The sequence below is a fragment of the Symphodus melops genome, assembly GCF_947650265.1.
Source record: "Symphodus melops genome assembly, chromosome: 18".
Lineage (NCBI taxonomy): Eukaryota > Metazoa > Chordata > Actinopteri > Labriformes > Labridae > Symphodus > Symphodus melops.
Window position 1 is genome coordinate 20,986,823 of NC_136708.1, and position 139,322 is coordinate 21,126,144.

The window sequence follows — 139,322 nt, forward strand, 5'->3', positions numbered from 1 at the left end:
CATTTCCAGCCAACCAACAGCTCCATACAAGTTTTCTCTCCGGGCGATGTAGGAGAGATGGTCGTACTGATGTGGGCGATGGCCAAGGTTTAAAACCCTGACTGCAGGCAGCAGTCGACTGATGCTGCCCACAGTCCATCCTCTGTTTACGGCTCATTTGTCCTCCAGCGGTGCGTTTCACCCGGTGTGTGCAGCACGTTGGCAGATCTCTAGTTGGGCATTTAGGGCAAACATTCAGCAATGTGTCAACACATAACAATGTGGTGCAACATTTAAAGCTCCCTTAAAGGAGACAGCACCGACTCCAAGTGTTGAATTGTTGAGCAGATCAAACAGGGACTTTGTTGTGTTTATTTTCTTGGTTGCAGAAAAACCTTTTAAAAAAAGTTTCCTGCACTTTCTGTTTGGAGTTAAATGAGTCTAGATTTGTCCAGCCGACATGATGTCATGACTGTTTACAATGCTTCTGATTCTGATTGGCCAATAGCAACGTTCTGCTATCCGTCAATAGATCACTGCTGATCAGGAGAACAAACCTTGACTAAGAAAAGCAGACGGGACGTCTTATCACAAACTCTAGAAGACGAACTGTAAACATGTCGATCCACGACGAGAACGAGAAGTCCAGTGAATTTGACGTCAGTCCGTTTCCTGTGGGGGGGGGGGGGGGGGGGGCTTTTCACAGGGTGAGCTTGTCGGGATTCCTTTACTACAATTACAACCTGCTCACTATACACCGTTCCTCATGTAGCATGTCTCATTGGTTAAGTCTTTAGATCCTGAGTGGCCCCTGTACAGGACTCCGGTCTGAGGTGGTCCCACAGAGACGAGATAACAAGCAGCTGAGGGGAGGTGGAGGGACGCATTAAACCTCAGCATGAAGAAACTAAGGCAGAGAAGGAATCATATTTAAAATATGGGAGCAGAGCGCTGATAGGCTGACGATGAGGGAGGAACGCCGTGCGTGTAGGCTACAGACGAGCACCGCTGACGAGACAGCTGATTATCCAAAGACAGCCACAGAAAATGACAGCGGAGACCTGAGTGAGCACGCAGGAAGGGATGAATGAGAAAGACCCCAAACTACTAAAATCCTTCAAGAACAAGATGCTATTATTATATTTGCAGATTCATAATTAGCATATAAGCTAATTTAATAAAAGGTCCTCAATGATCATCATGTTGTTGCTCCACCCATGGCGACCTATTTATACTGTCATGGTGATGATGTATTGTTTGTTAATTAACAGTTAATATGATTGTGTTAGCCAACAGCTACGTTACAGGCGTATTTCTCCGTTACACCTGAAACACTGACACACAACGTGAACACAATTGCTGCTTCATTAAAGCAGCTACTTTACCCGCCTGCCTGTCCCAGACGGCGATACATAACCATGACCATGTCAGGATCAGTCACGCATGCTTTCATAACCTGCACGCACACACACACACACACACACACACACACACACACACACACACACAGAGGGGCCTTAAGGGGCTGCTGTCATCAGTCTGATGTAAACGGGTCCACATGGCAAACTGCAGCTGATGAAATGTCACATTGTAAAAACAAAATAACGTGTGTGTGTGAGCGTCCTGGAAGTAATGATGCATCAGAAAGTCAACACGAGGGAGTTTTTTTTTTTTTTTTTTTTTTGACAAATTCAGAAGAAAACAACCTTAAAGTGGCGATGAAGTTGTAGTCCGTGCTCCATCTGCTCCTACTGCCACGGTGCCCTTGAGCAAAGCAGCTCATAGTCATTGAGTTGAAGCCTGCTCTGAGCGGCTGACAGCAGCGTGCTTTGACAGTGATAGTTACTGTGTGAGTGTGTGTGTGTGTGTGTGTGTGTGTGTGTCCTAATCTCCCCCTGCAACCACGTCTCCCGGGGCATAAACAAGGGAAAGGGGAGAATACATCTGTCTAACGACGGCGTTAAGTGCCACGTGCGGTGAAATTACAACCATCCACCGACAGCACGATTGAGATTACGACGGCCTCCGAGTATTCTGCCTCATCACGAGCTGAGAGCAGCATCCGGCTGGTCCCATGAGATATTTTTCTAGTAACCCTGCCGCTCTGTTGTTTTTATGATGTGAAGCGATTTGTCATTTCCTCCAGAGACGCTCCCAACCAGCAGGCACCCCCCGTTTTATTTACGCCATTCGACCAAGTGTGGCATTTTACGCTGACAGATCTGCTGTGAAGCCGGAGCACAAAGTGAAGCTAAGAATAGCAGCCGAGGCAAAGACGCTGGTCCAAGGTTAGACTGGGACATGGAGGAGAACCGGCGCACGCAAAGACACGACTGAGTCACTCGGCCTTTTAGCAGCGAGTCAGACATGAACACAAATGAAGAGAAGGTCATTTAAACGTGGGCGTTAAATCTTTATAGCTTCATCTACTTATAGCAGGGGCAGGTCCAGACGTTTTTGAAGGGGGGGGGCATTAAGGAGCGCTGACCTTTGCAGAAGGTGTCCAGATAACATTTATATTGAATGAACTATATTTGAAGTTCAAACATCAACACAGTGTAAGCTAAACTATTCTAGCTAACGTGACTGTTTTACACAAGAAGGAACGGGATTGATTGCTAGCTTACTGCTAGCTAAGAAGCTGATGAGCGCTCACACTAGCTTCTGTCTTTTCTTTTTATTTTATTTTATTAACCGGGGGAAATGTGGCTCAGTCTTTTGAGTCGGTCGACTCTAAACTGGAAGGTCAGGGGTTCGATCCCCAGCTCCTGTCGCCAAGTTTAAAAACCCGCCTCAGCTCTCAGCCTGTCGTTAGCTTGACTGAAAGTTAGGCTGAGACAGAAATTCCATCATGGCGGCGGCTGGCGGCTGTGAGTGGCCATCTGGATTAGCTGTAGTCAAGCTATTATCAACAGTGGGTTTAATTACTTGAAAAGGGTCATTACGTGAATTTTTCAGCTGTTTGATTACAAAGTGATGAATTTATATTGATTTCTCTGCATTCATACAACCTTGACGCTGGCACTTAAAAACCCTTTAGCATGTCATCAGAGCACATTGGCCCCGTAGTGAATGTACATCTTGGCAAAGAGGTGTTTGACATGGTGTTAATGATGTTATTTTGTGTCGTGGCGCGAGGCTGCAGCTTTTGTTTTTCTGGTGAACACACATCAACACCTTTATTACGGCTGATGGTCTCTAACCAGAGGCCGGGTGCATAAAAGCTGAGTCGAGCTGCAGGGCTAAGCTGAGCTGTGTCGACTGATTCTCCTCTTTAGTGTCACAACTGAAGGGATATTTTGGACGGGGTTCAAACAGGGGAATCTTAAAACACACACATCAACACAAATTTGCCCTGACAGCAGCAGAGCAGATAAACCCCAGGGCTGAAGGCCCCTTTTTCATGTCCTCTCATCCCAACTTAATCCCTCAGGGACAAACTTCTCCATCTACATCCACAAACAAACAAACAACACGCCACTTTACAGATCCATTATTGGACATGTGCCTCGTTCCTTCCCTGGGCTTTGGGAGCAACAAAAACTCAATCTCAACATTCAGCTGTCGTCGTTCCTCGTTCTGAATATGTCTGCGGTGGGCAGTTTTGTTACAGCCTGTAAAGGAGAAACTGGGCCAACTTTTGTGTGGGGTGTTTTTTTTTTTTCTTTTTCTTCGTCTCATGCCAGATTGTCTAAACAATCGCTGCATCATATTTCTGAGGTTTTTTTATTTGCTTGCAGTTTTGCAGAATCCAGAAAAATCCAGTTTAACAACCAAGGCAGGAGGAAATGTAAGTGTTTGTCACCAGCTTACAATACATCAAAAATATCAGTCAATCTTTATCAATCAATCTTTTTCATTACAAATGTGATCTCAAGACAAAAGAGCAGGTAAAAGGCTCTTTTACACTTTTCTCTGAACTTCACTGTCGTGCCAGTTTTGTCTCGATCAGTACAACGATTCAGAGACCTGCTCAGATTAAGGTGAAAAGAAAAGAAAAGAAAAAAAAGAGGGCGTCGGCTCGGGCATTTGATCCCAAACAAACTTCTTTCAGTCAGATCCAAAGGCTGTTGGGAGCCAGGGAGGGCCTCCTTCTCTGAGTCTGTCAAAGACCCAGCTCTGTCTTATATTATCTACAAAGACATTAATCCATCATGAGCCATATTAAATCGCTGTCTTTCAAGTATCAAATCAGTGAATGGAAAATATGAACAAGCTGTTCTGAAAACTAGGAACCGACTGTAAATCTTGAAAGTGAAGTTCACCTTATTGCATTGTCTTCTAATATAATATTTCATCTATTCCCTTTTCCAATGCTGCTTGTCAGTTGTAACTTGAGATTTCTGGTGTTTTTTAAAGAGGCATCAAGCGTCGAACACTTCTGCACTATGGCGCCCTCATCTGGATGTGGCTAAAGGCTGCACTTTCTGTGTGTGTGTGTGTGTGTGTGTGTGTGTGTGTGTGTGTGTGTTTTTTAAGAGGAAAATGAACAGCCACAGCTCTCCACTGCTGCCTCTCGGCCTTGACTGATTACTTTGACATGAAAAGGAAGTTAAAAGTCAAACCAACAAAAACACAGCGGCCGTGCTTCCATTAAAAAATTAAAATAAAAATCTGTATTTTGTTTGCTTTTTGCTGTCAGATTTTTCCAGTGAAAATAAAAACAAGACAACGCTGCAACAACAGATTCAAACCCTGCAGGACATGTCAAACACGGAGCATGGAAACGGGAACACATCTCAGCCTTAAGTCTTTACTTTAAAGATTTAAAATCTTTATTCGATATTAATGATTTTCTTTTACTGAAAGATTCACTCCTTGAATTTCCCTCGGGATCAATAAAGTACAATAAAGTATCTATCTATCTATCTATCTATCTATCTATCTATCTATCTATCTATCTATCTACCTACCTTCAGTTTTGAGTTTAAACGAGGGGAAGGCAGGTACACGGTGAAGGTGTGACTACGAAGGCAACCTGCCAAACCTGCTCACACAAACAACAACAACATCAGCCAGGATGGTCAACTTGAGGCTCAAAAATGGTGGCTTACAAACCAAGGGATGGAGTCAAGCAGGCTGCGTCCTCTTTCTATATATTTTAAAGAGGTGGTGGGAGGAGAAGGAAACCGATCTGTCCTATAAGCTGGAATGAATCTCTCTGTCAGAGCAGGTGATCGACTGAAGCTGGCAGGGTGCTCGACATTAATCGAGGGAGGTCGGGGTCAGAGCAGCAGAGAGTTTATTTATGATCAACCTTGAGTCCCGGCTCTGAAATATGTGTGTGTGTGTGTGTGTGTGTGTGTGTGTGTGTGTGTGTGAGGCTGACAGCCATATGGACCTGACTTTCTTCATAATGATCTGCCACTGCGTCTGTAAATCAAAATCAAAGATCGTTCAACATTTTGAAGAAGTGTTGTGGTTTTTCCTTGAGATATTATGCAGAACAGCGCCTGCTCATTTTTTATTTAAAGCGCTGTGTAGGTGTCAACCGCCGTGCACAGTGTGTAACAGCTGTATAACTCAAAGGAAGTGACACTTTTTATGGTTTTATAGCTCTGCTGACACTCTGGTGTATGTGTAGCAGTACATAGTGGGGAAGTATCATCAGGTGGAGTCTGTACATATTCATGAGGAGCCTGCAGAAGAGTCTTAATCTTTCCTCTGCTGATGTATTTTATGGTGTTTTTTTTGTCAGAGCTGAGCACGACTTGTGTTTGCAGTTAGCGAAGCGCAGCGGGGACAAGGTGCTGACAGTTTTTGTTATTGTCAGAGGTAATAGCGTGCTCGCTGCACGTCGTCAGTCCTGCAGCTCTGCAGTGCCACACGCCACCCCCCCCCTCCTCCCTCCCTCCCCCCCCATGCTGCCTTCAGGGTCAAACCCGGCAGATGGAAAAGATGTTAGATCGCTGCAGCTTTCTCTCCTGTTGTTTTTTCTAAATATAAATCAAACTGACGCTAAATCAATCACTGCCTGCTCTCCTGTAGGCCTTCACTGCACCGACGGATTAAAGATATTAGATTGTAAGAGATTAAATCAGTCCGCCTGTGAAAGTCATTGAACGGCCTCTGTGACTCTGGATGACCTTCGTCGACTCCGAGACTTTAGCCCTGATGATGTCACAGTGCGGCCAGTTTCACACGTGAGTCTGCTAAATGTCTGGACTTCATCACTCCTGTGAACTCGTTGAATTTGGGCATGTACTCCCACGTTGCATTATGGGAAATGTAGGATCTAGCTTATTGCCAAGTCCTCTCTTCGTCCAGTGAGGAAGAAGCTTAAAAAAAGAGACTAAATCTGCCAGTCCTGTTAGTACACAATAAGAGTTTTCAAGGTGAACTTTATTTTCTGAAATGATTTCATCTTGCCTGTGAAACAGCAGTCTGGTGTCCATGGAAACGCATGTGTCTCTTCCTCTCTGCACCGCTTCCTGTCAGAGTGAGGTAAAAAAAAAAAAAAAAATTATGTCTGGATTCAAGTTCATTGAATTAAAGTATAAAAAATAGAACTAAAGGATTCAATGAGAGATGGAAGGAATGCCTCAGCCCTGTTCAGACTGCTGTTTCAAGCAGCTATATTTACGTCCCCTTCAATCTCTCAAGGCACTTTCATGAAGACGAAAAAAAAGCAGTCTGAAAAGAGCTCTCCTTCCTCCTCATTTCTGAGCATCACCAATTTATTCGTGAAAATGACAGTGCTGCAGTTCCTCTGAACCTTTGTCAGGCCTAATCATGGGCCTATACCTGCCCAAAGACCTGTCCCAACTGAAGCACAGAGCCCTGACTCACAGAGCGCTCAACCCACTCTTTTCTTTACGACCATCGGGTCGGAGATACAGAACGCTGACCTGGAAGAGGGCACGCCTCAAAGAGAGCTTTTTCCCCTCAACGACTGAACTCCTTAAGAAGCTTCCACGCTGACCGGCTGCTTCTTCCTTACGTGTTTCTACCTGCTGTGACACGTTTTCTTCACGTGTACCAGCGGTGCAAAGTAAGCTGTGAAAACACGTCATCCTTGGGGGAACAATAAGGCACCGGTGTGCTCAGGTGTAGGACATTTAGGCCCTCGATGTGCAGAGTCACTCATTCACATAAATGTTTGCATAGTGTAAGATGTCCATTACACCTTCTTCACGAGGTGCAAACACACTCTGCTTCTTTTTCAGCACTGGTCAAATGCGTCCTGTAGGTGGCACTATAACTCTGTCTTCCAAGTGATTTTTTGTTGTTGTTGTTCTTCCATTCATGTTACAGCTGCCGTGATTTAAATAATGCATTTAGACTAATGAGTTTCCTTTTAGTCAGGACTCTCTCAACAGATTTCTTTGTTTCTGCATGAATTAGTAAACAGTGGAAGTCATCAGCAGAGAGCTTGGCGTCATTCAGACTGAAGCTCGTCTTTGAAAACATCATAAAAGACTGACAGAAGAGTATCATTATCTCTCAATTTGCTGTGTGGTATAGATGGCATAATAATGCTTCTTTAATCCCTATTGTGACTCTGCAGGGTTTACGATTTGTAGATTTTACTTCCACACTAAATTGAGGACGAACACAAGACAGAAAAAAAAATCAGCAGAGAAGAAAACATGCGAGCGTCTTTAAAATCAAACACAAACCCCCGCCTTAAAAATCACAGCAGATTTGTGATCTGCTATCAAGGAGAAAAAGCAGATGAAACAAAAACGGAAACCAGAAAAGGATCTAAAACTGTTCCTGGCAGCGGGAGATAACGGGAATCGTAGGAAGAAAAAAAAAAAAAAGCAGGAAGGGGGTGTGATGATTATGTAATTCCCTGTCTCCCTCTCCAACCTGTTGCTCGGGATGGACGGCTGGCAGCTTCAGCTCCAGCAGCACGGTCGAGTCGTGTGAACTGTGTGTGTGTGTGTGTGTGTGTGTGTGTGTGGTCGTTGTGGAGAATGGGCACAGTTGGTGTGGAGGAGAGTTCCCACCTCCACACTGTTGAACAGAGAACAGAAAGCTGCACGTTCCCATGTTGTTGGACAGGCTGGCAGTTAGCACAGGTCACTGCAGATCTGTGTTTTTGTTCTTTTCATGCTGGCTTCATGAGACAGTGACTGAAAGTCTCTCTCTGTAGTTTAAACAGGAAGTCAGAGCCCTCTCTTTGTTTGTTATCCCTGGACTTCCTTCCTTATTCATTTTCACATTTTGGATTTTCTTTTGTAGTTTCACAAAGACGTGTTTGTAGTTCTGCTCATCTTTATCAGACGTGTTTGTAAAGTGTAAAACACAGCCAGCCTCCTGTTCAATGAGTCATAACTACAATCATGTCATGATCAGTCATAAAGGTTTCACATGTGTTTCTGCATTTCTAGAAACTTTCTCTTTTCATTATTTGGACCGTTTTGCGTTTCAGCTGCACATTTGCACACCTCCATGTTGCACTTTACAGAACTAAGTAACACATGTTCATTTCAGTTTGAGCTCTGGATTGATTTTACTGTAAATGTTTATACTGTGTTCAGTTTTTTTTTTTTTTTTTAATAAAAAACAAACAAACAAACAATAATGTTGATTTTGTTCTGTGTGTTCCTGCTCAAACACATCGATCTGAATCTGAGGTCACGCTCTGTCATGTTCAGGAGATCTTTAAGTGCTTGGAGGAGCAAAGATTGGGACGTGGTGCATATTTTATGAGACACTTTCATGTTTAGTTCTTGCTTGAAAACATCAGAACAACAGAAGAAGAAGAAACAAACTAAAGCAACTCTGTAACAGTTTGGCATTGGAGCAGCTTTGTTGTTGGAGGAGGTCTGCTACAGAAAATGTAATAATGGGCTAATCCCCTCGCATGCGTAATGAGAGCCGGTGCCAATACCAGGGCTCAAAACCAACCCACCATCTGTCTGACGGACACACTTTGTTCTGACGAGAACACGGACACATCCATTTTTACGCACAGCCGTGGATTTACACGCGAGTCAGAGCAGGTCCGCGCGGCAGTTTGATGCTTTAGTGTGAAACACAAAGCAGGAAGAAATCTAATTTATTTTTTATTCTTTTTTTTTTTTGCATTAACAGACAGCTTCTCGGGCTGAAAAGTTGATTGAGTTCTCGTTTTCGCCGCGCGTAAAAATACCTCGATTCGCTGAAAGTCCGTTTTCTCTTGATTTTTTTTTTCCAGCTCAAACCACAAGATGAATAACTTTACATCATCTCCATATCTGAACCAGACTTTAGGCGTGTGGACGGACTACAGCATTCAATATAAAGTGATCGGCAGTTTGCTACTTTTCGTGATTTGCTCTTTAGGAATCGTTGGAAACGTCATGGTGGTCCTGGTGGTTCTCACCACCAAACACATGAGGACTCCAACTAACTGCTACCTGGTGAGTTTAGCTGTGGCGGATCTGATGGTGCTCACAGCTGCTGGTTTACCCACCATCACGGACAGCATCTTTGGCTCCTGGGTGTTTGGGCGCTATGGGTGCCTCTGCATCACCTACTTCCAGTATCTCGGGATCAACGCGTCCTCGTGCTCCATAACCGCCTTCACCATAGAGAGATACATCGCCATCTGTCACCCTATTAAAGCGCAGTTTCTTTGCACCCTGTCCAGAGCCAAAAAGATCATTCTGTTCGTCTGGGCTTTCACTTCTCTTTACTGCGTGATGTGGTTCTACCTGTCTGACATCCAGCAGCTCGCTTACGACAACATCACCATCATCACGTGCGGCTACAGAGTCTCCAGGAAGTATTATTTACCCATTTACTTCTTTGATTTCGGCGTCTTCTTCGTGGTGCCGCTGCTGCTCTCCGCGGTGCTGTACGGACTCATCGCCAGGATCCTCTTCCTGAACCCGCTGCCCTCAGACCCCAAAGACAAGAAGAAGAACGGACACAACAACCACACCGCCACCAAGAAGAGCAGCTGCAAGAACTCCAGACACTCCAGCTCCACCGCCACCTCCCGCAGACAGGTGGGTGCTCAAGTCACATATAGACAGTGTGTTCCTTCAAATGTTCCTTATCTTAAAAGATGGGAGAAATATTGTTTGCATCACATAAAAAAAAGTTCTGTAAAAAAACGTCACAGTAGTTGAATGTAAATGTGTGTGTTTTTTTTTTTAAGTATTTATGATTCTTCTTGAATCCACTGAAGTCAGGGGATCATTTTTTTCCTGCAACTTGAAATCTTATTTTACCCAAACATCATTTCAGATCGAAAATATTCAGGAAATATTTCAACAAAATGACCTTCAATTTGCTCCAAACCTTTTAAATATACAAAGAAATACTGCCCACACATTATAAAATACACTTACTGGGTCAAGTTTGAATTAAAAGCTAATCAAACACATTTTAAATTCTCGGCTTTGTGAAAGATTAAAAAGTGAAGACTGCTGCAAAAAGACCATCCTGTACGAGCATCGCTGATTAAAAAATCAATAAATGTATCCGGTTGAATGAATTGAAGGTGATGAGTGATGCAGACATTAGCATAATTAGCAGTGTGGTTAATTTTAAAGAGGAGTGTGATTCAGGCTCATCTTAACTCCGCCTCTTTGTCCGTTAGGTTGATTAAAAAAAATGAGGCGGGGAAAACTTTTTAAAATACGGTGACCGCCATCATTTTGCTTCAAAACATCTGATGGGTGACGTCACTGAGGCTACGTCCATGTTCTATACACGTTTCTGTGAGTGTGAAGAGTTCAGGTGACAAAAGCCATTTTTACTTGTTTTTTCAAAATGCATTTCAACGCAGAACACTATTCCTGCCGTAAAAGGGGGCGGAGTCTAAGGAGGCTCTGTATGACGTTAAAGAAAAATGCAAAAGCAGCTGACAAAGCAACCGAGCTATGATGGGTATTTTTGCACTTTCTATCCCAACACGTCAGCGCTACATGTAGTTTGATATGTTAGAAAAGGACAGAGACAAATAATCCTGGCTAACAGGACGTGCACAAACATCACACCGAGACGCCAGGACTTTTACTGGACTCTGACTGCTGCGTCTCCACATCGAGTCTCCACGAATGTGTCAGTGTGAACTCCATTAGGTCGATTTTTTTAAAAACACGACCCAGTAGTTTTACCCAGAAAGCGAACAAATTCATAAAATGCTTCCAGTTCCAGTCTTGTAGGTTCTCAGTCATCATGGTAAATTCAACGCTTGATGCGAAGGCTTGGTCGCTGCCTTTGGACTTGATGTGACTCCTCTGTCTTTTCTTCTCGGCGCCCTCTACAGGTGACAAAGATGCTGGCCGTGGTGGTGATCCTGTTCGCCGCGCTCTGGATGCCGTACCGCACTCTGGTGGTCGTCAACTCCTTCTTAGACCAGGCGTACGAGGACAGCTGGTTCCTCCTCTTCTGCCGGATGTGCGTCTACCTCAACAGCGCCATCAACCCGGTCATCTACAACGCCATGTCGCAGAAGTTTCGCGCCGCTTTCCGCAAGATCTGCCGCTGCGGGAGGAAAGGTGCAGACAAGCCGGCGGCGTACAGCGTGGCGCTCACGTACAGCGCGGTCAAAGACACGTCGATGGTGGAGAGCACCGATCACTTCACCACGGAGCTGGAGGAGCTCACCGTTACAGACGATCTGCTGTCCGAGCAGAAGATGATGTTCCAGGATCAGTGCGTGTACGCAAAGGTGGAATTCAGCGAAACCTGAAGGTTTGTTTGAGGCCGAAGAGATGAGTCCGACAGTCGTCGTTTTGTGGAGTTTGTAAAGAGGGAATGTTGTGTCATGAGTGCCTGCTGACCTTTTTATCGCACGAGTCAATAAAACATGAATGTGAAGAAAACCAATCCTACTTCAGAGAGGTGCAGAAAGTAACGTTTATTTATACGTCATCCATCAAAAAAACAGACGATAAAAGAAGTGAACGGAGACGATACAAACACAAAGTAAAAAAATCAAATAGAGACGTGAAGTCTGAACACATGGGTCTTTAAAAAGTGTCCACAGGGGGGGGAAAGACCGTTTCAAAGTTTAACAGCAACAACCTTAAAGGCTCGGTCTCTCCTTTGGATTTTAGCCTGGTCAGAGGACCTCAGGGACCCGCTGGTGGTTTGTGTCCGGTTTGTCCAACCATCCAGAAAAAACAACTAAACTGAGGATGTTTCAAACATGCGGTGCAGAACTTCTGCCTCCCCCTCGTGTATGAGCGAGTAATTACAGAAACTTGATCGACTTAGTCTGACTTTAACGGGCTCAGATCAGTTCTGTTTCTAAAATGGAGAGGATGTCGAAGCTTTTTTTTTAAAATCAGGCTGCAAAGATGCCGCTGACTATACTCACATATCATCCAAATATAGTGAACAAGTTGACAAATGTTGTTTCACCTTCGTCGTCTTCACGGTTCCTGATCAACAGAGAAGTGATTATATGATATTGATGGGACATTGTGGGATTTGTAGTTCTTTTCCACTCGTTATTTTTGCACCAAATCAAAATGTTTTACAGTCAGGTCGCTGCTTGGTTTGGTTCCAGGATTAAAAAGTAGTAAAAGTGGGCGGAGTCACAGTTGAGCTCTGTAAGTCGGAGCTTCTCGAGGAAATCAGAAGAATCAAACTTCCTGTTTATGATTTGAAGAAGTCAGAGCGTGTTGTCCCTGTTTTTGTTTTTTTGACATCTTGAGTAAAAAGTGTAAATAAAGAAAAGTAACACATCCTTTAATCAAACATGCCTTATTTTCCTCTATTTTGTCCGAGCGACAGTGATTGTAAACCTCCGTGTTGTACAGCGTGAAACACTGTGCATAGTGTTACAGACGTTCAGTGTAACGTATAAATATGTCGATATAAATCCGCTGCAGCACTCGAAGCAAAACCAAGTGAACATTTTGATGTGTGTCGTGCGTCGTGTTTCTTCGCTTGTCTCGGCTTAGTGGTGGTGAAAGCTCGTGGATGAGTGTGGCTGGTGTTTGTGCCGTTTCCTGTCAGATCAGTGACAGCTCATGAATGTCTGACCGACGTGGAGGAATATTCATTAAGGAGCAGCACATGTTTATTTCAGGACTGTGCAAGAAAAAAAAACAAAAAACAGCTGTAGATGAATAAGTGTAACAGCGGATCACATGACTACATTCATGCACTTGTATATGTTTGCTTTATATTTAAAGTGATCGCTATTTATTGTAACTTTTTGTTTGAGCTTTTTATATAATATGTCCAAAGCCACTTTTTTTTTTTTTTTTTGCTTCTGTTATTTCCAATCAAAAACTTGGAAAATCTTATTTTGTGATGGATGTTTTTTTTTTTTGGAAGCTTCTGTCCGAGTCTGGCTTTTTGAAATGACGTGTTTCTCGTGAGTTTTCTTGTTTGGTTATGGAAAAAAAAAAAACGTTTGCTGATTTGAGCATTTTCTCTTGATGTTCTAAATAAAAAGAGTTTCTAGAATAAAGATTTTCATGTTCTCAGTTTTACTCACGTTTGTTGATTTGCGTCTCCTCACCAGACCTGCACGCAAAAACGTGAAGTTCCCGTCGGGGTCGAATCCCCGAGCCACCTCCCTCTTTTTTTCTTCTTCCATCTGAACTCTGAGCAGGATGTTTTACTGACTGAGACAAAACTAGCATAACAGGTCAATTCAGTGGGTCCACTTCCATCGGTAACATTACAAAACAAAAGGCTCAAATCTCTTTTTTTTGGGGGGGATGGGGCAAATTTAGAAACATGCAACAAAAAATACAATGTGGGTTTAATTGCTTCAAGATATGTTGCTAAGTATTAAGACTTAAAATAAAATGTGGTCTACTGGTGCTTAAAGTGAGGAGCGGCCATGTTTTGCCGTTCCCCATGTGACTCCGCCCCCTTCATGCTCTCCCGTTTAACCCCCCCCGCTCCTCACTAACGATCCACGCTGAGCAGGACTGTGCTTCATGTCAAAGGAAAGGACTGAAACTTTCCTTTGAGCTTATATTTCTTTCAAAGAATTTCAGAAGATTTAAAAAAAATAAAAATAAAAAATAAAAAAAAAGAGTCTGAGCAGCTTTCAGTGTCGATGTTTCATTAAAAAGAAAATCCTCGTGCATATTAACGTGAGAGAAGAAGAACTAACACCTTCTGTCGAATGGAGGATCTGAAGCCACGGGAAGGTTCAGATGTATCCTCTGCGAGGAGAAACCGTTCATGTGAGATGAATTTACATGAACAGCTGTTTGGATTCAGAGTAAATGCAAACAGAACGTCTCGGCTGGATGAGTGCACGACTCTCCTCTGACCCACATAAATGTATTCATTCACATATCTGCTGCTGCTTCACGTGATGTGAAATGCTGAAAAATCAATTCTGTCATTCATTAGTTTTGATTGGTCGGCAGCACCTCTGACATCCGACTGCAAATATTCACATTTGTCATGCAGACAGTTCGTCTCTTACAGTTCCAACTTCATTAGAAGAAGAATGGATTTACCTGAGGGAAGAAGTGAAAACATAAACGATACAATTTTCACTCTATGAATGTAAATTTTATCATCACATTCACCGCACAGCGCCGAATATAAAACCCACCACAGAGTGTTTCCAGTTAACTGCTCATTTTAAGCCAAGACTGCACGGCGTGAGAGGACTTTCAAATGATGTCAAATGATGCTGTGAAGCGAAAACAAGAGGAGCCCCTCATAGACTCAGGGACCCCCAGGAACCTGTTTAGACCATCTGATCTTGTGAACTGGTCTAGTCCGACCCTCAGACTCCTTCTTTTTGGCTTGTGGAAAGTGTTGTAACCAATCAGAATTATTAAATGAAAAGTTGCACAGTTTGGGTCTCAGACGTTACAAAAAACCAGAACAAAAATGAATGCGTGTTAAAAAAAGTGCTTCACAGACTTCGGCACACTTTTCTGACCCACTGAAAATGTTTAGGTCCAAACACACCAGTTTAGAAACACTTCACTTAGACCACATCAGGCGCCAAACTTCACCCAACAGGAAGGATTCTAACAGGAGCTTTGAGCTGTTTTTGTGAGGAATAAAAGATTAAGTCATTTTTTTCTGAAAGGATTTTTTCTGGTAGATTCCTGCTCATCTACAGAATGATCCCAACACGTCCGTCACGGTGTGTTTTGAGGCTCAGTTGGTTGAGTCGGTCCAATCTCAACCGGAAGGTCGAGGGTTCGATCCCCAGCTCCTGCAGCTCCTGTACGATGTGTCCTTGGGCGAGACACTTAACCCTGAATGTCTCCTGTTTGAGCGTGCATGTATGACGGTCACTGTAGCAGCGTGTGGATGTGTAGGCAGTGTTGATGTTCAGTAGAGTGAGCGTCTCGTCTTTGTCATCGAAGTGTCGTCACATATCGATCTCGACTGATTGAAGATGAATAAAAGAAAGAAAAGTCCAATAATGGGACTTCCTGTATTCATTTCTTGAGTAAACATAAGTTCAAGGTCGGGGAAAAGTAAAAGTAAAAGGATGATGGAAAATGTTTGTTTGACTCGACCCTTCAAGAAACCAAACAAGCTCCCACGTCCGTAAACAAACAGAGCTGCACTCTGAAGCCTTTAAACTCATGTCTGTTTGTCCGCTCGGGCTGAAAGCTCTCACAGCTGTAATGTGTGTCTGATACCTCGATCAATGCCCGGACTGTTTTCATGCTTAGCCCGGCTCTAATGAACTGGGATTGATCTGCGTCCTGGATGGATTTTTTTTACAGAAAAAGAAAGAACACAATGTCTGTCTGACACGACGATGCTGGAAAAAAAAAAAAAAAAGACATCGTCCAAAAAAATTCTGCCTTAAATTGTTTTTATCTTCTGCGTTAAATGAGACTTATTATTCAACACAAATTATTGTTCGATGTAGTATCGGTGTTGTCATTACCGAGCTAGCATAAGAGCCTGGTTCTGTTAAAAGTGACCGTGTTGTTTTGGTTGCCATGGTAACTTAGAGCCATTTAAGGAGGTTATGTAATTTATGTGTTTGTTCTTTTTTAAAACATACTAATAGACAGCTGAAAGTAATGTTCCTGTTGTGAGATCGAACACATTCTTTTTTTTTTTTCAAAATAAAAGCAGGCATTGGTCCGTCAGAAAGTAAAGTACCCTGAGCTTAAGACAGGACGCAAAGTAAAATAAAAAGTATAACAAAACTATTTAAAATCCTGAATAAAGATTTAAAATCAGGTGATTAACCACGATTTAAAACATGCATCGTCTAATAGTCCTAATTTACTTCAGACTCTTTTATTTTGAATTGAACAGACGACAGCAGAACTTTTATCATCGTTCAAGTTTCCTGGTGTTCAGCTGGTAGACTTGCAGCAGTGTGTGTGTGTGTGTGTGTGTGTGTGTGTGTGTGTGTGTGTGTGTGTGTGTGTGTGTGTGTGTGTGTGTAGAGTCTCCATCAGCGACACAGCAGCCTCTACCAGGTGTGACCATGCGGTCTAAAAGAGCTCTGAGGAGTCAACACATCAACACGCTCACCTTTAATGAGCGGGACCCAAAACACAAAGTCATATTAACGTGTTTAATTTAACCTTCAGACTCGTCATCTCTAATCAGCTGTTTATTAGGCAGAAACAGCGAAGAGACATCACAGCAACTGTCCCCAGATTGAAAGTAAATCTGATGTGACGGGTTATAATCAGCAGACTCTGCGGGGTGTCAGACTCCCCACTTTAATCTGAAACAGCCTGAAATGACCTTAATCAAGAGGAGAAAACCCCCCCCCACAATGTGCACAGGATAAAGAGAGAAAAACAACAGTGAAGAGAAAACAAAGAGATAATGAAGAACGGAGAACGAGGACAGGAGGAATATTCCTCAGGTGAACGCAGAGAGGAAACTTTCTGGCTCATTAACTCTGTAATTGATGCGTTTCAGCACAATAAAAAACGAGGCAGTTCAGCGATAATGGCTCGGTAATGTTCGGACACGGCAACAAAGACAAGGGGAGGAGTAATTACATCCCTCCTCCTGCGCCGAGAGATTAATTACACGTGGAAAAGAACAAACTGTGGCGAGAGGCTGTTTTAAAAGAAATCGTGCTCGGGATTGAAAAACCCAGTCCAGAATTTTTTTTTTTTTAAAAATGGCGGCAGTGAAACCAGGGGCTGTAAAGACACCAATCACAAGAGGTTGCTTGCTTCAGTCAGAAACGAGTGTTTGGATCACAGATGAACGGTGTGAGGGGAAAAGGCTACATGAATGTTGTTTACTACTTCAGGACCACGGACAGCACCGCGGATCTGTCGAGTTTCTGATCATTCACCACAGCTCGTAGTCGACCTGCTCCTGGAGGAGACGCTAACAACACGCCGTCCACCGTCACCACTTCTGTCTCCAGCTCTTTGAGACAAAGACTCTGCTGTCGTCACCACATTCCCAGTTTAAGATGTTAAAGAAGGTCGTTGATAAATCCGCCCGCGCTCAGGTGTGGGAAATTACATAGACTTCCTGAAGCCACCAAATGGTCTGAAAAGAACAGAGGTGCGAGAGAGCCACAGGAGGGCATCCTCCTTCTCAGACAACACTATACAAATGTAAATGTCATTTCTGTATCATCACAGAGTCACTGTCTCCAGAAGGACAGGATACAGTAACTTCAAAGAAATGTAAAGATCACCATTTGCTAACCGTAAGGTCACCTCCTCTCTGGATTGCATATACGGATTTGTAATGTGAAGGTTTGGGAGAGAACGCTGCAGACTGCGGCCTCCTCTCCACGCTGCGTGTTATTAAAGAGATCTGATTCAAACGCCGAAGTATGAAGTTCTTCTGAGACTTAGCAACTCTCCACCTCACAAAGGAGAATTTCCACGACACAGGTCACTGCTGAGAGAAGCCTTTCTGAGGAAGTGCACGCACGTTTCACCTTGAAGAACAAGCTGCGAAACGTGTTTTTTTTTTTGTCTGCCGTTGCAAACAAAAATGGCGTCGTCACAGATCGAAGCCTGTGAGAGAGCGGCGGAGGTCGATGTGGCGAAGGAAGCAAAAGGGAAAAAAAATGAGAGGAACTGGAACAAAGTGAAGGACGGCGTTGATTCAGAAACGCTGCCTTGTTACGTCATCTCAAAGAATCGATGGACAGAGTTTTACTATGACAGAGCAGAACAGAAGATATCCCGCAAAAAAAACCCAACAACTCCCATTTAAAGCAAAAACAACATGTCACTCATTTACATTGAAGTCGTGGTTTTAAGGGTTGATTAAGTAGCACAGTGACTTTTAACAGGGAGAATGGCGTCTCTCACGTGTCCTCAGGGCGGCTCGCCGGTTTACTGCAGTCTGTCACTTTCACAGCGAGTTGAGGCCATCTTGTGAGAAGTGCGCACGACTCAACACAGAAGACTTCAGAAATGAAAAAAGAAGCAAGTAAGGCCGTCTCCGTCTCTGTGCTGTTCAGTAAAAAGGCCGACACTCAGAGGAAGAGGACGGTGGAGCCGAGAAGAGAGACGGAGCAAGGCGGAGATGCATCATCAATACACAGCCTGAACCTCGGCTGATGTCGGACCACCAGGACGGATGTTAACGTAAGGTGTGAGGAGACAAGCGTGCAGGTATGACACACACACACACACACACACACACACACACACACACACGGTGCAATCAGCGTCTCTGTATCTGCTGTTCCCATCGGGGGACGACTTCTACTCACAACGTGCAATCAACTCAGTGATGCTTCTCCTGCAGGTCGATGTGCTGCAGAGAGAGAACACTCGTTTACTTTCATCATTTAAGACGCTGCAGGTTCATCAGGAGGAGCACAAGCCGTGACCACACCTTACACACTTATTAAAAAAAATACGATTAGAGGAACAAACGTGGTCGTTATTCTCGTATTAAAACTCGTCACTGTTACAGCTGTCGTGAGCTCGCCACGTCAAAAAATAAATAAATAAATGTGACAACTTTCTGAAATGATCATATCAGTCACAAAGTTGTTCATTCAGGCGTCTCTGCACTCGTTTGGTTATGTCTGTCATCGTGTTTTCTGTTTTCATGTGGATGGAGACGTTTTGGAGAACTGAGCGTGTCAAAGGAGCAGAGAAGAGAAAACCTGTTTTTTTAAAAGACGTTTGAAACAAGCCTGTGAACATTTCTTCTTTCATTTCTCATGTCGAGCACTTTGTGAAGCTGCGTTCTGTTTGAAGCTCGACAGTCGGAAACCTCCCTGAGGAGCCTGAGGTGTCAATGTTCATCACACAAAACTAAAATGGACTTATTGTATTCCTCATGTGATTATGATTCATGCATCACTTGAAGTGCTTAATAAGTGAAGCTGCGTTTGTATTCTTTGAAGTTTAAAATAACAAATTCGAGACGGGAGGTTTCATGAGAGCCGGCTGCAGATCTCTGTTGTTTCAGGAAACTGGAGGAAGCTCGTTCACAGAGACTGATCGAGTTTCTTCCAGAACAAACAAACTAAAAAACCCCCCTTTTAATAAAGTTCTCAATCAGCCCTATCTTAACGGCGTGTCGTGTTTACCTGACAGTCTGGACGAGGCGCCGCCACCATGTTTCATTACCCGCTCCTTCTGAGGTGAAATTGCCCAACTGTGTTGTTTTTTTTTTCTTCCCCTCTCCGGGTTTTGACTAAAGACTAAACCAAGCCCATCCTCGGAGATGTTAACTGGATCCTGGTGCAAGCTGATAAAAACAAGGGTTGCAGCCTAATCCAATCGGACACCAGTAATCTAATACAAACTGGGAGTCAAACTGGATTTTCCTGAGCGACACAATGACAGAGAAGAGAGAAAAGGGCTGATTACCGGAGGCCTGTAGTGTTGCTGGAGTCGAGGAGAAAACAAATGAGCCCCGAACGAGGCGAGACTCGGAGGAGCAGAGGACACAAATTGCAGACAGTTTTCACTAAATTGCCCTTCCTGATGAAGGTTATTGAATTGTAAAGCCAAACTGCCTTTGACTGATACACTGTTCCTCGGTTGTTCCAGTTCACACAACACGCCAATTTCAGGCTCGATCAATAAATTATATAGCACAGTGCTCTCTGTAATTTCAGGCCATGTGAAGCAAACACACTCTCTCTCTCTCTCTCTTCGGCCTGATGTTTATCGTCACTTCCAGCAGAGAGAGAGAGAGACAGATATGAATCTGTTTCCTGGAGAAGTCAAAGGCGATGTTGTGTTTATGCCTTCTGCTGCTTTTTGGACCAAATCCTGTCTCTTCGAAGCAGATTAAAAAAATAAATAAATAAATAAAAAAAAAAAAAAAAACAGGAAGTGAAGCCGACCTTTCTTGTTAAAAAAATAAATAATCCATTAGCGTTTCTCTTTCTTTGTTGTTGGATTTAATGCGTCCTTCCTTCTGGGCTTCTTTAAAAAGGAAACATCACTGCTGATTGAGAGACAGACGCTGCGGTGAAACACGATGAGATTAAAAACCAGAAACACGAGACGAGCGGAAACGACACACGACGGTTCTGTTAGCTAAACATTTATCTTCATCACTAAACACGCTTTCCTTTAAACTATTACACACGTTAGCTAACCTTCACATGAAATCACTTTGTGCTAATGTTTCGCAGCTTAGCTTAGTCAGCAAGCTAACGTCACTCCGGTAGTCAACGTTAGCTGAGCTTTAATTTACACCAGGCCTGAGCTAGCATACCAGCTAAAAGCTCAAAAATCTAAAATGCTAACTCCACTTTCACAGCTCTAAAGTCGAATCAAAATAAAGCCTGAAGACGCGACGTGGACGTCTTCAGCAGGAAGCAGAGGCCGTCTGCGTGCAGCACAGCCGGCGCCCTCAGTGAGCCGCACATTCAAGATCCTGTAAATCTCTAAAACACAGCAGGGACGTAATGAAAGATCCAAAGGTGAACATAAAACATACTGAACTACACGTATGTTGAGTTTCCTTTAATGAACATGTATCATCTTTATTGAACGTTTCCCTTCCTCTGGACTCACACACATTTCAGAACACTGGACAGACACACACACACACGGGTGAGGACGTTTCTCTCGCTGGTCAGTAAACGCGTCTTCAGGTTGGAATGATTAATCCTTTAAAAATCGAACAGGAAGTCCGTGATCTAATTATTATTGACCTTCAGGACAAACAGGTTGCTGGAGGTCAGGATGAAAAGTCTCTCGTTGGTGGCTCTGAAGCCCAGGATTGGTTCAACAGAGTCCAGGCTGGCGACCTGTTGCTTGGCAACCTGCCCTACCTGTCTGCCCTGCTTCCTGTTGAACAGGACGGTATCCACCGGCGACGGCTGCCTGTAGATGAACGCTCGCCGCAGACACTCGCACAAAGAGGCGTAGGAGAAGTTTGGAGCGCACGTGGCGAACTTTTTATCCCGTTTGGACGCCTGGACGTAGCCTGAGCGGAGGAGAGGAAGAGATTGATTAACGTTCAGGAAGGATTTAAAGATATTCTGCAGACGGTTAATAAGACAAAGTAAAAGTCTTTCTGTAAAAACGTTTGTTTCTCTCGAAGCTTCACTCGTCTGGTTTGGATGTATAAACTCTTAGAAACATAAACATCATTGTGTGTTTCGATGATGAATTCCAAACGGAGACGAGCAGATGCTGAATCTCTGCTCTGTCGAGATGAAGACTAATGGCGGGCGTTTAAACTGTCAGAGTGAAACGCCGAGTGGATTTAAGTTACAGATGTCGTCGTTAGGGAGCGATTAAAACGACACGATAAATTAAAATGAATACATTATAAAACCGTCTACAGCACGCCGAAGCCTCATGATCGTCCCTGCAGTGAAGCGGGCGCCATGACAGACTGCCAAGATGTAAAGTCACAAACAGGAAGTGGACCTTTAGGATGTCATTTTGGCAGGAAGGAGGGGATTCATGATCTGGGTCTCCTCCTCATCAGATGTGCTGGAAGGACATTTTTTTTTTTTTAAATAAAATAGAAGTTGGTCGTTACGTTCCACCTCTGTTGATTTCTGTCGTGTTCTCGTTGAACGTTTCCTTCATTGGAAAGCTCAGCACGGATGGCGTGCGTCTCTTACCCAGGGCGTTAAAGGTGGCCACGTGCTCCCACATGTTGCCCGGCTGATCCGGGCGAGGCTGCCACAGCAGGGCGTCCACGTCGTGTCTGAGGCAGAGACACGGCATGTCGGAGGGGTTCACGTCCACCGTGAACAGGTACTGATGGCTGCCCAGGTTCACCTGCACACACACACACACACACACACACACACACACACACACACACACACACAGGAGGGAGAGGTGGAGGTGTGAATTGAAGTCATATTGGATCCTGTCGCTCATCCGTTCGTCCTTTTCAACCTGTTTTATTAACAACTTTCCTCTTCGTTTCCCTCTGAGGCATCAACTCTCACCTCTCCTTCCTTCCTTCCTTCCTTCCTTACTTCCTTCCTTCCTTACTTCCTTTCTTCCTTCTTTGCTTACACGCTCGCTTTGACCTCCTTCGTGCTCTCAACCTCGCGCTTCGGTTGTTTCCTTCTGCTTGCGTTAAAAGTTTGACTCTTATTATGGAGGCGAAGAAGTGTACCGTGGGTGGATTTCTTCTCCTCCTCTAATAAATCAGAACGTTCATGTTTTTTTTGGTATTTTTAACTTGGTGGATCAAACATGAAAACATGTCCAACACGTGTACAATAAAAAACGGTCGTGGGCGTAAAGCTGAAGCGAACGGTTCGTCACGACCGGCAAAGCCTCCCGTGTTACATCAGTCTGGCGTGTGAGCCCGCGGTGATGCGATCACATCGCTGCAGTTTGGAAAAGAGAAGAAAAGAAAAATGACCACGGCTGTGACACGATCGCTCCTCAGGCCGAGCGCTCGCTCTGAGTCCACTGACAGCTTCTCCTCCCGTCTCAGTCGCCACTTGACAGGCATTGGAGAAAAAAAAAAAAAGAAAAAAAATCTGCATAAAACAGCTTGGATGTTGGCGCTGATCGCTGATGGTTGTGAAAAATGACCATTTAACGATTCATCATCACTCCTCCACTCCAACACTCATTTTCCCCCTGACACTTGTGTTTGACGTGAAGCACGCCGCAGACGTGCGAGCGCTTTGACTGACACGGATGAAACAAAAAGGAGGGTTTTTTTATTTATTTTTTTTAATAATTACTTGATGCTCGCTGGTTGATGAGCCTCACAGCGAGGACGCTCCGTCTCTCCGTGTGGAGTCTACATCTTCTATACGTCGTCTCGTGACTGACTGGTGAACGGTGCAGGATCGGCTCCAGCCGGATGAAAGCGGCGAAGATAACGGATGGAAGGATGATGATTTAAAAAAAGGCATAAATTACAACGTCATGTCTCCGGCACGTGACTTCGATAATTAGATCCTCCCACCAGGATTAAACAAAAACGCCATCACCGCCTTTTATTTTGAAAAGAAAATTTTCTGAAAAATAAAAAATTTATTTTTCAAAAGCTCAATGAAAACAGCTGAAGAGGAGGGTGAAACGAGCCGTCTGATGACACGGAGGCGTCGTCGTCCACGCTGAGGTCACGTAGCTACGGGGCCCATGGAGGGACAAACAGGCACGCGCTCAACGCAATCCCCAATGAGTGACAGAATCAACGCTGATGTTTTCACACTCATGGAAATCAAATCAAAAATCTTATCGATAAGCTTTCAAACTTTCAGAAAAAAATCTCATAAACTCTCGACACCTGAGACGATCAATTCTGACGATGTGACGTCGGGGAACCGAAACCGATTTGATTTGGGAGCAAACTCAACCCACAGGTAACTTTAATTAAAGTTTCACACAACAGAAGATCTTTAAAAAGGCAGCAGCAGCATCATCACTGGACTTCTTCCATAAAGTTCCAGCTTTGTCGATAAAACCTCAGATATTCTTTAACGGTCCCGGTCCAGCAGCTCTTATCTCATTACTTTTACTGAAACACACCTGACCCAGCAGGGAGGAGGGGGGGGCTCAGGTCTTACCAGAGAGTGAAACAGGAAGTTCAAACCTGCGACAAAAAGGATCATTTGAGCCGAAGAGAAGAAATATAATAGCAGTTTTATTTTATTGTGCTTCGGTTTCTTTAAAGCCTTCACGGAGCGAGGAACAAAGACGTGGATCAACCTTTTAAATCCAGAAGAGAGCCAGATAACTCCCTCACTGTGAAGCCGAGATAAAGAGCAACACAACCCGAGAGGTGAGCAGGGCTCGGAGGATTTTCAAAATAAAACAAGGAGAAAAGATTTGACACGTTTCTGTCGCATTTCTTGGACATATGAGCCAGCCTCAAAACAGATTCATGTTCCAACATGTGAAGTGTCCCTTTAAATGAAGCCCGCAGTAAACAGATGCACAGATAGAGTCCATTGTGCAGCTTTCACAGATCCATTCAGTGGATATGAGTCAAAGCCGCCTCTGAGGAACGCACGCTAAACCTTTCTGATTCTTCTCCACCGGGATTAGAACCGAAAGCACACCGACAAAGAGGCCAAATTAACAAGAGGTATCACTCCTCTCAGCTAAAAGCTTTTTTTTTTTTTTTTTTTTTTTTTTTTAAATAAAAAGGTCAGCGTATATCCTCGTGGGCAGCGTGGAGGCGACACAATAAGAGAAAAGAGGGGCGAATGGAGACGCTGAGGCTTCCTGGAGGACGTACAGATAAACACACACGTGTGCACACACTCACATGTTCGCTCACATGTGGAACAAAACACAAGCCAACGGCCTTCAAAAAAAGGCACACGGGGAAGGTACGACCGCGGCTTGCTTGAAGGCAGCCGCTCGCCAGCGTGCACAAACCAAATGGACGGCAGCAGCATGAGAGGGTTTGTATTCATTCTTCTTCTTTCATCGCAGCATCAAAAGGCTTTTTTAACCTTAAAACACTGAAACGACTGAACGATGATGTTCACTAATGAATAGAGCTTTTTTTTTTAAACCCTGCTGTTTGTGTTTTGGGAGAAACATCCACTCGGACTCTTTATTCTGCTTCTCTGAGTTAAGACTGACACGCTTGTTTTGGTTCCTCACAGATTGTTTTGAACCTTTCATTAAACCATTAGGAAGACTGAAAGGGTTAAACAAGCGTGTGCATCTGACTGGAAAACAGAACGTTTATAGAAAAGCACATTTACCTCACAATCTCACATGTGAAGCCTGCTGTCTGTCTGCTGTGAGGGAATAAAGACGGAAGGACACATTCACAGGAGGGACGAGAACAAACGCTGCATGTCATCCTTCATAATTGGCATTTTGGAGCAAATCCCTCGCTGCTTCAGAGTACTCGGAAGAAAATAAAAAAAAACATAACACGGAGCTGAGGTTTAAGTGTGGAGCGCTCCCCAGTTCATGCCTGAACATTCATCCTGCAGAGTTTAAAGATGAATCTGTTTTGTTGTTGTTGTTGCTAACGTAGCTCGTTTGGGAACCGGAGGGTTGCCGGCGTGGACTAAAATATGGAGGTTGTTCTGGAGGCTGGAGAGGTGCCAGGTCACGTCCCTTTGACAGCTCCGGTGTGTGTGTGCATGCAGGCCTATGTGTGTGTGTGTGTGTGTGTGTGTGTGTGTGTGTGTGTGTGTGTGTGTGTGTGTGTGTGTGTGTGTGGAGCACGTCTCTTATAAAGGAGGGTAAACCAGATTTTACCCCCATGATTTAATAAAGTATGCAAAAATAAAAAAGAATTAATTGTGTTTGTTTGCTTCTAAAAACGCTGCAATGGTGGAGGTGGGGATAATGGTCACCATTAAAAATAAATAAAGGAGGACAGGAATGAGGATCAGGGCCTGACACTGCTGAAGTGAGGCAGCCGGCGATCGCAGCTCGGACACAGGAGGAAGAACACCGCCGAGGTCCCGGAGAAGTCTTCAGCCTCACAGCGCTTCTCTGGGGAACACGGGAGTTTGTGTTCTGTGGACTTGGAGAAGGCCTGAAAGTGTTCCCCTCCTCATGGGGGGTCATGGGGGGGGGGGGGGGGGGGTTTAATTTACCAGCTTGGAGTGAACTTTGAGACTTCCTCACGAACATTCAGCGTTCACATCTGTTTGAGCATGAGGACAATGAGTACATGCCTTCTTTGATGCACAGCCTTTATTTACCAGGTGGAATGATTAATCCATTTTGCTTTGGATACCAATCATCGAGTCCACGCCTTCCTCCGCACACAAACAAATGGCCGAGTGCTGACTCACTTCCGACCAACGCAACAGAAAAACCTGGGAATGGGAAAAAAAAAAAAAAAAAGAAAAGAAACGCAGACAGAGAAACAACACTCAATGTCGGCGCTTCACAACCTGGTTAAAATCTTTCCTGCAACGTTTCAATTAAAACACAAGCGCTCGAAGTAATCCTGACACGGGACGCGTCGTCCTCTCACACGACGAGTGTTTGTAAAAATAGACGAGCGCTCGGCTGGTTTTGCTATTCGAGTCACGAGGAGGTGTGCATGTTCTTGTTCCTACAGGTCTTTGTGGAGCTCTCAAGTCAAGTGGTTTGTTAAAGTCTGCTCACAGGAGGGGGGGGGGGGGGGGGGGATTGATCGTGTGTGAGCATCAGGCAGACAGCAGTGCACTTGAGGGGAATGAAGGACTGAAGAGGACGACGGAAACAGCAGAAAATGTGAAATGTGAGGGTCTCTGGGTGGCTGGAGGGAAGGAGAGAGGTGTTGTCTTACTCACCACCTGAGTGGGCTTCAGGGATTCTCCGTCAAAGTGCGTGAGGCTGAAACTGTCTTCTGGAAAGCCGTCACAGTCCTCCAGCTCGTGAGAGTTACAGGGCGGCTTGTCTCTGTCGGGGTTTCCATTCTGCGTGCAGAGGAAGAAAAGCAGGCCGTGGTTACACTTGTTTAGCATGCATTAACATGTAAAAAGGCTTCAGCTGCACCGAGGGCCTGGAGTGGCCACAGATGATACTAATGAAGGAGCAGGACAGGAGAGGTTAAAGCTAGAGGAAGAGGAGGAGGAGGAGGAGCTGAAGAGGGAGCCGAGGGCCGCAGAGAGAGGAGATGCTAAAAGCTGCACGGACTTCAAAATAAAAGGTTTGGAAGGTCACGGACGAAACCTCCCGAGAAAACAAACACAGAGCTGTGATTCATGGAAGCTGAATGTCAGAGTAATATTTTGCAGCACTTACTGCGGATTGATTTCACGCCAGACGAGACGCCATCGGGCCTGTGAGCTGATCTATTAAAAGTCTTGGATCCCACTGCTTTGCGTTTCTGTGTGTAAAACCACTGAGACGCCGTTTCTAATTAAAAGTAACAGCTGACGTCGAGGCTCTCGATCTGAAACGGAAATGGCGTCTCAACCTAACTTTCAGTCAGCCACACAAGTGAGCATTTAGCTACTCCGTGCTCGTAGTCAGATAAGCCACGCCCCTTTTCATGCTTCATTAACCCCGTACAGTGTCTGCCTGTTTTGGAGCGAGTCTCCAGTGGACACTCGAGGAACTGCACATTTTTATGAATCGCTTGAAGAGCAGCTGCCACTGCTTTGGCACTTCCTGTTTAGCCAGCGAGCGGCGTACGAGGATTTCGTAGGTTGGACATGTTCCGTGCGTGTCGGGAAGCTTACCAAATCCTCAGACGTGAGGTGCGTCAGCCTCTCGTGGATCAGCGCAGCCTGCTCGTCGCTCATCACGTACTCGCCTCTCTTGTCTCCCACCACGAGCTCCGCCCACATCGGCCCCTCACTGCGCTTCTGCAGGCTCACCTCCAGGCTGAAGGGCAAATTCAAACACACACACTGAAAATCAAACACGCCAATGACTCACAACATGTACATGTTGTCATGCAATTTAAATCACTGTAATAGCAGCTTATTCAGCAAAGATTATATTTACATTGGAAATTAATTCCTAACAAAGATCTGTGCACAAACACTTCACAGTGTGCATAATGATGTTCTGTCTTTGTGTGACATCCATACAGCTGATCCTGGGTCGCTGAAGAGCGCACCGAGAATACAAAACCAAGAGCATTCATGAACTCTCAGCTTTTCACTGAATAACAGCGGGATCATTTTTTATGGTTTCAAGGCAAAATCGGAATAAATCTGAATACACTCAGAATAATACATTCTGCCTTGTTAAACAGAGGCTTGTTAACGTACACCCCCCCACCTCCCCCCCCTCCCCCACAAAGTGATTTAAATTCACATTTCCCTGTGGACGTCAGAAGAGCGTCCGAGCACATTCATTCATCTTACACAACTGAACCAAAGCCAAATAAAAGAACGTCGTGCGGATGCTTTTCTGTCTTTGAATGCATCATGAACATTTTGTCTCCTGAAACAGGTAAGTAGCTAAAGTGGGTCAGGTGTGTCGCATCAATGTAACGCTGGTCATCTACAGTAGTAGAGCTTTTAATTATCGCATTACGATCATCGGGAATAAATACAGCAAGAGCCAGAATGTTTTTAATTCATTAAAAAAAACGTGTGTGAGGAAGGCTGTCAGTGCTTCGTTATCCTGCACGTGTACACTTGATCCGTTGTACACAGGCCTGTATGATCGCCATGCTTTCACAGCGACTCTGTGAGTTACTGCGAGACAGTTTAGTGGAGGAAAAGGAACCACTTTCTTTTTTTTTTTTTTTATGTATTTTGGATGAAGAAGGGACATGCTGCAAACACGGAAACAGCGACTTATAGCTCACATGCACGCTTCATAAAGGTTCAATACATTGGAGAATGTTTTGATATTTCCTCTCACTTCGTGCAGGACTACTCGGCTGATTCAGAGAGGAAGTCTTTTCATCCGGCAGAAGAAACACCTGTTGGACAAACTCACTTGTTTTCAAGGCCAAACATGAGAGAAAAAGTGGCGAGAGTGGGAGTTAAAGAAACGTCTCTAAAAAGATCGGCAATAAGCGGTTTGTAAGAAATGTTCCAAGGAGCTCTGAAGAGGAGGGACGACTAACAACCGCTTAAATACGTCCAATCACATCGATCGTTAACGACCAATAAGAACAAATCTGTCACAATCTGAATGGACTCAATAGTCTCCTAAAAGGGGGCGGGGCTAAACCCAAACAGAAAATGAATCAACTTTCTTTAACGTGACATTTGGCTCAGATTCAGTCCACCCGTCTTAGTGTCTCAAGACGCTACAAAAAGAGCCGGTTAAAGACCTCTTCTCTTTGCGACGCCTGACATTATCTCCAAAGACCTTCAAGCTCTCCATTCATACCGTTTTCTAAACCACGTCTATATTTGTACCGCGATGAAAAGATGTGAAAAAAGACAACCAGGGACGGTGCTGAGCTGTTTGTGTGCAAAGAGCATCATCACCTATTTGTATGGAAAAACAGCCTCCATACTAAAAATGGCTGTTTTTATCCCTCCATGCGTTTCCACCTGAAAGAGCATCCAGACAAGACGATTTCTAGTTTTCATGGAAACAAACTCAAACCATCGGTTTCATATTCTGTCTGGTGAATGAAAGGGGCGGGACCAGAGGCGTGAAATGTGATTGGCCAGCATAAAACTCCGAACCTTTAAACGGCTATTTGCCAACTTTTAGGTCATTTTTCTTGCAAAGGCTGCGAGTATTTTTCTTAACGTTGTAATGTGGCATGCTTTTATTTGTTTTCACTTTAAATTGTTAATAAAAACTGTATTCAAAAACTTATGTATTCAATAAGACAGCAGAAAGTAATGCACAGGAACTAACACTGCACTGTTAAAACTGTGCAGGCGTTTCCATCCACACTTTAAAGTACTTTTAATTGTGCATCTTGTTTTTGTGTCATCAAAAAATGAAGTTAATTGTTTGTTTATTATCTTTTTGCTATAAAGCAGAAACATAAGATTGGGGAAGTTAGAAAAAAAATCACTGATATTTATTTGTGTGAGTTTTTGTGCACATCACAGATCTACAGTCTTATTTTGAAATCTTTGGGGAAACACGCTGAATTACACGCTGAAGTAAAAGGAGACTTTCCGATGCAGTTAAAGTAATGGATGCCTGCAGGTGTTCGGCAGAGTTGGGAAAAACATCAGCAGGAAGACGTGGAAGAGTCTGAAAAGACACATTTCAGGTTTAACGCTCTCGCCGTCGTACAGATCTGCATCCGGACTGAATATCCGTGGATTTTCTTCCTTTTGTCACGCTAAAATAAAAACCCAGAGAGGGACACACACACACACACACAGACAGACACACACACACACAGACAGACACACACACACACACACACACACACACTCTGAAGCCTTAACATGCATCAAGGACGGTCAGAAACTGAACAAACAGACCACGTAACATGCTTTCACCCTGAGTGGAGCTTTGTAGGACTTGAATTGACAGAACAGGAAGCAGAGATAAAGAGCTGGTGGAGACGTAGATGAAAGGTCTCAAAGTGTGTGTGTGTGTGTGCGTGTGTGTGACTCAACCCATACTGACGACGAGATCAGAAGATGCAATGCTTATAAAAAAGTACTCATCTCCCTGGGCCTTTTTAACGTTTGATTGTTTTGTGAGAGTGAATCACAGAAGATGTGATTTCAGAGAGAGGAGGGGAAAAAGAGCAGACGGGCTGCCGACCTAAACAACATCTCCTCCTGAAGCCGCCTTTCCTTTCTGAAGGTCTCATCTTGAAATCTAAAGCTTTTTTTACACTCCAGATTTTAAATCAAGACCGGTCAGGACCGACAGTGAAAAAGCCTCTCTCTTAAAGAAGTTAAAAACCAATAACTTCATCGATGAATAAATTCATCTGAAGCTCGATTTTCATCCCCCGCTGACACGCAAGCTGCACACATGATGATTTTTAATTGATGTTTAAGGCCTCGGTCTACACCTGTCTTGGTCTGGATCCTTAATGGTCTCAGTCTTGGAGTACTCTGGTCTTGGTTATTGTGGTCTTGATCACAACACTAAGAGCTTGGGTAGCTCTTAGTGTAGCTGTAGCCTTTAGCTGATGATTCGTTTGTTTTTTAAAACGTTTCTTTCGGTTCTCCATGAAGCCGTTGAGATCAGCCTGACTGAAGCTTTTTGATTTTTTTTTTTTTAAAACACATTTTCTTACCTCGGTCGAAATGACTTTTTTTTTTTTTTTTTTTTTAAATATGATTTTGATTTAGCATTCAAGTCTTTTCGAATCCCTCTGGGTCAGACTCATTTTCAGAGCACTTTGAGTGGAGAGCCCATGTGTGAGGACACGGTGACCATGCTGGGTCACAGCATGAACACACTCATTTAAATCTCATTTTCAGATCGGAGATTTCTGGCTCATTACAGCCTATTCACCTCTGCACTCCTAAAATGTCTCGCTATTTTCAGGGAGGACTGCTTTAGATATTCTCCAACGCAGGGAGGAGGGGGAGAGAGCTCCAGGATGTTCACCTCTTGTCGTTTTTGATGATCCAGGCGCTGGCCTCGGGGTCTACAGATTCAAAGAGCTGGCCCTCCAGTAAAGGAGAGAAACCCTGAACCCCGATGCTCATGTTGTCTGCCGTCAGTCTGAACTGAACCTCCTCTTTGGTGACACCCTCAGGCATGCGCACGCACACCGTGACGTCCTCCGCTGTCTGCTGCCAGAAGTAAATGGGATCTGAATTAAAACAGAAATATAGGTGCTAAAGTTAATGCCGGCGAGCCGCCATGAATAAAACATCTGCAGGAAAATAAGGGAGCTGCTGATGAATATTCAGCAACACCGCAGACGGAAAATTATTAAAAGACAAACCATAAGAGGGACAACAATCACAGCCAAGCTATTATAATAATCCACCTGCACAACTCGACTTTTTTAATCTACAGAAAAATCCCCTGAGAACCCTTCGCCTCACGCATGACTTGTTGTAAGTATTTATAAATCAAGGAATAATACAAGTATTGATTCATTTTACACGTATGAATAGAAAGCCAGAGGAGCCGGTCGGTTGAATGAACTTTATTGATCTCCCTCGGGATCAATAAAGTATCTATCTATCTATCTAATCACTTTTAATAATGTCGTCCCTCGATGCAGGTCAAATATCAAGCGCAAACTGCAACGCAGCCTCCGGCCACTAGTGGGAGCTGTAGCTCCAGTCTGCGCTCCTTGCTCTACAACATGGACGTAAACAGGCACAGTGAACAGGTTGTTGGTGTTTGGTTGATAACACGGAGACATGTCAGGTTTAACTGTGCTATCAACCGGAGAACTTTTAGCATGTGGATGTTATGCTAGCACCGCTAACATTAGCCACACACGGCGGACCAATGAACGTGCTTCGTTCTGACAGTTTTCTCGGTGTCGTGACGTCTGAATTTAAATTCCCCGACTCGGAAAGACAAGTCGGGAAATTTAACAAATTCACTATTTTCAGCCACAAACTCCCCTAAAATATTGTCAATACTTACATTGTTTGTATTTACCATAATCACAAGGTTTGCAAAAGTCTAAATATGATCTGGATTGTGTTGAGAAATAAAGTTGAAGTTATGAGTTTGAAACTGGAAACTGAAAAAGTCCAATTCTTTTTTTTTTAATGACCTTTTTTATTCACTCGATGACGGCTGTGTTTCCGCTCCCTCCTAACACAAATCTATTCTCACTTTTTGCCCACATTGTAAAGAAGCCAACTCGTCCTCTGACTCAGCATCGTGAGTGGCCTGTCGGCTCGCCATCATCTGCAGAGCAAATCTTTTTTGTCCATTGTAATATCAGAGCGTGTGGTATTGTGTGAAAAGAAATTTGTTGTTTGAGATATTTCCGGCGATGGTGAAAACATAAACGTTGAATGAGGCAGAATTTGACACGCCATGTTTGGTCAAATCCGTTTAGGAAAATGTATGAACAGAGAGTCTTGTGTCCTTGTTTCACTTCTCTCTCTTTCCAAAGACAACTGATGAAAAATGGCTTCATTTGACGAGCACATAATTATAACGAGCAAAACAATCCTGTCAAAAACCCTTTCAGAAACTGTTCTGCAGCCTGATACTTCAATCATGTTTTCAAGAACAAACCGGAGGTTGAGTGTCGGAAACACTCGTCAGTGTCCCTTTGAATCTTTTTTTTTTTTTTCCATCAACAAAACATTTTCAATCATTTTATTTTCTTCTTCAAGCAAGTTTTGTTCTTATTTTTTTCCCTTTTCTGCCTGAATGTCACATGATGAAAAACCACAGTGGTCATCAAGGGTGAAACTGTGCAAAGGTCCGAACCGCTTACATCAGGTAAATATGCAGAAAATACACAAATGCAAATTAAATCTCTCTCTCTCCTTTAAATCAAGGAATAATACAAGTATTGATTCTTTTTACACGTATGGATAGAAAGCCAGAGGAGCCGGTCGGATGAATGAACTTCATTGATCTCCCTCAGGATCGATCTATCTATCTATCTATCTCCCTCTCTCTCCCTCTCCCTCTCTCCCTCCCTCTCTCTCTCACTCTCTCCCTCTCTCCCTCCCTCCCTCTCTCTCTCCCCCTCTCCCTCTCTCTCTCCCCCTCTCCCTCTCTCTCCCCCTCTCCCTCCCTCCCCCTCTCCTGGCAAAGTCTAAGCACTCAAAATGGTCCAATTATGAAGCGCCATCTCTGGCAGCGAAGTTCGAAACGGTGACATCTTCATTATCACCTTTTGTTGTCGCCTGAATCGACAAAGACAGTGATGAGTTTGAGAGGAGGACAAGTGCCAAATCTTTTTATTTGAATTCCAAAATCTTCTCGTCACCTTTCAAATGTTCTTTTTCTTGTTCTTCTCACTTTCTGCTGGTTACCTTCGTGATTAATCGTTTCGTATCAAAAATGTTCAAGAACCCTGAAACGTTCCCTGCAGCTCTCTCCTTTCAGCCCAGAGTGACGCCTTCACATTTCCTCTTCTGTCCAAACATCCTTCCAGAACTAAAACATGTCATGTATTGTGACAGAAAAGCTGCAGATCCTTGATATTAACAAGCTGGAAGAAGTGAGGGGTTTTTTACTGTGCTGAGCTTGACTGGTATTTGAAATTTGAAGGCAATTCAGTAGAAATATGTTTTACAGGCAGGGTTTGTAATTTTCTCCAAATTCACTTTGTAAGATTTTGGTTAAAATTCTTTTTAGGTCCTGACAAAAATTAATAACTCAGGTGCTCTGAAAAAATGAAAAATGAAAATCCATCATCTGTAGCATGTTTTAGGTTTGTAAAAACTTCAACTAAAAAAAAAAAAGGGGGGGGGGGCGTACTCATCATCAAACAAAGAAATAATAGGTGTTTACTTAAGCTGAATGAGACACAAGATGACATCATAAGGGGGCGTGGCTTTTGAGGGGCCAGAGAGGGGAGGGGGTTTGGGTGCAGAAGGAGCACTGAGGGAATGCTACCTTTAAAAACATGCTTTTTTTCTCTCTTTTCTTTTTTAAAAATAACCACCCCTGCCTTTAAGGTGAGTCTTAAAAACAATTATTTCTGCTTTAAAAAAAAAAAAAACATTCAAATATTCTATTTTGTTTTTCTAAGTGAAAGCGTCTGACTCGTTCTTGTTCCAGAGTCTTAAATAGAAATCTGTTTGAAGATGGGAACACTTCTCACAACTCTGACACTTTATAAACTCAATAATTAATCCTATAATAAATAATCTGAATAAATAATGATGACAGTAATTGTCAGACTCCTTGACTTATCCATCCTCACACTATTTGACTATTGTGGTTTTTATCTTATTTTGATCTGCATCCTTTTTCAGAGACTCTTCTCTAACTCGTCTTTCGGCACCTCCTCTCCATTAGTTCACCTCCACCTCTCCTGCCCGCCATGCATTTCCTCTCAAAGCACTAAACAAGCCCGTCTGAAGCTGCCCCCTCTCTTGACATCTAATCCACTTCTACTTCTCTGAAAGGAGAGAGGCAGAGCACTGATAAAAGGATTGGCTAAAAAGCTGCCATTATTCTTCCTCTGCACCATCAACACACACACACGTACACCTTGCCCTGTCTGGGTCACCAGAGGTCGTTTTTTTTTAAATTCAATGTATCTTCACAGAGAAGAGCGTAAGCTGCTGCTCTGCTTGTTTCAACAGGCTGCGAGTAAACCGAGAGTAGCAGCAGGAAAAAGACAGAGAGATATTGAGACACAAATGTTGTGCGTCGTGGCGAAGCGGAAAGCGCTCCTCGCCCGGTGCGTGCGTGTAAATCGGACATTGAAAGACAAAGACCAACGTTCCTGATTACATGAAGTTTTATGACGAGCTGTTCCACACTCGTGTTTATGACTCGAATGAGAAGAGGTCGACAGTAGATTATCATACAATCAAGAATTAGAGAGAGAAGGAGGCCTGGCAATAAAACCCTTAAACCCCCGACTGAGAAGCTCGCACATTAAAGTGTATGTCGGATTTGTTCCGGAGCGCCGGAAAAAAAAAAAAAAAAAAAAAAAAAAAGGGAAGAAAGAAACAGGAAAATGTTTCATCGTTGATGAGGTTCAAAAGGTGCGGCTGATTTTTTTTTTTCACATTTCGCCTGCGTTCGTCTTGATGCTATATGCTAAGCTAACCTCTAATCTGTTGAAGTTATTGAGCAGACATGAGAGGTAACAGTCTTCTGGTAAGTTTCATGTTTTTTTTAATGTTGACATTTTTAAAAGACGGGATTTACATTTTTAAAAAGTGACATCAATGGATTCCTTTGTCGTGTTCATAAGTAACGGGAAGAATTTAGGTTTAAAATATTTTATCTAATTCTAAAATGACATCTCTCAACCGGAGGGTTGTGGGTTCGATCCCCAGCTCCTGCAGCGACGTGTTTGATGTTTCCTTCGGCGAGTCACCTGACCCCAATTTACTCACACGGCTTCGCTGGCGGTGCATGAATGCGTACGAACGAATGTAATGACCTTTATTCAGCAGCCTCGACCTTGACTCCTTCAATGAGTCAGAAGACGAGAAAAAAAATACACAAGCTACACTGACCTTTAACATTTTGGAGGCAGCATTAAAAAGCTAATCAATAAGATCCATCGAAGGTTAAACGTCACGTGAACGCTCCGAGTCTCCTCTCACTGATGAAACTTTAAAGTCACGGCGTTGATGCTGTGTTCGTGTCACTGACACACACGCTCAGTCCGAGCACTCACACACGCTGCTGCACACTGATCATGACAAGAGACCCCGGTCTCATTGAGAGCATCGTGCTGCCCACTCAGGCGTTGCTATGACAACAACCCATCCAGTCAGCTCCTGCCTGTTCAAAAAGGTAAACCGGTAACAGACGAGGCCGAACTCGAGCAGATGTACCCGCGTTTGCGAACCATTAACCGGAAACAGTGACGTCACAGATATGCCAAATAAGGAGTGTGGTGATGATGTCATCGGTCGAGAAGCTCAAGAGTCCAGATGATGTTTGTGTTTCACTTTGACTCAACAGTTTTCTCAGACAGCCTGGTTCTTTGCAGACTGCGATCTCAAGAAGAAGAAGAAGAAAAAAAAAAGAAAGAAAGATGGCACTTTCTCGCTGCGAATATGACCCGATGTTTTCTCAAAGTCGGAGAGAGAGAGAGAGAGAGACGGCGTCAAATCTTCTGATGACCATCATTTTACTCCACATGCCCGTCTCTAAACGTGATAACTGACTGAAGATTTAAACATCAGCTTTGTTCATCTTTACACAGCTGTGTGAAATCAGACTAACTGATCACGCTCATCACGTTCAAGAGATTGTTGGAGAGACATGTTTGCATATGAATTAAACGTGTGTATCCCTAATCGTCCCCTTCAAAGCCAAGAATTCAAACTCCTCCGTCTTTTGAGGATAATGACGGCTGACGAGTTCGGCCAGCTGTGGCTCAGTGGTAGAGTGGCTCCTGTCTCGGTCGGAGGGATGGATGTTTGAGCCCCCCCGGCTCATGTCCAAGTGTCCTCGGGCTCCACGCTGAAGCCCCTCAGTGCTCCCGCTGGTGCAGGCAGCAGCATGTGAATGAGATTAGACGGTGCTAATGGGCCCTTTGTGCGGCAGCCTTCAGTGTATGAATGCGTCTGTGAAGAGGTGAATATATGACGTGGAGTGCAGCAGCACGATGAGACGAGAAAACGAGTTTCATGCAGCTCCTCAGGGGAGATTAATTATTTAACGTTTCAACGTCCATAACGAACTCATGACCAGTAATATCCACAACTTTATTCTCCACATTATATTTTCCTTCCTTCTTTACTCTTGACATATTATACATCCACACACCCAACATGCCCTCTTATTATACAACGCATGCTATCTTTTTTATTATTATTATTTTATGTACTTCATTCAATTATGACAATCATTTTATTTTTGTGTGCACATTTTTGTTTTGTACTTTTTCCACTTCTTCACAATTCCAAAAAAAAAAAAAAAAAAAAAAAAAAAGTACTCATGACTAAACAAAAGAGAGATATAATAAGCAGCTAACTCTTTAAGGAAATTGATCATTGTAGCTGCAAACAATATAAATATTTTAAAAAGAGTCGATGGGACCCAAATAGGAGTAAAAAAAAAAAAAAAAAAAAAAGAGGATGATGGACTTAAAGCATAGTGTTAATAATAAAGAGCGGGAGTCGGTCCAGGTCAGCCATGTGTATTATTATTATTAATAACTCATAACCTTCATCAAATCTAAACGAAGAGTTTTTATTTAAAGCACCGTCTGTACAGCGTGAGCCGATTAAAGCACGATAAAAACATCGATATTTTATGTGTTTTTAACTACTCTTTTATACTTTTAAACTCTGTAGCACATTGACATTGAAAAATGTAAAGTGCTTTACAAAAAGAAAAATTATATAATTATCATATTATTATCCACGACATCATCCTTTTTAAAAACCTGCCTGTAAACATGTCAGAATGAGCGTTATTGACCGTGCGACTCTGAGGGATTCTGCAGCCAGCCTCTAGTGGACACTCGAGGAACTGCAGGTTTTTTGGCTTCATCTTTAAACACTGCTTGACTCAACGTTAGAAAAAGACAAACAACATGACTCCAGATGGAGGATCACGCCGCTCCACTGAATGTGCTGGTTAGCGTGCTCGAGGTTCTTATTGGGATTTAGATGGCAAATGGAACAAATTATCCCAATCATTTTTTTTCTGTTAAAAAAGCAGTAAAAGCAGCTTTCCTATAGGTGCATATTGAAGAACACTTGTATTGACAGATTTTCTGGGATAAGCTCATATCAGCCTGTAGATCTGAACTATGATATAAATCAAACACACTGCAGCTTCTCATGATTCTGCTTATAGAAGAAAACTGTCGACTACGTTTGTCCGTCTGTTTAAACACGAGGAGTCAAGGAGCTCGGACTCACCTGTCTTCTCCACCTCCATGGGCTCTGGCTCGGGCTGCTCCACAGGAACACCATCGACATGGGTGAAGACAAAGGGTTTCTCCGAGGCCACCATCAGCCCCTTCCCCTTCGGCTCCACGGCCGCGTAGTGAGGCACCGACTTCCCCCTGAGGAGCCTCCTCTTCTTCAGCTCGTACTTCTTCTCCTGACCTGCAGCGTGGACAGAAATAAACATCCCGCTTCATGTTAGCATGTTAGCTCAGGTTAGGGTGGAGATATCCAGATGACTCCGTCAGATACCAGCTCTGCTTGTTAAAGGTTACAGGTGTGAAAGGATGCATGACGTCTGCTTTTTTTTTAATTTCCTGGTTAGCGTTGATGAAATTTAATCCTGTCAATACGAGTTCACTGTGTGCGATGGGCATCTGAGATCAATAAAACAAGAGGCTGATAGAAGCTAGAGAGAGAATCTGCTTACATTCCTCTTTAAATGCATCGACTGTGGAGAAACATACGATCCTCCTCACGTGTGGATTTAATCGTTTTGTGCTGCTGATGAAGACTGTGAGGAGCAGACCGCACGCTGTGTGCATTAACATGAGAAGTGCAGACGTGTGTGTGTGTGTGTGTGTGTGTGTGCGTGTGTGGTCCTGTCATTTATAAACAAACACTTTAATAGGTAAGGGATTAAAGCCGCATTAATTGAAGATAAAACTCTAATTAAGACAGATTGATTTTCAGTCTCGTATCAAAAACCCACAAACAGTAAAAACACAGTTAGAGTAACACTGTGTTCTTCATGTCTGTAGATGATGATTAAATAGTCTTAACAACAAACTCTGACTGACTTCCTGGATTTCATTCACAGTTTCTGTCGCTTGTTTCAGATGGATCCTGTAAACATAACGACATCCTCATCACCCACCACGTGCCGCGGCGTTGGCGACCGTGATCCACTCCAGAGACACGCAGTATCCGCTCCCTTTGGATTCCTGCGGGTCCTTCAGGATGCGGAGCAGCAGGAGCTCCACGCTGTGCACTCCATCCTGGACGTGGGAGACGCTGTGGAGGACGGTGAAGGGCTCGTCCATGACTTCACTGAACATCGGCTGCAGGCGAGGAATAAACAAACACGATCATTTTAAATAAGCATGAGGGACATGTGCTCGCTCAGGGTCACAGCTCGGTGTAAACTCTGTGTTCACACATGCACTGAAACACCGTGGACATAAATTAAATCTGATACGGGATCCTGAGGTGTCGGTCATTGTCCATCGACACTCGTGAAAAAGAGTTTTTATTTCCTGTTTAAATAAAAGGTTAAAATAAAACAGGTGAGTTATGAAATAAATCCCGACCAGAACAGCAGTGTGCCGATTTATTTTTTTTCAAACGAGGCGATTAAACGTTTTTATTTCTGCCGTCTAGGTGAACGCGAGAAGACGGGGCGAGTGCAGCCTGCCTCCAGTGGACACGAGAGGAAAGGCACGTTTATTCATTTAGCACATTTCAAATTTTACACGAGACATCAAAGAGCATCGCGACAGAAGAAAAAAAATATTTCAAATAAAAAAATAAACAAAAATTCCCTCAAATTATTAAGACTTTAAATATGTTCAAGTAGACTTGATTCAAATAAAATTAACTTATGGAAAGAACTAACTAAGAGTGTTTTTTTTTCTGGACGACAGGACGGAGAACAAAGCGTGATCACACTCTGGACACAGAAACAGAACTTTTTTTTTTTTTCTCTCTTTTTCCCCTCCACACAGGATGAATTCATTGTCGGCTTCCCTCTTTAATTAAATCCGTCTTAAAGCGAAATGACCATCAGCTGCTTTATCTTTTAATTAATTCAGGCGCCAGAATGAAACAAATATCAAACGCCGTCAGCAGCTAAATCATCTGCTGGCATAAACAGGCTGATTTGTCATTTTCATAATTAATCACCTTTTGTTTTCTATTGTTATTCTGCACCTGTGGACCGTTAGTGTGTCATGTATTGACTCAATGGTTACATCACTGGTCACTGAGGTGTCTGGCTCACTACTCTGCACTGCACAGCTTCTGTGAGAAGATGTGATCCATTATTCCTGCATGTTTTTAAGATGCTTCTTTACTTACCTCCCACCTCGTGTGGGAGCCGTCTCCTCTCTTCCCGGTGCGGAGGAGATAAAGTCGGCCGGCGCCGTCGGCGAGAGCCGCCCAGGTGGCTGAGGTGAGGCTGAGCGACGCGCACAGACGCTCCTCGCTCTCTCTGGACTCGTCGCCTAAACGGAACACCTCTCTCGGCTTCCCCAGGGCGGTGTCCTGGGTTCAAGAGGAAACAGAGCCATCAATCACTGCCTCCATCGAAGTGTCAGACGGACAGCTTTAAAGAGTCGAGAAAATATCACAACATGGCCGAAGAGTAACCTCCAAGTCACAGGAGCTGCAGATTTAACAAAGAGTTATTATAATAAAACCTTTTGTGATGAGAAATGCACCACATCTTTCTTTCTGTTTTTTTATCTATGCAGATACATGAGAAAAAAAACGACAAATAAATGAATCTTGAAACTGTGCGGTCTCCTTCTCAGACTATCCTGGTGTCTTATTCGTTACTGACGGGGGATTTCAAAGTAAAACGAAGGCGGGCGCCATGTTGGAAATGCTCTCTCTAAAAGCTGTTTTGTAAACGGCCTACGTTTGGTTTAGTACGAGCTCAGCAGTTGAGTCATGACGTCAGCAGGAGAGAGAGAGAGAGAGAGAGGGCGAGTGAGAGGCCACTGTGTGATCTTTAAGAGACATTCTGCACTTCACATGTCATATCCAATAAACAGATAGATAGATACTTTATTGATCCCGAGGGAAATTCAAGACAGGGGACTATTGTTCCCATAATGCTGTTGATGTAAAAAGGCCAAAGGAAGATCAAAGAGAAAACATGAGGAAGAGAAACATGTGTGACGCGTGTCACTTCCTGCATGAGATCCACGACTCGCTCAGCCTCATTAGTCAGACACACCGATATGCTACAAGAGCATCAATTACTCAGGGCTTGAAGTAAGGGCGCTCTGAAAGGGACGGCGCAGCAGCTGCCTTTTTGTTTCCATGGAGCGTGACACTGTGAATCACAACATTTACCTGATGGACGAGGGCGCCGCTCAGATCGCCTTCTGCAGCGTTAGAGTCCCGGACGGAGCGTGAGCCGACGCCCGCCTGTACGACGAGGCAAGTGAGGCTACGAGCTGGAGACAGTTTGAAGGGGGGGCCGGCCAGGAGCGATAATTATGCCATGATGATTGTAATTACACCGTGAGCAACACGTATTCATAAAGAGTCGCTTAATGATGCCGCTGAAAAGGCAGAAAAACTCACTCGCGCTCATCATCCAGGCCGGTCTGCACAGAAGATTCACACCCAATTATCTCTAATTACGGTCAATGAGGTCTGAGACATAAAAGAAGTCGCTGCTGAAAAGGTCACCGAACTGATTTTCAGGATGTTTGTGCTGGATAACAAACCTGCACACGTATGTTTGAGTCATGCATGGAATCGTCACAGACTTACGTGAGCTCCTTCTTTAACTTTCTCCTCTGGTCTGATTCGTACCGCAAGACAAAGATATATAAAACTAATAAAAAGAAGTTTAAAGAATTACAGAAGTCGCCTTTACCGCGTCTTTAATGTGCTTGAACAGAGCACAGAGTGCAAAGCTGCAGAGAGTGAGTCAATAAAATGTGCTTTTAAATAAAACATCTTTACAGCACCTGTGAGAAATGCATCATGGGACGTGGGCTGATGCTGCCGTCACACAGGTGTTAGGTCGCCCTCTAGTGGTGCGTCTGATACACTGAATCCCACCAACACTTCCCCCCCCCCGTCCCAACAGTTTCATTTCACATGACGGTGAACAGCGAGACGAGCGACGTTTAAATAGAGAGTTTGAAACGCTCACCAGTGTGACGCTGAGACTGAGAACTCGTCCTTTGCTGTCCACAAACAGAACGCTGTCTTCATACCAAGGGTCCAAGTGGAGGTAGTTGTACATGCCGAAAGCTCTCATGTGTTCCAGGGTGTAGCGAGCATCCTTCAGCTTCACTTCCTCCACAGCTGCAGGACAGAGGAGAAGAAAAAAAAGAGGAGGTCAGAATAAAGCGTAGCAACACCGTCAGCGTTTATAAATCGCTGTAAGCAGACGAGTGTGTTCTGGATGTTTGTGATGATGCTTCAGAATTTCTAACATTCGTTTCTTTGTGGACTTTGTGCAAACTTGTGACTCCAAAAGTAAAACAAAATGTGGTCTGATTTTTAAACTGCTGATAGACAGATAGATAGATAGATAGACAGATAGACAGACAGACAGACAAACAGACAGACAGACAGACAGACAGACAGACAGAATTTAGAAGCCCCCTTTATTACTCAGAGAGGTTTTTAATCTCAATGGGATTTTTCCTGGATAAATAAAGGTTAAATTAAAAAAAATTGTGCAGGAAAAAACGGTCTGTGTGAACGAAATAAAGCCAAAATATAGCTTTCCTCTTGTGCATTAAACATGTATGTGTTGTTCCACATGTGTGTGACACATGTGCATGTTCATAACAGAGCTGTCAGTCTCTTATTAGAGCTCACCTGAGCTAGCTCAGTGTGCTAACTGTGCTGCAGCCTCCTCTCACCTGCGTCCAGCTCCACGTTGTACGTCGGGATGGCGTCCAGAGACAACCTGTAGCTTTCAAAGCCGGGGTCCAGCAGGTCCCTGTTGACCTTCAGTGAGTAATTCGAGGAAGCCATTGTCACTTTTTAAAACCAACACAGGAACATGCAGAAGTTTGTGAAGATGCCGCTGGTGGGACACACTTCCGGTTTGTGTGCGCACGGACTCGTTTTTAAGACGGACACGATGGAGATTAGGTTCTTACTTTTTTTTTTTTTATTCTAAAAAGTTTGGTGTACTTCACCATGATAACTCTAAGGAAGTTAAATAAACGTAAATCTTTTTTTTTCAATCACGTTTTTTTTTTATGACAAATAAATAAACCGACGTCAAAGCGGAACCTTTCAGCTGATTCAAAAATCTCGCCGGAACAGGTCTTGTGTGAGTGTCCAGCTGATCCCTCTCGATAAACGGTAACATCGTCTTCGTGTGTTTGCGTGTGTGTGTTTGTGTGTCTGCGTGCGCGTATGTGCGTGTGCGTGCGCGTGCATGTGTGTGAGCTGAATTAAAGATCATGAGCAAAGACTCTCAGATGAGAGCTGCAATAAACCAGAAGCTGATCGAGATGGGGGAACGGGAGCGGTGAGCACGCTTTTTTCTTTCCCCCCCCATGCATGGCCATTGTTTTTAAAATGCAAACTCTACTTTACTCTAAAATGTTGTTTTAAAATGATGTGAACTAAATGTGTGTCTGCAGGTTGAAAGAGCTGCTGAGGGCGAAGCTGGTGGAGTGTGGATGGAAGGATCAGCTGAAAGCACACTGCAAAGGTAAAGCACCTGTATGATCATCCCTGTGTGCACATCGATGGGTAGATTTAGTGTCCCTAAAGGGGATGCTGAGATTGACACATTGAGATGCAACTGGGAGTCAACTCATAACATAACATCTATCTGACCTGTCTCACATCCTCCAATCAGAGCAAGAGCTCCTACAAGGGCTTGCACCATGTTGGAGGGAAACATGGTGAATGCATTTGAGGTCATATGGGGCTTTTCTGGTGTTCTGACTGCACGCTGTTAGGGTGTGGGATGTTACTGATCTGTGTGTATCTGGGATTTCTAAGTTTTCTCTTCTTCTTTTTTTTTTTTCAGATGTGATCAAAGAAAAGGGTCTGGAGCATGTCACAGTGGAGGATCTGGTCACAGAAGTCACACCCAAAGGCAGAGGTACGGACATTGTACATGCAAACTCAGCACAGACGAAGATTTGAAGTCCTGATGTCAAACGCATCGGGACTTAAGTCAACACTGAAGGATGGATGACACCAGGCTTTTTTATCCACTTAAAGTTTTTCAGCACATTGCACTATATCACTCAAATTGTACATTTGATAGGTGGGGTTTTTTCTTCTTCTCACATGATGAGGTGGTCTTGACTCGGTCTCGATTCCTAAATCTCTCGCTCTGGTCTCAGTCAGTGTGGTCATAATGAATATGATAAAGAGTGCATTGTTTGTTTCTGTGTATCAACATGTGTTTTGTTTTTGTCTTTGTTGCAGCACTCGTACCCGACAGCGTGAAGAAAGAGCTCCTGCAGAGAATCCGAGCTTTTCTAGCTCAACACGCTACTTTATGAACGAGACGATTCACCGTCTATAGACTTTTTTTTTTTTTACTCATTGTAGATCAACAACCGTAATCCTAAACTGGTGTTTGTTCTCATTGTGAGCAATGCTGAAGTGTAATTCTTTTATTCATTTTGTATTGTACTTTCATGTTGATTTGAGTTTGTAACGCTGCAGTTTTGGAAAATAAATAAATAAAGTCGTGCCTATTTTGGTCTTTTGGGTGTCACGATTTTTTTTTTTTCTTTGAAACGTTCATAGAGCTGTTTCACCTTTCAAAAACTCCCCATGTGAAAAACCAAAAAAACATCAGACAAACTTTCTTACGCCTTCATTTCTGCGTTGCAGCGAGCATGATGGGTGAGTGGTGCTAAAATGAGAGACGACCGATAACACAAATGTCAAGGACTTCTTCTTTTTCCTACTTCTGAGGTACGTGTTGTTTGCTAAGCACAAACACAGAAATGTGAAATATTTTGAAAGTTGCACTTAATTATAGCGATAATACTCACTGTATTGTACTTTAGTACCAAATATCTTTTTTTCTTTCTGAAAGACAAAATCCATATCTTGGATCAAACACATGCCAGGCTTGAGTTCATGCTGCTGCAGTTTTGCAGTTTGTCCTTTAAGGTCTTTTGTTTTTTTTAAATAGTTCTGGGTTTGAGAAGTGAGCTGTTTTAGACGCCCCTCAGTTTACCAGGCAAACCATCAGGGATCGATCGGAAACGACTCTTTGAATTTGGACTACTATATTAATTTCAAACACTGGGTGTCAGAGTTACAAAAAAAAAAACATTTACTGCAGTTTGGAATTTGTTTCTTGTTTTTCACAGGTCTAGAAACACTGACATCAGTGTAGTGACTGATGGTTACACACTTATCTTATCTTACATCTGTCTGCACCTGCTGGGCGACATATCTGGTGTTTATTTTCCAACTCTCAGAGTGAGAAAAACGTGACTGTAGACAACTTGACGTTCTTGCGCTGACGGTGCTATTTTTAGACGTTTAGTTGTGTGTGTGTGGGCAGTGTGAAAACCTGTGTGTGAGTCTGCAAACTGCAGAAATCTGTAGACCAAATGTTGAGCGTTGTATATCTGTCGATAACTAATCTTCCAAGCACACTTACAACATTTTTATTGAGACTGTTCAGGCACAGATTTAGGTTGTTGAGATTATAACTGATATTTAAAAGGCTGTTTATGACGTGTGTTTAACCTTATTGCAGACATTATGTGTTGTTTGTATAACAGGTAATACTAATCAGTTTACTCTCAGGTGAGTGAATTGATTTCCAGCCCCTTTTTGGTAGGTGCCAGCTCTTATAACAGGAGGCTGCAGGGCCTCTTAGATAGTTGGAGTGCAAAGCTGCAAGCCGCCCAGACTGGAGTTATTTAGATCTCTTTCTCTTTGTTTGTTTGGCACTTTTTTTTTTGCATTTTTCTTAATATTTTTCTTGCAAGTATTATTTTTCATTTTTTACATTTTCTCCAGCATACAAACTAAACAAGTAGCTCATTGAAAATTTGGTGAAATTCGTCTTGGATTCTTTGTTCTGCCAAACTTTGAGCAAATTAAAAAAAATAGAATGGAAAGAGGAAAAGAAATAATTTGTAAAAAAGATGATGTCTTACAGCATTGATACTTATTTCATTGATTACTTATTACTTACATTCATCATCCATTTTTCCACCATCATCGAAACTACAGTTAGTAACACTGTGCCCTTCCTGCCTCACGAGCACACAGAGACGTCGCTGACAAGGCTTCACTTCTTCCACCTCTTATTAAATGTGATCAGACTTTCTTCAAGATTAGATGAAAATCATGAGATTTCTTCTCTGAGAGATGTTTTTGCCTGTTAGATGATCAAACGTGAGAAACTTTCGAAACATTTCTTTCTCTTCTATACGGACAGGTAATTTTCTTGTCATCTTCTTCATTCCTGTCTTTCCTTTTATGGAACGACTTAAAAGACAGAATGAAAAAAAAAAAAACTACGGTAATCTTCACAACACAAAGGTTACGCGTCACTGCCGATTTTCTCAGAAATGTTTCCAAAGAAAGAACAAGAAGCATCGTCTCCTGCCCACAGGCGCGTGTTCGAGAATGCCTTGATGTGTGTGAAGTTATGAGCTTGTTTCCATACGTACAGTAACATTTACACACACACACACACACACACAGGTATTATGGCAGGAAAGATTCCACGAATAACTCAAAACAACTGTTATGTAATGAAGAAACACTGCATGGTCATATTTCTCCAAAAAGAAACAAAGACAACACCGATAGAAACAAGTGTAGTTGTTCAGTATGTATGCCAACTTCTCTCAGTTACATTAAGTCAGATAATACAGAACACAAAGCATTCTGGGTACCACCTGTAGCCTCGTGGTTAGTGTGCGTGCCCCATGTACAGATATGTTCCCCGGGTTTAAACGCCTCACGTCGTTTACAAGAATATCCAAACTGTTGAGCGAAGGGAAATTTGTCCTGACTGTAATGTGCAATTTAATTAATTTATTTATTCATTTGGATTTATGAGACAGGAACGCTGATGAGCGACAGGAGATGTTAAGACGAGAGATTGGTAGGGTTCGATGTGCAGCGAAGGGTCGAGGTTGGATTCGAACCCGCGGTCTGTACACAGGGCGTCTGGCACCCTTTCTCCCCGTGTGACTTGGGAGAGGTTAAAAGTTAAACGCATGTTTCGTTGTCACATTAATGTCAGCTAATAAATTGTGACATCTCAACAGTAGCATTGTGCGTTTATCCAATTTGACATTGTTGGCACATTCGACAGTGTCGACAGTGTAATTGTTCTCGTCTGTTTTGTTTGGAGAAGCTTGTAAAGTCCATGTGGGTTTGGCTCCTGTCTGTCTGTCTGTCTGAGAAAACCACAACTATGGAGCTCAGAGTTTTTTTTTATTTACAACGTAGGCCAGAAAAGAGGCCACGCTGGAGTCATGAACTGTCTGGGTGTAATTTAATTCAGAGTGAAAAATTAATCTGTCTCTTAATTTTTTTGTTTTTGCCTGTATTTCTTAAAAAGCTCAAAATAATATGACTTCAACTTCAAACCGGAAGTTCCTACTATTAAAACTCTCGACAAAGCTGCGACGAGGGGATAGATTTAGAACATAAAAAGATTGTTTGAGTTATTGTTTTGCAGGGTCACCTACAGACGTTTTTAAAAAAGTAAATCTTTTATGGTTAAAAACAATCCCAGTCAGCACGGCTCCTTCAGTTTTTTTTTTTATGAACTTAAACTAGCTTTTCTTTTCCGCCTCAGACGTCGTGCAGCGCGTGCAGCGCGTGCAGCGCGCGCTCTGAAGAAATAACCGTCTCCTCCTTCGTGATGCTCGTTCGTCTCATCGCGAGACACGTTGACCTCGGCTCTGGCGCCGTGCGTGTGTGAAATCAGTCTGTGAGAATCGAACCCGCTGACAGTGCTGACAGACGTTTCTGATGACGGCGTCACAGGTTTGTTTCCTGTGGGTTAAACAGGGTCATCATGAATTGACGCTATACAAATAAAGATTGATTGATTGATTGATTACTCTTTACCTTCTCTGATTTAATATGTTTTATGAAACATCAGGTGTTTGATGTTTTTCCGTTCCTTCTCTTCTTCTGTCTTTATTGTTCAGATGTTTTCATGAAAACAGTGAGGAACATCAGTGAACAGGCTCATGTGAAGTTGAGGCTGGTGCTTTTATTAGAAGTTTTACGGTCTTGCTGTTGATGGTCCCCTTTTGCTTTCGCAGGTCAGAAAGAGGCGTCAGTGGACGATTTGGTTTTTGTTGAACGACAGATAAAAACTGTGACACATTCATGTGTGTTTTCTCTGTATAGATTCTGTCGTGTCTTTGCGTGCAGAGTTTTAAGAAGTCCTCCTCCATTCTTGAAGTTGCTGCGTGCTGCTGATGGGGAAAGTCTGCCAGGGAAACAATGGCACCGATGGAACACATACCATAAATCACGTCAGCTGAATTAGACCCGATGACAGGCATTAAACATGACTATAGAAATTGTCAATCTTCTACTTGAGTGGCCGGTTCTCTTTTACAGCTCATACTGAAGGATGGGTATTTAATTGAGACTCTTTTGTAACCAGCAGTTTGAACTTATCACACTTAAACACATAAATGTCCTTTTATTTTAAGAATGAGCTCACCTCCTTTTAAATATGTGTTCAGACTTTCAGGAGGTGACCTTCATTTGTCTTTGAGTGGCATTAAACAGCGGCATAGACGACTCAATCTAAACATCGATGAATCACAGGTGACAACTTCGTCTGCCGTGTTAGGTTTCAACATATTGTTCAGAGAAGAGACGCCGGCCAAGAAAAACGTTCATGTTGGCGCCGCATTGTGTGTGTGTTGTTTTTTTTTTCTTTTTTTTCAGTTTGTGTTCCTGCTTATAGGAAAGATATTTAAGATTCGTTCAAGCTGTTCTTAAACTGTCTCACACACGTCTACATTCAAGGATAAACGTGCAAAGGAGAGCCATGAAATAAAGAGATGGCTCAATTATTTGTTCGTGCATCTTTGGGTCAACATCAGAGGAAACAACGACGTGATATGAATCAGTTTTTAAGGTTTATTTTTGCTCTTTTAAAGCCTTTAATTTGAGAGTGAGAGAGAGAGCGAGGAAAGACGGGATGGAGTGACAGGACGGATTCTAACCCAGACCGTCCATGTGGAGGACGATGTCCTCTGTACTTGCGGCCCCAAATAAAAGTTCCTTTGCTGACCACCATCTTTAATTTCCATTCTTTTTCTTAAGATAAAATGCATCATTATATTCCAAGAAAGCTCTGAACCAAATTCAGTGTGAAGAACACAAACTGTTCTTCCTTTGAAGAACATTTAAGATCATTTATTGTCATGGATTCACTGAACTCACGACGTGATTCTCTGACGATTTATTTAATAAATGAGACTGATTATTTGTTCTGCCATTGAAGTAAATTTAATTTAGTCAGCTTTGATCATTTTGTGTGATCTCTAGGGATGTGACGATTCACTAAACTCACGATATGATTAACTAATACGTGGTACTGCTACTCCGCCTGTCAGTGTGTTTTTTAATCTTGTTATTCTCTCATCGAGGGAAGGTGATCGGAGCTTCTCATCGTGCTGTCGATTAAACGCTGCATCACGATGCTTCTGCTTTTTGTGCACTTCTCCGTTTCTTGAAATATTTGCAGACCGTTTGTTTTTGTTTTTTTCATTTTCTGTCTTAAAGCCAAAATGCTTCCACACCTCTGATTTCAACGACTATTTCTAAATCTTGCTTCTGCAGCTGCTGACGCTCTCCACCTCATTGAGATTCATTTTTCAGAACCTTTTTGAAATGATTTATCACGACTAATCTTTTCATCCCTAAAAATCCACCTGACTCAAATCCTGCACGCATTAAAAGTCTGTAAGATATAAAAACAGGAATCCTGTTTGAAGTCTTTCTCTTCATGTGTCAGTGACAGACACTCCCTAATCTCCTCTGAGCCTGGGACCGTTTCATAACTTCCTCTCCACGTCCATCACAACCCGATTCCCTCCCACGAAGGAGTCACTCATGGTGTCAAGTTGTTTGTTTCGATGGCAGCAACAGATTTGGACGGTATGTTGGTGAATAATCGCATGGATACCGGGTCAGGTTGTCCCCTCCCCCCACCAACAGGTGAGAGGTGGGACTGCGAGCAGAGTTATAAAGACACTGAGCGAACTTCACACAGGCAGAGTCTCCCCTCCCTCCCTCCCTCTCTCTCTCTCTCTGACACCTGAGAAATTCAACAGGAGAACAGCGTTTCCAACAGGTGAGCTTTCACTGAAGAATCACACACAGCAGACTTGTCTTAATGATGCATTTTATCACTTCATCCTTTTTAATGTAATTATGCTGCTAATTGCAGTTTCCTCTGCATCGTCCTGTTTATCAGCATCCTTTTGAAGCATTTCACTTTCTATTGTTGACTTTAAAAAAAATCTTTTTTAAGGACCACATTTTTACAACGGCACTCTCTGTGTAAGATTTTTTTTTTTTTACAGTTTCCCACCATCCAGACCGGTGATCCCATCCGACTGCAGGCGAGGCAGCAGGGAAATCTGGGAAACCTCCAGGATGGAGACGCCGCTGAAGCTGGTGGTTCTGCTCCTCGCTGTCTGCTGCTGCAGTAAGTCGACGTCTTTAAAAACTGCAAAACATTTGTTTTAATTCTACATTTTACTGTTTTCAATGTAGTAATTAGTCATATTTTTTAACACCACCAGCCTTTGCAAAGACGCAGTGTTACTTTTTCTTTCCGATTTCTGAAATACCGATATTATCGATCCAGCGTGGCAGATTTTTTATACATGCACATATTTTACCCCCATTTTTTTTCAGAGCTGATCACGTTTCTCCTGTAAGTTAGTTAAACAGTTTTTTTTAAAAATGTGTTTCAGGCGCTCAGCGTGTTGACTACATAACTCCACATCATGGAAGTGCTATGGGAGCGACCAAAATCACGATTCATGGATCCGGTAAGGAACTGGACTTCTTCACCAGCATGATTCCTGTTTGCTGTCTAACTGATCCATCGAGGAACATCTTTGGATGTATTGTTGTAAAAGTTTGTCTTTTCTTAAAAATTTAATTATTTTGCAGATTTTGCCGTGGCAAATCAGGTCCAGTTGAATCCGAACGAAGAGTCGGGCAACAGAGTGACGTTGGTGTCTGACAAATTGTCGGTCCTCTGCGATGTGGAGAGAGACTCGACGCACAGAGACCAGATCATGTGTTACACCAGGTAGCTTAAACACCAGAGGGGCAAAGACAAAAAAAACACGATTCAGTGTCCTTAATTTGCTTTTCAAACGTCTCATTTCAGACCCTTACCGTATGGCAGATATTTTGTCCGTGTCACTGTGAATGGCATTCCCATTCCTGACAACAAACTTTGCTACAGTAATCCCTACTCCTACTGGTGCCGCTACACTGTAAGTATGCTGCCGAGGGATTGAATCCCACAGTCAAGTTTGGATCGGTTGCTAACAGACTCCATTCTCACCTCTCAGGTCGTCTGGTACACCACACCTTCCATCGACGTCATGACTCCAAAGAGCGGTCAACCAGGTACTGTTCATTCCTCCGATAGCACGCGGCGGTTCCTCTGTCGCTATCTGCAGCTCTCTCTGAACCTCATGTTGAAATCTGTGCAGGCACCCTGGTGTCTGTGTCAGGCCTGACCTTCACCGACGTGTTTGGAAGCAACACCAGGCTGAGCTCAAACGGCCGGGACGAGAGATTCCTGAGGTACAAAAAGCATTCATGATGATGTTTCTGTGGCACTTCCTGTCTCCCGACAAGCTTGAAGTAAAAAAGACGTTTGTCTTACCTGGTGATGAAGTCTCTCTCTCTCTCCTTTCAAACTTTCACCTGTCGTGATAAATCTTTGTGGATTGCAGAGTCTACATGGGAGGACAACCATGCGACCTGTTAAAACCAAACTCAGATGATCTGTAAGTGAACAACTTGTGGTTTTTCAACTTTCAAAATGTGAAAATGTGCGGGTGTTTGGTGCAGCTTTTTAACATTTGTTTACACGCACCTTATCAAGATATCACCTGCAACTGCGTACTGAGACTTCGCTGTGGGGAGAGATGAGCTGCAAAGTGACCGGGACGTACGTAGGTAAGCCTGCCTCTCTCTCTCTCTCTCTCTCTCTCTCTCTCTCTCTCTCTCTCTTTCTCTCTCTCTCTCTCTCTCTCTTGTCTTATTCTGTCTTAGTGTTGTCTGTCCCATGACCTCTTTTAAAGGTCTCATCTTGGAGACATTTCTTTCTCGATCTCAGGTCAAGACCGACACTGAAACGTTCTTTTTCTTCAACGATTAGAAAGAAAAAGCTCCTCTCCCCCTTTCTTTATTTTTAATTACAGTTACACCCAACAGACGAACAAAAACACAACCGATTCACTGCACCTCTCTGTAAAAGCAGGACAAAACAAAAGAACAAAAAAAACGAAGAAGCCCTTCCAGCCTCCATCAAACACACACGCAACAAAGAACAAATAACTTCAATTCATACAGTAGTTTGATTATTTCCTCCTGGTTACGACTGTGACCTTCCTGGTGTTGCGGTCTGAGTGAGTCACTGCACACAAAGTGAAGATGTTTCTTTGATATTCATGGTCTTGGTCTCGACAGCACTAATCTCTCTCTCCCTCTCTCTCTCTCTCTCCCTCTCTCTCTCTCTCTCCCTCTCTCTCTCTCTCTCTCTCTCTCTCTCCCTCTCTCTCTCTCTCTCTCTCTCTCTCTCTCTCTCTCTCTCTCTCTCTCTCTCTCTGGATAAACATAAAAAGAGTGAGAGCTGTCTTCTGATAAATGTGTTTTCTTTCCAACAGGGCATCAAAACTTGACTTACATTCTCACCATGGGAAGGTAAATCATCGTTGAAACATCTCACCTTTATTCAATAAATGTTTTTTCACATGTAATAACGTGAAACCATCTCTTTCCACTTTGAGGTCTCTGATTAAACAGAATCAGATGATTCTCTGGGGATCGAACAGACTCGCCATGTTCCAGAGCTACGCAGGTACGTCGGACACAGACTGTTCACGTGTGGCAGCTTTCATCACGTGTTCCTGTTTTCTATACTCGTCCTTACAACGGTGAAATGTGCTCACGTGTTCTCTCAGAGGTGACCGGAGTCTCCCCCAAAAATGGGAGCACCATGGGAGGGACGCTGTTGACCGTGCACGGCCACTTCTTCGATGAAACCGACGCGCCAGCACGGGTCCTTGTTGGAGGTAAGCAAAGAAAACGCCACCTGGCGTAGACGATGTTTCTATCCTGACCTACGCAGACCAACTTACAGAAAAACCCCAAAGGTCATCAGGGGTCATCAGCTATATTTGTGCCAGGCTTTAAAGCTGGTAAAGCTGACAGCTGTCAAGCCCGATGTGAAGAAGTTCACGTCAGAGGGGGAAATGTCATTTCTCCTTCACAGTGTTTCAGCCTTGTGATTTTATTCTGACGTTTATCGTTTAATCATCTATTGGGGGCTGGGTGCAAAGTTTTTTAGAGGGCTGGGTGCAAAGTTTTTTAGGGGGCGGGGTGTCCAGTTTTTTAGGGGGTGGGGTGTCCAGTTTTTTAGGGGGCGGGGTGTCCAGTTTTTTAGGGGGCGGGGTTTCCAGTTTTTTAGGGGGCTGGGTGCAAAGTTTTTTAGGGGGTGGGGTGTCCAGTTTTTTAGGGGGCGGGGTGTCCAGTTTTTTAGGGGGTGGGGTGTCCAGTTTTTTAGGGGGCGGGGTGTCCAGTTTTTTAGGGGGCGGGGTGTCCAGTTTTTTTGGGGGCGGGGTGTCCAGTCGATGACTGATTTAGGTTATTTTTAAATAATATCTGATTCAAATGTCCACAAGCCACTCGTCCTTGTGGCTCGGTGCACTTCGTATATCCAGTGCATGGTTTCTATAGCTGCTACAAAACTGACTGAAGTCTGAGTCAGCTAAGATCCAGGTGTCTGTGTTGATCATTTGTCTTGTTCCCAGGCTAACTGTTCAACTTCAAAACAAAACAGAACTCATTGTTCGGGGGCCTCGAGTCACGCAAAGGTGTTAATCCTTCCTCTTTTTTTTTTTTTTAAGCTGAAGAATGTGTGTAACTTTAAGACCCAACGCACAAAAGAAATGTGAAGAGTTGTCATGTGGGGAAGAGAAAAGAATCCTCTGAACGCTTCGAGGAAACCAGCAGACCATGAAAAGAAGTCCACAGGTCGCTTCACGTGTTTGAGACTTTGAGTCACGGCCACATTAACAGTGAAGTCGACTTCAGCTTCAGACTTTACTTTTATTTAGAGAACACTAAATCCTAAAAGACGTTATCTTAGACTGTCACTTCTAAGACAGGACTCACGCTAGTCTTCGTGCAAGACCGGCGATATACAATACACAACAATGAAGGAGCAGACGAACAGGAAGTCAAGATGGACCGCTACAGGAATGTTTTTGTTTGTCCCATTGAGATTTAGAAATTGTTTTTCAAGGCAGCAGCACAAACACAAAGTTACAGACGGAGACAAAGAACAATTTACAAAAACTCAATTTGCAATTTAAAAGATAAAAACCATCTATGAGTTAAATCTGAGAGTATCAGTAGTTCAAACAGTCGAGCTAAAGGCATCCACATCCTGTAGCATCTGCTTCCACGTCTGTCATCTTTTATTGAAAAACTTTCAAGGACACCTGCTCTTTGAGTATGAAGTCATTCAAACATACAGCAGCAGGACAGATTTACATGAATGCCTTTTGATAGATTTGTGATTTACAGTAGGAGGAGAGACAGACTGACTGAGGAAGCTCGCAGCACAGCGGCGGAGGCTGAACAGCAAACGCTCTGTCCTCTTCAGATAAGCTAAACAGGATGGCACTCGTTATCACGGCTTATCAGAGTCAAATCAAACGTGCAGACGTGTGTGTCCTCTGAACGTTTCACTGATGACACATGAAGACAAATGTTTCCACTTGTTGTTGGTGGAGTTAGACAAGTTTTTACGCTGCATGATTCAGCGCAGCATCTCGATGATTTCATCTGTCTCCTCGCTGTCACAGTCTGCTGACAAAAATGTTTCCGTTCTCTAATTTAAACACTCCCATATATATGTTTGTTTTTTGTTGTTGTCTTTTCTCTCCTCCGAACTTCTTTCTGTGTGTTGCTATGATGACAGTTAATCCTCCAGAGTCTGTGATCCGAGCTGCATCCTTAGCAACCGCCTTGTCTCCATAGTAACAGCTTGTTACAGGCAAATTTATTTGTTGATTTGAATGGGGGTCGGTGCACATCGGTTTCAGAAGAAAAAAGATGCTTTGTACCAGATTAAGCCAATTTATTTCCATCTGTTGTGTTGATGGTCGATGATGTCAAAAGTAAAATACAGATGAACCAGTAATGAACACACACACACACACACACACACACACACACACACTTAGTGTGAGAGAAGAAAAACACAGGACAATATACAGATATTAAAACAAGTTTCAGTGAGTGGTAAATAGTTGTTGAGATGTATTTTTAATGCTCCTGAAAAACATGTTTTTGACTTTGTGGTAGAAAGTGGAAGTTTGTGCAAAGATTCAGATTGGTCGAGAGATTCTTTAATGGCTTTAAAAGAAGAAGCTGACTGTGCAAACGAGGAACCACGTTTAGGGAAACAGTCTACTTTGAAACTCAGAATCAATAGTACAGATCCGTCCATTTGAGAACAATAGTACAACATGTTGTCTCTCCTTTTCTAACAGATCAGGCAGTGCGTACGCTGACTCATCGTCACTTTGCATTTGAAGAAGACAAGCTGAAGCTTTCACATTAAATATTTTAATATCAGGAAATTACCTGGAAACAACCATGTGATTGTTTTTTCGGCAGAGTCGACATTTGACTAAACAAATAACCCTAAAAAATTCAAATTGAGTCATTTAGAAACGCCTCTTCCTGTCAGCTGGATTTACAAGTCTCGGAGATGACATGATGAGTAAATTGTCACCTTGTGGTTACCTGTTCCCCTTTGTGTTTCTGAATCAGTGAAAGGTTATCATTGTGAGCTAAGACGTGTTTTTTATCCTCAGGCCTGCCGTGTGACATCCAGAGTGTGTCCGATGACAGAATAACGTGCAGAACGGCCATGCATGAGATGAACAACAATATGACAGTGTTCCCGGGTGAGAATGGAAAACGCCTCTTCTTTTTCTCTCCTTTTGTCCGCTGCAACCACAGCATATCCTGATCCGTCCTGGTGCTTCATGTGGTGCCGTGTCGGTATCTGTACGACGAGTTCTCATCAATTTGCATCTTGATCACAGCAAGAATTTAAAGCATCCTTCTTACTTGACAACAAAAGGTGACAGATTCATCCCGTCACTTGTCAGGACTCAGGGACTTTGAAGTGCGGCGTTCTGTGACGTGGTTAAATATTATCTGATTGACAAAAAGCACACAGACGACCTCACCTGAAGCTGATCACTAAGGCAGATACGGAGATAATGATATGTGCATCAAAGTGAAAAAAAGAAAGACAGAATATGTCTTTTAATTTGAGAGGATAGAAATCCTGAATCCTCCTGAAATGAGCAAAATACTTTCAAGAGTGCATATGTGAGAAACGTTCTCAAGAAGAGCTGAAAACAAGCCTGAGAGTTCAACGCCAACACTATCATAACTCTTCTATTAGTCCTTGTTATACAACAGCTTTAACTTTCATTTTAATCCGAAAGGTGGAAGAGGCTTAAAGTTCGAAACGTGGAACAACTCAAAGCCCTCGTCCCTGGATGAGATCTTCACGTACAACGAGCAAACACCCGGATACCAGAGCAGATGGCTCAAGGAATTCCCCGCTGAGTTTGATAATAGTTGGGATTATTTCACCTCGCGAATTAGCGGCTTCCTCGCCCCCAAGTTCAGCGGCAACTACAGCTTCTTCATCGAGTGTGACGACAAATGTGAGCTCTACCTCAGCAACATCAGCAATCCCGAAGATAAGGTACAAACGACCTCTAGACTGATCCACTTCTGTGTATCAGGCTGTTTATACCTAACACTCAAATAACCAAAGATAATTTATTGTATGCATTTTTATTTCCGCGTTTGATCACAACCTTCAGGTTAAGGTCGCTTCCAAACCATATTTTACCTACAGTCCATTGGCTTCCCAAACATCTGAGTGGATGTATCTGGAGGAAGGACATTAGTAAGTAAACACAGAACTATGCATCCCATACAACACCAAGTCATTCATTTATAGTGTGCTGTATTCACAACAGCTGTAAACTGAGACTCTGCTTCTTCTTCTTTTTTTTTCTGTAGTTACCATTTTGACCTTGTGCATCAGGAATATCGCGGTATAGCTCTTATCAATATGGGCCTGTACTACGATAATAGTCCTTTCACAGAAGACCAGACAGATGATGCTGTGAATGAAATTCAGAGCATTTACGCTGATTATGAAGTGTTCGATGAAGAACAGGTATATACTGTATATACACTCAACAAAAATATAAACGCAACACTTTTGTTTTTGCTCCCATTTGTCATGAGATGGACTCAAAGATCTAAAATTCATTCCAGATACACAATATTACCATTTCTCTCAAACATTGTTCACAAATCTGTCTAAATGTGTGATAGTGAGCACTTTTGCTTTGCTGAGATAATCCATCCCACCTCACAGGTGTGCCACATCAAGATGCTCATCAGACACCATGATTAGTGCACAGGTGTACCTTATACTGCCCACAATAAAAGGCCACTCTGAAATGTGCAGTTTTGTCTCACAGCAAAATGCCACAGATGGCGCAAGCATTGAGGGAGCGTGCAATTGGCATGCTGACAGCAGGAATGTCAACCAGATCTGTTGCTCGGGCATTGAATGTTCATTTCTCCACCATAAGCTGTCTCCAAAGGCGTTTCAGAGAATATGGCAGTACATCCAACCGGCCTCACAACCGCAGACCACGTGTAACCACACCAGCCCAGGACCTCCACATCCAGCAGGTTCACCTCCAAGATCGTCTGAGACCAGCTACTCAGACAGCTGCTGAAACAATTGGTTTGCATAACCAAAGAATTTCTGCACAAACTGTCAGAAACCGTCTCAGGGAAGCTCAACTGCATGCTCGTCGTCCTCATCGGGGTCTTAACCTGACTCCAGATCGTCGCCGTAACAGACTTGAGTGGGCAAATGCTCACATTCGATGGCGTCTGGCACGTTGGAGAGGTGTTCTCTTCACGGATGAATCTCGGTTTACATTGTTCAGGGCAGATGGCAGACAGCGTGTGTGGCGTCGTGTGGGTGAGCGCTTTGCTGATGTCAATGTTGTGGATCGAGTGGCCCATGGTGGTGGTGGGGTTATGGTATGGGCAGGCATCTGTTATGGACGAAGAACACAGGTGCATTTTATTGATGGCATTTTGAATGCACAGAGATACCGTGATGAGATCCTGAGGCCCATTGTTGTGCCATACATCCATGAACATCACCTCATGTTTCAGCAAGATAATGCACGGCCCCATGTTGCAAGGATCTGTACACAATTCTTGGAAGCTGAAAATGTCCCAGTTCTTGCATGGCCAGCATACTCACCGGACATGTCACCCATTGAGCATGTTTGGGATGTGCTTGACCGGCGTATACGACAGCGCGTACCAGTTCCCACTAATATCCAGCAACTTCGCACAGCCATTGAAGAGGAGTGGACCAACATTCCACAGGCCACAATTGACAATCTGATAAACTCTATGCGAAGAAGATGTGTTGCACTGCATGAGGCAAATGGTGGTCACACCAGATACTGACTGGTTCTGAGTCCCCAGACCCTCAATAAAGCAAAAACTGCACATTTCAGGGTGGCCTTTTATTGTGGACAGTCTAAGGTACACCTATGCACTAATCATGGTGTCTGATGAGCATCTTGATGTGGCACACCTGTGAGGTGGGATGGATTGTCTCAGCAAAGCAAAAGTGCTCACTATCACACATTTAGACAGATTTATGAACAATGTTTGAGAGAAATGGTAATATTGTGTATCTGGAATGAATTTTAGATCTTTGAGTCCATCTCATGACAAATGGGAGCAAAAACAAAAGTGTTGCGTTTATATTTTTGTTGAGTATATATTCACATGCTGATTTACCTCTGGCTTTAATCATTTAATTTTATCCAACTCATAGAAAAGGATTGACAATTTTAGAAACCTTTCCTTCAGATCTCTGAGTTAAAAATGAAAATTAACAGACGACTTCTATCTAAGCTAGGTTAGCTTACCTTAGTCTAGGTTAGCTTAGCTTTGCTTAGTTTATCATCTAGTGTTTGTAAGTAAGTGCATATTTAAGATGGTGGAAACTAAGAAAGACTTTTACAGTGGAAAGAGACTAGCTAACAGTCATCTAGCTAGCTAGGTTCTAGCTAGTTTCCTATATTTATGTAATGCTAAGCTAGCACAGTTACACCAAAAAAAGGGTTAGGGTTAGGGTTAGAAGAGGCATTGGTGGGAGGCTAATTGTATTTTTATGTTCTTCCAACCGGGCAGGTTAAACTTCTTATTACTGGGTTTATATGAACTGAAATAGGTTACGTTTCGCTTAAAAACAACCTTAAACATGTTTAGCAACTTTGTTAACAGCGGCTAATGACGCATTTGTATGAGATGGTATCTTCTTTGTCTTCTCATAAGCTAGCAAGTTCTCTTTTTGGCTATATATAGTATTAAGTAAGTTTTTTTTAGGTAGAGATAAATTAGTTTTAGCCTCAGCAATAAAGTTAGACAAAGATGAATTTAAAGGTATACGATGTAGTGTTAGCTGAGTAGCATTCAAACATTTTCCTGCTATTACACGGCTAGCTTGTCTTCTCATCTCTGATCTTTCTCTCTCTTATCCAGGTTGTTACCTTTGAGTCCTGGCCAGAGGACGCCTCCGCAGTCAAAGAGCTCCAGAGGGTCACCGTCATCAGCAGCTGCGCCAGCCATCAATGTTCAGGCACCTACTTCAGCCTCGGCTACGGAGAGGCAAAGACAGGTAATGTGGTGTGCTTTAAAAAACAAACAAAACCCGGCTTCCTACTTTGCTGTCCCGGGATGTGCCTTTAACCACCCGATGCCTCAATACCCCTGGTGCCCATCTTAACCCTCAGTGTTCCTTGTTATGCTTTATTCTGAAAAGACAGTATGATTGTATTCACTCTTTTTCTTTGTTTTAGGTCCTATCCCCGTCACTGCCTCAGCAGGAATGGTGGAAGCGTCCCTGAACGACCTTTACTCCATCAAACCCGACACCGTCCAGGTCACCAAACAGGACGATGACCAAGGCTCTTCCTACATGGTCACATTCAATTCTGTGAGAGGTATGAAGAGACAGAAGAGTAGATGTTGTGTGAAAACAAATCAACTCTAAATACAGAAATACACTCATAATAACAAGTTATTTTGTTATTGCAGGGGATTTTGATCTTCTTAAAGGCGTGCCTTACAGCGCTGACACTAACATCACTGTCGATGAAATAATAAAGGGGAAAAGCAACATGGAGACCTTCACTCTGCTTTGGGGGGGAATCCCGACAAAACCCATCCCGTACAACGCTACAGAGTCTGAGGTTTGTTGAGCCCTGCATTGAATCAATGACTTCTTGTCTGAACAGATACTGGATTGAGGGTGTTGCACATGATGAGGCAGCTCGAGCTTTTAAGAAGTAGTATAAACAATACTGAAATCAAGACAGGAGTAATCGAGCCAGGATTGTTCAGACTGTAAAGTTCAATGCATCAAAACCGTCCAACGTCAAAGTCTATCTGAAGAATCCCGGTGAGCGCTGAATCACTCTGAACTCAAGCTTGTGTGAATTTGCAAAACAGGTGCAGTCAGCTCTGGAGGATCTGATCAACGCCGAGTGTCCTGGTGAGACTGTGACCACCGAAGGGACTGACGTGAAAGTCTTCAAGGATTACGAAAGCGGCAACTCTGAGGTTAGTGGGGACAGAAAATCCAGACTGTGTATGTCGGAGAAGTGTAAAAGCCATTTGGACGAGGAGCGTCTGTACCTGGGGTCATAACGACGAGGCACTTAAATGAGCTGATCACCTGATTTAGGATCCTCACAGTAGTTTTCTGATTTCTCCTCCTCGTCAGTATAACGGTGGTGAGATGGGCACCGCGGTGAAAATGGGCTTCTGTGGCCAGTGGTCTCTGATGAACCCTGAAGTTCTTATCAAGGACAGTTTCACCACAGAGTCGGGTGGCACGTACGGAGCAGTTTCATTGGACAAATATCCCGCGGTAAAGAAACAATTTCTTGATTTTGTTGTTTGTCATTTTGTGCAGATTTCATGTTTACAGAATTTACAGAAAAGATGCACTGAAGCAGAGAGAGACGCCACGCTTGCAACAGTAGGCGTCATGTTGTTCTACTTAAAGGGACCAAAATGTCTCACTGTGGATCTTCAGCAGACGGCAAAGACAACATCTCTGCATGCTGCCTTGTCACTCACGATGTCTGATTAACATCACAAGTTCAAAGAGGAATCAACCTTTTGTTGTCTTTACTCAACCGTGACATCATCTCATTGTCTAAAAAACACAAAAACAAAACTCTATCTTGAAAAATAAGTTCAAGGAAGGCTGTTCTCTGCTTCAGTTCGAACGGATGCAATCATCTATAGAAACGGTTTCTATAAGCCGACTGAGCTAAGAAGTATTTTTCAAGCTTTTTCATCCCTGTCCTTGCAGCTCTGCTTTGCATACAAGGGAACGTTGAAGAACGAAGTAGGAGTGAAGTTCACTTACAGCAACAGCCAAGGCCAGACCAGCTCACAGACGGCGAAGATCACCGCTCTGTTCACTAAAGGAGACAAGTCAGTGGAAAAAAAGACAGGAAATGGATTTTAAACGGCGAACCTTTCAGAAATAAAAAAAATGCATTGCTTTTATCTCTAACAGGTGGAGTTACACGTGCTTAGACCTGATGATGTCCCTGCAGGCAGAATACACCGGAAGCAATTTTGAAATGCAGGAGCTCAACCTCTACAAAGACGACTCCGGTGCAGATTTCTTCGTGGATGCCGTTCACATGGGGAAGAATCCGACCACCAACAATGTGCACGGTACGCAGCTTGGTGCTTTTCTGTTTTTTAGAGGATTTGCGACATGTTTACTTTATTTCAGCTGCTGTGTTCTTGAAAACAGTAACAGTAAAAGCGTCCCCGTGTGTGATTTTCTTACAGCTGTTCCTCTCTCGAGGAGACCTCCTCCTTTCGAGGACAAGGCTCAGACCTTCGGGATGATTTCCGTGAGCAGAGGAGCCTCAGCCGCTCAAAAAAACAGCTACGAGATCAAAGCCACGCCTGACGAGTGTGCCTTTGGGTTCCCGCTGCTGGAAGTTGGATTCATGCAGGTGAGAGATTAATCCAGTTAGTTATTATAAGGATAAACTTTATTGATGCCCCAATGGGGAAAAATAGAGCAGCTCAAAAACAGGAAATATAAAAAGATTTGATGTCTGTCAAGTTTTGACTTTTCTTTGTTTTTGAGGTTAATATTTGGTTCAAAGGGGCGGAGTCTATCATGAGGTAATTCGCCTTACCCGCAGACTAGACAAACCAGCAGGATCATCATCCACCCAGATGTTAAATAAATCCTGTTGAGGGTGATGAACACGACACGATACCAGACATTACTGAACACTTTATTGGGAGTGTTTAAATTATTGTTTCCTCAACATTCAGGCAGATGACAGAAAGCCTGAAAGTTGTGTTTGAGGTGGGACAGAGAGGATACCTGGGACGGCTTGTCACTCAGTACTCAGTGACTGTGTCAAAGAATATTTCTTAGAAGCCGTAACGTCTGATTGTGAATCATTGATTCATACTGTGACGTGCCGCGCCCGCACAGTCTTCAGAAAAGGATTTTTAAGAAGGTTAATTTCTCTTTGCAAGAATTTTTCTCTCAAAGTTGTTTTTATTTCACCTTTCAGACACATTTTTAGAGGTTTTTAATTGTTGCCTTTACGGCAGGACGGATGAAAACAGATCTAATGTAAAGCAGCGTTCAGTTATGTGTGTTCAGGGAGGCTGCACAGTCAGTCTGGTTATTTTTACAAGCAGACGGTGAGTGACATGTTTAAGTATGTCTGCAGGGAGTGTCTGCTGTCATATTTACACAATCAAATCTGACAGTAATCCACTGTTATCTAATCCTGCTGTCGTCTCTAATGGTTATATATAATAATAATAAAAAAAATGTTGTTTATAAAGATCACATTTACTATCAGTGTTCACAAACAATCACAAAACTCTAAGAAATCTTCAGAGTGTCGGCTGTTTTTTTTCCAACCTGACTTCACTCTGAGTTTTTCTCTGTGTGAAGTGATTTTTAGCTGAATTTGTTTTTTTTTCTTCTTCTTTCGTAGAAGTCTAACAGCAGCGAGGACACGTCTGAGTTCCAAGACGTGTCGGCCGACGCCACCGTCTCCGTCACTCGCACTCACAGCGCCACTCCTCCCCTCAAAGGCTCCTTCGACGTGGAGTTTAACGGCGGCACCGCGGAAGGTAATGAAGACGGCTGTTTTGTGGTGTATCAGCACACGGTGACAAACAGCGAGCGTCACCTGACGACTCGACTTTATACCCACGTGACAGTGAAGAGTAAACCGTTACCTGATTTTAAAAGGTGTAGAAAAGTTGGTCACTTTCCAAATATTTATGAGGGGTGGCAGTAGCTCAGTCTGTAGGGACTTGGGTTGGGAACCGGAGGGTCGCCGGTTCAAGTCCCGGCACGGACCAAGTCCGGAAACTGGTCTGGTAGCTGGAGAGGTGCCAGTCCACTTCCTGAGCACTGCCGAGGTGCCCCTGAGCAAGGCACCGAACCCCCCCAAAAAAAACTGCTCTGGAGCGCCCGCTGTGGGCAGCAACCTCACTCTGAGACCTCTCCATTAATGCAGAGTGAAAACTGAATTTCCCCTCGAGGGATTAATAAAGTATATATAAAAAAAAATTAAAAAAATAAAATCTGCCTCAGTCACATTAAATCTCTGAATAAATAATGCAAAGAGAACAAAGACCAAGTCTGAAGACTTTTTAGACCAACACACCTGCGTGCAGAAAAACAAGACAAGGCTGGGAAAAGAGAGAACAACAAAGATCAAAGATAAAATAATGATTTTTTTGGAAAATCTTCAGGTTATATTTGACCTGATGTGTTTGAAGTAGTTCGAAGTTGGACTGTGGACGATACCAGAATTTGAATAGTGATTTAATTCTAGTAAAAAAAAAAAAAAAAAGTCTGAGTGGTGACCTCCAGCACAAGTTGTGAAGTCTGCTTCTAACCCGAGCGTGCTCCGTGCTCAGGTCTGTCGGTGGACATCAGCGAGGAGGACATGATGTACGCTCTGCAGGGGATCGCAGGGATGGGTCAGCTCAAGGTCAAGCAGCAGGGGAACTGCAGACGACCGCACTGGTGGGTGAAGTGGCTCACCCTCCCTGGAAACCTGCCTCTGATGAAGGTCAGACTTCTATTCTTGTTTTTATTCAGACAAACGTTCTTTGTCTTATACCACAAGAGGTCTCCTTAAAACCAGACGGGGCCGAGTTGATTTTTTTTCACCTGACAGACGTTCGATTAATCTTCAGTTTATGTGTGTTGTTTATTTGCAGTTTAAAAAGTTTATTTAATTCCATCAAGTCACGTTTTGGATGAGTATCAGTTTAAGATTTGAAGGATAATTCTTGAATAAACAAATCTGAAAGTCACTGCAGCAGCTTCAGTGTTTACTCCGACTGTATTTATCTCCATTAATCTGACAGTAACTCGTCTGAATGACAGGTGAACGACTCGCTGGTTGTCGGCAACAAGCCAAACGTTTTTGCCCGTGAGAGGACGAGAGGAGGTGTGAGGATGCGAAAGCTGCCAGCAGACTTGCTTCGTGTCCCGGAACCCGAAACACAGGTACAGGATCTCAGCGAGACCTGGACCCTCGGGCAGCCCGGGGTTGAGTTTCAGCATCATTGTGTCTGTCTTCTGTCTGCTTTCCTGTTGGCTTCATACAGATCCTGTCGAGCGAGTCTTATTTTAGTCGACCTCTGCTGTTATATATTTGACGCCTCGGGGCAGGATTAGATTGTAATGTTTGCACGCTACTAAATAATTGCTCTGCATTATGTGCTTTAGTGAATGACAGCTGCAGTGATGAGCTCAATGCAGCACCGTTGTGTGTCTGTCTTGTTGGCAGGTGGCGGTCCTCATCAACGACATCATCTCCATGTGTTCTGGCGACTGCGGCTTCGAGTATTTGGTGGAAAAGACGCCGGTTCTGACTGAAATCAGCCCGACCCAAGGTCAAAAACGTTATAATTACAACCACTTGAATCTCTTATAGCAAAAGAAACATGAAGGGAAATGAACACGTACAATAAGACCTTACAGTGAGCAGCCCGGGACTCGTGGTTCTGTCCTACGTGACGCAGATGACGATCAGGATACGATGATATCGTAAAGATTTGAAGGCCAGAGTATCGAGAAGAAAATGATTCAATGTGTTAAATATCTGATGATTCTCTAAAAAGTTTTGAATCCGTGTTTTTGATTTAATCGGGAAGATGCAGAGAACATGGAGAGTTTAAAGCTGTAGATGAGTGTCGACTCTTGTCCCTGATTGTTCCCGTGAAACATAATGGCGTGTTTAATTTACAGCACGCTCGTCACTCGGCGCAGGGGATGACATCACGCCCGAGTTGCAACAAGTCAGACCAGGAGGAGCTTTGTTTTTTTTAACAACAAACAACTCGTCCTCAGAGGACCTTTTATCGTGAAAGATCGTAAATCCTGTATCAGTTTTGTGATGTGTTTAGTGTTTGTACATTTAGTTAAATGAAACGTTGCTCCCTCCAGGATCGAACGGCCTGGGGACTCGTCTGACCGTCACCGGCACCGGCTTCAGTGACGAACACGCCGACATTTTTGTGGGAGGCGCCAGATGCCTCGTAGAGCAGATCACAGGTCAGTGCGGTATCGTCTGGAGATTCAAACACGTCACGTTGTTAAATGTTTATAATCGAGGAGGAGTTAAGTGTAACCTGATGTTTTTTACCCGGTTGTACGTCAGACACCACTCAGGTGTGCCGGCTCGGCAGCTCGAGCGCTGGTACCTACCGGGTGTGGGTCAGCTTCCCGTCTCTGGGGAACACGAGCTCCCCTCATGGCCAAACCTTCTTCTTCACCTACTTGGCCAGTGTGTCCTCTTTCTCCCCGCTCTCTGGAAGTCTGGCAGGTAAGAAAATACCAAAATACTCCAATTTAGCAAATTCTGCCTCTGAGTAACGATGTCCCAAAGTTTGACCTCTGAGTTTGTTATCTCAGGCGGCACGCTGCTGACAGTGACAGGTTACGGCTTCAGCCAGGACTCCACAGTCACTGTCGGGGGAAACGGATGCACCGTCGTAGACGCCAGTGACACGGAGCTGAAATGCAGAACTCCAGCGGTGAGTACAGCGACCGAACGGCGACCTCTGGACCATGGGGACGTTCCTCACGTGTCCTCTTGAGGCGGGCTGCAAGAAATCCCCATGAGAGTCCTTCTGATGTGTGTCTGCATAAAGGAGCATACCAAAGCATACGTCAAATTATTATCCTTAACGCCTGTCACCGCGTCAAATTCCAAAAAAAACATTTAGAGCCTGCCGACCGGAGGAGCCTTTGTTCGGATCTTCCCTGAGCGTTAGCATGTTTGACATTCAAAGAAACCATGATGAGGTTTTTGTTACACGTGTCATGCAATGCTTTGTCCACAGGGGGCGCCAAAGTCAATGTATCTGATTTCATTATCGCTGCAATGTTTTAATTTGAAGGGAAGCTCACTTATGAACATGCTGTTTTAATTATGATGTGTTGATTGATTGATAAACGCTGTCGTCTCTTGTATCAGGGAGCTGCCGGGTCAGAGACGGTCGTGGTGACGGTGGGAAACATGAGTCTGACAGCCAACAGCTCTTTCACCTACGATAGTGCGCTCACGCCTCAGATCTCAAGCGTGAGTCCCAACACGGCCAACGTGAGCGGTGAGTTCAATCATCTATCAGAAGAAATTCATTCCTTTAAAAAATGACAGTCACAGTGAATGGTTGTGATGTTCTTCAAGGTCAGACAAAATAATTATCTGCTGCAAATACTCCGCCCTGAATCCTAAGCCCCGCCTTCTTTTTCTCTGTGAAAATCATTTCATAAATAAATAAATAACTCGACAACACAACAACTGCACAACCCAGTTAGAAGGAAATCAATGTGACTGTTTAAATAAGGAGGATCATCGTGTGATTGGCTGGGGTTTGGCTTTTAATGTGGAGGGCTGTTGTCGGCACTGCTGCATTGCATTATGGGACGTTTATGCTGCTGTAATGTCCAGTGCTTTGAATTGTTCTGCAGATCACTGTGAGCTCTTCTCATGCTGAAAGTCTTTGCACACAGTGTTTTTATCTAATTATTTAAAAATGACAAAATAACGTCATCAAGCTGTGTTTTGAAAAGGCTGCTTGATAAACTGGAACCACACGCCAAAAAGGACGACCACCAATCTGAAGCAGCTGATCTTGAACAGCGGCCGTCAGTATGTTTGACGTAGAGACAAACACAAACGCACGTAAGGGGGAATTTTCTGACAAAAAAAAAAAAACGGACTCCTTTTGCAAAAACCTGTCGAGTGAAAAGGAGGAGGACAAGGTCCAAACATATGAAACACAACATGTATTTTTCAGAGTTTGCCAGGTACAGATACTGTCACAGCGTTTTCACAAACAACAGGCCCTGTTCATTTGTGACTGTTGACAGACAGTAACATATATCAGTGTAATTAAACGTGTCAGACAGGAAGACGAGTCGATTGCTTGTCATTATTTTGGCGCTGCTGTTGACATGCGACTCCGCTGTCATCCTGAGCTGTGAGGAACGTGTGCAAACCTTCCTCTGTGTCCCGTAATGTCGACCTGCAGGTTTTTTCTGTCTTTGTCCTTCACGCCTGCTAAACCTCGACAATCTGAGCCCGAAGACACGTCATCCCACCTAATTATATCACACACAAAGAAAAGCTTCCCCAACAAAGAGAATACCTGCTCATCAGCAGGACAGTCAGTTACAGAATGACGTGTTATTAACTCATTATCTCGACACTTGAGTGACAGAAAGCTTCTCTGTGGAAACCAGTTGATTTTTTTTTTTTTGCTCTTTTTTGTTTTTGTTTAGGAGAACAAGTTCTCACCATCGCTGGTTCAAACCTGGGAGAACGAGACAACGACAGCGTGGTGTTTGTCGGCACCAAGAGGTGCACGATCGTGCAGTGGACCGCAACCAACATCCAGTGTACGCTTCCCGTGCTGCCACCCGGCGTGCACAAGGTGTACGTACAGGTCGGCAACAACGGCTACCCACAGACCAGGTGAAGCTGCAAGAAACACATTTCCTCTTTTCAACGGTCCGTCTGATACGAGACGAGATGAAAGAGTGCTGATAGTGTCACCAGCTGTGATTGAAGCGTTTTTAAAAAAATCAGGCGGCACATTTTTGGACACAGATTAGAAGTCGTGAAAGAAGCGAAGATAAGGAATTTTATCGCAGCTTCAGATGTTTGTTTGTTTTTTTTTTAACAAAAGATCCTCTGTCAATAAACATCCAGCTTAAAGATGGCAGACAACAAATCAAACTAAGATGTTCCTGTCATTATTTAATTCTGCACCTAACAAAAGTGAGATATGTTAAAGCTACAATAAAATCCAACGGTTTTCATTCGGTTCTGAGCGTCATTATTCCTTCGTTTCCTGTCACAGCAGCGGAGCGAGCACCGACGTTAAATACATCCTGGAAATCCACGACGTCTTCCCGACCTTCGGCTCTTTGTTCGGAGGAACCCGACTGACCATCTCTGGATCCGGTTTCAGCAACAACGCCCTTGACAACAAAGTCTCTGTCGGTAAGCGACGAGAGGCTCGAGCAGCTGCAAACAAGAGCGTTACCACGGCAACGACCTCTGTCAACAGTCTGTCCTAACTGAATGATTTGATGTTGTCAGGGGTTGAGGTGCTGGCAGTGATTTTTCTGTGATGTCACTACTGCGTGCAAACATGGCAGAGTCATGCGTTTATAAAAACTGGTGACTCTACCGCTGTGGCTCAGTGGCCCCCTCGTTAACTAAATGTCCGTACAGTGCCTCCGGGTTCAGTTTGTGATCTCACGTGTTTTGTGCTGTTTTTTTTTTTTGGGATGAACAGGAGAAGCTGAGTGTGAAGTGAAGGAGGCGTCGGAGAATGAGCTGCAGTGTGAGCTGAAGTCGACAGAAAAGAGCCACGCTGTCTCCAACCAGGGCTCACACCACAGTAGGTTTACCTTTCAGTCCTGCGAGCATGTGAGACATAAACCCGAGTAGATGAAATACAGTCCAGAAGAAGAAGAAGAAGAACCGAAGTTTGCTCATAAGACCGGTCACATGACCGCTTTTTGAAGTTCTCTTCTTTGTCTCAGACTGGACCAGAGTCCAGATTTTAAATCATGTCTGGTCAAGAACTTCATTTTCTTCATGTCATCACTGCGATAGGAGTAAAACGCCACTTAAAAAAAAACAAAAAAACATGCATAAGGCCTCAATCCGGTGTTATGGTCTAAATGAGAACCACTCCCCCTGCACACCTGATATTTAAGGTCTCGGTCTCTGAGAACTCTGGTCTCGATTAGTGAGGTCTGGACTACAACACCACCAGGAAGTGTCTTTTGTTGTGTTATGTCTTCACCCAAAAACTGTTTTACATAGAAATCTTCAATCTACACGAGCAAGTTGATCTGAGATCATTTCCATAGTCGTTGTTTTATTAACACTTAACCTTCAGGACCCTCCTGTGTGACTTTGTTTGCATATTCTAACATGTTTCTGTGTGGTCCAGCTCATGGACAGGGATATGCATGGGAGCCCACCTCTCTGACCGTGTGTGTTGGAGACACAGTGAAGTGGCGTTGGGAAGCTCCAGCCTTCCAGAAAGTCAGCTACCGGGTGTGCAGTGTAACGGCACCGGGGGGCACCGCGTGTGACGATGGAGCGTTCAACAGCGGAGACCAGACACCAACAGGTAGATCACCGAGTCATGAATCGATACCTCGTAAGACACAAAATCCCAACAAATCCCTCATTTCAGCCTCGGCCGCTCTCCACACATGCCAGCTTACTTCTGATTGGCCAGCTCTCTGGAAGCCTTTTCTAGGGCAGCAGAACGCTGCAGGGCTTCCAGGCGAAGAGAGTCTCTGTTAGAGGTTTCAACGGCTCACGTAGAGGCCTGAAGCCGTCTCAGGAAAATGTTCATATCAGGAATTATCGCATGATTTGCAGAACAAGTCGTTTAGCGCCCCCTGCTGACCTTTCCTGGGATCCATCTAACAACCTCATGATCTGAAACTTTGTACCCCCCTCCCTCCCCCAGGGTTTTTCAGTTACCGCTTCACCTCGCCTGGTGATTATTACTACAGCAGCGGCTACATCGATGACAACAAAGACAGGACCCTGCAGGGAGTCGTGAAAGTCAAGGCATGCGAGGGAAAGAGCGGAAAGGTGTCCGTCACCATCGGAGGCATTGAAGCCGAAGACGTTAACGGAGGTAGGTGGATCGACGTGGACAAGAAGCTCACTGTCCGCACATTGATCCTCCACTACATCGTAAATGAATAAATGAATTTATCCGTCAACGACCAGCTGAGGTCTGAAGTTTGCAAATACTCAGTGGATTCAATCGCCTCTCCTTCAGGTTCGAGCAGCGGCTCCACGGCGTCCCAGCAGTGCGTCGCCTCCGCTCAGTGCCAACAGAACAGCAACACGTCAGACATCATTTCATTCAGCTCCACCGCCTGCGCCACCCCGAAAGTGACCTCCATCTCCCCGAACCAGGGCACATACCACCAGGTCATCCACATCGAGGGCTCGGGTTTCAGCGACACTGCCTGCGCTAATGAGGTTAGTCATGTTGGAATAAATCGATAAATGATAATGTGTTAAAATGACATCGCTGTATGGAGTTCTTTATTTAGAGAATTTTCTTGTTCAGGATCCGTAAATTAATAAAAACAAACATTAGCTCTAAAGGATGGACATCAACTTTAAACCCACAGTATTTCAGCCACCAGGGGGCACTTGATCAAAACGAAAACAAAATATGACTTCGACGCTGGCGGGGAATCATGGGAGTGATTCTCTCTGCTACCCGCCTTGATTAAACACAAACTCCAAGTTGACCGTAGTGAAAATAAACCGACCTGAGGAAGAGAATATGTTCACAGAGGAGCTCATGTATCCGAGTATCATATCAGATGTTTCCAAAAAAGCGACGTTAAATCTTGTGTCGTGTCTCTATGTGGCGTCCTGCAGGTGACGGTGGGAGATCAGTCCTGCCGGGTGATTAACAGCTCTAACTCTGAGATCTACTGTCAACTGAGCAAAGACAACAGACTCCCCGCCGGAGTCCCACACGCCGTAGCCGTCAGAGTCAACAACCTCGGACACGCCATCGTCGCTGTGCCGAAAGAGCTCCATCGTCGTTTCGTGCCTCTGCCTGTGATTGATTCGGTCTGGCCTCAAACTGGCAGCTCCACCGGACACACTCGACTCGTCGTTCACGGCTCAGGCTTCTCTGAAGGACTCGTGACAGCAGCAGACCAGCTGTGCGCTGTGCTCACGCTGAACTACACCTCCGTGGTGTGTGACACCTCGCCTTCTCCGCCACGCTCCGGTGACGTCGTCTTCCACGTGGGCAGGATCCAAAGCTCCTGTCAGTCGAGCTGCTCCTTCGAGTATTCTTCCTCCATCACTCCCGAGCTCACCAGCGTTTCGCCTGTTAGCATCAACGGGCCGTCCAGCCTCACCCTCTCTGGCTCCGGGTTCGGCGCCAACATGGATGACGTGGCAGTGTTTGCTGGCAGCACAGAGCTGGAGGTCACCGGGGTCACTAACGGCAGCATTACAGCGACGCTCGACGCTCTTTCCGCAGGAGACCACGAAGTCAGCGTGATCGTGAGGAGCATCGGCCTCGCCGCAGGTTCAGCCACCCTGACCAGCAACGCCACAGCCGTCCTCAACCCCAGCGCGGGCAGCCTGGCAGGAGGAACCAACCTGGTCCTCACCGGAAACGGCTTCGCTCCGGGGAACACCAGCGTGATGATCGGTGGCGAGCCCTGCGAAATTCAGGAAGTGACGCCGGCACGTCTTCGCTGCCTGACGCCTCCTCACAGCGAGGGAGTGAAGACTGTCAGCGTCCAAGTGTTCTCCGTCAGCTATCCTCCTTTCAGCTTCAACTACTCCAAAGATGAAACTCCTTTTATCGTCTCCATCAGCCCTGCCACCGGTAACTATCCTCCTGTCACATCCTGCAGGGAACTTCATCCATAAAGAAGCAGAACAAAGAGTAAAGTTCAGGATGAGAGTTTGTCGCTCTATTTGAGATTTTTGTCTTGTTTATTCCCCGCAGGGCCGAGCGGCACCGTCATCACCCTGACAGGTTCAGGATTCCACAACGACTCTCAGCAGGTCCAGATCAACATCAACGGTGTCCCCTGCACCGTGTCGTCGGTATCTGACACAGAGGTTCAGTGCACCGCAGGAGACAGTCCAGGGGGGGCGTACAAGGTCATGCTGAATCACCAGGTCAAAGGATATGCCGTGTCGGATGTCGAGTTCAAGTACGAGCTGACGCTGAGCGGCGTGCAGCCCAACCAGGGTGAGCAGAGAGAGAGTTAGCTGCACACGCAGGTCACACAGAGGTCACTCAGAGGTAACACAGAGGTCACACACAGGTCACACACAGGTCACACGCAGGTCACACAGAGGTCACACACAGGTCACACAGAGGTCAAACAAAGGTCACACGCAGGTCACACGCAGGTCACACACAGGTCACACAGAGGTCACACACAGCCTTCCCCTGAAATCTTCCTGAGATGTTTGGCAGTCATAACGTAAAGAAAACAAGAAAAAAAGGTTAAGTTGGTCGCTCCTTGCCGTGGTGCGTTTAAGGAGGTCGGGATTTCAGAAAGACTGTCGGAAAGAGCGCACCGCTGTTTTGTGTGCTGCTCTTTACCCTCACTTATAAATATTTTGTCTCGACTCGGTTTCACTGAAGATATTTTTTTTTCCTCCCTCGTGTGTGATTCAGGCAGCTTCGCTGGCGGCGCTCTGCTGTCCGTGCAAGGCTCTGGTTTTGACCCCGACAGATCCACGGTGACGATCTGCGGCGAGGAGTGCAAAGTGAACAGAAACATGTCGACATCGACCCGTCTGCTCTGCGAGTCTCCAGACAACAGCGGTAAGATTGGATCTGGGGTTTGAGACAGGACAGTCGACCGGGGGAAATATTTATATCGTTATAAAACAATTAACAATGATCGTTAATCTCCTGATTGAACTACAAAGCACTGACACGGAGAGTTAACGAGTTTTGGAGTGAACAAAAGAGGCGGCTGATCTTTCTTGTAAGTTTTTCCGATGGAAAGAATGTCTTCCTGCTGGTTGACATTTTTAGCTCCTGTCTCACTGTGACAAAGCAAATCCTGTCGAAGTTGAACGATAATGAAGACAGACTCGTCACGGAGAAGAAGAAGACATCTTAAGGCTGTTATCTCTAAGCACTCATCTTGATGCCTCGTCTTTGTCTCTCCCGTCTCCTCTCAGGCACTGAGTCAGAGGCGAGCTGCGAGGTCGCCGTCTTCAACCAGAACGATGCCGTCAACGTGTCGAGTGGCTTCACGTACAGATCTCAGCTGACTCCGACCATCTCCGAGGTTTCTCCGCGGAGAGGAGGCACCGCTGGAGGCACGCTGCTGACGATCACAGGCTCCGGTTTCAGGTGCGGGAGAGCAAACAAAGTCCCACCCGTATCACTGCTGCAGAATCAAGAGATCAGCTTACAGAAACAGAAGCTTTCATCGGGTTTAATGCAAAGTATCATTTTTAAAAACTTGATCCAAACACGAGAGGAAAGAATCGTTTCTACGTTGTTATTTTCCATGTAACAATCTTCATCATGCACTGAGACTGCCGTTTTCAATAACATACCTACATCCACAAAACACAACTTTTTCCATCTGTCGTTATTTCCATTTTTCCCGCCTTTACAGCACCGACCAAAGCAAAGTCAAAGTGACCATCGCAGACTCTGTGTGCGACGTCCAGTCCGCCACCGACACGCAGATCACCTGTGTGACCAACGCTCAGCAGAAGTCTCAGGAAACGAAAGTCAGAGTCAGCATCGGGGATCAAGGCATCGCCAAGATGGTGAGAGAGAACGTCCTTTACGGACGCACCGTGTCACGGCACCAGCTTCATATCTGTGGAGTTTTATTGTTTCACTCGTCGTCTCTTCTTCTTCTTCCAGGATAACGCAGATTTCTTCTACGTTGACGTGTGGTCGTCCAGGTTCACGTGGGGGGGTCTGTCTCCGCCTGAGGCAGGCTCGTTTGCCGTCATCACTAAAGGACAGACCATCCTGCTGGACACCAGCACTGCGGTTCTGAAAATGCTCCTTATCCAAGGTTCACGAGTTAAATACGTTAAAGATCAGATCAAAACAGGAAGCAGGAGTTTGTTAGTTTGTGACTTTCTTCGTCTTTTGTTCGAAGGCGGGGCGTTGGTTTTTGATGAGAAGGACATTGAGCTACAGGCGGAGAACATCCTGATCACAGACGGCGGTCGGCTCGAGGTCGGCCGAGAGGAGGCGCCATTCCAGCACAAAGCTATCATCACACTCCATGGAAACCAGCGCTCCCCTGAACTCCCCATGTACGGCTCCAAGGCAATCGGCATCAGAGAGGGGGTGCTGGACCTGCACGGTACGAACGCGAACAGAGAAGAATTCAAACTCTCACGTCTGTGTTGGTTTGGTTGACACTAGAACAGCGGCCAGTTAGCGTAGCTTAGCACAAACACTGGAAACAGGTGGGAACAGCTAGCCTGAGAGGCTCCACAGTCGCGTTTAATTATTGTTAATGAGCGGCTGTCTGACAACACGATTAGATATAATCTGCAGAACAAACTTTTTTTTTCTTTTTTTTTTTTTTAAATCAAAGACGAAATGAGTTTGTGTTTTTTTGAACATTTTTATGATCACAAAAAAAAAACTTCTACAGAAAAAAATCAGCAGAACAGGCTTTGGCCACTGGGGTTGCCATACCAACCAAACGTTTCCCTCAGGAGCTTTAAATTAGGGATCAAGATGCATCTTCTTTGACAGACTGACATTGAGCCAAGAGAAATGGGAAACTGAATTAGTCCTGACCTGAATCTCCCAAAAGCCCCGGATTTGATGTCACTACGTCACATATAGGAGTTAATCCGACGGAGTTATGTGAGTCGTGTGTCCTGAGGGGAAGTCTTTATTACGGACGGCTCACCTTCCCTCACCCCTCAGGTGTGAATCTTTGTTAACAACCTGTTTCTGCAGGTAAACCAGTCGCTGATACGTGGACCCGCCTCGCTCAGACGGCAAACAAGGACTCCAAGACCCTGACCTTGATGAAGGCGGTGACGTGGAACGTGGGAGATGAAATTGTCATCGCCTCCACAGGCCACAGGTAAACAGCAGGGTCTCCGCTCTGTGAACGCCAGAAAGGAAATGAACATATTAAAAGGGGGAAGCTTTTGAATATGAAAACGTTGGAGAGACTCGTCTGGATTCCTTCAAAGATTCCCGACACTCAGACTAAAATTATTCAGCAAAAAAAAATATTTATCCAACGATCCAGCCATTTATTTTTAATAACAGACAATAATTTTAAAGTATATTTTCTGTATAATATAGTGTTATTTATATCTTAGTATTAAAAAATCGACAGAGAGGAAACAAAATCTGAATGATTAGAAAACAAAGGGAAAAAGAAAACATTTCTCCCTCACGAAATCCAAGAAGCTCGACCTCCTGTCTTCAACCGATCCCTGATCTGAGTAGTAGAGTCAAAGTAAACAAACAGATATATATATATATATATATATATATATGTATATATATATATGTGTGTGTGTGTGTGTGTGTGTCTACGAGCTGAAGGTAGAAATCCTCTGTGTTTCCAGGCACAGTCAGAAAGAGAACGAGAAGAGGACGATCGCGGCCGTGTCAGTCGATGGAAAGACTCTAACTCTGAAAGAAGCGCTCGAGTACACTCACCTCGGGGTGACCGCCGCGCTGCCTGATGGGAAGACGTTTGACGCCCGAGCTGAGGTGGGTCTCCTCACCAGGAACGTCGTGGTGCGAGGCTCCAACAACAAAGAGTGGAACACCGAGATCGAAGCCTGTCCTGATGGCTTCAACACAGGTACAGTCTGTTTGCACTACGGTCATACTTTCAGGGGGGGAGACGGCGCTCTGCAATGTTCTGAATTTGGACTGCAGTACCCCTTTTAAACACTAGGTGTCAGTATTACACATTTCTCCTTTTTTCAGATCTTCTTTCCCGTTTTCTCTCCAGCTACATTAAGTAAACAAATAACCTTCCAGATTACGTTCAGCCTTTCAAACAGGATTAAGATTTATCTTTATAAAGGACCTGACAGCCGCCATTTTGAAAATGGGGCCTTTCTTGGTGTCAAACTTTTAGTATGTTTTTAAGTACGTCTAATACTACTGTAATCCACTGAAAAACCTTCTGTTAGAATTTTTTCACGTCAGCTGACTATTATGTAATGACATCAACCAGTGTTGGTTATAATGTAGACACAAACACTAATGCCATCCTGACCTTTAGAATCATTCGTTCCTCGTTCTTCTTCTTTTTAAGATCCGAACAGTTTTCGTCTTGACTCTGTAATTAACACGGTGCTCTGCCGGCTCCGCTGCAGGTGAATTCCAGACCCAAACGTGCTTCCAGGGCAGGCATGGCGCTGAAGTAGGCAGCGATCAGTTCGGAGCCACCATCATGTTTCACTCCCCGACACCAGACCGAGATCTTGTAAAGGGCAGGATTGAATATGTCGAGGTGAACTTCTTAATGTCCGCTTAATGTCTCGCTTTTGTTATCTTTGTATTTTCACAGAAACCTTGTGATCATGTTTGTGATTTTCCTCTGCAGCTGAGCTTCATGGGCCAGGCCTTCAGGCTGGGCCGTTATCCCATCCACTGGCATCTGATGGGAGACTTGAACTACACGTCGTACGTGCGAGGTTGTGCCATCCATGAGACCTTCAACAGGGCCGTGACCATCCACAACACCCACAGGCTGCTGGTGGAGCACACTGTCATCTACAACATCATGGGCGGAGCCTTCTTCATCGAAGACGGCATCGAGACGGGGAACATCCTGCAGTACAACCTGGCTGTGTTTGTCAGACAGAGCACCAGCCTGCTGAACGACGACGTCACTCCCGCCGCCTACTGGGTCACCAATCCGAACAACATCATCCGGCACAACGCTGCCGCCGGCGGCACCCACTTCGGCTTCTGGTACCGCATGCATGAGCACCCTGACGGCCCGTCCTTCGATGGAAGCATCTGCCAGAAACGAGTTCCTCTCGGCGAGTTCTTCAACAACACGGTGCACTCCCAGGGCTGGTTCGGCCTCTGGATCTTCCAGGACTACTTCCCCATGAAGACCGGAGGCTGCAAATCCACAACCCCCGAGCCCGCCGTCTTCCACTCCCTCACCACCTGGAACTGCGAAAAAGGAGCCGAGTGGGTCAACGTGGGCGCCGTGCAGTTTGAGCGCTTTGTCATGGTCAACAACGAAAAAGCCGGCATTGAAGCCAAGCGCATCGTCCCCTGGGCTGTGAGCGGCGTGGGAAGGGAAGGAGGGGCCGGGGTGTTCGACAGCACCATCGTGGGCCACCTTCCCGAGCTCGGAGACTTCGAGACGCAAACCAAGAACCGAGGTATCATCCTGCCTTTCGACGACGGCATGGTGGTCATGAACACGACTCTCATGAACTTCGACGAGGCGTCTTTTGCAGCCTTCGGGGTGACCACGGTGGACGGGACATGCATTGACAGATGTGGAGGCTGGCCCGCCCTCTTCGGCGGCATCAAGTATGTCAATGCACCCAACAAGTGCGGCTTCAAGTGGGAGTTTGAGGTGCAGCTGGTGGACACAGACGGATCCCTCACAGGTACTGAGTCTTTATCTGACCCCGCTCTTCATGAAGGTGTAAATCTGTGAAAGCAGCTTAAAAATTATTCATCTTTAAGAAATACTACAAACCGGCCGGGACCTCTAGTTTTTAGCGGGAAGCTTCCAGAGTCATTGAAAACTCGTTTCATTCATTGTGTAGGCTGTTTGCAAGTGGTCCAATCACTGCTCAAAGCGCCGGGATCCAAAACAGGCCGCGTCACGCTAGCAACGCCACACTTTGTTTGGAAGGAAATAACCATTTTACTTTGGATTAAATTCTTGCATTTTGTCAATTTCAGGAACCGTTGGGAACAAAGTGGTGTCCAATAGCTCGTTGTTGGACCCGGCTCACTGTGCACATAGTGAGGAGTGGAGCAACGGTTACCCCGGCTACGTGTGCGACGACACCGTTAGCTTCCACCGTCTGGCACTCAACAACCCTGCCCCGTCTTCTCTGGTGGCGAAGAACGTCCTGCTCACCAACGACTACGGTATTCAAAACACTCACAGCTGACTTTCAGACGACTCCCTCCCTCTCTCCCGTCCTCGAGTCTTTAAACTCTCTGTTACAGGTACCGGTGTCGTTCCGTACAAGTTCAAGAGACTGACTCATAAGAAGGGCTGGATGGCTTTGGTGCCGTCTGGGAAAACGTACCTCATGAACTTTGAAAACGCCGACCAAATCACCAATCTGTCATATACTGCCACATACTACGGCTTCAAGGTACGAAAACCAAAAACAAGATGACAAAAAAAACGATGCATTTAACTTTCATTTCAAACCAGCTTTTTTGACGATTCACGCTGAGGATCTTTTTTTTTTTTTCTCAAACGCAGCAAGATCAGTATGTGATCATCAAACACAACCTGACTCAGAGTCCAGACGGTTTCCAGATCTTGGATCAGAGGAACGGCTCGGAGACGCCACTCAGCTACAGCGGGAGTGAGAGCGGGGACTGGTACTGGGACGAAAGCTCTAAAAGTCTCTCCTACATCTGTAAGACTCTGTTTCTGTTTTTCATCACGTGTCGGCATCAGTTGTTTTTTTTTTGATTCGGCACATTAGACATCTTGTTTGCTTCGGTCTCTTGGTGATTTATGCACGTTTCATTTATTCAACGTCGTTGTTGATTTCAGTGTCCGGGAAGACGAGCGAGCGTCGCCGTCGCCGCTCCAGCGTGGACCGCTCCATGAAAGACTTCAACGTCAACCTCAAAGTCTATCGCTGCTACTTCCCCGACTGCATCACACCAACACCTGCGCCCCCGGCCACGCTGCCGCCCTTACCCAGCCGCCGGCCCGACAACTTCGTGTAAGTTTAACGCCGACGTGTAACCCAGGACGAGGAGCACGTTCATCTCCAGCTCATTTAATCTCTTCACTTACGAAGCTCTGTGACGACTTTTTAACTGGTCATGAAACAGACTCATCATTTCTACACAGTTCAGTCTTTGTTGTTTTTTTTCCACAGCAAAGATTCAACTTCTCAAAGTTATTAACCGGCGTTTTCTTTGTGTGTTTGTTTCTCTGCAGTCGCTGGTCGAACGTCTCTTTCTGGGAGAATTCAGCTGAAAACAACTTCACCGTACCAGCAGAGGGCTCGGATGTCGTCATCCCATCAGGTAACGTCCAACTTATTTATTCTTTGTTTGTTCTGTTAGAGGAGCCGAATACAAAAAAAGAATCATCTATTAATGTAAATACTTATTTCAGCATTAACTCGTTAACCCTGATTAATGAAAGTCTGAAATCAGTGCGTCTTAAGTGCGATTGGCTGCCTGATGTTTCGTCTCCTGACAGGCTTGAATGTGTCGTAAGCAGTTTTTTACGAAGCTTCGCAAATCTTCCAAGTGAATCTGATCGACTTCAGTTTGTATTTCATCGACCATATTTTTTATCCTCTGCAGGCGTGTGGATGGTGCAGGACGCAGACACTCCTCCACTCAACAAACTGACCATCACTGGAGTTCTGGAGATCCCCGACACCCCGATGAACGCGTCCAGCAGACGGAGGCGAGCCGCTCCAGAATACAACAGTGTGGTGCTGGACGCGGTCTACATCTCCATCCAGGTGGGCGGGGCCAATTATCTGCGTCTCCTTTTTTAATGCCGCATTTCAACCTGTTACTGTTTTTTTTAAACGTTACATTAATAAATGGAATTCATTTTCTTGTCGCTGTTTCAGGGCGGCAGAATGATCGCAGGATGGGACAACGAGCCGTTCAGAGGTCAGCTGCACATCAAACTGAGAGGACGCCACAACACCCCCGACTGGCTCCTGCCTGCCGGACTAAACCAGGGATCCAAAGTCTTGGGTAAAAATCAACATTTGGTTTATTCGTCATGTTCCTGGTGTGTCATAGTTTTGACTCTGAGGAAGACACATTAGCCCTTTTGACCTTTATTAGCTTTGTGCGCTCCAGTATTTTCTCTGGCTCCCGTCGGATAGAAGGTATCCGCTGAGTTGTTTTTGTTGTTCGTCCTTCTCTGAGAGCGTCGACATCGAGCAGCTGAAGCTCAAGAGTTTCCTTCTACAGTGTTAGAGGGAATATTTAAAAGTTCCTTTCAAAACAACACATCCAACGAATATGCTCAATAACAGCATGTGTGTGTGTGTGTGTGTGAACTGCAGGTGTGTTTGGTACTCTGGAGCTCTATGGACAACCTCACAATGTGTACCACACCAAACTGGCTGCGACTGCTGACGCTGGATCCAACCAGCTGAGTCTGAGGGACGCCGTGGACTGGCAGGTGAGAAGTGAAACTGTAAAGTCAGAGTGTGACTAACACACACTCCTGCAGGGGTCAGTGTTCAGTCCTGTTCACGTCTACCTGTGTGTGTGTGTGTGTTTGTCTCGGCTCCAGGTCGGAGAGGAGATCGCCGTCTCCTCCAGCAGCTACAACGCGTGGGAGACTGAAAAACACAAGATTAGCGCCGTGTCAGCAGACGGACGGGAAGTGACCCTGGACCAGCCTTTGACCTACAAACACATCAGTGAGTCGTCAACATCGAAAAAACACTCTGCAGTCATTTGTGAAGTGTACTGTTGAATAATCACCTGCTCATGAAACTTTGAAGGATCTAAAAGCCACCTGTACTGACCTCTCTCTCTCTCTCTCTCTCTCTCTCTCTCTCTCTCTCTCTCTCTCTCTCTACCCCCCCCCCTCAGGTGAGACTCACTCCGTCTCAGGTACGGCGTATTCCTACACGCTGGCGGCTGACGTCGCTCTCCTGACCAGGAACATTAAGATCATCGGTGAGGAGTACAAGGAGATGACGCAGGAATCGTTCGGAGCCAGACTGTTGGTGGGAACCTTCACCTCAGATGGAATCAACTACAGAGGTGTTTAAAGTCAGACTGCCGTTTAAAATGTGACATTTTAAAATCATTATGAACACTTCATTGATTCGTGATTTTAATCCGAAAGGCAAAGCTCAGATCAGGAACGTGGAGTTCTACCACTCAGGTCAGGAAGGCTGGACCGACTCCACTGACCCTCGTTATTCTGTGGCCTTCCTCAACCTGGGAGAGGTACGACAACACACACACACACACACACACACACACACACACACACACACACACACACACACACACACACACACACACCCCACGTGTACAATCATGAAAACATGGAGAAGAAAACGTAAGGATGTTTTCTGGTCGGATTTCCTGATGGGGTTTTTGTGTCATCAGGTGAAAGAGGACGAATCGTACATCCAGGGTTGTTCGTTCCACGACGGATTCTCTCCGGCCATCGGAGTGTTCGGGACGGACGAGTTGAAGGTGGACGACAACGTGATCCATCACACTGTGGGAGAAGGTAAACGTTGAGGACGTGACCAGGAAGTCTCTGTTACTTCTGTTATCACTCAACAGGCTTAAATACTTCTGTCCGTGGATTGATAGTTCATAAATCCGTGCTACGCTCAGACCCAGTTTATATTATTGTTTATATAAATATTTAAAAGCAGCGCGGTGGACAAATTGGATCGTCTTTACTTTCAGTGCTTAATTGCGTGCTTGTTTGCAGGTATCAGAATTTGGGGGGATAAGATAATGGTGAGGAGGAACCTGGTGATGTTGTCGCTGTGGCCCGGCTCGTATCAGGACAGAGAGGAGGAGTTCAACTTCAACTTTGTCGCCGGCATCGAGGTCGGTGCTTTAAAAAAAAAAAAACATAGATCAAATACTTCTATGGGAAAAGTGTTTTTTTAACAGTCATCTTTGATTTTGATTTGAAGGTCAACAAGGGGACGAATGTGGTGCTGCAGTTTAACATCGTGGCGGGTTACGAGAGAGTGGCTTATCGCGTCAACGGTGAACCGTGCACAGGTAACCGATCCAATCACACTGATGTTGGTCTGACGTGTGTCACGCCACCCACGTCTTGAATGTTCGGACTCGTGTCACGTGCTTTCATTGATTTCTTCCCGTGCAGGAAGCGAGAACACGATGGAGGGCTGGATCCACAACGAGGCTCACAGCGGTATGTTCGCTGGAGTCTTCATGGACCAAGACGGTTTGCCTGGCTGCAGCCTCATCAACGACTTCTTCATCTGGAGGAGCTTCGACTACGGCATCTACTACCAGGTACTGAACCGGTCCAGTTTCCATACACTGAACTCGATTTATGACCTTTTTTTTTTACTTTAGGAAGGTGGAAGGAGGCAGGTGGGAGGGATCTGATTGATTTAATCCCAAAGGCCAACACAGTCTTTAATTGCACCTTCAGCCTCCGGGGCAAATAGCTAATACTCACCCACCTGCAAGCCAAATAAGCAATGCCCCTTTTTATGCAAACTGAAGTATAAAATAGATCAATTATAGGTAAATACACTCCCCGTGGAGAGACGAGTACATGACACCAACCTTTGTTTTCTACCAGGCTGTAAACACGTTTAACTCCTCTGTTAAAATGTGCAGTTTAACATGGGTGTTAATGGGGCTGCCTTCACTTTTGGAGCCAGCCTCAAGTGGACACTCAAGGAACTGCAGGTTATTTATTATCCTGCATTGGGTTCACTTTTCAACGTAGAGGTTGCATGTTGAATAACAGTATAATGACCATCTTCCCAACGCCCTCACAGACCCCCAGCAGTGTCATCGTTTCCAACGCGACCATGGTGGACAACGGGATGGGCATCATGCCGATAACCTACGGTCCTCCTTCTCTTTCCCACAAATTTGCCGATAAATTTGCAAACGTTAAGGTGAGAAAGTGTTTCCTTTCCTACTTTTACAATTATGACTTTTTTTCTTCATATTTAGTTTCATGTTCCTGATGCTTCTCTTTTCCCAGAATTCCTTGTTTGTTGGCAGCAGCCCTAACTTCGACTGTTCCGACACTCTGCCAAGCAGCGACTATAATGTTCGAGGAAGCGATCAACATCGTGCCCCGAGACCGATCACTGGTACAGAAACAAAACACAACACTCAGTATAAAATGAAAATACTACTTTAAAGGTCACATGTTCTCCTCCTTTTCAAAAAGTTTAAAAAAGTCTCAGAGCTCCTCTTCAACATGTGTGTGAAGTGTGTTGTTGTAAATCCACTCTGATCCTGTATTTGATCATGTCTATAAACCCCTCTATTTCAGTCCTGCTCAGAACAGGCTGTTTCTGTGTCTGTAGCTTTAAATATGTAAATGAGCTGTGTATGGCCACGCCCCCTCTCTGGAAGGGCTCGGGTGTACTCGCTGCTTTCTCGCTCCATGTCCTATTGTTTACGGTGAGAAGGCAGACTCAGAGGGCAGAACAAACACCTAGCTGTGGGAGTGTCACCCACCTGGGGGAGGGGCTACTGCCCTTTGTGATGTCATGAAGGGAAAATCTCCAAACAGCCTGTTTGAGCGACACATTTTGTGAAAAGTGGAGCAGGCAGAAGACGGACTTTTCTCATTGTTGGGGGGTTTGGAGACAGACTAGAGACACATGGAAACGTGGTGAAGAGTTATCTGCGTAATAACTTGAACTTTCTCGGGTCACATCTGAGAAACAGATCAGTGTTGATTTAGACGATTTCATTTAACAAAATAGAAATGTATTAAAAAAATTCTGGGATTTCATGTCTTCTTCTTCCACTCTGTACAGAAGGCAGATCTGGAATCTGTTGGCCAAATTTCCTTTCCGCCCACAACGGCGCTCCATTAATGATGTATCATGAGAACCAGAACTACAACGCAATCAAAGGCCTGATGACGGTGGAGGGTGAGTTCGGTCTCGGAGCTGTGAGGAAGAGGAAGAACGTTTTTTTCTTTAAAACAAAACCGTCACTTTATTTCTCTCGTTTTCGTTTTTCTAGATACGACATTCGTCAATTTCCAAAGCGTCTGCTCGGGCGAGGCAAACATCATGTTCATGACCAACCCGGAGAACGAGGACCTGCATCACCCCGTGCACGTTTCACGAGCAACCATGGTGGACAGCTCAGAGGACTACAAGGTCTTCATCCACAGGGCTTCTTTATCGTAAGTCGCTGTCGACCAAATGACACATTTTTAAGAAGAGCGTTGACAAGTTTTATACATTTTACTAACCTGAAACTATTTTTTAATTCTCTGAAAAATCATGTGCTGCCACTGTTGTACTCTGCTGAATTAGCCACGAGGCGTCAATGTCAAAATAGAACTGAAAATAACTCAAGAAAACAACTGAACTAAATTTAATTTGATCTCTTCTGCGTCGGGCTTCACTCTTCTTCTTTCCTCTTAAATTAAAGTTTTACCCCTAAAATTTAAAAAAAAAAAGTTACTCTCAGATGTGGATTACGTTTTGTTTTTTTGTGCTTCAGAAAGATCAACCCGTCAGACTGCGTGGACATGGACTGTGACGGCAAGAAGAAGACCATGTTGAAGGACTTGGACGGCTCGTTCCTGGGATCAGTGGGAACGGTACTGCCCCAGTCTGAGTTCCAGTGGGGGGGTGATCCCAGGAGGGGGCTGGGCGACTACCGTCTCCCAACGGTCATGATCACCAAGAAAGACGGCAGCCCCATCCCCGTGGACCAGATCGCTCCAAACAAAGGTGAGACGGAGAGAAGTCATTCATCAGTGGACCTAATCATCTAATCAATACAAATACACCAGTCTACATGCAGGCGTTTTATTAATCCATGCTTCATGAGGACCAGGAGGTTTAACTGGTTTTCTTGTGCTCTTTGTTTTTGTCATCAGGTATCATGAGGGAGAACTGCACATACGTGAGTTCCTGGCAGAGCTACAAGTGTTTCGGGCTGAACTACAGGATGCTGGTGATCGAGAGTCTCGACCCCGACACGGAGACGAGGCGTCTGTCACCTGTGGCCGTGCTCGGAGACGGCTTTGTGGATCTGGTTAATGGTATTCCTGTTGTTCTAACGCATTTCAAATTTAAGAAAAAAAACATCCGTCGCCACATTTTAATACACCATGTAAAAAAAAAAAAAGGGAGGGGGTCTTTAACGTTGTGTTTCTTCGCTCTCAGGTCCTCAGGATCACGGCTGGTGTGCGGGCTACACCTGCCAGCTCAGAGTGTCGCTGTTCCACAGCATCATTGCCACCGGTCACTCCTTTGAGGTCTTCTTCAGCAGCACCAGTCCTCAGAAACTTCGCCTCATGATGCTGAACGCCGCTCCATCCGAGGTCAGTGTAGAACCTTTAAAGACTCGACTGTAGCTTTAAACGCTCAGGAAATGTAAACGTCGTGTGTTCTTTGTTTTTCTCGCGCAGAGCGTGTTGGTGTCGGTGTTCTTCTCAAAGCCGCAGCGGATGGACGTGTACTTAGACAACAACTTAATCGCTCCGACTAACGCGAGGTGGAACGACGACAGAACAGACTACGAGCTGGAGAAGCCGCTCCATGCAGGTGCTGAAGCATGACGAGCGACACGTGACACGAACCGACCAAAGACACAGACGTGTTTATCGTTGATAGAAGTCTTTTGAAATCTGATGGTCAAAGTGATAATTCTTTAATCCCTCCAGGTCAATACGTCCCTCAACTGAACGCCACCAAGGGGACCAACTTCTTTGACCGAGACAACCAGATGGTTCAGGTCCTTCTGAGAGGTTCCGATCCCGCCGAAATACGAACCTCTCCGATTCTCTTCCTCTCCTTCGATCTGCCCACCATGACAGAGGACGAGTTCTTCGGGGAAAACCTGGTGCGGAACCTCGCCGCCTTCCTCAAAATTCCCCCGAATATGATCCGGGTCACCAACGTCATCCGGGAGGACGGGAGCGCGAGACGCAGGAAGAGATCTACGGGTCTGAAGGTGGAGGTGGAGATCAAGAAACCTCCGGTCCAGCAGAGAGACAACAGCACCAATGGTGAGTCGGAGAGGAAGGTGCTGACCTCCCGGGTCAGATTCATCTTTCTAACATCCAGACATGTAACATGCTCTGTTCTGGTCTCAGATGATGAAGACTTCACCCTGTTGAGGACCATAGCCGATGATCTCGGTCAGGCCGCCGTGTCCGGGAACCTCAGCACGTCCATCGGCTTCAACGTGTCTTCCATGGGCGTCATCGCGCCTCCTCCTGCGTCATCAGACCCAAGCTGGAAGAAGGTGAACATCAAGAGCTCATGTAAATCACGTGTGCACACACACACACCCCGTGTTGTTCGCTCCGTGAACGTCTTCTTTTTTTTAAACTTCAGGAAACTGCCGAAAACGAGACGAGGGGCGAGGCAGAAGTGAGCTACGTGTCGAGCGTGTCCAAGCTGCTGCTGATCCTGGAGCCGATGGCCGGGCAACACGTGGGTCCTCTGCTGCAGCAGCCGGCTCTGATGGCCGTGGATGAGCAGGTGACGCAAAACAGACGGATTACACGTCAAAGCTGAGACAGGAAACAGGAAGTAATCCTCCGTGTGTAAACACTGATCTGTGTCGTCGTCTGCAGGATAACTGTGTCTCGGTGGGGGTGACGACGCTCGCTGTAACGGCCACCCTGAAGGACTCCAGTGGAAACCCCACGGAAGGATTAGAGGGAAACGCCACCATGCTGTTCGACAACTGCTGGGCAAACTTCACCGACCTGTCTCTCGTCAACGGCGGTACGTTTTCATCCCAACACTTCAATCAATTATTCAGTTTCAGAGAAGGTTTTTTTAATTCTCTTTGAGTCGCCACGCTAACCGCCGCTCCCTCGCCCTGCAGGGGAGAACCTCACCATGGTCTTCACGCTGAAGGAATGGAGCTCAAAGTCGCGCTCCTTCAGCGTGAGAGACGCTCCGACCACCACCGCTGCCACCACCCTGTCCACCACCACGAGCCCCGGCACACCGGAGGCCACCACAGAGGACGACAGCATCTTCAGCTCCAGCAGCACGCTGGCAGCCAGCAGCGCCTGCGTCATCAGCGTCATCTACAACGTCGCCTGCTGCTCTTCAGGTTTCGGCTGTTAGACGTCTGTTATGAAGGAAAACTTATCTTCACTTTACCACGAGAAAGTCTGCTAAATACAAAGACGTAATCTTTAATATATACATATATGGCACAAAGGGGGGTTTTCTTCTTCTTCTTTCACTTTAACTCGTTGAGCGGTGGGTTTCTGTTAAACACAGAAAAACCTTGAATGTGAACCAAAATGGTGACCTCTGAAGGAAGACAAACTGAAGCACCTTCCCGCCTCACTTTGTCTCTTTATGTTCGCTGCTTGTGTGTGTGTGTGTGTGTGTGTGTGTGTGTAAGTGTGTGTGTGCGAGCACACGCAGCGGGTGAATCCATTAAATCAGCTGCTGCTGATTTTACATCTGTATCATGAAGGAACGTTATTTTTGTCTCTTTTCAATAAATTCTATTTTTCAGTGATAATAACCTGCATTGTGTCCTGCTCTTATTTCTTTAATCAATAAAGCACTTTAAGAAAAAAGAAAAAAAAAAAAGTTTACAAAGAAAGTACAAGAGACAAGACAACGATTTAATCATTCAAAATAAAATAGTGAATTAAAGAGATTTAAAAGTTATTCAAAGTTTCAGTATTAAGGGTATTATCATTGACTGTATGTATGTTTTATTAAATCTATAGTCCAGAGTTAAGGCTCTGTCCGTGGTGCTGAAGAAAGCTGATTGGCGACATGTGCACGCGCTTGTTTTTGCGCCGGTGCGTCACTAGATGGCGCTAAACTCCGCATGAATTCCCAAATCCAGACTTCACTCTGCACTCTCGACTGCTTTGATAAGGTGTAAGGTAAATGTTCGAGAAGACAGCAGCTGATGAAATGATGATGAAAAAGTAGGACATGAATGGAAACGTTTCATGAATGGGAGTTTCTGCGCAAGTCGTCGAGCGTCTTTTCAGCGCACATCTGGCCCTCAGGGAGGGAGGAGCGGGCCGACAGAGGAACAATTAGTTTTACAGCCTTAATTTGCGCCCTCCATTTACCCCCTTGCGATAACAGTACAATGTGGGCGTGTTCTCGCCCCCTCTTTTTAAAAGTTTGCACCGCCTGTCCCTCCGAGCTGTGCGCACTTTGCGGAGCGGCCACTTGCTGCCGAGTGGATGCCGAGTTCAGCTCCGCTTTTGCCCGTGGTCCCCCCCCTCCCCATCCGCCCATAGCTCAGGCTCCGGCTCTGATTCAGGACGAGACCAGAGGATGGATATCCATCACTTGACTCTTCTCTGCGGGGCTCTTGTGTTTGTCTGGGAAATCCCCTGTTTTCAGACTCTCGCTATTTTCCCTCCAGCTGTGCCGAAGAGCAGCAAGGTGACGCGGATTTTTGACGGACAGGAAGCGACGAAATACTTCAAGGAGATTTATGCGCCACCATTTATCGACAGAAACAATAAAGCAACAACATCCAAGGACTCTGTTGAGCCTCATGACTACATGTTGTCCATTTACAAAACCTTCTCAACAGCAGAGAGACTGGGACTCAACGCCAGCTTCTTTCGCTCCTCAAAGGCTGCAAACACTATTGCAAGTTTTGTGGACATTGGACAAGGTATGAATAACTGAGGCTGTGTGTGTGTGTGTGTGTGTGTGTGTGTGGTGTTCAGGTATGTTTCATTGAACGCATCCATGACTCATATTTTCTCCCCCTATAGATTAATGTCCTGCAGACAACAGTGAGATTCCACATTTCTGCGGTATGCACATCATCTCCGTGAGAATGCATTTGACCCTCCTGTTTTAATGTCTTCCACAGATGACCTCCCACTTTCCCCTCTGAGGAGGCAGCAGTATCTGTTCGACGTCTCAACCCTCTCCAGAAAAGCGGAGGTGCTCGGGGCCGAGCTCAGGATTTACACCAAAGTGTCTGGGAATTTCAGGATATCGGAAACAGAACCTGTCGAGGTCCAGCTTCTCTCCTGCCACGACCACCAGCTGCTCGACTCCAAAACGCTGGACCTGCAGGATTCCCTCAGGCCCAGGTGGGAGGTTTTGGACGTGTGGGAAATATTCAAAGAGCAGCGGCACCTGAGCCAAGGGAAGCACTTCTGCCTGGAGCTCAGGGCCATGCTGGACAACCCGGAGAGGGAGCTGGATCTGCAGCTTCTTGGCATGCATCGGCACGCCAGGCCCCAACAAAAGAAAGCCATCTTAGTGGTGTTCACCAGGTCCAGGAAGAGGCAGACCCTCTTCAGTGAGAGGAGGGAGGGGAGGGTGTTATTGGGGCTGGAACGGAAAGCCAAAGAGAGGGGCCCCGGAGCCAAAACCAGCAGGAGAAGGAGAACTGCTGCATCCAAAACCCGTCACGGTAAAAGACATGGCAAAAAGTCCAAATCCAGGTGCAGCAAGAAGCCGCTGCATGTGAACTTCAGAGATCTGGGCTGGGACGACTGGATCATCGCCCCGCTGGATTATGAGGCGTACCACTGCGAGGGGGTGTGTGACTTCCCCCTCCGCTCCCACCTGGAGCCCACCAACCACGCCATCATTCAGACTCTGATGAATTCGATGAACCCCAGCAACATGCCGCCCAGCTGCTGCGCACCGTCCAAACTCAGCCCCATCAGCATCCTCTACATCGACTCAGGGAACAACGTGGTGTACAAACAGTACGAGGACATGGTGGTCGAGTCCTGTGGCTGCAGGTAGTCCAGCGACTTCACACGAGTCAAACAGCTTCACAGTCTGAGGAAAAAAGGCTTTCAAAGCGTACCCAAGCAATACTAAAACATGATTTATACCTTTCAACACTTTATCATGTTTGTCATGTAGGATTTCTGCCTGTCACCGTCACAGCTCGTGAATATTTTAAAAGACATAAAGTATGCATAGAAAACTCCAGATCAGCCAAATGTTCACATTTATATAAATGATCAGCTTTTTTTTACCAACATGAGTGAAAACACAACAAATGCAAAAATCAATTTGCTGAAAACTTAAAATAATCAAACTCTCTTCAAATTCAGTTTAAGCGATTCTTAAAGGAGAAAAAAAATTCAAAATGATGTAAAGAAGATATTTGAGGTCGTCATCTTGATTCCTGTTTCTAAGGATCAAACTTTCTCACTAGGGATCAATGAGAGTCAATATGTTTTTTATTTAAACCCTTTTATTTAATTACACCTGTGTGCCCTGTTTTCTTACCTTCTCTAAAAGTTATACTTTATTTATTTATTTTTTTTTAACTATTTTTAGACGTCAGACTGAAAACTTTTCCACTAATAAAAGAGGCAGGTTTCATCTCCAGACAGCCGCTATGACTCAGGGAACGTGAAGAGTGAAGCATCAGTCCTCCTTTCTCACCGTCACCAACGCGTCTTTTATTACCATCTTCTTTTTTTTTTCCTCCTCGCTGATAAGGAACTTAATTTTGTCTGTAATGCACTGATGTTCAAAAAGGTACCATGTGTAAATATTTGAAACGGAAGTAATAATTTATGTTCCTCTGTGAATAAGTTATTTTTTTTTTATTGTCGGCTTCGTTCCGTTGCAGCTTCCAGACGACGTGAGTCACACATCTGGATGTTCAGGTTCAAACAAACACATGTGGGAAACGTTTCTGTCCGCAGACTGAAACATCGAAGTACCGTCAGTGTTTTTGTTGTTTCTATCACTAGAAGATCATTTTTAACCTCGAGGCAACAGAAGTGCTGATAGTCGCGTTTGTCGCACATTTTATACATCTTATATTGTGTTTTCTTTTATTTACTGGAATCTGAGAATAATATATTATACTGCTGAATACGATGAAGGAAACATTCAGTGTCCCGCCTCCTTGTTTATATATATTATTATAAGACCTTCTTATTTTCTCTCCAGCATCAAACGATGTGACGTAAACTTATACTGCAGAAAAATAAGGTGACAAAAATTGATCTGTTAAATTGTTTAACCAAATGAATCTATTCTTATAAACGTATATGTGTAAGTGAACACATTAAAATGTGCTCTTATTCAAGTGTGGAATCATTTGACCTTTTTTGTTCTTCTTATTAATCCACCGCTGCTGATATACGAGTTTATTAAGACTTGTTCGCACGCGCACATGTGAAGGGCCTTAATTACTGATTGGATGCACCTGTGGAAGGTAACCACGTGTACAGGAAGTCAACAGGCGTGTCTCACTTATTGAACTGGCTGCATAAATACTTTCTGTCTGTTCAATGAGGAGTCTTTGTTGTACACCTTAGGAACTCTCTTTAGGGCTAAGAAGCTTTGTGAATACCTTTCATCTGTAACAAGGATATGCTCTTAACTTAAAGTAGAAATTCTTAGAAAATGTCACGATTCTCAGAATTTTCTCAGTAAGGAGGCTTTGTGAATACGGTGTGTGTGTGTGTGTGTGTGTGTGTGTGTGAACGAACTACGCCGACTGTTCAAGCGGATGTCACGTGGCGGACCTGATCGTGTGACGCCATCATGCCAAAAAAAAGTATTTTGCCATAAACTTACATTGGAAATTAAACATCAACAATAAACAAATAAACGTTTTAAATTTTTATTTTTTTATTTATTCATTTTGGAGGGGGGGGTATCATCTTCTATACACCAAACACCGTGTATGAATATAGTAGCCGATACTGTATGAAGCTTCTCATTATTTCACCTCATTACAGCCTGATAACACGTTGCCAAGAGAGTTGTCAATCTTGTAAATTGCTTCACATCGAATGTTTAGAATTAGAAAATTATCAGTTTAGCAGATTGCAAGAAATCTGTAACTTTCTGAAAGTGTGGCTCAAAATGTAGTTTCCTACTTTTAAGCCTGTTTAAACTGACGTGTATTATCAGACGGGCTTTTAGTGCTTTCATTGAGAGAACAGGAAGAAGAAAAGGAACCACTAAGACAACCAGGGAACATAAACGTGCTTTTAGTTTCAGTCTTTTGTTGTCGGTGTTGTGCAGCAGGGAAAGCATCACTACACCTGCTGTAGGTCAGTGTAAACACGGCGTCAGACACCTGAGCAGGGTGAAAACAGGGTCAGCAGACTGCCATCTTCTCTGGGTGGCCTGTGTTTCTGTGTGTGTTGGAGGTCGTGAAGGGTGGCGGGGTCCAACATGTGACAAACAAATTGGTGGGCAGATGTAGTGACGGACACCGACCCCCCCCCCCCCCCCCCCCCCTCCTCCGCTCCGTTGGTCTAGAGCCACATTGGATCCTCCAGCTCTCAGACAAAGGCAGGGTAGGATCTCAACATCTGATTAAGCCTGCCTTTTCCTCACTGGGGTCAAAGCTCAAGTGGGCCATTGTCTCTGAGGGCTGTGGACATTAAACAACGTACACGTCCCCCCCCCCCACTTCTTAGAAAAAAGGGGACTGCAATCAAGCAAGTGAGGGAGGGGAGGGGAGGGGAAGGAATGTGTGTGATGCTCTCTGCAGGCCTCACTGTCACTCCCCAAACAACAAGGTGAGATATAAAAAAGGGGTGGTGAGTTCGAGGCAGCTGCTCTGAACAGCCAGCCGAGGACAAAAGACTGCTATGTGCCGTCTCTATAGCGGCGCACGGAGGCGTTTCTGCGCTGTGTCTCCCTGTGGCAGATTTGCTGTGAGATGGAGAAGAATATTTGCAGGGGAAACAAAAGCAGGGTGTAAATCCAGCAGTTGTTATCACAGAGGAGGGGATAGGAAGGAAGGGGGGGGTTGTTTTGTTTTGTTTTTAAATGTTTCACACAGAAAGTAACGAAGGGTCAAGAACGACTAATAAAGAAAGGTCACATTTTCAATAAATCTCAGCAAACGACTCAACAACTAAAGCCAAAAAAACTTTCCACGATGGAATCCCGACACCTGTCTTTTCTGTTTGCTTTTCGTCGAGGGGCAAAAGTCTTGTCATCTTGACCTCTGTGTTTGCTCGGTTAAACGCCGCCTGTTAGAGGCTCCAGAGCGGGGATGCTCCGTGTGCAGTCAGATGGCAGCAGGCTCAAAGAAACCTGTGACGGACACGAGAGGGAAGTGACTCGTTACGCTTGTTTGCAGGGTAAACTTTAGCGACTGATTCGCAGGACTGTCAGGGTTAAAGACGTCTGAATTGTTTTTGGTTAACACCGCCGGATGTGTCATCTTTCTCCCTAAGAATGAAATCTACAAGAGGTGAAACTTTCAAATCTTTGCATGCCGTTAAAAAGAACGAGTGTAAAGCTGGAGATTTAAAAATGTTGATATTTGGGTGGTGGTTTGTACGGCCCCTTCAACCTGCCACACTCACATTCACACCTGCGAGCAGTTTAGAGTCATTAATTAACCTAACGAGTGTCTTTGGACTGAGGGATGGAGCTGGAGTAAACTTACTTTTCCCTGTTGGTAAGTTACTATCTGTAGCGTTGGTCATCGAGTCTTTCTCTGCAGATTATTGTTTACAAAAACAAAATATGTCCATTTGTCGAGACAGGCTACAAGAAGTGTCCCTCATAGTCTGAGTAAACGGAGAAGGTGAATTAAAATGAGTCAAACTGGTTTGCATCATCAACTCCTCCCTCCCGTTCTCCCTTGGTTCACAAAGCACGGCTAATGTAGCGGGCTAACTAGCAAACATAACGTCGCACGGTTGCATTATTTCAAAGACGATCAGAATTTAAAAAAAAAAAAAAAAAAAACATTTTTAATGCAACCTATTTGATTGAGTTGAAACAAAATACTTGTATTTAAAAAAAATTCAGCCGCTATCTAATTGGCTATAAGCGCTGAACTGCGGCGAAGGTTCGGTCTTGAAGGACGCACTCGATGGATCCTTTGTGGCTTTGGGAAAAAAAAGAAGGATGCATTTTTTTTTTTTAAAGCTAAATTTGAAGGACACTTCAAAAATGGGTCGGGCTTGTTGCACAGGGTTGATTCATGAAATGTGTCCTTTGAAGGATGCAGCAACCAAGCCGGAGTTATAAGGGTGTCCGATGTAATAGCTAGCGGTTGCAGTTAGCAATAAGGAAAATCTGTCCAAGACTTTCTTTGATTAGATGGAAAATGTTCCCAATCTGAATGGATTGCAATCTTCTTGTAAGCAGATGTGTCTCTCTTGTCCTTGATTAAAGCTAAACTGTTGTAAGATTCCTGCTGATCGGTTTCCAGGTTTCATTTGTCACGACTGATCTCAGAAAAAACCCCAAACACATGACTCGGGAGACAAAGGGCAGTTTGGAAGACCGTTTATTACAAGCGACGTCGGTACACAAACATCCCAAAACTCCAGAATAAGAGGCTAAAGTGTCGGTCACAGGTCAGATCAAACAGGACGCTGACACGAGGTACAAGACGAACTGGCACAGAGTGAGGGGACACACACAGAGATAAAATACTGGAGGGAGGTGGACACAGGTGAGACACATCAGTTAATCAGTCCTGAAACGAGACACAGGATAAGTGCCCAAAGTAAAACACAAACAGAAGACATGAAACATGAGGACAACAGATGAAAATGTTATATTTAACACAGAGTTGTGACAGTTTTGCAGACTGCATTCCCTCGATGTCTTCTCTCCACATGGACTGCATACAGCGTGCTCTATCAGCCGTTGGCTGGTACGGGTTCAACGAGTATAATGTGCACGACTCCCCAAGTTGTAACTTAGGACAACGAGTTTCATTTCAAGGTAGTTTACGACTGAGCAGTGATAAGCATCGGGAATAAAACCAACTTTAACATCGGCAGTAATCTCCCTGTATTCATCTGGTGAAAATCTGCAAACGACGTTCAGAGAGAGGGGTTAACCAAAGTGAGAGGAAAGTCAATCAGAGGAGGAGAGAACGTAGCATGGTGGCAGGGAAATGAGGCCGTGTGTGTCGGCTCCTTGTTCCTGCAGCAGAGCCCCATCGCTCAGACCTTTTTTGGCAGCAGAACAAACCGGGCAGAGTTACTTTCCTAGCGGTTGTTTCCCCTCTTCTTCTCTCCGCGGCTTTTTTTTTTTTTTTTACTGTCACACAGGGATCTAAATGATGAGGACACGCAGAGCATGCAGATGTTTGCAATATCTCTAATATGAACTCTCTCGTGCGGACGCACCTGGCTCTGATTTGTCTGAGATAGAGCATGTAGCGTGTGCACTTGACATCAGTTTTTATGTGTGCAGAAAGATACTTAAAGGAAACAGAGAAGAGGAGGAGGAGGAGGAGGAGGAGGAGGGTGCGGGGTTTGTAAGTAAAAACAGAGCAGCTGTCGCTCACACGGCCTACACAGAATGATAATCAGGGTCCCGGCTGCTTTTGTACACGAGCAGCTTTGGTTTTGGGTGACAGCGCTGCTAGTGTTGTTTTACAGTCAGTCTGCAGTTGGAAATAAAAACCAGACGAGGTGAGCGCTGCAGCCAGAATCAGTCCCGCCGGTAATTAAAAGTGCCTGCCGAGAGCTCTTTACTACACGCAGCCAGATCACACTGATCATCACCGGCTGATCACATCAAAAGGAAATGACACAGAACACAAGGCGGCCCATTAGTGACTGGATTTCAGCAACAAGATCACAGGCGCTCATTGGGTGGTTAATTACCAACAGATTGTCTGTTATTTTTTCTCCTGTCTGCTCAAAGAGAGACACTAAAAACATTTATTCTACTCCAGTGGGTAAAAAAAACAAACATAAAGGGGGGCGTTTTGAATCCATAATGATCTGAAATGATGCGGTACGAAATCTCATGTTGGTTCTGTTATTTTTTTCATTAGTTTTGATTCAACTGAAGCTTCGTTTCATGGCTTTTATCAAACAGTGACCCCTGTGGCCACAGGTGGTAATAACAGAAAAAAAAGATTAAAAAAAAAAGTCCTCCTTTAATAAAAGTGTTTCCGCAAAGAGGGGTTTATTGAGAACTTTAACTCTTAGCTTTCTTGTTTGTTTTTTTCTTGTTGAAAAGCGACGGACATGTGGAAGTGCAGAAATGTAACCCTATTAAGTCCTGCACTAAAATGTCTATTTGTAAAGCAGATTTTTTTTTTTTTTAAGTCTGATACCTAAAAAAAGTTGATCTTGATGAAACTTGAAAAAAACCCTGTACTTTTTTTTTTTTTTTATGTAAACACAGCTCTGACAACAACACAGCAGGACTCGAGCTTCACACTCGTTGCAGACAGTCAGGACTCACAGAGACATTTACACAGGATAGACTTGATATGTAAAATTCTTCCTTTAATAAAATAATTGTGTCCGAAAGTCTATGAGGTGCTTTTTAAACAGATAATGTCCAAAGAAACGGCACCTTTTTTTAATTAAAACATTTTGTTAAAAAACAGAATAAGTTTGTGATAATCGACGGAGTCGCCTCTGTGGTGGGTCTTTAGGCGAGACCAGTCGAGAACCAGTGGTCTACTGGTCAGCACACAGAAAGAACTCACAGACAGTCTAACAAACGAGAAGGACACATTTGTAATTTGGAGTTAGCTAATTTAACTCTTCTTCGGTCTAAATCTCAGACATGAACACCTTGTAAAATTAGCTACAGGTGCAACCAGCAGGACAACACACACTTTAAAAAACCCCCACACACACACTCGCGATCCTCACTGTGATTTATTCCCCTCAGAGAAACGTGGGGGCGTTTGGGCAGACAGGGTGGAGGCGGGGGAGGCCAAGTCTTTGGGTCAATAAAAATCAAAAAAGCAGTTATTGACTTTGAAGCCCTTTGCCGTTTGAGGGAAACCCAAAACCGGGCCGATTGTGGTGAGTGGCGGCGTTTGAGTCCGGAGAGGAAATGCGGTGTGACACTAACAGGCCGGAGGAGGAAGTGTTGATGGACTGAATTAAACAAGCAGGGGGGGAGGAGGGGGGGTTTGTGGGGGCATGACACTAATGTTTTCCATTGACAGGACGGAAAAGCCCTGCTGCTATGCCACACACACACACACACACACACACACACACGCACTCATAAATTCATGCATTTATTCACAAGGAGCCGGCTGCAGCAGCGGGGACACTTTCCCATGCATACTCTAAGAAAAACATACACAAACATTCAGTTTGAACCGAAGTTTAAAGAATGAGTGAAGGCTGAACGATCGCTCCAATCAACATTCACCTTCAAAATCTCCCAAAGCAGTTCGATTAAAGTCCTAAAATGTCCATCATCCACTTTGAGAGAAAGAAAACAACAAACATGGTCCAGGCTACTGTGACACAGACGTACACAAGCTGTCTGTTTCCAATTACAGCTTTTCAAGCAGCTTGAGGAAACGTGCGGTAACTTCAAGAGGAAATATTTTACATGTCAGGGATGTTATAGAGGAGCATTGTACTTTGTAAAAACTGCTGGATCTGGATTGTATCTGTGTGCAGAAAAATGCATCGCTAAGGAGAAACACAGAGTGCATATGAACGAGGACGGGGGGAACCTGAGCAGACGCACGGCCACCTCACAATGAAGATTTTCATTTGACACCTTTTTGCACTATTTGTGCGCTTATACAGATTTTTAGGGTTTGAAAAGAATGATGAGAAGTCCAGACGAGCTCTTTATGCATCAAAAACCACAGACTGTAAATACGACTGGACGAAGCCTGGAGGGGTTTTGGAGCCGCATGAATGGCGGTCGCCACGCTGGAAATGCCGTCAAGCTTTCAGTCAAGTTAACGACGGGCCGAGAGCTGCAGGCTTCTGACGAACCATCACATCGAGTCATCTCCGCATCTCTTAATGTGAATAAAGCTCATCAGAATGCACGAGAAAAACTTTAACCCTTTGTGTCTCAAGCGGACACTCGAGGAGCTGCAGGATTTGTTAATCCAAAAAGTTCAATATACATATTTTGCGACAAAAGTTAAAAAAACTGAAAAGCCTCTTCCACCGCCAAGTCATCAGACTCGTACATAAATAAAAAAATAATTACGTATTATTGCCCTATTCCATTCCTGGTTCCTATAACCAGGCCTGAAGAATTCCTAAACTGGTCAAACTGGTTTCAGGGTGACCATAGATGAATCATTACACCGGCTCGACTGTAGGCTTGGTTTAAGATCCGGGGAGGACGGCAGCGTCCGAGTGGAAACTTTTGCAATTTCACAACATTGTTTTCATCATTGAACATGAATTATGATCTTTACATGCTGTGATTAGTTTGACCCTGATGAGGTCGAAAACCAAGACAAATGATTCTGTATCCTTTCCGTCCTTGAATGAGACGCTGCTGTATGTTGATGAATGAACACTAACAGGTGAGTTACAGCAGGCGCTCTGATCCTCTCTGTGATGTTTCCTAAACGTTCGTTAGTTGAATCATTTTTCCTCCGCTCAGCTTTTATCAGTGTGAGCGCGCTGATGAAAGCGCTGTTTTGATCTGTAAGCCACCTTTCAGATCAGGATTTGGAGGCACATGGCATGGGAGAGGTCAGCGTTCGTATTAACAACAAGTCAGACGGACCTCCCAGCACGCATGCATTCATCTCATGAAGCAGGTCCTGGACTCTCCAGGTCTCCTTGATAAGGCTGTCAATCAGTCTGTGCATTTCTGCAGGTCGGCCTGGAAGCAGCAGACGCAGCTTCTCTGAGACGACCGGGAGTTAAACTGTTGAACTTCTCCTGTGAAATAAATCGAGGATTTGTTGTTCCTCTTTTGAATTAACTGGATTAAACCGAACTTTGATCAGTTTTTTTAAGGATGTAATTTCTTGTTGTCAAATCTCCATTAATCCCTCCCAACTGTCAGCTTTTATCACATCCCGCCGCAAAAACATTTGACCAGAGTGGATTTGAAGCGTGGCCTCAGTCACACGCTGAGAATCTGCAGCCAGAAACGTAACGTGCCGAGGTGTTGGGAGTCATTCTTGTGACTGTGCCATCCTGAAGACTTTTGAAACGTCTGTGAGTCAGGCTGATAAAGTCGTTCACATATGCACCTCGCCCTCAACACTTTGGGCCAATCAGGGCCCGATCAGCTGCTCCCGACTACTCGATTGATTTTCTTACATCTTGAACTTTCGGTCATAGATCTGCACACACGAGGTCAGTAAATAAGAGGCATCTTTTCTCGTAGAAAATTCTCCGATAAGACGGTTTTAAATCTTTGAAACAAACTTGAATCCCTGCACACGCCTTGTCAGCGTCACAAAAAGTGATTTTATTTCCTCAAAATGGGCTTGAATTCATTAAAAAAACGTGACTTCTTTTTCTAGTAAAATGTGTTTGTGCTGCAGGTTGAAGCGAATGATCGCCGCCCCCCCCCTCGACGGGGTCAGAGCGATGTGGTGGCAGTGACCTCGGCTCCCCTCCTTCACCTTTAGGTGTTGATTGCTTTAAGAACCCTAAATCTAGATTGAGGGCTTTTCCCATGGAGATTAGACGATCTGGCTTAAAGCGGTTTCAACAGGTCGCTTGTGAGGGGTCAAAGGTCAATTACATAGTAGTGCCTAATGGTAGCAAATAACGTCAATCACCTTAAACGGACCAACGGCGAGACTTGTGCCTGACTTTGGGCTGGAATGTGGAGAATCCAGAGGTTAAGCTGGTGGTGGTATGGAGTGGCTGACTGGACACACACACACACACACACACACACACACACACACACACACACACTGGTCAAACTCACTCATCGTAAACTCCTTTTCGAGGTGATCAATCTTAGAGTGACCTGATTCAGTCTGAACATCAACACGTATCCAACAACTGTGGAGACGACGTGATCAACTACAAACCGATCAACTCTGCGTCACAGACAGAAGTCCTGCATTTAGAAGTTTAGATAACTACCCCCCCCCCCCCCCCACACACACACACACACACACACACACACACACACACAAATGATGTAAGCGCTTCGACCAGCAACATTGATTTTCTTCCCTGAAGTTCACATGAAGGTTTCTTCTGCCCTTCGAAATTAAACTTCATGATTTGTTAGCGCCGCCTCAGACTGACTCGGTAATTAATGACTTAGCCTGAGGCGCGCAAACAAATGACGATGCTGCGTTACCACAGCAACGGCGATGACTCACACGCACAGCCAGCCCTCACCTGGTCTCATGCGCGGCCCGTGCCAAACGTAGCTTCGCCATTGTGCACATGTTCATGTCGTAACCAAACACGGACAAAAGATGAGTTTGTCTGGTTTTGGCAGTTCGGATCAGAAAAGAGTTTTATTTTAAATATAAATGTAAGTTAGGTCTGTCAATCATGTGTACTATTTAATGTACTTTACTTACACATTAAACGAAGAATTACATGACGAGGTCACAGCTTAAAAATTAACGGAGACATCGGTCTTAAAAGCTGCTCTCGTAGATGACTCAGTCATTTTTAGGAAAAAACTGGGAAGGAAAATCTCCTAAAGCCCAAAATCTCACTGCACGAATGAGGTTTCAATCCTTAAATTTGATACCAATTCAAGTGTAAAATCCTTACAAGCTGACCCTACACCCTTATAACATGATGCATCATAAGCTACTTATAAGACAGGGGCCTATAGTTGCACATGTTTGGCCTAAACTGAAAGCTCATTCAGTTTTACATTTTGCTTAATATCCATCAAACATATTTGCAGTATCATGTTGCTGCAGTCTGCTGCATGCATGTACAGTATAGCACCCTGTAATGTTGCCCCGTGTGCCACACACAGAGTTTGTGTGTATGTGCCGGGTTTGTTTCCATGCCTCCCTCGCTCTGAAGAACTCTTCCACAGTGAACAGCACACTGCAATCAGGCTCCGTTTATGGCAGCCAATCTGCCATTCACCAGACACCAAGATTGATGACGCCTGTCCCGACTGGCACTCAGAGCGAGACGCCGCCGTCCGACATGCACCGCACACTCATAAAACCTCGGTCCGTGTGTTCGGGGACAAACAAGGAAATGTGTCCATAAATTCTCACTTGTTTGAGAAATTCGAAGAAGTCTGAATCTCAGTGATTAAACAGCTGGAAACTTCTCTACATCCTGGTATCCTTCAGTCATTTTGCCCTTTTGACCTTCTGACCAGACTCCTTACACTAACTAGACTCAGTGTATTCTCCCATGAATGCAGCGTTAACCACCGCAGGCTCCCATTGACACTCAAACGGAAGTATTTTTACGGCCTCCAAGCACCAGTGAACAAGTTTAAAGCAGCTTAATTGCAGCGTTGACCTGATTGGCAGCTCCATGAATGTGTCTTAGTGGGGAAGAGGCCACAGACTGTTAACTGCAGCGAGGTGCTAACAAGAAAGACGGTTAATGAGCTAAACGCTGCACCGCCAGGACAGCTTTCAAGATGGCGTACGTTTCTTATGAACGAGGTTTATGAGAGACATAGTACGGAGGCCCGGAGGAGCAAAAAAATATCAAAACTTATAATCAACAGTTTGTCAAATTTGAAAAGGAGATGATTTGACCGTTTGTGATTTATTTTATTTATGAATGTTTTTTTTGTTTACACTTCAGGTTACGGTTGTTTTGACTATTTAAAAAAAAAAGAAAAGCTGTGAGCTGTGAAAAAACAAAAGGCTACATTCAAGCCGACTACACGACACGTTAAAAAGACGATGTTCCTCCAAACACACCTGAATCTGATGACCTGAAGCCTTGGCTTTATGCACAAGACTCCGCCCAGTGGTCAGTGTCGGTATTACACTCAAACAGTAATTCACAGCTTTGTGTTGGGTTTGCTGATAAGATCAATAAAAAAATAATAATTATTGGCTTCCTACATTTATACTAAACACTAAGTAGCATACAACTTATTTTGACGAGCTAGCGTAAAGTTAAAGTGAACATTTTTATCAGTTTCAGTGCGGCTAAAATAGTTAGCTTATGAAATAATAAGTTGAGCCGGCCACTAGAGGGAGCTGTTAATCCGCTTCACTTTTATGCTGCTGCTGTTTCGTCCATCTTTTTTATTGATTTTGAGGCTGATTAAATCAGATGTTATCTTTGATTCTTAAATGTTCGTAAGGACGCGTCTGTTGTTTTCTGTCGGTGTAGCTAACTGGCTGCTGATTTGTTTTCACCTGAAATGTCCCTCTAGATTTACAGTATGTTCTTGGTAGTTGTTTTTATCTGTCAGGTAAAGTTATAAAAATGTGTCAAGATTCTTGGTGTTTTATTGACTAACAGACTGCAGAACCAAGCAATAAAACACCATCTCAGTTTGGAGAGTTTTTTTTCACATGTATTTATTTTAATCTAAATCTTCTAGTATCGTACTTCTTCCTCATGACTTTCATTTTGGTGTGTTTGTCGCCATGGAAACTGTAAATCATGAATGATTTCTCATTTTCGTTCCACTCAAGACTCAACAAATGTTTTTCCTTTCGGGGGGCTTTAATATCCCATCTGTGATTTAAAAACAGCAAACCTTTACACAACAAGACCAGGAGATTCAGATGCTTGTCTGGTACAGTAGTGACAGGAAATGAGGTAATGAGGGCCTCTCTGGGGGAGCGCAGCATGGAGAGCGATGCACTGACCCGTAACAACCCAGACAGGTCCACTGAACTTTAGAGGTGAATTGGATCAGGGCCCCCGCTCGGCCACTCAGCCAAAAAACGTCCTGATGAGGGCTTAGCGGCAGCAATGAAAGCAACCTAATGAGTGAGGAGTAATCAACACTATTACCGGGTCCTCTCACAGCTACACGCATGCTTCAGCCCAGCAGGTTTGTAATGTGCTTTACAGCCAAACTACAGGCTGATTCACTGCGAGGGTGACTAATCAGGGGAGGGGAGTATTACTGAATTTAATGGCTTTAGTATAAATCTTTGCCGTTGTGAGGCCAAAGGGGAAAAACCTTCTCTGATTAATAAGCTGAAGTGGATTTTTGCCCGGGTCTTGCACCATCTGGGTCTCTACCTAAACTGATGACCTCACTGCATTTCAGTGGCTGCAGTCCATCCTGCAACATGTCCCTGGAAATCACAGAGCTCGGTGCCAATAGAGCGTCCGCATCCAGAGAGAAACTCCTGCGAGGTCACGGAGAAGTGAGACACGGCTCATAAACTACAGAGACTGTCTCCTTGATGCTGTAATGGTATAAAACCTGAAGTGTTTGTGCTAATAAAGAGGGTTTGACAGGTAGTGAGGGTGAAAACTGTATTTAATATAATGAATGTGATTTTAATTATACATGTATACAAAGTTCACCAGCTCCAAGAAGGAAGAAAATGTATTAACAGACTGCGTGCTGCCTAATTGGAGTTAAGAAGGAATTCAGACTCTTTAAATTAGCAGCAAACTTTTGACTAACAAAGGTGGGCTGTGCTCAGCGGCGTGTCCAGACTTTGGAAATGGGGGGTGGCCCATCCTGGGTCTGATGGCCTGATGTTTGTGGGCATACACAGGTAAATTTGGCAACACAAAAATCTCCTTAGCTAAATTCTCTCGGGACTCAAAAACACACATATTTGTGAAAGTCACAATTTGAAGCACTTTGAGAAGACCGTGAGGACGTTTCACCTCTCCTCTGAAAGGCTTCTGAACTTTCTGGTGGACGGAGCTGGAAACTGAATCCCACTGCAGATCAGTCTGCTAAATAAGTTTAGACCTGAAGAAGCCTTTCAGAGGAGAGAGGTGAAACACCCTCAACATCTTCAACCGGTCCAGTCACCTTTGGATCAAGCTTCAAATTCAACCATGACCTGGATGACTGAGAAGCTGCACAGATACAGAAGTTAAGAACTTAATTATCTGAACTTTTCCTCTGCTCTGAGGGTGACACATATTACTTCTCCCTGTTGTTGTTGTTATGACGCAGGCCTACTTTAGATTAAGCCCCATTTCTTCAAGTGTTACATTTTGTTAGCAGGCAGGTACTGTCGTCTCCGCTCCTCCTGCAACAAACAGAGTTCAAAAGTTTAAACCCGGGCAGGTTCGCTTGTCGGGACGCTTTAAGCAACTTACCGACTTATGGAGCCATAATCCTCTGCGTGTAACTGATTTAATGAACAAAGTAAAAACAGAGGCTTGATCTTCTAATCCCTCAAATACTACAAGCTACTTGAAATACTGGTGTGCTGCTTTTCCTTCCCCTTGATGTTAATCGGGCCTCTAAATCCACCGATTTTAAGATTCGGACTTATCAATCTCGCAGAATAAAACAAAAGCAAACTGTTCGGAGAGGATCTGTCATATATCAGAGTGCATACTTTTAGAAGAGATCTCGGTTAAGTTGTGTGTGTGTGTGTGTGTGTGTGTGTGTGTGTGTGTTAGAGCATGCTGGAGTCTCTGGCATGTGAAAGAGATTGAATTTCATAAGCAGATCAGGTCGTTAATTCACATGTTTATCTGCATGCTGAGCTCTGGACTAAATGTGAGTGATATATTTATGATTCTCTGAGACCTTTCATCGTTCTCCAACTCCTCTTTTTCTCCTCAGATTCACCCCCGAGGTCCTCCCCTTCCTCACACCCCCAACACATCATCCTCCTCCTCATCTTTCATTGCCAAATACCATCCAGTCAAAATAAACCAGATTCTGCTTGTTATCAGTCTGATGCATCACTTCTCATGTTAGCTTAGCTGAAGCTAATCTGTTTTCCTTGCTGCCCGGCTGCTGACAGTTTTACAGGTGCTTTGAAGATTTTTTTTTTTTTTTTTTTACCTCGACAAAATAAAAAAAAAGAAAGATTTGATTTGAGGCTTCATTCTGTCTCAGGAGGAAGCGTTGATGCTCTGCAGCTGCTGCAGGTGAAATTGTGCAAAAAGAGTTGCGTTCAGTTTCTGGTTTCAAACCGCTCTGATGCTTCGTGTCCGATAAAGACCCAGAGTTTCGTCTCAAACTTGTTCACAGAGCATTTAGTTTGACTTCAGCCTCATTTAGAAACAAACAGCTATTCATCTGCTGATTACACTTGTAGGTTATACAAGTTTAGTTTTCTTTAGTTTGTGTGTTGGGACTTCAAACCAGTTCATTTACTCACAAGTTTTCAGCGACACCTTGTGGTAGAACTCAAATACTACACTTTAACGTCTGTCCCAGTGGATTATTAGTTACACAAAAAAAAATAGGCCTCATTTGAAAACATGATGAAGAAATAAAAGTATTTAGACACCTGATAGTGGGGAGACCTGGTTAGGTGCTTTTACCTCAGCTGAGCTGTAATGACATCTCTTATTTTAATGCCAGTTTCATACTATATCTTTCTGTGCTGTATTTTTCAATCTTGAACCTGTGTCCTGTGGAAGAACATAAAACTGAATCTTTTCTGCTCCATGCTGTCAATCACTGCCCGTCCCCCCCCATCAGTGGTTTCAGGTATTAGAAGTTACTATAAGCAGTAATCAGTCTTGACGATTTTGGTCTCGTTTCTTTTTGTTGATGAGATAAATTTGAATATTTAGAAAAGAGTTATATAAAAGTAATCTATTATAAGTATTAATATCAGGGTGTTTCATAATCAACTGAAACTGTCAGGGTGTCAGATTCCCTTGAAACACGTCGAAAGGTGACAGTAAGTTTCCTCTGTTGGAGCTGACAGTTCCTGTTTCCTCTTCGTGCAGTGTTGAAGCCGGAGATGATGAGATTATATTCCGTTTTGTAGCTCGTCTGTTTACGGTAAACAGTCCACATCATCGTAATCATCGTCTGAAGACGAGTTTGGGTCGGCGCTGACAGGAGAGTAAATGGGGCCGTCTTCTTCATCACCTGACGAGAACAAAGCTCAGCGAGTGGAGATCACATTGTTGTAACGTGTGTTTGTGTGATGTTGAGTGACATTTACCTAAATTGTACTGGTGTTTCTGCTCCTCGGGTAAATGTTGAGCGTAGCTACAGTTGAACCTTAAAGTCTCTTTTACACTCGATGACTGCTTCGGCTCCAGCTCTGTAATAAAAGACGACAAGAGGTCACGACCTCTGAGACACGATCAGACATGAAACATCTTGAAATGTCTGAGACACTCTCAGGTTGGGTTTTTTTTCCTCTTTCACATCTTCTTTTCCACTTTCAGTCATGAGTGGGATTATTTTTTCAAACACCCACAGATGTAGTTTAGGGACTGTCAACAAATTATTTGTATAAGAAAAAACGTCATCACCGTTTTCCAATCACTCAAAATGAAAGGACTCTGAAAGCTTTTTAAAACTTGTTCTACAGATTCATACAACATCATAACGACTGATAATTATTTTTGTGAATCATTGAGAAATACTTGAACTTTCATGTCTGCAAATTTGAAGCTACAGCTAGCAACCAATTAGCCTAGCTTAGCATATAGCTTACTAGTGTCCAGGGTCCTGGCTAATGGGAGCCTTTCCATAAGATGTATTATTATAAATACCGTAAATTCCGGACTATAAGCCGCTACTTTTTTCTCACACTTCGAGCACTGCGGCTTCTACTCCGGTGCGGCTAATGCATGGATTTTTTATGGGGGACAATGAGCTTGTGCCGCAAAAACATTTGACTTCATCACGTCGGATCTTAATATCAGTCATTTTGCGCTTCATGCACGCACCCTCATCATGGAAAACACACGGAGAAATACATATGATGCAGCTTTCAAGGCGATCGACCTGGCTGTCAAAGAAGCTAACAGAGCTGCTGCACGTTAAGATGACACTGACAGCGACAACAGAGACTGAGGAAGTGAGTAATGAAGTCATTCTGAGGCAGTGAATGGATGGACTTTTTCTTGTGAAATATATTACGGTCATCTTTTTCATCAGCCGTGTTACAGACACCGTCGGCTAGGCTTCGTGTTGTAACGGTTCATGTTGTAAAGTCAGTAGTTGATAATGTGTTCATAATTCCGATTATGTGGAGAGTCAGTGAATGCACCAGCGAGAACGTGTTGAGTGGCTGTATGAGAGAACGCTGGGGGAGAGAGTTGGATTGTTACGGCAAGTTATGTGTTGCTCTCGGCTGTAAACGGCGTGGTCACGGCCGACAGTGATCGGGTTATTAAAAGTTATTATTTGAACGCTCTCGTCGTCCTTTAACGTCCGTACGGACGCTACAGTATTTGCGGATGTTACCGGTAGCCTACGTCTGTGTAAATAGCTCTTGTTATAGCGTGGACACCTGCGGCTTATAATCAAGTGCGGCTTATATATGTACAAATACATTTATTTACTTATTTTTAGCCGGTGCGGCTTATATCCAGGTGCGCTCAATAGTACGGAATTTACGGTATGTACATTTGTTTTGCCTTTTTGCTTTCCTTGATTGACAAGAGAGAAAAAAAGAGCTGCAAGTTTATTCATGCTAACTAGAACTACAAAACTTTTATGTTTATAAAAGGAAAAGCTTCATATTTAGAATAAAGACATGACAGTGCTGGCCATGTTGTCAGGTAACACTAACCTGGAAAGCAACAAACGTAGTTATCAGTGTTTCTCGAGTTTTAAAAGTAATGCTCGAAAAAAAATGTTACAAGTATGATGAGCTTTTTACAGGATTGATGGTAAACGTAAACGTTTAAAGTCCAGCCAGAATCTGAATTCAAGTCCAGGTTAAAGTTCAAATGTAATTTAGTTTTCAGTTTTGCTTTACTACAGAGTTCTGTTTGAAGAGAAGCAGGTGAGGAAGTCTGACTGACCGGGTGGGACCAGGACGTTGTCATCGAAGTCCTCAGAAGACGTACTCGATGTATCAAATGAGTCCACCGTTATCGTTGACGCTCTGGCATATTGAGCTTCTGTCGGGCCGCCATTACAGCCTGTAAAGACTCCCATCACGTTATTCTCCGGTTCAGGAGCTGAAAATAAAAACAAAGTGTTGTTTACTGTACAGCATGCTGAGCTCACGTGGAACACTTAGCAACGAACTTTACTCGTCAGGAAGTGCAAACACACAGCTTTAAGTTTGATCGGACACACAGCTGCTGACAGGAAGTGACCAGAGGTGCTGACAGGAAGTGATCAGAGGCTGAGCCAGACAGACAGATAAGTCAACAGGGTTTAACAGACTTTTTGTAGGGACTAATAAAGATACCTCGACCTGATGTGGTGAAAAATGTGATGCATTTAGATATTTGAAAAAACACTGAGCGGCAGAAGCTCTACAAAAAGTCCCTCCTGTTTTTTTGTCTTCTTCTAATTAGGAGCAGCAGCTTCACAGTGGAAGTTTTACTGTGTTCATCTTTTATTCGACCTTTCGGTGACTCACCTTCCTCAAAGAGGCTTTCAAGTCCCGAGGGCTTCAACAAGGGGTTCATGTCTGCTTTGTACCGCTGAGAATCTGCAAGATGCACACAAAGCAAAGTCTTCATCACAAACGATCCTGCACACGGTTTGCTGCAAAGAGCGTCGATCTGATCTGCACGCGCTCGTCGACCGCAGCAGCAGCAGCAGCAGCAAGACATCATGCAGCAAAGAGAGAAATCACACAGGATTGATATTAGTGGAGGAGAAGTAAATGAATGGGGCTCACTGCGAAAGGTTGATAAAGGGAGAGATGACTCATTGCTCGGCTCATACTGCTCATAGTCTGTATCTACTGACGCGCTGTCAACACTACTAAGCTGGGTCCAGAAATGCCTGGGACTCAACGGAGCTTTTTGAGACAAACACAAACAAATAAAACGACTTCATGAGATTATTCTGCACTTTGAGTTGCTTCCCTTTCTAACCACCAAATATAAAGCAGGTTGTAAAGGAAAGGAACTTTGTTTATATCCAGAGTATTAAATCCTGCTCATTCATGAGCATCAACGTTCGGCCTCTCACCGTCTGTCGGAGGCTCGTTCGCGGTGACCTTGACGAGGTTCACGGACTCTTGGTAGCTGTTGTGATGATGTTCTGAGGTGAGTTGTGTTTTGCGGTGGGTCTGCTGGAGTAATAACACTGCGGACGAAAAAAACACCAAGACAAGCACTTTTACACTCAGTGCTGATTCTCATAGCCCCTCAAACTAGCTAGCACTTGATTTAGCTTCACAATAACAAAAAAAAAAAAATTAAAGTGTTGAGACGACGACACAAACTGAAGTGAAGGAAACAAACCGCTTCTTCTCCTGTAATGACAGCAGAGCACCGTGTTGGTGATCAGCAGCACGAGGAGCAGCAGAGACAGAGCCATGGTGCACAGGAGCTCGACGGGCAGCGAGGAGAAAAAGTCAGAAGATTCGACCGGGGTCAGAAGGTCTGGGATGAAAAGAGAGAAACACAACAACAACAACACACTCTTGTCTTTACTTAACTTGTTGCCCGACTTTGGTCTTAAACAAGCCAGAGGCAGGAAGTGACACATACAGCGTAATATTTCTTTGATATTCAAATAAAAAAACACAGAACTATTTACCTGTGGGTGAAGTAGTTAGAGTTTCATTAGCTGTGCTGGCTGTGGTTTGCAAAGGAAACCCGAGGGAACCTGCAAGAAGAAAAAAAAAATCAGTCTGCATGTGAGCTGACAAAAAATGAAAAAAATAAAAATAAATTGAACAAAACTATAAATCTAAAAACACAGCCTAACCTGGCCTTCATTATTTCTTAGGGAGAGTGACCATATTCACAGGAGAAGTCAGTGGCCGAACTGGGCCGCTGACTTCTGCTATAGTGTGATGTGAATGAATGAATGGCTGACTTTTTTTTTAACCCTTTTTCCAATGACCACAACTACTTCAACTACTTATACGGGAGGATTACATAGATTATATACGTGCCTGTGTTTATTGATATTTTTTAAATTTAAAGGAGCCTGTTGGAACACAAGTCCCTCCTCTGACAAGGCAAATAACCAAACCACAGGGTTGCTGGTTTGTTGCTCAGAGGTTGGAGTCAGCGACCCGTGCACGTAGGCTGTAGTGACTGAAGGTTTAAATCCGACCTCAGCAACGAGGTCAAGTCAGTCGGTTATATTGCATGCAGCCCATCAACCCATTGTGCTGGTTTAACACTCTCACCAGTTTATCACACACATGCATTGTGTCACCCACCTTCGCAGATGACGCCGGACGCCTTTGATGATTCACACAGGTGCTTTCTGTTGATGATCTCCCTGCACTGCCACAGGTTCTGCACACCTGGATCACAGTGATAGTACCACAGAGTCGCGTTGTTGTGTTTGAGAGGAGGGACAAACTGGGAGATCTTCTCCGGCTTGTTTCCACACTGCAGCATGGAGCAAACCACGGAGGCCAGCTCTGCGTTCCAGCAGTTATCACACACCGTTCCCCAGCTGCCGTTACGGTGGACCTCCACTTTACCCGAGCAGCGGTCCAGACCTCCTGTGAGTCTGACCGCTCGCATCTCTGCACAGAATCACAAAGGAAGACTTAATAAATATATGCATATCATTTTCTTCTTTCTGTGGGCCTGAAAATGTTTTCTGACTGCGACCTGAGCACACGACTCCGGCGTCCTCTTTGTGTCCACAGTCGGACTCGTCCCGTGCAGCCGGACAGGCCCACAGGTGTTCCTCTTTGCCCGTACAGTTCAGCTCGTCCAGGTGGACGGGTCCTCTTCCTGCGGGGAAGGAGCCGCCCTGTCCCGTCACACTGATTGCGTAACCGCAACCCAGCTGGGCGCAAACCACGTCAGCATCCAGCAGGTCCCAGCGGTCGTCACACACGGTGCCCCACCTCCCGTTTCTCCATAACTCCACCCGTCCAGCACAGCGGTCTGATCCTCCTGCCAGCCGGGCGGCCTGGTGCCCTGAGGATCAGATCATCAAACTAATGCCACAGCTTACAGTATGTGAGGCCACAGAGAACCACAAGTACAAATGTTTGGAAGTTTACTTGTTGATAATTATTGTTATTAGAGAATAAAATATAGATATGAACATTTGTGTTTATTGACTTGTTTAATGGACAGAGTGGTGTGTAAGTAATATGTAAAGCAGGGGTGTCCAAAGTGCGGCCCGGGGGCCATTTGTGGCCCTTGAGTGGATTTTTTGTGGCCCTTGACTTCAAATCGAAGAATCAGAAGATTTTGGCCCCAGGCCTCATCAGATGGCATATTTCATTCTTTTTTTCTTTTTCATGTTAGCGAGGGAGACCTATAAAAGCCTGACTATTCTTTCCAAAAAATTAGAACACAACAGTTATTGTTTTTTTAATTGCAATTAATTATTGTGTATTTACATTATTTTCTGAAGAGGTCAAAATACAAAAAGTTCCTTCCAATATTTAAAAAAAAACCAAAAAAAAAACCCTGTGGCCCGTGAGCGATTCTAACACGACAATTTTGGCCCGCAAGAAAAAAAGTTTGGACACCACTGATGTAAAGAATATAAATGAGGTGCTAAGGACTTCTTTTTTTTGTTGCCATGGTAACAAAAATGTGTCAAATATGGTTTTGTATTTTAACTAGTATACAGTGTAAACAGTGTAATAGATGCAGCTATTTTTATATTTGAACTGTTTTTTAAGCATCTTAAAATGTGTTTTTTTATTTAACTTTTTCCATGTATTTTTAGAAGTTGAGCATCATTTTCGTCCGTTCAGTCAGTTTGACCTTTACTATGATAGACTTAAAGAAAAATAAATCCAAACAAAAAAGGTCTGAAAAAAAACTCCGAAGGTCAACGTGTTGTCTTCCACCTTCACATGGAGAAAGTCTTAAAAGGATAAAAGACATTTGTGTTGCTTTTAAAGACAACACTCAACATATTTGATTTTTAGATTTTAGTTAGAAGTAAAACCGTCCACAAAACCAACAGATCTTTGTGTTTCGAAAAGGAGATATTAGAAAAAACCCGTACCACAAATAGCCTCAGAAATCACCGTGCAGTTTCCTTCCACAGTCTGTGAGCAGTTCTGTAACCGCCCATGTTGGTACAAACACTGGTTAAAGCATGTGGTGTTGGGTGGTGAGCTGGTTTTAGTCACATGATAGACGCTGCCACAGTCAAGATCCTGACAGATCTGTTCAACCAACGTGTCTGTGGAGTCTGCAGTTAAAGCCAACACATCGCCGCTGCTCCTGTTTCCAGGCATCCTGATGGTGAAGCTGCATTTACCGGAGAGCTGATGGACCTGAGGGTCACCTGAGAACACACACAAGCAAAAACACCAAAGATCTGTCTGTGTTGATAACTTCAATAAAACTTCAAGATCTTGTCACGATTTCACGCTGGTGATTTTAAATCCCAACAGAGCCTCTATTTTTTCAAAAGAGGGTGAAGAGAGCGTTAGGTAAAAACAGCTTTTAATGGTCTCTTCTTACAGCTACTCTGTGGCAGCTGTAACACGCATTTAAATGTAAGATATCAAAGTGTTCAATCTTGTTGCTGGGTGTTTGGTCACTGAGGGATCAGTATGGATTTTAATCTGTTTCATTACCAGAGAAAAACTTGACACAGGGGCTTTCAAACATTTCAAGTGTCGCTTGCCATTCAACTCTCTTTCTTCAAACACCACATTTTCAGTTTCTTTATCTACTGCCAATAAAGGTAAAAAATGATCTGTCATTTTCTATTCTCTGATAAATTATATATCTATTAAGATGTTCAAAAGCTGCCGTGGTCCAATGTGTCGACTTCAGAACTCGCAGAAGTAATAGCATTATAACTTTTGCATTAAAGAACATAAAGAAACAATGTTGTTGAGGATGCACACGAGCACAAAGTCACACGGAAACCAAAGCAGCAAAGGGGGCATGCAGGGCGAACCCGAGTCAACGTAGCAGGATGCATTTTCATCTGACAATGTTTGATTTGCACCTGCATGACTCGCAGAGATGCTTCACATTCGGGTCAGCCCACATCCTGTGACATTAAGAACAACTTTCATACATTCTCTGCATCAAGCGGTTTTTTTCTCATTCTGGACAAAATGGAGTGTAAAGAATTCAGGCATGACCGCAGGATTTTGTTTTTCAGGGAAGAAATATTGAACTCACTGTTGGATTCCTCTTCCTCTGCTCTCCCCTGGTCATGAGCTGGGTCAGCTTGAGTCGAGTTTTGTGAGGCTAAAATTAAGAAAGGGAGACACTTTTCAGTCGGTATAAATGTGATCATCCAGCGTTTAACAATCACAGCACCACATCAAACACGCCACTACATGGTGGAGTAAAGAGTCAGAGTAACCGCTTGACCGTGGTTTTGTAATTTACAAATTTTGACGTGTGGATGAAGAACCACAGCACGGGAGAAGATAAAATGTGTCAAACCAAAATCAATGACCAAGTGTGACGTTCATGATTAACAGTTCACCTTCACTCTAAAACTGCAACTGTGTGGTCAAATACCTGCGATTGGATTTAGAGCATCTGGACAAAATGATTTTAGAATCCAAGGGTTGATGAGTCAGACACATAGAAAAGTAGACAAAAGTGAAATGCACTGGAAAAACGATGTGAAGCCATGCACCAAGATCAGCCTATTATGGACAAGAGCTATTTTAAATATTCAAAGAACAAGACGAAAAAAACTTGAAAAAAAAGTTTGTCAAAATGAAACCAAATGTACACGATCAAGTTTGAGTCCTGAGCTCAATTTGTCTTTTTTATTCCTTTGTCTCCTCAGTCTCTGTGGACAACATTTTCATTTCTTCAAGGCCGTGATTTTATGGAAAATATTGTGATTTTAAACTTTCAAACCTATAAAACAACACACATGAGAAAAAGAACTGCTCCACCGGCCCCTCAAGGTTTATACAAACAGGTTTTACATTCTTTCACTTTACCTCGACACAGGCAGCTCAGCTGGACGAGCAGGATGCATTTCATCAGCTTCATGTTGTTGACCTGAGAGGAGCAGACTGAGACTGTGTCGTGTGAGCTCAGAGTTTAAACTGAACCAGGGTGTCATTTACTCAGCTCGTCTGTGACTTCCTCTCTTCCCGTCATATTTGATTGACAGAACTTCCCATTCACCACACAACGCCTCACAACAGGAAGTTTGGTCTATGGCATGTTCACAATTATCTCCATATTAGAACTATAGAAAAAATATGCTCAATGACTGTTTGATCACTTCAGAGGTTTGTTGTTCTGCCTTTGATAAGAGAATGATACTCTCATAGTTTTTTGATTTACACTGCAGTGACTTAATATGTATTTATTGAAGAGCTACATGAATTCACGGATTTACATTATATGGTATCACAATTTAGAATTCACAGCATTAGTTTAATTCATGCCATTAAATCAATATGATGGGTACTGTGGTATTTAACCAGAGGGGGGCAGCATTGCTTCAACACAACTTTGTAATGAGAGAAAATAATTTTAAATTATTATACATTTATTAGAAATTTTATCTGGATAAGAGTTACAGACATAAAAGGCCTTGCATTTCCTACAACATTTTTAAATTTGCCCAAGCGATGAGTTCAGACGCTATTTGATTTGTTTAAAAAAAAAATCCCCACATATTAACCATTAACAACAATAAAAACAAAAACATGGATTCATCTGGTGGTATTAGATAATATAACAAAGACTGGCAGTGTTTTACCTGCTCTTTAGCAAAGTGTCTTGAAATGATGTTTGTTGTGAATTTGCACTCTACAAACTTATTGGTTCATTAAACACCATGTTGATACACCTCATTTCCTATGTATGTTCTTTGAATTACTAATTCAGTACATCATACATCTACAGAATAACAAGCACAATAACAATGCATGCCTGTTTAATACATAAATATGCGCTTGTGGGAATAAGCCTCGAGTATTATTCAACCTGATCAAAAGAAGAAAAAAAGGATAAATTAATAAAAGTCTCTTTAATCGGTGTGGCTTTAAATCAGTGTTGTTATAACACTTTAGATAAACGGTATGTTTAATGCCTCTTCTCGGGGATCACGTGCAGCTCTCCGCTCTTTCTGCTTTGTTTACATCCTGTTCCTTGAGCACGCGCTCATCTCGTCTCTCTCTCCCATTGGCTGTCCTGTCCTGTTGCTCCGCCCACCCAAAAATACTCGCCGGAAATTCAACTGACAGAAACGAACAAAAAAATAAATAAAGAAGAGACGAAGTTATTTACATTTTGTTGTTGTTTTTATCACTTTTATGAAACAGTTTAGACGAGTTTAGAATATTAAAGCTTCTTGGTTTATTAATGTCGTTTGCGCTCTTATTTAAATTGTTTAGGATAGAGAATATTTATACGCATGCGCATTAAGCTTCTGATTCAAAGTAGCGCCAACTGGAAACTAGTTGAGTCCCTGCAGCTCGGAGGGTGAGCTGTTTATGTACTGATCATTTAAAGTTAGATAGCCTTATTTTTGTAGCACAGAAGTTTAACCAGTACGACTCTGAGACATTTTATAGTGAAGTATCAGCAGATGTGCACTGTTGTTGTAATCCAGTTAAAGTGGTGAGCTAAATATTTTACATTCCTTGCATTCTCTTCCTCCTTTGTTTGCTTTAAACTTTAAACATGTCATGGCGGATATTATTGCATGAATCATTACAGAAGATGATGGATTCATGTCTAAATCAGGAGCATTTTATTGGCCTTTAAGCTGCTGCATGAAGGGATCATGTCTCTTTGTGTACTTCATGAATGTTTTTATCTCTTAAAGACAGAAAATATCCCTACAGATGATTTATTTATAATCCAGAGAGTCAAAGAGAGAGGAGTGATCATACTACTTGTTCATCTTTAATGTTGTTGTGGTATAAAGTTCAAGTTTTGGCGCAATAAATAATCCGGAAACTGTTTCTTTATCATCCGGCTCGTGTTTGCATGTTATTATATTTATAGTGGAAGTCTTTGTAGCTGCAGCTGCTTCAACCATTTCCGACTTCCTGGTTTTGTCTGACAAACACTAACTTTGCTGCTTCTTCTTCTTTTTTTATCAGACAGAAGCATCCAAAACCATGACTAGGAGAAGGTATCCCCCCCCCCTCCTTTTTCTCAGTTTATGAAGGATTGATTTTATTGTGTGGGTCTAAATCTTCAGCTCCATGTTGAGGTTAGTTTGATGTCTTTGCAGTGGACGCCTGCAGAGGAGATCTGAGAATGTGTCAGGGCAGAGAGGCAAAGGAAATAAGGTAAGAGCTTTTCATTTAGGTCATATCATGTTGTTACTGCGTGGGTCTGACTTGAGACAAACTAGACTTAGAAGGATTTAATATTGATGTTGTGACGTAACTTTTTTTCTTCACAGCAATGCAGCAGGAAAAAGGTTGAGCCGCTGTCAAAGCTGCAGTGTGAGAAGGTTTGTCCTTTATTTTTATTGAGTGATGTTCCTCTTCTACAGTACACAGGCGTGCAGCGACATCAGTGGTTTAAACTCTTAATAAGCTCCGTCATCATGTAAAGTCACTTCTCTTCTTTCTCCTAGAATCAGCTGCTGCTTGAAGATGAGGCCGAGCCTCGTCTCCTCGTTGACGGTCCTGAGAGAGCAGTGAAGGTGGAAGCAGAGGATTTGATTTCAGGAGAGTCTTTGGTTCGGTCGTCTCCTCTGCCTCGCCTCAGGTGATTGGTTGGTTGTTCCTGCAGTCAGACGGTGTTGTTGACGTGCAGACGGGCTGATGCGTGTTCTTCTGCGTGTCACAGGTGGGGCTCTTCTGACGACGTGTGGGGGAAGATGGTCAGAAGGGAACAGAATTACTCGCACAGTAAGAGCTTCGTGCAGAAACACCCGACGGTACAACCGCGGATGAGATCCATCCTGCTCGACTGGCTGATTGAGGTGCGTGTTAAACTACATGCTGCATTTTTAAATTGTTGCCTTCCAGCTGGAGTGTATTTTTATTTTTATGTAGTTTTTCACTAAAATATTTTTGAAACCTCGATCCCTGTCTTTCAGTCCTTCTGTTTCTGGATATTTACACTTTTATGATTCTGTTGAAGATGTTTGAACTAGTGTCTTTACATTAGCTTTAGATTATCCTGCGACTGACCAAACCAAACCACTGAACAGTTTGACCAGATTAATTAAAGTATCAACATGTTGTGATTAAATTAAGATCTTTTTTTTTTTTTTTTTACTTCTCTCAGTAAAAGACTTCCTAACGTGTCCCTGTCTTCTCCAGGTGAGCGAGGAGTATACTCTCCACCGGCAGACGTTCTACCTCGCTCAGGATTACTTCGACCGCTTCATGTTGACTCAGAACAACATCGAGAAGAACATGCTGCAGCTCATCGGGATCACGTGTCTTTTTATAGCGTCAAAGATGGAGGTAAGGAAGAACGGGGAATCCTCATTAAAACATGTCAGCATCGTATCAAAGAGTTTCCACATGTATATCCGCTTCATCGATCCTGTTGTTTATTATTTCTTCAGCTTCTTTTAGGGGGGATTGTTAAGTTTGAACGTTGTTCTTTTGCGCAGGAAGCCTGTCCTCCGAAGCTGTCGCAGATGGCTTACATAACGGCAGCGACGTACAACGAGGAGGAGATTCTGCAGATGGAGTTAATCATTTTAAAGGTGATCACTTTTTCACTCTCCGTGCTCGTTTACAAATCAACCAACAAAGGCTTCACTCTGCTGTCTGTGTGTGTGTGTGTGTGTGTGTGTGTGTGTGTGTGTGTGTGTGTGTGTGTGTGTGTGTGTGTGTCTGTGTGTGTCTGTGTGTCTGTGTGTGTGTGTGTGTGTGTGTGTGGAACAGGCTCTGAGGTGGAAGCTTTGCCCTGAGACCGCCGTGTCTTGGCTCAAGCTTTACTTCCAGATGGCATCAATGAACTTGAACTCCGACCTGCTGGAGCAGCACTTCCCTCAGGAGGCTTACATACAGATGACACGAGTAGGTGTTGGAGCGGCTCTTTAACATGTAAACACACATTTAAAGCCGTCACATGACCAGCAGCGCCCACATCCTCCTCTTTCAGAGCGTTTCTCCCCGCGAGCTTTATCCCGAGAATAATGACGTTTAACTTCTGCTTGCCTGAGTCGTGACAGTTAATGTGATCGGGCCGGCTGTGGATCAGTGGTAGAGTCGTCATATCTCAACAGGAAGGTCGAGGGTTCAATCCCCACCTCCTGCAGCTCCATGTCCGGCTTGGAGCTGCAGGAAGGAGACGGGTCAGATTAGTTTGTCTCCTTGTTGACAAAGTCTCGCCCCTTCTTGAGTTTGATTGGTCGGTGAGGGAGAAGTGACATTGATGAGTGCAGAATAAAACTGCTGCCTGAGAGCGTTTCTGTGCTCTGAGCGCCTTAGTGGACGATTTATCCAAGCATCGTGCTTTTCTTTGGTAGTCTGAGTTAGAAGTGTTCTTGGACATGAAGCTGTCGACTGATCGCATCTTTTCTCCTGTGCATGTCGACTCTTCTAGCTCTTAGATCTGTGCATCCTCAACATCAACTCTCTGGACTTTGAGTATCGAGTGTTGGCTGCCTCCGTCCTCAGTCACTTCACGCAACAGGAGACGGTGGAAAAAGTTTCAGGTGACGTTTTAGCTGAACAGGACGAGAGTTAGCGCCCAAAGAGCCGAGGAGCTGATGTGACCTTTTGTCTTTGTTCAGGTCTGTCGAAAGACGCGCTCCAGCCGTGCGTTAACTGGATGGCCCCCTTCGTGGAATCGCTGAGCCAGTCTGACAAATCCACAGTAAAGGAATTTGTCCAAATCAAGAAAGACGACAGACACAACATCCAGACTCACACCGACTACTTGACCATGCTGGTAAGTGCAGCTCGAGTGTCCCACCTCCGTGCCTCGATCGGAGAGAGTCCGGCTTCACGGGTCGAGACGGGTCTGCAGAGACGGCGCTGTGTGCGCGTATCTGGAGCGCCCGCTGTTCGTCTACACGACAACGTAATGCAACGTGAAAATTCAGACTGGGACACCGATCGTATTCTGTTGTGGGGCCGATATGAAAATACAAAGTTTTGTTGCATAATCAAACACACGTGTCATCCTGTCCCTATATGAATATAATGGAGGTGTTCTTAATCTTAATGAATGCACTCTGACATCACTCACAGCTTCATCAAAGCATCAGTGATTATAAAATCACTGATTGGTTCCAGGCTTCTGAATTTTCTTCACGGCTGTTTTAGGACGCCGCCGGTGAAAAGGAGGCGAAGATCCAGTTCCCCACTCCTCCCAGCAGCGCAGAGAAACCGTGCACACACTGAGCTACAAGAGGAACACACAGCCACCGATGACGGGGAGCGGGTTCGAGTCCCGTCCGACCAAGAAGAAAAGCGCCCCGTTCAGTGGACGGAGAATGTTTACAAGAACAACGGAGACCCTGCTGATGATGAAGAAAGCATCACCACAGGGTTCTAGATGAAAATTTTCTAAAATCTTTTATCTTGGTTTGAGCTTTTTGCATGATTTTTTTTTTCTTCAAGCTGTTTTAAGCATCAACATGCTTTAACTTTAAAAGAAATGTGTTTTAAAAGAAAGTGTGAAGGATTGCTGTAAGTTATTTTATTTCTAAGAAATACTGTAAAATGGAAGTGAGGTGCATTTTTTTTTTATGAAAAACTTCAAAGATCTGTAGCAAATCAAATCTGTACAGTTGGATGTTTAAATAGTGCGTCAGTGTGAGATGTCATGTTTTTATTCTGTGATGTGTGAGCTGCCGATATCTGAACACATCGATCCATATCAAAGCCTTTCTTTGTCACTCAGGAACATTGACACTTTTTTTTTTAAGAGCTCATTGTAAATGATAAAGTGTACATGTGTATTTATTAAGAGCTTTATTTTCTATCACAAAATAAAATGTACATTCTCTGTTCCTCTCGGGAGTCGGACTGAGTTTTAGAAATACAGTTTGGCCATGGCCTGCAGGAATCTCTTCTTTCTCTTCTGCGCTGCCAGCTGCAGCACCTCCTCGGGGTTACTGGTGTTCAGCTCGGCCTGTCCGATCGCTTTGATCTGCCGGGGGGGGGGAGGCGGGAGAAGAGCGTTGTCATGGTGACGCACATACAAACACAGCGAGATCTACACAGCACTTTAACATTTCTTAGTCCTCCATGTCTTTCCCTGCCGTTATGATTTTTTTATTTATTTTTTTACAAGTGAAAGGAAAATAACATTTTGAATGAGGTTCTAACAATGTGCTCATAATTTAATAACCGTTTTTTTCTGAGCCTTTTTATTGGACGAACGGCTGCAGAGAGACAGGAAATGTTTGGAGGAAAGAGAGTGAGGATGACGTGAAGCAAAGCGCCGGGGTCGGATTCAAACCCACGGAGTGTGTTTTATCGTTTATAATCAAAACTATTTATAAAGTGGGATGAGTTTTTAAAACGTCTGTGAATAAGTTAAAATGATTTAATGAATCTCAATGAGTCAAAGTAAAAACTGAGTGATTCCATGTTTATGTGCAGAGGAAAAAAAACCATCTCTCTCAGTTATCTTACCGCTATTTGTCTCTTCTCAGTCTCGCCCCGTTTGTGGTGAATATCTGAACTTTGTGAAGGAGCAGAAAGGTGACGACACAGCAGGTTCATACAAAAAGATCAGAAGAGTCATAAAGTGTGTTTACATGATCGGTTTGTGTAATAACTGATCGACTTATCTGGAGCGTTTGCCTTCATGGAACAAAAGGATACGTGTGAGGTACTCCAGGATGGTCACGTCCCAGATGTAGTCGTAGAACGAGTCCATGGCGTCGTGACTGTGGTGGCACAAAAAAAAAAAAAAACACAGAAGAGTTGGGCGTGTGTCAAAGGGCTCGACGCCCCGCGTGGGTGGATCTGAATCAGCGCTTCATCCTCGTACCTGTTCTGTTCCTGGAGGGCTTTAAACGCCGTCATGTAGTCGACCTCCCTGAGAAACTGGCAGAGAACAGCAACCTGCCACGCCATGAAATAAATAATAATAATAATCAGGCGCTAAAGTGGTTGAATATGCTAAACTTGAACGCGTGATTCAGAGAGAAGACTCCAGTGACCTGTGTGTGGCAGTTCATCATCGAACAACACTTGATCATCCTCTTCAGGACCTGCAAACACACAGACACGGTTCAAACACGTTGTTTTCTGTACAGGTGAGTGTTGAGATCAACGAGGTGCAGTGTCAGCGTGACCCACCTGGTCCGAGTAGACGTCAGGGGGGACGGGTTTGGTGAAGAAGTCGGAGCTCACCGCCCCGGCTTGGAGGTAAAGGTTCAGAGCAGCAGAGTACTGATTGGTCACTGCAGACGTGAACAGAACAGAGTGAGTAAAAACAGCCTCCCCTCCATCGCAGTGATAAAACATCCTCTCTCACCAAAGTAGATGTCGGCCTGAGTGATGAGCCACGACTGGTTGTTGGGGTTCAGGGTGAGAGCGTAGGACACCAGCTCTTTGACCGTCACAGCCACAGCTTCCACGTCCACCGCCTGAATACTGAGCAGACACGACACCGTCACATTCACAGACTCGCACTGAGAACAAACATCACTGAGAGATTTAAAAGTCCTGACTTTGGGAGAGTCGACGGCCAGATGGAGAGATGTTCAGCTGTGACTTCATTCACGATGTCGTCCTGAAGAAAACAACAACAGTTGGTTACCTCAAAATCACTGCAGAGAAAAACTGTGAATGTCCAAAGTGAGGCGACCATCACATCCTCTGAACTCTTGATTATTAAAACTGTTTTTTTTATCTTTTCTACAGCAGCCAATCAGAGCGTAGCTTAGTGTCTGTTGTCAGCAGAATTACGGGAACTCTTCTCAGCTTATTCTCATGAAAGCCTTCGACCTTCAGGGAGGAAAAATGGAACCAAATGTTTGTTTTCAAGCCGTCATATTTACGTCTCCGTGACTTTTCCCTAAACGTGGAGGAGGCGTAACTTAGAGATAAAGTAAACCTCATCTGTACCGTCGTCAGAGGTGGTGATGGAGGCGGGATGGGATTGGCAGAGAAGGCCTGTGGTGTGCAGCAGTGTGTGTGTGTGTGTGTGTGTGTGTGTGTGTGTGTGTGTGTGTGTGTGTGTGGAGCTCCTGCTGTGCCGCTCTCTCTTGCACGTCTGCACGCCATAATGCAACGTGATGTCACAGGAGGGACACCGGCAGAGAATCGATCCAGCGTTCACAGTTTTCACCGCGCTCAGTTAAACGTGTGGTGATGGCGTTCATGAGAAAAGATGAAGCTGAAGACGAGTCGTCACGTGCAGCACGTGGCGGTCACTCAGACGTACCCGCACTATGCTGTGCAGCCTCACAAACAGGGAGATGAGCGTCGTCAGCACCAGCGGCTCCTGTGACAGATCAAAGGAAACCTGTTAACTTCGCTCCAGCAGCTCGCCGTCCGATAACGGGTCACATGTCCACAGCAGGCTTCACTTTGCATGATGGGATACTCACTCTGAGCTTCTTGATGAAAGTGATGAATTTGCTCCTGGAAAGGTGAGACACAATCAGCATGGCTGTTTCCACTATCAATACATACAACATTAAGTGTGCAAGGATAAAGTGACCTTCAGAGGTAAAGTGCCGTTAAGTACTCAGGTCGATGAAACCATTTTTAAAACGAGATAAAAATCGAATAATGTCGATTTCCTGTTTCTTAAATCACAAAAACAAAAAGGCCGAGGAAACCAAATGTATTTAATTTCCTGTTTTCACTTGAAAAAAAAAATGCAAACCCGTCTTAACTTCACATCGATAATAAACGTTTTGGTTTTGCATCGTTTAAAAAAAGCTGGAATATAAAAGCATGTGTGAGAGTCGCCTGGTGAACAGGAAGTTGAGTGGTGTGGAGCACCTGTGCAGGATTCCCATGGAGGACTCCCTGTGTTTGATGAGGCCCACTCTGCCCTCGTTGTTCCTCTTGTGCTGGACGGACGCGCTGCAGATCTGGACCACCACGTCCCACAGCTCCTTGGCCGTGCGCCGACACTCTTTAGGACCCGGCAGCTCTTTGCACGTCGAAGCCAGCAGCTGACCGAGCTGCACAGCAGGAAACAGAAAGTCAAGTCAGCGGCCCGAACCAGAACCAGCGAAGCTCTGAGGTCACTCAACTTTGTTCAAACTGCAAAATTTTGAACCGCACATGAAGCTCCCGATGTGAAGAACATGTCGCCCATATTTCTGATACGCTTGGATCTCAGTAAGTTTAAATTGTTTAAAAGGTGATTCACAGACTTTATTTATTTATTTCCACTGAAAATGTCACCAGCTGAGAACGCTCATCAGAACAATGAGAAAAGCAGATGAGAAGAAACCAGGGTTCCAGTTTAGCGACAGAAAAATCAAATCTATGGGTTGAACTGCAGAGAGCGACACTTTAACCATCATTCAGATATACTGACAGAAGCTTCTTTGAATAGAACGCTGCAGAAAAAGAAGGACATGCATGCGTGGATGGATAGAAACACGGACCTTGATGTAAGGGTTGTTCATGACCAGAGACGGAGGCACCTGCAGAGTCAGGTAGTCGTTCTCTCTCCAGTTTAACATGAAGGCGACGCACTCCTCTCCGACCACCTGACGCAGAGGCAGGTCTGACGAACGACAGACTCACGAGTCAATTTTAAAAAAAACCCACAAGAAAGTAAAACACGAGAAACGGAGCGTTCGATTCCTCTCACCGTGAATCCTCATCTCCAGGTATCCTCGGACCCTGCTGACCAGGTCGGACGGCGGCCTCTCCTTGCTGCCCTCGGCCGCCATCGTCTCGTGCGCCCGCACCTCCAGCAGCAGCATCTCGTTCAGCATCACCTGCCTCAGCTTCGGGGAGAACTCAGTGACCAGCTCCAGGCAGGCGGAGAAGAGCTGCCGGGCGTGAGCGAAGTCCTGAGAGATTTAGAAATCAAGACGGGTCACGATCGCCACTGATTGGCTACTCCTCAACGTCATCACTGCGATTAGAAGGGAAACGTCCCTTTCTAACTAAACCCTTAGCTTTAATTCATTCAGTTTGATTTATTATGGCTGCAACCTTCCCCATGTGACGCTCCGAGTGACTCGCCTCCTGCACACCCGGAGAGATTATCTGTGCACATGTTGTGTGCACGTTTAAAGAACGCTTTAAGTCCTTCAACATGTCTCTCTTTTTTACCTTTTTATCTAATGTGACCCTGCAGAGATTGTTCTCTGAACTTTTCCATATTAGGCATCAATAAAATACATCCACACGAGTGTAAATCCCTTCGCTAAACACACCTTTATAGAGATGCAGTGGAGTCCTTTGGCCATCAGGATGTAAACCAGGTCCTTGGTCAGGTTGTCTTTGATGCCCAGGATGACGTTGATGTAGTCCGAGGGAACTTCCCACTGACACAGAGAGAAGGATTCAGAATATAAATCATTCTATCGGAGAAGAAAAGCAGCGAGTGGATTGAAAAGATCTGCAGGATGTAAACGACAACATCCTGAGTGTCAGCGCTGCACGCTGCTGCAGTACGTGTGGATGTCTGACCTTACTGTTGACCCTCCAGAAGGGTCTCTCCGCCATGCCGTGCAGCTCAATGAGGATTTGTCTGATCCTGCGCGGCTCCAGGGAGAGGATGAGCTGCTGCTCCAGCTGCCCGATGTTCACGCTCGCTGAAGCTGAGGAGGGAGGAGAGGAGGAGAAAAGAAACAACCTGAGTGAAGGGAGCGAGGTCGGATCAGGTCGAGGTCAGCGTCCATGTCACGGCGCTGTACCTGGAATGTCGTAGAAAGAGGGCAGAGGTTTTGCGCTGAGGTTGATCGTAGCCGACCTCTTCCTCATCTGCTCCACCAGCACCTTCCTCTCGTCCTCCCTCAGCAGCTCCATGAAGAGTTTGTGAGACGACACCGAGAAGAGCAGCGGCAGCTCCTCCAAGCTCTCGCACAGAGTCCTCAAAGAGAACGACAGTCTCGTTATAAAACACGAGTCAGAGGAAGTAAACCCCGACTCCAGACCCCGACCCTGCTGAAACTCACTTCATGAAATTAGCCATGTTTCTTCTGCACGTCTCCGATGGACGCTCCTTTTCCAGGGAGAGTGTGCACACCTGCAGGCCGAAGACATATTGATTAATTCAATTCAATTTGCAGCTTGACCCGTCAGTACACCGTGTTCGAAAGGTTCGAGGGAGACTCTAGAAATGACACGCATGTGTTTGGGGAGATGTGGAGGCGTGCACCTCTAACATGAAGTCCACCATCCTCTTGCTGGGCCTCAGGAGGAGCTGCTGGAAACGCACGCTGAGCCCTTCTCCTTCCAAAGCGTCTCGGACGGCGTTACAAACACACAGCTTGTGGCAAACGTCGTCCAGGCCCGACTCTCTGCAGAGTGTCAGATGATGCATGCATTAAGAGCTACATAACCCCGAAGAACACGCAGCCCAAAGAACTTCACATGGAACGAGTGAAAATGACCCTGAGCATCAAATGAAAATGTCTCACCCCTGTTGGACTTTGTAGAGATACTCTCTGAGAACAGAGCGTCTGAAGTGGATTGGTAAATGTCGGGACACGTTATCTTTGATGAAGGCGTCAACGACGGCCTGTCACAGAGAGAGGGAGAGAGAGAGGGAGAGGGAGAGAGAGAGAGGGAGAGAGAGAGAGAGAGAGGGACAGAGAGAGAGAGAGAGAGAGAGGGAGAGAGGGAGAGAGAGAGAGAGAGAGAGAAGGTGGGATTCATTTATTTGGTTTCACATATTAGAAACAATAACTCGTGCCGTCTCTGCAGACTCGTCTCTGACCTGGTGGTTTTGCACCCTGATCAGGCTGTTGATCTGATCGTAGGGTGTCGTCTGGGAGTCCGAGGGGTCGCAGTCTTCGGTCAGAGCTTTGCAGGCGTTCCAGTAACCTGCCAGACGTTTCTCGTCCAGGTGAACGTGGACAGTCGAGTCCAGCTGAGGAACCAGAAAGAGAGGAATGAGACCGACAAAAGTCTGTCGCAGGCAGACGAAGGTCTTTGCAGGATGTTGGTGCACAAACCTTCTTTAAAAGCTCCTTCGTCTGTCTGAAGTGATCCCGAGCTTTCTGATAGGCCGGCTGGTCTGTGCAGCCTTGCTGGAAGAAGATACCTCCCAAATCATAATGCACCTGAAACACAGAACAAACCCGTGTGAGGCTGAAAGATCCGACCATGAAGTCATCTTTATTCAGAATAAATAAACTCTGCTCTGTGTCCTTCACCCACCTGACAGTGCAGCTCGTCCGCACTGATTCGAAGTCCTGCCGTCGAAGACTCCGTCTCTCCGTTGGCGGCGGCGTCCGCAGCCAGCAGGTCCAGCGTCCTCAGAGTGTGGATGTAGAAGTCTTTCTTCAGCTGCACGGCTCCTTCGAGCACACTGATGGAGTCGCTGGCTTGCTCTTTCAGCTGAGGACAGCAGAGGTCACGTGATCTTATTAAACCCGCTCGACATCGGCGAGTAATGGAGACGTCGGTGTGATGAAAAAATTCCAAGTTGTCTCTCAAAAGTGGAAAACATTCTGATTTTAGCAGAAACAGTTTGACAAAGAAGACTTCCTGTCAGTGTTTGAGGACTCACCACAGTGAGGATGTTGTCCGTCATCTCTTTCTCCTGCTGCACGATACTTAACCTGCGAGGCCACAGGACAGGAAGTCAGTGTCGTCTCAGTGATTCATTCAAAACACAAACTGATAAAAAATCTCATTTTCAAGTTAACTGAATGTTTGTTTGTTTTCTGTCAGGGAACTCAAGCTTTGTTCCTGATCAGATGGTTTACATGTTCATCTGGTGAGGTCCAGGTTTGGTCTGTTTCTCTGGAAAGCTGCTGAGCACGATGGTCCTGATGGCCCTGAAAGGAGAAACGCGGTTAGATACGCTTCACGATATTTGTGTCTGTGAGTCGATTTGTTGGACAAAGTGACAACAGAGGTGACGTGATCATAAATAACCCATCAGTAAACACCAAGGTGAACAGAGCGTGGACACGGTCGTCTGTAATCGTCACCCTCATTACTCACCAGCGGTTGTAAATGACGACAGCCATGGCTGTGGTAGGAGGCAGAGTGGACAGGTCCAGGTCCACGTGTTTTACCCCCGGGGGCACTTTGCTCACACACAGGAGCTCGTTCAGCAACATGTTTAGGACCGGGATGGTCAAGCTTGCAGGAAGAAAGGTTCAGTTACTGTTTATGTGAAACATCTCACGTTTTCTAACTGAAGGGTACGACTGCATCATCTTAAAGAAAACATGCATTACAGACAAGCTGAAAATAATAATGAAATGTTCATCATAGACTTTAAAAAGCTGTGACTAAGAGACATTTACCCTTTCTCGAGGACATCCAGATCCCACTTCATGTACGCAGCGACCTTCAGTGCCAGCAGCTTCAGGGTTCGGTTTCTGCGGTTGTCTGCAGGAGGCTGCACCTGGTTCTGCTCGTTCACCGAGGGCTTCGACGCCTGCTCCAGGAACTGGACGATCAGCTGCCCCGGGGTCGGGTCTGTGGGAAACGTGCAAGAACAGATTTATAAGCGTCAATCCTCTTTACGGATGAACACCATAACGTTGAGCTGAGCTGAGCTGACCTGGGTTCGACTTCTGCAGGTGTGTCTCCAGCAGGCTGCCGTCCAGAAGGAACTCAAACCAGGAAGTCTGAAGAGGCGTGCCGGGCCGACTGCTGGTCACAGCAGCCACCCGGTCTGCTGCCTCCGCACTCATCCTCCCCTGATGAACACACACACACACATTTTGTGTTTATCTTTAAGAGGCACCACAATGAAGTAAGGTAAGCACTATTATCATTAAAATACATCATATAGGAAAAGTAACACTATTTTATACTTCCTTCCTCCACAACAGTAAAACTCTTTAGATTCTGCAAAGCTGCTTTGCAGAATAAGTTTATTAGTTTATAAACTAAGGATGTCTGGTCATATCTATCTTTCACACTTATTTGTTTACATCAAATACATTGTCCAGTTCATCATATTTTCTGTACATTTTTTTTAATCACACAAGGAATTACACCTTGGTGAACTTTGCTCTCTATGTGCAAAAGTATATCATGAAATATTTACAATAATTCACCAAATAAACAAAGACGAATTCCCATTCTTGAACCCTCACGCATTTTGTTGGTAAAAGCAGAACATTAATGTTGCATTCTCCCAGGAAAACCCAAGATAAATCAGCATGAAATGTTGGCTTATTATGTTTGTTTTTTTAAATCGCGAAATTAACTAGTTTGCTGCTGATATATGATAAATGTCGTGAAAAGCTTATTTCTTATTTCGTACCGTCCCGACTGGGCGGAGTTTCACTTTTCTCCAAGAGATTCAAAGGGATGAGCGACACAGATCCTTATAAGGGCAGCGGGTGCGCATAAATCAAGCGCACCTCTCCGCTGATGCGAGTGAGTCTGGCGGTGTTTAGTGCTAATATTTCAGCTAACCAGCTTCACGCTAAGGCCTATCTCTGACACAGAGAGGCGGATTGTCTTACCTCAACAAGGCCAAAATGATCAAGAAATGTATATGTGACTCAAATATAGACAAAAATATATAAAACTGAGAGCTACATCGGCTTCATGGACTGTTTGATTCTCACATAATTCATTCTGCGCTTCGCCATCGCGTCAGTGTTTCCGCTTCCGCCTCGTCGTCAAGGAGACGCACAGTGCGCAATGTTTGCGCATATTTATATTCTACAAAATCTATAATAATTCTAATAAATATTACAAAATTGTAATTTTTTATAATTTACAAAATTGATTTATTTAACAGCAAAAAAACAGAGGTAAAGTTTATTTGTATTATATAAAACCTATCTACAATATTCGATATTTATATTGTATTTACATTTCTTTTTTTATTAAAAAATACTGGTGTTTGCACAATGAACCTTTTTTTAATAGTTAAATACAATCCAGATACCTATGTATGTTAAATATACATCTGAAACATTGCGCATGTAAGACGTTTATTTAAATTAATTAGATTTAAAAATATCCTCACAGATTTTGTCATGGTGTAATAGGTTTAAGTCCTTTTGTTCAAGTGAATAATCAGACTCCTTTCTCTGACGCTGAATATTGTTTTATTAAGAAATAAAAAGACTTCATCTGTCGAGATATTATGAATATCCAGAAACATTGTGCTGTTTTAGCCAGTTGTTTTCAGTACCGTGTACCAGCTTGTTACGCAAAGGTGATATTAAATTAGCACAGATCAAGTTCATTTTTTATGTTGCCCACCAAATCTTTTCAATGTTTTTACACATTCCACACAATGTTAAGAAATGACATCATAAACTGTAAATATTTTATACAGTCTATGGATTACATCTATGAAGACTTTGGGAGCTACACAGCAGGCTGAAAAAGCAAAGTGAATATTAAATTTTTTTATTCATCAACATGTACACACTTTAATCTCCAGACGCTTCTCGATAAAACCTTTAACTTCAATACGTGGCATTTTGCAGAGGGACAATGATTGGCAACACTTCCATGACAGCACCAGGAGGAGGAAACCACCAAAAACGTCCAAATCAGAACCAGAGATGAGACAATTATAAGACCTCAGGCAAAGCATTAAAAAGATGTCAATCAGTCAAATACTAGATTTCAAAATAAGGCATCCTGATGTAGAGAATAAAGAGAGAAACAAAACAAAAAAAGCAGCTTGAGGACCCGCTGTCAGGATGCTCACAGTTTTCTTCAACGTCTCCCGTCGTTCCAGGCACTGCTGTTTGATTATTTTTAATGCTAAAGAGCAGCTGCATTACAAAACGAGGATTTAATGTGACAAGCAAACCACGTTACAAAAATCAAGCCTTAAAATACTGATCTTTCACTCCTTTAGGGGAAACTCCTCTCTTCTTTTTCTTCGATGTCGCTGGATGATTGTTGAACTGTTCACCTATAACAAAGCAGCTTAAAAAACAGACAAATCTTCCCCCATTACAGCGAAGTACTCAACACTCATTCACTGCATAGGTTCTCATCCAGAGCTCTCAGCGATCACATCGTTTTCAGGTCACATTTTAAGAACAGAATTTCCTGATATTCGTTAAAGGCCAGTGTGGAGCTAATGACATGATTCCAGTCTGACAATTCAAGAGCGTTTAAGAGGTCACATAATCGTTTTAGGAACTTTTATCATCAATGAAGAATCTGATCAAGAAGAATCAAAGAATCTGTCAACACAAAGTTATTTTTGTTAAATTAAGATAAAACGTCGAGTATGCAGCAGTGCTGGTGGCTGACGCTCTCGAGCAGTTAGCTTGCAGGGTTTTTTTGCGGTCTTAGGTTAGCATGTTAACATGCTATGAAAAAAAAAAGACAAACTGTGTATTTAGTCATAAAACAAGTGGTCTACAAAATCAAATAAAGACTGGTCTTATAAGTCAGCAGATTGCTAAAATTATTTCAAAAGAGAATATTTATGTTTGAGCAGATCTCAATCTCAGGTCACTTAGCAGAAACATTTCCCTCCTTTCAGTCTGGAGCAGAGCGCAGACGGACTTCGCCCTGCTTGAAAGCGTCGCCTTTGGAGGACAAAGACGACAAAACTTTTTTTTCCTCGAGGCCTCCACTCTCGTCTTCTGTGAAAAGTGAGACGCCTCAGGTTCAGTGTCAACCTCTCCCGACAGTAACAGAAACACCTGGATTATAAATCTACAGTACAGAGACATCCATCGGGGTCGAAATAATCTGTGCTCGGCTCGTTGTTCTGAACTCACACCTCCATCACTGACATTTGAAGGGTTTTTCTTTTTAAACAGTGATGAGACTTTTTGGAGCGCACACACATTATTGCAGTCGTCCTCCGAGCGTGTCGCGCTCACGAGAGTGACGTCAGTACTGAAAGGAGATGACAGAGTTGACTTTGTAGATGTGGTACGAGCGGTTCCAGAAAACTCGAGTGAAGTAGTTTGTGTAGGGCGAGTAGTTCATCTTTATCTCCTGGCAGAATCGCCCGTGCTTGGAGAAAGAGTACATCACTCCCTTATCGTAGAGGACCTGAACAGAACGAGAGCACAAGGACAGAGACTGGAGTTAAAAGCTCGTCGCGTCCTCTCACTGAATGCAGCGGTGTCTGAAAACGTTTCGACCGTCCGTCCCATAGCGGCGTGGTCGAAGACTTGATACTCACATGTCCGTTGGAGATGTCGAGCAGGTCTTTGATCCGACAGCTTCTCTGAAGGTTCAGCTCGTTACAGATCGACTCTTCGATGATCACATAGTTTGTCTTCTGAGCGCTCAGGATCTTGTAGACGTCCTCTGCAGACCTCATGGCATAAACCTGATACGTCTAGAAGGAAAGAACATCAAAAGTCTTTTTATTCATAAAGGTAGTTTAACATGTAAATAAAGTCCTTGAAGGGCGTTTTTTTTTTTCACTTTCGGAGTGAATCTGTCACTCACATCCTCGGTCCTCCTTAGCAGGTTGTTGTCGGAGTAAAGCGGTAAACTGGTCACAGCTGAACCCGTACACAGCTTCACGGTTCCTAACAGCTGAGGGCTGGCTGCAAAGACGGCCGCCAGAGGAGCCTGAGACCTGGAAGAGGAGGAGAAGAAGATGAAGACGACGTGAGAGGTTCAGGACGAAACAGAAGGTCGGGTCTGAGGACTTACCGGATCCAGCTGATCAGCTCGACCGTGTCCGGGTCGTAGAACTCGGGGAGGTCGGACAGCTCCGCTAAGACACGAGGGCCGTACTGCGAGAAAAGAAGAGAGTGAGCATCTTCATGTGTAACAAGCTTCAAAGAATAAAGAGCGAGGAGTCTTACCTCTCTCCACAAACTGAAGCCGATGATGGTAGGAACCGCTGTGCTCAGGATCAGAGACTGGACGAGTGAAGAGAAGTCAAAGATGAGCATGAGTTTGTTTGATGTTGCTCAGGCATCAGGTTACCAGGTGATTTCTAATCTGACAGACCAGCTACTTTTTGGTACTCCAGGGACACCGTAGAATTCAGCCAGTTTGACTTTAATAGAGATTTGGGGTTTTTTTGGACACAATTACAATAAAAAGGGGAAATAACTGTCTTAATGCAGATATGTGTTGATGATTAATATCTTTCAGAGGTGACTCACCAGGACTACAGGGTGGATGGACTTCAGTCTGAGCCACTTAAACACCGTCATCCACAGCTCTGGAGAACACACGCCGAACGCTGTGAACATGCAGACGTACGGGGTCCATAAATATTTCATCCTGCGTGAAAGGAAAAAGAGCAGTTTGATTTTTCACTTCTGTTATAACAGAGAAGTTCTTTCTTTTTCACGTTCACTGCGGTTTTATTTGAACGCACCCGTCGAACAGCAGAGCGAGGCCTCCAAACAGCAGCGTGTGAAACACGTGATAGATGACCTGGGGCTGCTCTCCTATTCGTCCGTCTTCAAGTTTCAGGTTGGTTTGCATCGGCTGACCACTGCAGGAAAAAGAACAGCAACTTTAAAATCAAAGATTAAGCCGACAGTTTAAGAGGAGAAATGTTCTGTCTGTGTCTTCATTAATAAATCACAAGGAGAGCAGATTTAAGAAAAGTGACCAATGTTTGTTTCTGACTTTTAGGCCCCGCTCTCCCACCTGAGTCGTCTGTAGATGGTGTGCAGGGTGGACAGCAGGCACACAGACAGAACCAGGAAGTAGAAGGGAAGGACCGAGGCCTGCGTCAGGCGTAGAAAAAAGTCCTGATCGGGTGTCTGCAAACTCTCTTGGCACATCAGGAAGTTTGGGACGAAATCACTTTGAGAAGAGGAAAAGAAAACACGAGATTAGAGGAAACAGAAACTGAGGATAATACACACTGGTACTACTTAAACAGATCAGCTCAAAGACCACATCACGAAAGAATACTTTCACCGAAGAGTCTTTTTACTCACGTGGTCCTGTTGAGTCCAAATTTGACTTCCAGGAATTTCAATATGAAATCACTGTCACTCACAGGAACAAGTTTCTGTCAAAGGAAAACAAACCACCAGTTCACAGCAGCGTAAGTACAGCTGAATCCTGACCACTTAACCGACATGAATTTTACCTTGACCAAGTAGCTGAAGGTGATCCCTGTGGTAAAGACCAGGTGGAAATGTAGGAAGAGTTTCATGACTCTGGCCACAAGAGGTCCCATCTTCATCCTTTGCTGTAAAACAACAAATGTGGACAGCGGGTTCTTTTAGGTAGCGCCACTCTGAAAATGTCTCTGAGCTGAGAGGTTCAATCAGTGACGCTAACGTGACGGAGCAGCTAAACTCTACCTGGAAGTACCTCGCGAGCACTGAGCCGATCATGAGGCTGAGCAGAGGAGAGCTGAGCAGGGCCGGGTTCTGAAACTGGAACAGGTAGGCCAAGAACAGGGAGCTCAGGTACACCTTGTGAATGTCGGCCATCTTAACAAAACAGAAGGAGAGACACAGACAAAGAGAGAGAGAGAGAGAGAGAGCGAGAGAGAGAGAAACAAAGGGAATATGTTATAGAGTAAAGTCTGGTTTATACTCCTGTGCTGAATCTAGCCTGTTTATGATCCCGCCATATTCTCTGCTTGTTTGTTTACAGGTAACCATGGCGACTAAAACTGTGCTTTTTGGGCTCTTCTGCCAAATCATGAAGGGACAACACACAGATAAGGCTGCACTTGCTTAATTTCTTTCCAAAGATTTCTCCGGGTGTCCTACCTTGCGCGGCGGCACCAGGTCAAAAGAGTCGAGCAGGAAAAGGCAGAGGCCCTGGATGAAGAGCACGTAGTGACTGTGCTCCCACACCAGCAGGAAGGTGAAGGTGGTGGCACTCATGGTGAGATAGCAAATCATCTACAAGGACACACAGGTTGTATTTATCCGTCTGCACGGCTCGGGACAGACGAGCACAGATGTTTTGTTTTCTGAGATTCTCACTTCAGCAGCAGAGCTGACGTTGTTACTGAGGAAGCCGGTCAAAGCGGCGACCTGACACGAGAAGTAAGGCAGAGCCCAGTTGTCCCGCAGAGGAATGGCCTGGTCCACTTTGGTTGTATCTGCTCTGAGGGAGAAAAGACCCACGGACGAGTTGTAGAGCAGAGAACGACAAGACAAACTGTTCTTCACCGGAGACCAATAAATAAACATGTGTGCAGGATCCGTCTCACCTGTTGATCACGTACCAGCCCACGGCCAACATGCCGGCCACCCAGGTGCCGCTCATCACCCAGCTGCACACAAACAGAGCGGTGACGTAGACCGCCTGCAGGCCGAAAACCACTCCCACGTAGAAGTAGATGGGCTCCACGTCGTCCTGAAGGCGGACACAGAAACGTCAGGCTGTGTTTACATCTCTGAACGTGAGAGTTTGTTGTCTGTTTATAAAAGTTGGATTATTCGTACTTTCTTGCTCTTTAAGCTTAAAGCCCTCTGAAGTGGATTTGCATGATGTTGTGCTCTACCGGGGAGTTTCATCAGAATTTCAACTGAGTTGTAATAATTTAAAAAAATCACGAAGCAGAACTTCAACATCACGCTGTTCAACCGGCGTCTTCTGATCAGAAACTCAAATGTTTTCTTTAATCTAATCTAAATAAACATCTTAAAATAAAGTTTCCTGTAAACGTTGCTCAGCTTGAAACAGGCTGAAACGAGCTCACCTGGCTGTCTGTGACTCTGTATAAGAAGCTCATGATGACCTCCGGATACAGAGACAGACGCTCCACTGCGTTGATGGTTTGACCTGAAACTGTATTGTTATCCAGCATCAACTCGTAAAACCCTGAAAAACACAATACAACAAGGTCGGCGTAAGAGTTTATTCCAAAGGAAAGATCATCATAACCGTCAATGTCATGCAGTTTTCTTTTAATTTCTTTCTTCATTGAAAATATTAAGGCATATTTTCACCTCTTTCAAAGGATGGAGCTGCGAGCATGTGCTTGTAATAGTAATAATAGAACCCGCTGCCTTCCTGGAAGGTGATCTCACGCTCCAGATCCTGAGAAAACATTCAAGTTCTGTTAAGAATTGATGCCATACGGTGGTACAGTGAAGGCCTACTTCAAAATCAACACACACACACACCTGTCGAGTGGAAAACCAGAACTTCCTGTCATGATATGTTGACAGAAAAAAGGCATAAAGCATCCCGCATGCGACTGCAGCCAGACATCCGAAGAACACTCTCACCAGACGCTGCAGGAAAGCTGCTGAGGAGCGGAAATATAAAGTGAACGTCACATTATCCTTTACACACACAGAACATGCACGCATTGTATGATCAATATTATATCAATATGAACCCTGCACGCCCGTGCTCTTCTGGAAAGATGTTGCACCTATGTTAAACCTAATTTCCCTTCAGGGATCAGTAAAGTAATTTTCTGCTTCTGAACTATACAACTATATATTATTATTATTATATTAAACAGACAGCTCAAAGTGTAAAGGACATTAACTTACATGTAGAAGAGGTTTTGGCTGCTTTGACAGGTGACTCAGGTGTGTTTGTCTCCTCTTCTTCTTCTTCACCTTCATCTTTCTTCTGCTTTTCTTCTTCTGCTCCATCAGCGGACTCTCTCCCGTGATCCTCTGCGTCCAGCGGTCCGTTAACATCTGGACAGGTGTCACATCAGTCAAAAGTTAATTTATGAGAAGTTACCTGGAGTTGTTTTGGCTCAGTAAGCTAACTTGGGTGTTTAGTTAGCAGACAGCTAAGTTAGCTGAACTTACGTGCAGTGTCCTCTTCTTCTTCTTCTTCTTGTTCTTTTTCCTCCTCCAAAGTCTCTGTTTTACGACATCTTAAATCGGTCATGACGAGGTGAAATTAATCCGAGAAGAGGTGTCTGTTATGTTCAGACTGCAGCATGCTAGCTAACGAGCAGTTAGCTAACACAGGAGCTGCTCTGTGCGGACGATAAGACAAAAAAAGACTTAAGACTTCCGGTTCTCTTCCGGCTCTTCTTCTTCTTCTTCTTCTTCTTCTTCACCACAGCAATAAAGAAATAGTTGCTGTTTTTTCTTAGTGATGTTAAATATTTACGGAACCTCTACACTCAGAACTACAGTCTGACTGTAGCGGAAGTTGTGATGACTGTAATAGAAATCAGCGAAGGAGACCGCTGGCTGCAGACCATAGACTGTAACAGCCACGCTGGATGGGGGCGTGGTCTGATGTGGGCGTGGCCGAACACCAGATGGGCGAGACAGATTTAACAAACTTTCAATTTGCTAGATAATTGCAAGAAGTAAAAAATCTAAACCTGTATTTAAATGTAGGCTGCAGTATAAACAATTATTTATTTTTATTTATTGTTATTTATTATTATCTGTCATATTTATGTATTAACTTCTTGATCTTTACACCTGATCACTGTTATTTTAACCCTTTCAGATCACATCCATAATTATACTGTGCACCTATTTAACCCTATATTCCCCTAAACATCCCAAAAGCACATTTCTTTGGGGTTTTTTTTACATCAGACTCTGATCAAGTTGTCTTCCTCCTTCTCCTCTCCTCCTACCGTCCTTGAGTATGAACCTCACTATTGTGCACTATTATCAAAATCTAGGCCTACCTCTTTCTGTAAAGTCATGGTAGTGTGGTAAGTTATTATCATTATACAGGTTTAAGATTAGCTCCCGTCTTCTCTTCCCAGGTCAAACAAAGGTCATCACAAAGTCTCATCATGTCTCTATTGTGCGTCTTTGTGGGCCCTTCTGCCTGTGTCTGTTGTCTTGTACATCGCTTGCCCGATGCTGTACAGACTGGTTTAAAAAAAAAAAACTGGTTGTGAAAAGCAATGTATAAACTACGAAGACAGATCATGTCGCTGCTTGGGTTGTAAAGTCTCGGGATTTGTGGAGAGTCAGAAGAAACACGCTGACCCGTCTGATCAAATGTTCCAGTGAAAGCAGTTTAATCAAACACAGCAGGTTTTCCTTGTTGCATGCTAAGTATACAATTAACAGAAACATATGAAGTAGAAACAGAACATACATGCATGAGCCATAAATTCATCTGGGATGTAAATTTATAAAACAGAAAGTGGAAAGAAACCAGAGGCTCAAACAGTGAAGGAGCATCAAAGATGGAGCGTTAAAACTTCCCGTGTCTGATCCCAAATTTAAAAAACAGGAATAAAAACACAATAAATTAACATGTACTTGTCTGTAAATACAAGGCTGAAGTTGACATGAACACTGACATGTGATTATTGGGAGGCATCTCTCCAAGGGACTTCAAACACTCGGATAATTATTCAAAAGTGGAGCCACTGAGAGGCTCCAACTTCCTGGTCCAGAAGTTTAAAAGGTGAAGATAAAAACGGTGTCTTCACAGCTCTCCGTCGCCCCCTTAGTCTTCTTCTGAGGATTCCTTGGAGCTCTCAGACTTGTCACTCGACATCTTTTCGGCAATCGGTGCGTCTGTTTTCAGAGAGTAAGATCAGAGTCTGTATTTAGAGGTTCTATCACAGCATCGATCACTAGATTTACAGCTGGTATTCAAATGTTTACCAGCTAATCAAACTTATGTCTGAGCAGAACTTAATGATTGCTTTGGTGACAGAATTCAGTTAATGGACTTGAGCTTGTATAGCAGGTCACACCTACACAGGGGCGGCTGTGGCTCAGCGGCAGAGTCAGTTGTATCTCAACTTAAAAGTCGAGGGTTTGAGTGTCTTGCTCGAGGACATATGGGGGATCGAACCCCGTGACTAGACTTTCAGGTTGAGAGACGACCGACCCTACCACTGATCCACAGCCCCTCCAATGCTACAGCGTGTCCAGAACAAGTCTCACATCTTAATTACAATGTCGTTTGGATTTGTGAAAGCCTTTTTTAAAATCAAAGGTGAACAGGATGAATGCAATCTTTATTTGCGTGTGAAGTACCTGTGCTGGTTTTCTTTGGGCTCAGTGTCGCCTCGTCACACCTCTCCAGGGTTATTCTCAGGTTTTTGGTGACTTGTGGGTGTTTTATTTTCTTGATTAAGGGTTCATCATCTGAGCTGTCGTTTGAAGACCCTTAAAAACAAAAATAAAGAATAAAGCAGATTGGTTAAAACATTCTCTTCACAACTCAACAGCTTCTTGAATATTTGATTATCCAGAGAAGGTTTTACTGAAGGTTTTAACCCTGATACCAGGCCGGTCTTCGACAGTCACCGGTCCTTGCAGAGTCTTTACCTGATGCAACCGTCTGTCTGGACTTTTTGGGGCTTGCGTTCCTTTTCTTCGGAGTGGAAGCCTTTGTTTTTGTATTTGTTTGTTTGCCTGTGCTTTTTTTTCCCGCAAAGTTAATCAAAGGTTCGTCGTCCGAGCTTTCATCCGAAGGTTCTGCCCAAAAACAGACACAGCGTCCAGGATTTAGAGAGGCTTTTGACTGGGATGGTAGCAGATCGTATGATGATTAAAGCGACACGTACCTCGTCTCTTTCTTGAGGCGCGGCCTCGGGATACAGCCGTCTTCTTTGTGGTCTTCTTCACTGGTTTCTTCCTCTTGGAAATGAGGTTCACCAAGGGCACATCATCATCATCATCATCATCATCGTCCTCGTCGTGATCTGAACTGCTGTCTGAGGCTGAAGAGTCTTCAAACACAAGAAACTATTTGTAAAAACTCTGAATGAAACCTACACTCTGGCCAGCGTGATCAAAGTGAAACTGACCTTTCAGTGGTTTGCCTTTACGCTTGGGTTTGGTTTTCTTGTTTGCTGAATTCTTTTTAGGCACCTTTGTCAACTTCTTCTTCAAATCTGCAAGAGGTTCATCGTCTGAACAGTCGCTGGAAGACTCTGCGTATTTAACTGACACAGACAAAACACGTGTGGTTCATTGATGGAAACCCTTTCAGTGAGTCCTTCATCCACTCTTTTCAACACCTACCCTTTCTCGCTGCCACGTTCCGTCTGGCTTTTGTGTCTGCGATGGCTCTTTTAGAAGGAGTGACGCGGGTCTTTCTCTCGAGCTTGTTGACCAGTTTGCTCAGAGGCTCGTCGTCCGAGTCGTCGGAGGATTCTGTGGGAGGAAAATAAAAGTTGTGAAAAAGTTACCTGCTTCAGAGTAAAAGCGACTCTGTTGTTAAATCAGGTCGACGGAAACAACCCTCTTACTTTTCTTTTTGGCGCGGACTGTTTTTTTGGGTGGCACTGTGAGAGGCTTCTTCGCAGCTTTAGTGATCTTTATGAGAGGCTCGTTGTCCGAGCTGTCATCTGTGTTCAAATCTGAAGCAGTAACATGTACATTATAGTTGAAAGAAATCCAGAACATAAACAAATAAGAGAACACAGCTGAAGGTGAAGTAACCACCTGCTTTCTTGTTGCTGGTGCCGTTCGATCTGATGGGTGTGTTGCCCTTCTTCTGTGCTTTCTTATCTGGCGCAGGAACTCTCGTCTTTTTGATTAAAGGCTCGTCATCTGAAGAGTCATCTGAAGCTACAAAAGGAGAACGTATAAACTTTTAGGCTTTTCACATTATGTCAAGGACAACACATTCTCCTTCACAAGGCAGGATTGTTTGTAGTCTTTCCTTTTTCCCTCACCACTTTTAG

General features: G+C 44.3%; 10 protein-coding genes and 1 long non-coding RNA gene across 13 annotated transcripts in view; 6 read left to right on the top strand and 5 right to left on the bottom strand.

The window, feature by feature from the left end:
- Window positions 1-8,586: 8,586 nt before the first annotated feature.
- Window positions 8,587-11,809, top strand: trhrb (thyrotropin-releasing hormone receptor b). Its single transcript, XM_079367775.1, has 2 exons — window positions 8,587-9,920; window positions 11,189-11,809. Exons 1-2 carry the CDS (start codon window positions 9,138-9,140, stop codon window positions 11,612-11,614), a joined length of 1,209 nt encoding a protein of 402 aa, XP_079223901.1. The 5' UTR covers window positions 8,587-9,137; the 3' UTR covers window positions 11,615-11,809.
- Window positions 11,810-20,762: 8,953 nt separating this feature from the next.
- nudcd1 (NudC domain containing 1) lies at window positions 20,763-42,907 on the bottom strand. Its single transcript, XM_079367769.1, has 10 exons — window positions 42,700-42,907; window positions 41,979-42,133; window positions 40,163-40,348; window positions 38,964-39,147; window positions 38,060-38,248; window positions 31,164-31,371; window positions 27,392-27,536; window positions 26,498-26,623; window positions 21,884-22,043; window positions 20,763-21,234 (listed from the first exon to the last, which is right to left on the bottom strand). Exons 1-10 carry the CDS (start codon window positions 42,812-42,814, stop codon window positions 20,945-20,947), a joined length of 1,758 nt encoding a protein of 585 aa, XP_079223895.1. The 5' UTR covers window positions 42,815-42,907; the 3' UTR covers window positions 20,763-20,944.
- Window positions 42,908-42,955: 48 nt separating this feature from the next.
- LOC306839218 (transcription and mRNA export factor ENY2-2-like) lies at window positions 42,956-44,519 on the top strand. Its single transcript, XM_079367777.1, has 4 exons — window positions 42,956-43,319; window positions 43,435-43,505; window positions 43,830-43,904; window positions 44,237-44,519. Exons 1-4 carry the CDS (start codon window positions 43,252-43,254, stop codon window positions 44,311-44,313), a joined length of 291 nt encoding a protein of 96 aa, XP_079223903.1. The 5' UTR covers window positions 42,956-43,251; the 3' UTR covers window positions 44,314-44,519.
- Window positions 44,520-50,085: 5,566 nt separating this feature from the next.
- Window positions 50,086-87,734, top strand: pkhd1l1.1 (PKHD1 like 1, tandem duplicate 1). The gene is made up of 76 exons (XM_079368634.1): window positions 50,086-50,486; window positions 50,758-50,835; window positions 50,960-51,101; window positions 51,183-51,291; window positions 51,370-51,427; window positions 51,514-51,607; window positions 51,760-51,813; window positions 51,912-51,985; window positions 52,696-52,732; window positions 52,819-52,889; window positions 52,993-53,103; window positions 55,918-56,010; window positions 56,563-56,828; window positions 56,950-57,035; window positions 57,152-57,311; window positions 59,726-59,861; window positions 60,043-60,186; window positions 60,281-60,435; window positions 60,695-60,805; window positions 60,969-61,115; window positions 61,566-61,690; window positions 61,776-61,939; window positions 62,060-62,229; window positions 63,244-63,382; window positions 64,181-64,335; window positions 64,656-64,778; window positions 65,062-65,167; window positions 65,721-65,828; window positions 65,935-66,099; window positions 66,189-66,310; window positions 66,754-66,886; window positions 68,064-68,256; window positions 68,645-68,787; window positions 69,086-69,190; window positions 69,752-69,934; window positions 70,283-70,456; window positions 70,604-70,809; window positions 71,221-72,193; window positions 72,317-72,565; window positions 73,001-73,150; window positions 73,516-73,690; window positions 73,962-74,118; window positions 74,219-74,375; window positions 74,463-74,672; window positions 75,284-75,413; window positions 75,910-76,151; window positions 76,675-76,811; window positions 76,905-77,934; window positions 78,236-78,427; window positions 78,509-78,660; window positions 78,774-78,933; window positions 79,074-79,248; window positions 79,470-79,558; window positions 79,844-80,007; window positions 80,122-80,251; window positions 80,569-80,687; window positions 80,802-80,931; window positions 81,107-81,280; window positions 81,366-81,469; window positions 81,635-81,761; window positions 81,972-82,093; window positions 82,183-82,273; window positions 82,380-82,531; window positions 83,029-83,151; window positions 83,241-83,352; window positions 84,031-84,147; window positions 84,242-84,407; window positions 84,731-84,963; window positions 85,113-85,277; window positions 85,402-85,559; window positions 85,647-85,782; window positions 85,902-86,246; window positions 86,334-86,485; window positions 86,578-86,724; window positions 86,820-86,973; window positions 87,077-87,734. Exons 1-76 carry the CDS (start codon window positions 50,435-50,437, stop codon window positions 87,322-87,324), a joined length of 12,639 nt encoding a protein of 4,212 aa, XP_079224760.1. The 5' UTR covers window positions 50,086-50,434; the 3' UTR covers window positions 87,325-87,734.
- Window positions 87,735-88,396: 662 nt separating this feature from the next.
- gdf6b (growth differentiation factor 6b) lies at window positions 88,397-89,961 on the top strand (the record flags this gene model as incomplete). The annotated part of the gene is made up of 2 exons (XM_079368193.1): window positions 88,397-88,864; window positions 89,069-89,961. Exons 1-2 carry the CDS (start codon window positions 88,516-88,518, stop codon window positions 89,959-89,961), a joined length of 1,242 nt encoding a protein of 413 aa, XP_079224319.1. The 5' UTR covers window positions 88,397-88,515.
- Window positions 89,962-103,318: 13,357 nt separating this feature from the next.
- On the bottom strand, window positions 103,319-114,657 carry LOC306839264 (T-cell differentiation antigen CD6-like). Its single transcript, XM_079367857.1, has 14 exons — window positions 114,538-114,657; window positions 113,765-113,984; window positions 112,980-113,048; window positions 111,841-112,125; window positions 110,475-110,789; window positions 110,072-110,386; window positions 109,438-109,506; window positions 109,140-109,280; window positions 108,865-108,981; window positions 108,569-108,691; window positions 108,305-108,376; window positions 107,736-107,894; window positions 105,917-106,018; window positions 103,319-105,840 (listed from the first exon to the last, which is right to left on the bottom strand). Exons 2-14 carry the CDS (start codon window positions 113,814-113,816, stop codon window positions 105,746-105,748), a joined length of 1,914 nt encoding a protein of 637 aa, XP_079223983.1. The 5' UTR covers window positions 113,817-113,984; window positions 114,538-114,657; the 3' UTR covers window positions 103,319-105,745.
- A 514-nt stretch (window positions 114,658-115,171) lies between these two features.
- On the top strand, window positions 115,172-116,089 carry LOC306839441. Its single transcript, XR_013781190.1, has 3 exons — window positions 115,172-115,400; window positions 115,889-115,920; window positions 116,023-116,089. It is a non-coding gene; the product is annotated as an uncharacterized lncRNA (long non-coding RNA).
- A 110-nt stretch (window positions 116,090-116,199) lies between these two features.
- Window positions 116,200-119,171, top strand: LOC306838971 (G1/S-specific cyclin-E2-like; the record flags this gene model as incomplete). Its single annotated transcript, XM_079367411.1, has 9 exons — window positions 116,200-116,247; window positions 116,374-116,507; window positions 116,589-116,724; window positions 117,068-117,214; window positions 117,367-117,462; window positions 117,644-117,778; window positions 118,308-118,419; window positions 118,498-118,655; window positions 119,033-119,171. Coding segments are annotated over 9 exons (1,044 nt in total), but the record flags the coding sequence as incomplete, so codon positions are not given.
- A 495-nt stretch (window positions 119,172-119,666) lies between these two features.
- Window positions 119,667-128,487, bottom strand: ints8 (integrator complex subunit 8). 2 transcript variants are annotated; one of them, XM_079368167.1, is made up of 28 exons: window positions 128,410-128,487; window positions 127,389-127,527; window positions 127,129-127,303; window positions 126,821-126,961; window positions 126,580-126,651; window positions 126,381-126,432; window positions 126,029-126,208; window positions 125,824-125,931; window positions 125,586-125,738; window positions 125,287-125,387; window positions 125,025-125,166; window positions 124,822-124,892; window positions 124,561-124,736; window positions 124,334-124,464; window positions 124,078-124,188; window positions 123,504-123,708; window positions 123,295-123,416; window positions 122,678-122,862; window positions 122,278-122,311; window positions 122,112-122,171; window positions 121,396-121,457; window positions 121,200-121,318; window positions 121,022-121,125; window positions 120,883-120,933; window positions 120,711-120,784; window positions 120,542-120,606; window positions 120,350-120,393; window positions 119,667-119,861 (listed from the first exon to the last, which is right to left on the bottom strand). In XM_079368167.1, exons 1-28 carry the CDS (start codon window positions 128,431-128,433, stop codon window positions 119,745-119,747), a joined length of 3,018 nt encoding a protein of 1,005 aa, XP_079224293.1. In that variant the 5' UTR covers window positions 128,434-128,487; the 3' UTR covers window positions 119,667-119,744. The 2 variants fall into 2 exon arrangements, with proteins under 2 accessions (XP_079224293.1, XP_079224294.1); XM_079368168.1 differs by having other exon boundaries at window positions 128,305-128,464.
- A 702-nt stretch (window positions 128,488-129,189) lies between these two features.
- Window positions 129,190-135,929, bottom strand: LOC306839653 (putative C-mannosyltransferase DPY19L4). Of its 2 annotated transcripts, none has more exons than XM_079368460.1 (19): window positions 135,499-135,929; window positions 135,229-135,381; window positions 134,851-134,972; window positions 134,674-134,764; window positions 134,424-134,545; window positions 133,932-134,077; window positions 133,702-133,825; window positions 133,483-133,617; window positions 133,066-133,197; window positions 132,849-132,950; window positions 132,694-132,767; window positions 132,398-132,556; window positions 132,120-132,239; window positions 131,902-132,022; window positions 131,596-131,652; window positions 131,441-131,523; window positions 131,231-131,363; window positions 130,959-131,117; window positions 129,190-130,825 (listed from the first exon to the last, which is right to left on the bottom strand). In XM_079368460.1, exons 1-19 carry the CDS (start codon window positions 135,578-135,580, stop codon window positions 130,661-130,663), a joined length of 2,280 nt encoding a protein of 759 aa, XP_079224586.1. In that variant the 5' UTR covers window positions 135,581-135,929; the 3' UTR covers window positions 129,190-130,660. The 2 variants fall into 2 exon arrangements, with proteins under 2 accessions (XP_079224586.1, XP_079224585.1); XM_079368459.1 differs by having other exon boundaries at window positions 134,851-134,975; window positions 135,499-135,928.
- Window positions 135,930-136,664: 735 nt separating this feature from the next.
- LOC306839457 (uncharacterized protein) overlaps window positions 136,665-139,322 on the bottom strand; it is a 3,872-nt gene continuing 1,214 nt past the window's right edge. The window contains exons 2-10 of the mRNA XM_079368185.1: window positions 139,314-139,322; window positions 139,081-139,206; window positions 138,885-138,995; window positions 138,658-138,789; window positions 138,441-138,578; window positions 138,198-138,362; window positions 137,959-138,108; window positions 137,665-137,796; window positions 136,665-137,196 (exon numbers count right to left, since the gene is read on the bottom strand). The exon at window positions 139,314-139,322 is cut by the window's right edge and continues 117 nt beyond it. Of these exons, the coding sequence (XP_079224311.1) occupies window positions 137,126-137,196; window positions 137,665-137,796; window positions 137,959-138,108; window positions 138,198-138,362; window positions 138,441-138,578; window positions 138,658-138,789; window positions 138,885-138,995; window positions 139,081-139,206; window positions 139,314-139,322 (1,034 nt within the window). The 3' untranslated portion in view covers window positions 136,665-137,125. The remainder of the gene's footprint in view (window positions 137,197-137,664; window positions 137,797-137,958; window positions 138,109-138,197; window positions 138,363-138,440; window positions 138,579-138,657; window positions 138,790-138,884; window positions 138,996-139,080; window positions 139,207-139,313) is intronic.

Coding starts and splice junctions, on each gene's coding strand:
- trhrb (XM_079367775.1), top strand. CDS start 9,138: ATGAATAACTTTACATCATCTCCATATCTGAACCAGACTTTAGGCGTG. Junction 9,921..11,188: donor CCGCCACCTCCCGCAGACAG/GTGGGTGCTCAA, acceptor CGCCCTCTACAG/GTGACAAAGATGCTGGCCGT.
- nudcd1 (XM_079367769.1), bottom strand. CDS start 42,814: ATGGCTTCCTCGAATTACTCACTGAAGGTCAACAGGGACCTGCTGGAC. Junction 38,249..38,963: donor CGCCAACGCCGCGGCACGTG/GTGGGTGATGAG, acceptor TCCACGCTGCAG/GTCAGGAGAAGAAGTACGAG. Junction 31,372..38,059: donor CATGGAGGTGGAGAAGACAG/GTGAGTCCGAGC, acceptor GTTTTAATTCAG/ATCCCATTTACTTCTGGCAG.
- LOC306839218 (XM_079367777.1), top strand. CDS start 43,252: ATGAGCAAAGACTCTCAGATGAGAGCTGCAATAAACCAGAAGCTGATC. Junction 43,320..43,434: donor GAGATGGGGGAACGGGAGCG/GTGAGCACGCTT, acceptor GTGTGTCTGCAG/GTTGAAAGAGCTGCTGAGGG. Junction 43,506..43,829: donor GCTGAAAGCACACTGCAAAG/GTAAAGCACCTG, acceptor TTTTTTTTTCAG/ATGTGATCAAAGAAAAGGGT.
- pkhd1l1.1 (XM_079368634.1), top strand. CDS start 50,435: ATGGAGACGCCGCTGAAGCTGGTGGTTCTGCTCCTCGCTGTCTGCTGC. Junction 74,119..74,218: donor ATCAAGGCATCGCCAAGATG/GTGAGAGAGAAC, acceptor TTCTTCTTCCAG/GATAACGCAGATTTCTTCTA. Junction 80,252..80,568: donor CCAGGGATCCAAAGTCTTGG/GTAAAAATCAAC, acceptor TGTGAACTGCAG/GTGTGTTTGGTACTCTGGAG.
- LOC306839264 (XM_079367857.1), bottom strand. CDS start 113,816: ATGAAGCTGATGAAATGCATCCTGCTCGTCCAGCTGAGCTGCCTGTGT. Junction 108,982..109,139: donor TCATTACAGGAGAAGAAGCG/GTTTGTTTCCTT, acceptor TTTCGTCCGCAG/TGTTATTACTCCAGCAGACC. Junction 105,841..105,916: donor GAAACACCAGTACAATTTAG/GTAAATGTCACT, acceptor TGTTCTCGTCAG/GTGATGAAGAAGACGGCCCC.
- ints8 (XM_079368167.1), bottom strand. CDS start 128,433: ATGGCGAAGCGCAGAATGAATTAT. Junction 123,417..123,503: donor CCTGGAGATGAGGATTCACG/GTGAGAGGAATC, acceptor GTCGTTCGTCAG/ACCTGCCTCTGCGTCAGGTG. Junction 120,934..121,021: donor CTGACGTCTACTCGGACCAG/GTGGGTCACGCT, acceptor GTGTGTTTGCAG/GTCCTGAAGAGGATGATCAA.
- LOC306839653 (XM_079368459.1), bottom strand. CDS start 135,580: ATGACCGATTTAAGATGTCGTAAAACAGAGACTTTGGAGGAGGAAAAA. Junction 132,951..133,065: donor TGCTCGCGAGGTACTTCCAG/GTAGAGTTTAGC, acceptor GTTGTTTTACAG/CAAAGGATGAAGATGGGACC. Junction 131,364..131,440: donor GAGCTGATCAGCTGGATCCG/GTAAGTCCTCAG, acceptor CTCCTCTTCCAG/GTCTCAGGCTCCTCTGGCGG.